Source organism: Mesoplodon densirostris, chromosome 13 (assembly GCF_025265405.1).
Source record: "Mesoplodon densirostris isolate mMesDen1 chromosome 13, mMesDen1 primary haplotype, whole genome shotgun sequence".
NCBI lineage: Eukaryota > Metazoa > Chordata > Mammalia > Artiodactyla > Ziphiidae > Mesoplodon > Mesoplodon densirostris.
Window position 1 is genome coordinate 79,745,584 of NC_082673.1, and position 144,179 is coordinate 79,889,762.

A 144,179-nucleotide genomic window follows, 5' to 3' on the forward strand; every position below is an offset into this window, starting at 1 on the left:
TAAATGACTTACAGGCAGAATCTAAAGCCATTAACCAGGAACCCTCCCACCCTGACCATCTCTAGTTAACTGGATTCCTGCTTAACTGAAGGTTAAATAAAACCTGCCTTGTTTAAGGGCTTGTTATTGAAAATCTTTTTAAACTGTGTTAGTTCACTCACCTGCCTAAGTTTCTGGAGCAGAATGAAAATAATCACATTTTTGCTTGATGCTCAGACATCTTGCAGTGCCTTGGGGCACTCTTCTGCCTAACCGTTAGGACTAAAGTTTCACTGTAGTTGTCCACTTCTGTGAGAAATGGGGCTCTAACTGTTCTAAGCTGAAGAAGAAATTTTAATTTAATTTTGTTGAGAGAAGTACAGCATCTTGCTTACCCCGTGCTTAGCAGAGTATCAGGGCATTTTCTCAAAAATTCTGATAAGTCAATGAATGTCTGATATGAATTTATTTCTTGCTGTTGGTTTTTCCCCCCCTAGTAATAATTGTATCTGCTCTTTATTGATTACTAGGGATGGTTCCAGGTGTTGTGCTAAGCACTTTGTGTGCTATATATCATTGTATCCCTGCCGCACAGTGGGTGGGTTTTACCTCACAGATCAGCCTCAGAGAGGGTGAATGACTTGGCTGAGATTCCAAAACTAGGAAGGGGGGCTTCCCTTGTGGTTGAGAGTCCGCCTGCCGATGCAGGGGACACGGGTTCGTGCCCTGGTCCGAGAAGATCCCACATGCCGCGGAGCGGCTAGAACCGTGAGCCATGGCCGCTGGGCCTGCACGTCCAGAGCCTGTGCTCCGCAACGGGAGAGGCCACAGCAGTGAGAGGCCCGCGTACCGCAAAACAAAACAAAACAACTAGGAAGGGACGAACTAGAATCCACATTACTTGCGGAGTTTTATGGATGGTAGTCTCCATCTGCATATGAGGCTAGATAGGCAGGAATGCCCCTAAAACCATAAGGAAATGGAACCTACGAGAAATGAGAATTGAGGGGGAACAGATATACACAGATACCCTCACCCACACCCACAGACACACAAGTACCCTGGTCCTAGACACCCCATCGGTTAGGGAGCCAGGACAGTGTAGTAGTTTAGAGAAGTGATTTTCAAATTATCTGCAAAAAAGGGCCAGGCTGTTTGTTTTGTTTGTTTTGTTTATAACTTCCAACTTTTTGTGAGCTGATACCTTTGTAAAATAACATAGATATAAATTATTAGAAGAATGAAGTAAGAATATAATAAAATGATATAGAAGCCCAATTTTTAAATTATTATTACATTTAGCAGACATAAAATAACTGCCAAATAGTTATAAAATTTCTAGCAGCTCACTCCCAATTTCCATTCTTCCTCTGTGGACCGGTAACAAGCAGTTAGGGGGACCAGCAAAGGTACTCACGTTTCACTTTTCAGGGCTGGATCAGGCCAATCCTTGCTTTTCCAAGGGTGGTTACTAACAGGCAGTACGAGCCTCACGCGAGAGCTGAGCTTGCTGGAAATGCGGGATCTCAGACTCCACCCCTGATTGGCTGAACGAGGATCTGCAGTTTAACAAGATCACCAGGTGATTCTGGTGAGTGTTAAGGCTTGGGAAGCACTGATTTAGAACAAAGGCTCTGAAGTCAAACCACCCACGCTAATCAAGCTCTATCTCTTACATCTGTGTGCCCTTGAGCTCATCACTTAACCCTGTACTTCAGTTCCCTAGTTTTAACAGTACACTTCTCTTCTGGGCTATCGTGATCCCTGCAACGTAATGCACCTGGAGGGTTAAGGGCAAGTGAGAGAGCGCTCAGTGGAGCTTAGCACTCTGTAAGGTAAGGACGCCATAACTATTGTTATTGCTAACGGGTTGTGTTTTTTTTGTGTGGTACGCGGGCCTCTCACTGTTGGGGCCTACTCACTGTTGTGTCCTCTCCCGTTGTGGAGTACAGGCTCCGGACGTGCAGGCTCAGCGGCCATGGCTCACGGGCCCAGCTGCTCCGCGGGCTGTGGGATCTTCCCGGACCGGGGCACGAACCCGTGTCCCCTGCATTGGCAGGCAGACTCTCAACCACTGCGCCACCAGGGAAGCCCATTGCTAATGATTTTTTAAAAACATTTTCTTAGGCCATACTGTTGTCCTTGAGACATGAGCACCCAGGCCAAGGATATTTACTTTAGTGTTTGATGTTTAATTAGCAGGCAGCTGTATGGAAAGTTTCCCCTCCCTCTTCCTGATCCTGGTCATTTGGCTTTGGGACCTACTGATGCTACTTAAGCCCTTTGGACAGGTTCCTCACCCCACTCACGATCATCTATTGGTACTAACCATCCTGAACGGGGTGAGTCTACAGGAGGACCTGGAAGCTGCTAAGTTCTGGTTTCCCAGTCTGTTACGGACTTTTCTTACCAGGGCTTGGTGGAGAGGAGGGGAGGGGAGCTACTGCAGTTCAGCTGGGAGAGAAGACACATGCCCCTGTTGGTGTGGTTTCTGTGACAGCAGTGACTCTGGTTGCTCTCTTTCTTTTCTTCTGTCTACAGAGAAAAGCCAGCGTGTCCTCTAGTGAGACTGACCATTCTGTGAGCACGGAGCCAGGAAAAGGCAGCAAACCAAAGTGAACAGTCAGCTAAGTAGAGTTTGCTGGAGATTTACGCAGAAACCTACCCACAGAAGCAGGGCTGATGGATTTATAACAGGGGCGGGATAATTTGTTCTTGTGTGCTAAGATAAGGGTAAACAAATTTCATGCTGTGATGTAAGCCCCTATCTGCAGAAGTCAGGAGAGATTCCCTGCCCTGTTGCTGAATCGTGTGCTTGACAAATTATCCTCAGAGGCTTATTTTAAGAGACTTTATTTGGAGGTCTCACTGGGGCCCATATGTGAAAGTTGGAAGGACATGCCTGGGGGCAGAGGAGGGGGACTCTTCTGTCCCTGCACATCTGGAAGCTCAGAAATGGAAGTGGCACGGGGCTATAGTATTTGGAAAATCCTGGAGAGGAGCTGGGATGGAAGCGAGTAACTGTGTGATCCCTGGGCCTGATTGAAGAAATATGCCAGGAAACATGTTCCCATTTCAGCCCATCTTGGCCTTGGTCCAGCAGTCATACCCACCCTAGACCTGCCTCTGCCCTTTATTTTGTCCACAGCAGGTAGATAAAGTGCTCTCAGTTTCCAGAGCTTCTCATCACACTTCCTGGGAAGGAAGCCCTTACTGAGCTCTAGGAACTGGCTGGCTGTCTCCACCACACCTCTAGAGGATAAAGGCAGAGTCTTGATAATCTTTGTATCCCTTATGTGTACGTTTTCTATATGTGCTAAAAAAATGTTTACAGAAATAAGAAAGAAAGCTGGAGCTCTGAGGGTGAACCTCTTTAAGAAATACAGGAATGTAACTTAAATTTTGCAAAATTATCATTATCCTGTAATATTTACTATTTGGTGTTCTGCCATTTAAAAAATAATTCTAGGGGCTTCCCTGGTAGCGCAGTGGTTGAGAGTCCGCCTGCCGATGCAGGGGACACGGGTTCGTGCCCCGATCCCGGAAGATCCCACATGCCGCGGAGCGGCTGGGCCCGCGAGCCATGGCCGCGGAGCCTGTGTGTCCGGAGTCTGTGCTCCGCAACGGGAGAGGCCACAGCAGTGAGAGGCCCGCGTACAGCAAAAATAATAATAATAATAATAATAATAATAATTCTAATTAATCTATATGTAATTATTATTATCCCACTTTACAGATATTGAAACTGAGGGTCCAGAGCCAAGAAAACACAGCTCTCATGTAATGAAGCCAGGATTCAAACCTACTACTGTTAGATGTCCAGCCCCACTTTGTTCAAGCTGATGCTAGAGTCATGATTCCAGGCCCTCCATGTTTCTTTGGGGACTTCCCTGAGCCTAGGCCTGGGCCCCATGTTTCCCATTTGTAAAACTGGGGGAGGGATGGACTGGGATCCCATAGGCTGCTTGTCAGTGGGTGTCAGAAATGCAGGAGAAGAAGGTGAGCAGCCTGGGACGCTGGGCTTTAAGGCTTGAGCAATGTCAAATGGGAGTCCCCCATAAATTGAGATGTTGCCACACAGACCTGGGCATGAGAAAAATTAACAGAGAGCCAGTCACTATCACAAGGGCTTCAAGGGGCAATTCAACCCAGGTATCAGAAGTCCAGTCTAAGACTGATGAGTGACCAGGCTGGTGGGAGAGAAAACAGGTTGATCCCCAAAGATGTGTGTGGCCACAGTTGTGTGGAGAGTAAGGCCAGACACACATGCACACACATGTGCACACCCACACATGGATACAGCCATCAAGAGAGCATCTGTGTGCAGCCAGAGATACAATAGACAGGATAAGATTCTTTTATGTTGCAGGTAATATCACCCCGACTCTCAGGCTTCCCCTACGTAGGACTTTGCAGATTATTAAAGTCTCTTATTAGTCTTATTAGTCATACTTTCCATATTCCTGGTGCAGACAGTGTGTATAATATATTACATTTTATGGAAAACAAAGGATGAGATAGGTAATATATATATTCATGGTTTTTTCCCATGATTTTCCCACATATAGACTATTTCTGTAAGTTTACCCAAAAAGCTTATAAGCATGGTTGCCTCTGAGTAGGGATCTAAGGGCCAGAGTTGGGAAAGAGAGTAACTTTGCATTACATTCCCTTTTATAATATTTGAACCTTTTAATCATGGATATGGATTCCTTATTGAAAACAGTAAACTGTTAAAAAAAAAAACACAAATAAAAACAATGTTCCCGTGTCTGTCTTACACTCCGATGTTTCTGAATTGGTTCCTGTGAGTGAATGATTGTTTCTGAATGTGATTAATTCTGAGAGTATTTATGATACAGTTGGAGGCTGTTTATGGTTCAATGGAGAGGAGCGGATTGATGGAAGACCCTTGGAGTTGAAGACAATGGAAACGCCCTAGAGGAGGGAAGTTCTGCCAGCCCCAGCCAGGAAAGGCCAGGTTAACCACCAGGGAGTGATGAGTGTCAGTAATTCCAGTAAATCAGTTAAGAGATAAGCTGGACTCTATCTCAACACCTAGCTGAAGTGGGAGGATCTAGGAGTATGGGGAGATTTGAACTGAATTTAGGGAACTTATATATATATATATTTTTTTTTTTTGGAAAATAAGATGACTGTACACACCAGACATTTCTTGCTGGACTGACCTGTGGCTGCATAACTGAGGCAGACTTTAAAAGAACTAGCTGAGTTTGCTTAGTACTGCATGGAGCCGGACAGTGAGTAGGCATTTTGCTGGTCTCATCTCATTTAATCTTTAAATAATCCTAACAAGTAATATCCTATTTTACCTGTGAAGAAATTAAGACCCCAGGCAGTTAGGAGTTATTCAACTGGCCCAAGATGTCACAACTGTTGATAATATGGCAGAGACACAATGGGGCTTCAAGTACTCTTTGATTCCAAACCTTTGGCTCTACCCAACACTGCCTGGAAGAAAAGGAGACAGGGCTTAATTACCTACAAGAAACTGGCAAATAGTTATGCTACGGTAGTGGCTCTCAGACACTGGCTACATCAGAATCTCCTGCAGAGCTTGTTAAAACACTTATTGCTAACCCCACCCCCATGGTTTGGATTCAGTAGGTTTGGGCTAGGGCCTGTGAATTTGTGTTTCTAACAAGTTCTCAGGGGATGCAGATACTCTGGTCTGGGGGCTCCACTTTGAGAACTACTGCCATAAAGTAAAGAGATTAGAATAGGGGCTCTTAAAACCTATTTGGTTATTTTAAGGTCAAACATGGGAATAGGGCAATTACGTGCTGTTTATATTTCTTGTAATTATTCCCTTTGTGTTTTTGTTTGGATTTTAATAAAATACTTTTTGGAAATATCCACCTATCTCATCTATTTTAAGGGGAAAAAGGGAAATGACTTTGTGTCTACAGGCAAATCAGAGAGTAAGGGGGAGCAGTGCACCTTAAGGTTTGGAGTTCAGACGTGGCCAGAGGACTCCCCAGAGGATAGGCCCAATCACTAGTCAGGACTCTTCTGGTCACAAGTGACAAAAATCTAACTTCACTCATTTAAAATTGTATTTGGTTGTGTGTAACAGAAGCTCACTTTACACAGGTGTCTTGGAACCAAGTTTCTGATTTTGTTGTACAATAACACTTCTAGAGTTAGGTGGTCACTGGCATTGCTTTAGAAGTTCAACAATATCAGGTCTGACATCTCTTTTTTATTTTCATTTTTTACTCATGACTCATTTGCTCAAATTTTTTTTTTTACTCGTTTACTCAAAATGGCTGCTGTGGCCCCAGTCATCACATCTGTGTTCTAGTAAGAAAGAAGGTGGAGGGCTTCTCTGGTGGCGCAATGGTTGAGAGTCTGCCTGCCGATACAGGGGACATGGGTTTGTGCCCCGGTCCGGGAAGATCCCACATGCGGCGGAGTGGCTGGGCCCATGAGCCATGGCCGCTGAGCCTGTCTGTGCGTCCGGAGCCTGTGCTCTGCAATGGGAGAGGCCACAACAGTGAGAGGCCTGCGTACCGCAAAAAAAGAAAGAAAGAAAGAAAGAAGGTGGTGGTCCATCTCATCAGTTGTTCATATCCTTCTTTAAGGCTTCAACTGTGTCACATAACCATATCTAGCTGCAAGAGAAATGGATAGAGTGAATGGTTAGTTGGGTACATTGCCTCCCTACACAAAATGAGGATTTCGTAGTCAAAGGAAAAGAAGTGATTGGATATTAGGAAAGCACTTAATAATCATGCACGGCAAACTGGGCAGAATGGGGAATAAATTGCCTTTATGAGAAAAGCAGGAATGGAGTGGCTTCAAGAAGGCTGTATGAGTTAGCTTTTGCTTCATGACAAACCACTCCAAAACCTAGTGACTTTTTAAATTTAAAGTTTAAGTTCAGAGAAATGTCTATTTGATGATGAATCTGTGGATTGACGACTTGGACTGGGCTCATTGGGGAGACTCTTCTCTGCTCCATGTGGTGTCACCTGGACACAGTGTTACTGCTGTGACCTTAGCTAGATGGCTGGGATGTTTGGGACACCTGGGATTTTCTTTCTACCTGGTTTCTTGCCCTACATTCACCTTTTTCACGTGGTGGTAGAACAGTTTCAGAGAGCAGCAAATTATTTTTTTTTGAGAAACAAACCCTTGAAAACTTGGTGAAATAAATCACCACCACTTCATTTGCTCATCTGTGAGCTATGAGTCATCGTTTTGGACTGGGCTCAGCTTGATGGTTCTTCTGATGATCTCTGGTGTCTCACATGTGGCATGACTGGGACCAAATGGTTTATGATGGTCTTCTTTATGGCTGGCAATTGTTTCTGGCTATTGGCTGTGCCATCTGTCTCCAGCAGGCTAGCCTGGGCTTCTTCACATGGTGACTGAGTTCTGAAAGCTGCAAGACAAAGGGTAGGTCCCAACGTATCAGTGCTTTTTAAGCCTGTGCTTGCATTGCATTTGCTGATGTCCTACTGGCCGAAGCAAGTCACTTGGTCAAGACCTGAATCAGTGCAGAATGGGACTGTGCAAGGCTGTGTATACAAGGAGGCAAGGCTTACTGGGGTCCATTACTGTATCACAATCTACCACATATACCCTAGACCAAGGACTTGAATGTCTGCAGGGTGCTCCTTATCATGTCTTTGCCTTTCTCTGCATGTCATCTTCATTCCTTTACACAAACTACTTCCCCTAAGTCTGGAATCCAGGAATCACTTCTTCAGCTTCCCACCTAAAGGGAAACAGGTCTTTTCCTCTTTAATTCTATTCTGAAAATAGCTAGGAAGAACTTTGATTGGTCTGCTGTGGGTCAGATGCTCACCCCAAGGCTAAGCAATTGGGATATGATCATTGGCAGCTCCCAATAGACCCTCATATTTGGAGAGAGGTTGCAGAAGGAGCAATTTTAGAGACACCATTCTAAAAGAGAATTGAGATCCCTTCTGGAATAATGGAGATATAGTGGCCAGAAAAGACAAATAGATGTGCAGTGTTGGGGACCATTGAACAGAAAACCTCACAGGCTCTCTTCTTAGAATTTTTTTCTTTTGATTTATTTGTTTTGTTAGGTGGTTGGGAGGGTCTGGATTTAATAAGAACTTAAGCTAGTTTAAAAATCAGTTTCTATTGTTTTCCAAAACACTACCTTATTAAACCAATCTACACATTTTCCTTATTTTCTTTGAAAAAATGCAGATTAACATCCACGGCTGGCACCCATGGGAAGGTTTCTAACTGAGTGTTCTTTGTGGCAAATATACAGTAGAGATTACATTACTCGTCACTCACCTCCCTCTGAGATTGTGTCAGGAAAACAGCACACAGAAAGCAAAAGAAGAAAGACTTGCGTCCTTAATTGGCACATCAGTCACATCAGTGAGGGTCTATTTTTTTCCTCCAATCCTGTTAGGAATTTAAGAGCATGCTAACAAAGTTCCACATCGGGATCTGTGAATATATGGGATTTGGGGCAAACAGAAATCACTGGGATCACCTCCGCCGTGCAGGGGTCTCTGATGGAGGCATTCCACCTGAGTGTCACTGAGGGTCCCCAGCATGAGCGGAGTGTAAGGGCCCACTCTCGCTTTTTAATTGGATCGAAGGAAAGTTAAGAGAGGCAACCACTGAAAGTGCAGGAGAGTGGAGGAATGCTGGCCTTTGGGGAACGCTACCCAGTTTCCACAAATAGTAGAGATTCCTGAAAGGCTTAGAGGGAGACTCTGCTGGGTAGCCATGGCGATGCTGTGCTTCTCGCCTCCCTGCTGCCAAAGAGCGAGTTTGTTCCCCTTTCCCAGGAGCCTTAGCTGGTGCAGCTGTGGCTTATTTCAGACACAGCTCCTGCTCGGAAGCACTTCATCACTTGGTGGCACCTGCTCCTCCCTGTCTCGGTGCCCTGTGGCGTGTCACAGGCACCCCTTCTGCCCAGCAAACATTTGCCAGTAATTGTGGTGCCACCACTTTTATTTAACCTGCTCTGGTTTGCTTCAAGGGGTTATTTAGATTCTTTGTTGGCAGTTAGGGTGTGTTTATCAACAGGATTGCTGAGGAGTCTCGGCTGTAACTTTGGAATATGAAAACAGTCTGGCTTCACATATAGCCAGTTCAAAATTAATGTTCCCTTCTCCCTGCATTCCTTGGCTATCTCATCTCCCCTACGCACTGGTCCTGAATGGGAATTTATGGGAGATGGTTGGACCCAAACAGGGATTTCTCATTGAATGCAGTGGACAAGCCAAAATGAGAAAAGTTTAAATCAGGCACGTTGTGCAGAGGTCCATGAGAAGACTCAAGAAGAATCCATGGGTTTCAAGGTTGGGCTACAGAGCCAGGAGCTAGTTCAAGCTACTCAGGGTACATTTATGGTGCCAGGAGTGGAGGTGGGAGCTGGGGGGTGGGGGAGGGAAACGAGAAGTTTTCAAATGACTCAGGGACCCAAGAGAAGGAAAATGAGACCTGAGATGTGTTTGTGGATGTAAAGTGGAGGGGGGAGCTACACCCCCTACTTGAGCCAATGCCCCTCTATTCTTATATTTTCCATATTGAGTGATCAGCTAAGATGCATAATTTTTTTAATTAGCAAACTCTACATTTTTAGAGCAGCTTTTGATACACAGAAACATTAAGAACAAAGTACAGAGTTCCCATAAACCCCCTTTCTTCCCCCTCCTCAGCTTCCTCTATGATTAACATCTTGCATTAGTGTGATACATTTGTTGCAATTGATGGACCAATATTGATACATTAACTAAAGTCCATAGTTTACCTTAGAGTTTACTCCTTGTTGTACACTCCGTGGTTTTGCCAAACTCATACTGTCATGTGTCTACCATCACAGTATCACATAGAATAGTTTTACCGCCCTAAAAATGCTCTGTGCTCCGTCTATTCATCCCTCCCCTGAAACTCTGGAAACCAATGAGCTTTTTACTGACTCCATATTTTTGTCTTTTCCAGGATGTCATATAGTTGCAACCATTTAGCCCATAGACACCAACCCAAGGAGCTGGACAAGTATCTCCAAGGAATGCAGGAAGGTAAGTATTAATGAAGCTGTATTTCTTGCTTGCTGTATCTCTGTTACCAACTTTTCTGCAAAACATGTTTTGAGCAGTCATGATGCTCCAAACATAGGAGGTATAAAATTAAATGAAATATGGTGTCTGCCTTTGTGGGTGAGGCTGATAAGTCAACATATAATTGGATAATACACTCTGATGACAGTCCTTGCAGGGTGCTCTGGGGGCATCCATGTGTCTCTTTATCCCACAATATATATTGAGTGCCTGCTGTGTTCCAGGTGTTGTGCTGGGCTGGAGACACAGAGATGAAAGAGGCACATGATCTGCCTACAAGGATCTTACTTTCTGGTGCAGGGGGTGACCTGTAAACACGATTCAGGGCAGCGAGGACCAAGATGGAGACAAGAGATAACAGAACTCCTTGGAAGAAGGCATGGTTGAGAGTCTTTGCTTAAACCTTTTTTTTTTTTTTAATGCTTTAGGCAGAGGTGGTTTAGGCAGAGGAAGTAGACTTCTTATTTTATCATAAAACCATTTATGGAAATGTGTATACGTAACTACTTTAGCTAAAAAATTCTCTCTGTTTAATCTGAAGCCTGAGATGATAAATTCCTCACTCTGCAGAGGAAGCCTCAGTATTGCAGCATTAAATATAGATCATTGAGCTTCCTGAGATGGAAGATGGAAGCCAGCATGCAGAGGGCAGTCCTGCTTAGATGAAAATGACATCCTCAGTTAGTTCCCGCTGTGAATTCTCCTGGGGTCTAGTGAATGAATTAGATGCTCAGGGGCAAAAGTAGCCTTGCTTTTCCTTTTGGATGAAGAATCAATCATTGCCTGTCCTGGTCTGATTGGCTGTTTTAAATAAGACTCTGCCCCAATGGGAGCCTCTCACGGTTTGGCCAGGACAATTAGAGAAAGGCCAAAGGCGCCCTGGAGTGTGATTCCCAGCCGAGAGTTGAATGTGAGTGAGATCTGACAACTCCACACGGCCTCTCTGCACCAGCAGATGTTTTCTGCCCAGGACAAGGAGACCCAACGAGTATGTTCATCTTTCACCCCCAGTTCACATGTGCTAGCCCCCTGCCTGATAAAGAAGTTGACAGGTATTCAAGCTGCCTGTACTATGTAGTTCTGCCTGCTGCAGGTTTCCATGAGGTGGTGCTTGAGGCTGCATCTCCCAGGTTTCCCAGCAGGCCTGCCTTGTCCAGAACTGTTTGTCACTGCTACAGTACAGCAGTTAAGAACATGGGCTCTGGATTTAGACAGTTTTGGTTTTGAAATCCAATTCTGCCACTGACTAGCTATGAGGTCTTGGACAAGTTGCTTTACCCCTCTAGACCTATCTGTAAAATGAGAATGATTATAGTATCTGTGTATCAGGATCCCAACAGGAAATAGGTACTGCACTCATATGAGGATCATTCAAACAGGACTTGTTCACAAAAGAAGAAATCATAGATGTGTGAAAGGTTTAGGGAACCACCGTAGATAATGAGGGAACCCAGGTTAACAGCACAGAGCTAAGCCACTCCTAAGCCACTAGGAAAGAGGGGAGAAAGAAGGAACGGGAACCAAAATGGGAAAGTGGTTCTTAAAAAAGGTCTCTGAGAAAAGTTATGACCTTAGTCCACCAGAAATGACTTTACAGAAGGCAGCAGGCAATCTGACTTGACTTTCCTTCCTTTCTCCAAAATTCTGCTCTCCTAAGGCTCCCTGCTGGCCAAACCCAGCTAGAAGCTGGAGGACATGAGAGGAGGCAATATAATCTGTACAGACCAGCCTGCCAGGACAGAGAGCAAAATGGAGGAGGGTGGGAATGGCTGTATAGGTCAAACATCCTGCACAAACTCGTTCACGGCGTGGCTCAGCTGATTAAACAATGAAATGGCATTAAGGGCTAACACAGTTCTTGGCATCAAGTGTTTAATGAAAGTTCACTAAGATTAGTATTTCTCTTTTCTAGGTCAAAAGTGAAATAGTTGTCAATGATTGAGGGCTGAGCACATGAAGTAGGACCTGTCTGGAGTAACAGAGGGTTATACACGTGGTCCCCACCCAAGCCCAGGTGATAAGTCTGTGCTTCCTTTGGTATAAAAGGAAAGTTAAGTTTTGTTTCTCCTCTCTGAGGAATGCTCAAATACTTCTTGCACCCTGTTCCACTTTCTGCACTCCTATCATCTTGTCTTTGCCATTTCTGGTAGCATGTGACCATGCTATAATGAAGAAAATGTGATTTAAGCTACTTGTCAACTAAAGTAGTGGTTCTTGAAAGAGTAAGGGTTCTTTGGGTTATTGGAGGGGTGGGAAATGGGGCCTCGACTTGCCAAGATGCTCCCTGTCAGGCAGTGCCCTCTCTGCAGGTAGCATCTGAGATTTAATACCAGCAAACACTTGCAAAGAATTTTGGATTCCAGACACCGTTTTACTACACGTCCTACATGCATCTTAATGAACCCTCACAGTCGCCCTTTGAGGCATTGTTACCCTTTACAGATGAAGAAACTGAGGCACCAAAAGTTTCAACTTTTTAAACTAAGTTCTCAAAGGTCCAAGTAGCAGAGCCGCCAGAAGTTGAATCCAGTCTGACTGCAGAGTCTGTTTTTCTCTACACTGGCTGGGTTGGCATTCCTGCCTCATAGTACGTGTTCAGGAAGTACTTATTGAAATAACTGGAGTAAATGCACAGAGCTATAGAACGTTTAGAAAGTTTTAACTCCATGGACTATACACCCTTGTTTGAAGGAAAGGCTGATGTAATTAATTTATGTCCATGAGGCACAGGAAAAAGCCAGATTTAACACTTTAAAGTCATTCTGTTCTTATATATAAAATTGTTTATGTAGGATCCATTTTGGCATGCAGACCGTTACCTAACATGGTATAAATACACACACTCACACACAAACTACACACACCGTACCTTTCCCAAGTGGGGACAAGCTGGGATAACTTAGAGAGTGAGATTCCGACTCATCGCTCTGGAAATTCCAAGAGCTCACATTTAGAATATTGCCTTTGGTGGGAAGCAGCTCATGGCTGCATAGAGGAGTGAGATACATGTTATCATGGCCGTTGGGCTTGACTGTAGTTTAACCTCAAGGTCACTGGGAGGCCAGAGCTGAACAAAGGAAAGAATGTGGGCCCCTGGGCCAGCTGAGCCTCCAGGCACACTGGCCTCCCTCTGCTGGCCTGCCCATCAGCGCTGTGGCAGTCTGTACCAGCCTTTAGCAATGCAGGCACGTTCTTCCCACAGGGAGGGAGCCCACCCCCTCCCGGGCAAGAAAGCAGGGCCCCTCCCTGCCTGGCCCTCGTTCCTTCTTGCCCTCACAGCCCATCTCCCCACTCATACAAAAGAGTTTTTCAGAAACTGGTTACCTAGACTTGAACTTTTCAACAAGGCTTTTTGTTTCGTTTTGTTTTTTCTTTAAGCTCCACAGCTAAAATACCAGATCCTGCTGTTGCTAAGATTAAGGATTTTCTTCCCGTTTTCTCCCTCAGCTCAGTTTCCGTTGACTGGGAAGGACCAAGAGATGGATTACTGTTCCCTTGCCAGAGGCAGAGAGGGTGCTTGAGCTCCTGGGGCTTACGCTGGGATTTGACGTTATTCGGGCTTGTGCTAATCATTCTTAGTTATCCCTCATGCTCTCCTAAAAGTGACACACAATTGTGTCAGTAACTAAGCCCTCCCGAACAAAACTACTCAGCCCTAAGTGTACACAGGAGAACCAGGAATTGGAGGAAAAGGTAATTTAACATGAATATTAATATATTGTACATGGTGTGTTCCATGATTTACTCAGCTTATTTTCATTTTATGCATTTTCTTCCCACTTGCAGTCTTTATTTATTACAAAGTTGAGGCTGTTAGCAAAATAACACTTAGGGGTGGGTTTTCTTTTTCCCTTAAAAATTTTTTTTTTCCTGCTTTCTACTTTATCTCTGGGAAAGTGTGCCAATATAGCAGCAAAACTGGTCACTGCTGCCAAACTTCAAGAGACTGATGACATTGTTCTGAGCTGAGCATCTTTGCCAGCCTTTTACCACTGAGGGCTGAGCACGGTGGCTGTGTGAGCCCTGTGGTCACTGAGCTGCAGCAGCGCACGTCGGTCACCATCTAGGGACAGGAATCACCCATTCCTCTGACTTTTGATGTGGAACTGCAGGTACCAAGATGGCTTGAGTCTTCACTGGGTGCCTGTAGTCTGGAGCTGGAAAGACTTGGGTTTATGGCCCAGCACTGCCACTCACTTGCTTTGTGACACTGGGCAAATCACTTTAACATTCTGAGCCTCCGTTTCCTCTTCTACAAAATGAGTGTAATAACAGAACCTTCTTGGTAAAGGTAGGCACGTGTTAAAATGTATAAAATGTGTGTACACACTCAGCTTGACACAGGACAAGTTCCAAACAAATGTTAGCTCTAATTACATACACATGATCCTAACAGTAGCCCAGGAGGTGATGAGGAAATGCAAACCCTAGGGGATTAACTCCCTTTCCTAACACAGGCATCTAAAGCATTTTGTTGTCCAGTCCATGTTTGTTTCCTTCCGAAGCTTGTGATCTATTCATGATGGAACACACCTCAACACCCCTTCCCTCTTTTTATCAGAGGTATTTGAAGTCTGGCAGATTTGGCCTTTTGGGGCCTTGACCTGGATACGAATGATAAGAACAAGTAAAAAAGATTCAGGTTTTCCTCCTGCCAGTGCCTGTGTTGAGTTTAAACACACTTCTTAGAAATGTCATCCTAATGTTTTGATTCAGGGCTGAGTTCCATCCTTGTGGGAGCTACAATTCCCAGCACTCCTAAACTTCGTGGCTGCCATCATGGTCTTGACAAATGGTTTACCAAGAGGTGCATCCCCCAGTTCCAAATGTCATTTTCCAAGAAAAACAGACACAGACTTGGGCATGCCAGGAGGAAGGCCACCAGGATGGTGAGGGTTGTGAGAATATCCTAAGAGCAACAGTTGCTAGATCTCGGATGAAGAGGCCTGATGCATGGGAAACAGATTACCTTTACATTTGAGGCTTCAGACGGAAGGTCTTGGGCAACAGGTAGGAGTTACTGGGAGACAGATTTGGGTTCAACTGGAGAGAAAAAGTTTCAAGCCTGAAAACAGTTCAGCAATAGAATTATCTGTGATGAAGAGCTGAGTTTCTCATCCCTTAGAAGGGATGTGCCCAGTGGACTTAGAAGCAATTTTTAACAGTGTTATTCTAAGGATCTATGCATAGACAAGAAGATAGCTAAGGTCCCTTCCAGCCCAAAGATTCCATCGTTGTGAAGTATCTGTCTGCAGATTTGCGAAAGGCTTTCCTACATCTATTTTCTTTCATTCATATGCAGTTGATCAGTTGACCAACAAATAGTTTTGTGCTTCCTACTGTATGACACTAGGTACCAAGTATGCATCAGAAAACACATCTTGCTCTCAAGTACCTTATAGTCTTGTGGGGTAAATGGACAAGAAAACAGACATTTGTAACAGAGTGTGGTAGGGGTTATAAGAGGAAGCACAGGGAGCTGGAGATGAGAGAAGGCTTCCTGTTGGAAAGGACCACCCGGATGGGACCTGCAGGAGCTGGCTAGGTGAGTAGTGGGAGGACAGAGCAGGAAAGGCATTAGCATGAGCAAAAGCCTAAAAAGCAAGGCAGGGTGAGGGGGTTGTGAACAGTTCCGTTTGGCCGGAACAGAGTCCAGAGAGATGAAAGTAGGGACAAAAAGAGATGAGACTCAAGAAAGAGGTGGTAGATGGTAAAAATGGCCACAGATTCTTTTCCTCCTATTAACAGGGGAAGTCTATTTTCCTGTCTCTGAGTTGACTGTGGGACTTGCTTTGGCCCATGAAAAATGAACAAATGTGATACAAGAAGAGGCTTGAAAAATGTTTGTACATGGAAGCTTTTTGCTACTCTTAGAACCTTACAATGACATTTTAATAAGTCCAGGGTAACCTCATGGATGATGAGAGATGCTTGCCGCAGTTTCTTGGTCACCCCAGTCTACAGCCAGCTATCTTCAGAAACAGAGTCACACAGCTGACCTGCGGTTGCCCATGGATGCATGAGTGAGCCCTGCTGAGACTGGCTCAAAGCACCACAGAATCATGAGCTAAATAAATGGCTTTTGTCTTCATCCATTAAGTTATTATTATTAAAATCTAACTGATGTGTCAGTCAGAGAGATTTATAAATCATGTTAAGGAATTTAGATTTGAATCAGAGAATGCCAAGGGTTCTTCAAAGAGTTTAAGCCATGAAAGTGGTAGTATCAGATTTGTGTTTCAGAAGAATCACTGTTGGACCCAGCCAATGAGATCATGTGTAGTTAAGCATCTTGCAAATTGTGAAGCAGTGTGCAAATACAGTTGATGAGTAAAAATAGTAAGGATGCACAGGACACAATTTCAAGGCAAACCCTTCAAATCAAACCCTCTGAAAACATCTAGCAATGGCGCATCTGGCTACAAATTATCTCCCAAGCAAGTAGCTTGCTGCTGGTAGCCAGCCCTGGGCCTAGAAGAAGAACTGGACAAAGCAAGGTGGCACGGGGGAAGGGCGGAATGTGCTAAGACCATAGGAAACTCACTTTTCTCAAAGATGACCTGGATCAGCAGCTCTTCAGGCTAATTTGGTCCCTGGATCAAAGACCTGGGTCAAGGGGCCTCAGGAAAACCTTTCAGGAGATTATCATAAGGAGATAATCAGAGAATTGCACAAAGATTGGTGAGTTTGTTCTTTGTAGCATTACTTATAATGTCAAAAATTTAACACTATATGTCTAACAAGAGGAAAATAATGATGTTATTATAAAACTATGTGGTTGAAAACTATGCAAATGTTAAAATTTTCAAAAATTATGGCACAGAAGAAGTTCACAATATAAAAAACATGTATAAAGAATGCAACAGACAGTTTTTCACTAATATTCATTCTGGCCTTTTACCTTAATAATAGAACTCCTGATTTTTAACCAGACACATGGCCACCCAGCTAGAAACCGTTTCTCAGCATCCCTGGCTTCTGAGTGTGACCATGTAGCTGATTCTGGACGATGGAATGTGACCAGGAGCGACTCATGCCATTTCCATATTGTCCCCTAAGTATTTGGGGACTAGAGTTCCTTTTGCCTATTCCCTTTCATAAAGGATCAGTTGCAGATGTGACGATGGGAGCTAGGAAATACACCTGAGACTCAGAGCCTGTCTAGGGAGTAACCTGTCTGCTGTGTTGATGAAACTCCTGCCCAGCATGAATGCCTGACCAAAGCTCAAGTGACTCATGAGCTGCTGTATGTTTGAGGGACACTCATCTGAAGGTCACCGATCAGGTGCACAGGAAAAGTCACAAACTCAGCCAGAGGCAGAGTCCTGCCAAGCCAAATCTTCACCCTTGCAGCCTGGCACCTTATCTCTTAGATTAACTGTAGTGTTGTGAGGACTGCAAGGGACGCGAGGAGCTAAGGGAAGAAGGACTGTCACGGGGGTGCAGGTGGGTGTATATAAAGTGTGAATCACTTTGGAGTATTCATTTTGGGTCATTTCTCCTTTGGCCTATTTCTACTGACTCTGGGTCCTACTCCCTTTCCGCTATGGGTTGAACTGTGCCCCTACCCCACCAAATTCTCCTGTAGAGATCCTAACCCCCAATACCTCAGAATGTGACCTTACATCTTTTTTTTTTTTTTTTGCAGATGTAATCCAGTTAAGATGAGGTCATTAGGGTGGGCTCCACTCCAATATGACCAGTGTCCTTCTTAGAAGGCACATAGACACATACAGAGAAAATGGTCATGTGACAATGAAGGCAGGGGTTGAAGTGCTACAGCTGGCAGCCAGGAATCACTCGAGATTGCCAGGAAACCAGCAGAAGCTAGCAAGAGTCAAGGAATGATCCCCCTACACAAGACTTCAGAGAGAGCACGGTCCTCCCGACATCCTGATTTCAGACTCTAGACTCCAGAGCTATGAGATCATATATTTCTGTTGTTTTAAGTTACCCAATTTATGGTATTTTGTCATGGCAGCCCTAGGAAATAAATATACTCTTTTTGGCCAGCCCGACTCTCAGAAATGGTCAAAGCTGGCAGAGCTGTCCAAACAGCAGGGCACCTATAGGATTCTAGTCCCTTACACAGAGTTCTGGGAGGGAGCAGCTGGGCAGGCTGGGGCCCTGATTTACAGGGTTTCCTTTAGATTAAAACCAGAATGCACCAGACATGAAAAATTGCAAGCCTTATTACTTAACGCTGACTCCTACCAGCGGTACGAGGGAAAGAAACAGATCAGGGGTATCTGGAAGATCTTCCTGGGAGGCTGAGCCTCAGACCATGAGTCATATTCTCCAAGTTTCCTTTTATGGTATAATTCTTTTTCTGGGACAAAACTCTGCCCACATTTTACTCAGACCTCCTGAGAAGGTAAAGGTAACTAGACACACGTGAGTATCATGCACTTTTCTCATTTAAATATCATTACAATAAGGGGGGGATCCTATTGCCAGGGCAACTAGTAACAGAAAACGAGCAGTGTAGCTTTGATAGAGACTGTTACTCCACTTTGACTGATTCCTACTGTGTCCCTGGCTACCCTCTCATTTGCTATTAAAAGGATATAACGGTTTTTGTTTTGTTTTTTTAAATTTTATTTATTTATATTATTTTTCTCACCTTGTTTTGCTTTTCTCTTTGCCAAAGTTCTCCTTCCTTACCCTCAAGTTCAACCTGGGCTGCAGAGTTGCTACTGAAGTTGCTAATTTAGCTCTTTGCTTTTCCCTTTGCCAAAGTTCTCATTCCTTACCCTCAAGTTCAACCTGGCCTGCAGTTACTACTGAAGTTGCTAATTTAGCTCATTCCATTCTTCCCACGGAACTTGATGATGTTTCCCCTTCTCCTGTTCAGGAGCCTCTCCCTCTGATCAACACTTCACTCACCAGTTTCCATGACAGCCAGCACCTGGGTCCAGCCAGTGTCCCCAGGGCCTGACATGAAATCATATGACCTACATAACCTATCCTGAGTATAAAGCCCAGCTGGGCTGTGGACCAGCTCCCATGACCATGTGATAAATTCTTCAATAATCCCAGGCAGCAGGTTCCTCATCTGTAAAATGAGATATTCTACTTTATGAGAATTAAATAGGTTAATGTATGTGAAGCCTGATGCCTATAGGCGTTGTATTAGTTATCTAATTCTGCGTAACTTAGTGGCTTAGAGAAGCAATAATTATGTATTATCCTCTACGGTTTCTGTGACTTCAGAATTCAGGAGCAGCTTGGCTGGGCTGTTTTGGCGTGGGGTTTCTCATGAGGCTGCAATAAGATGTTGGCTGGACCTCTGAAGGTTTGGCTGTGGCTGGAGAATTCACCTTGAAGGTGGCCATCTCACACGGGTCTGCTTACCCAGGTGCTGGCTGTTGATGGGAAGCCTCAGTCCCTCTCCAGGTGGGCCTCTCCTCAGGGCTGCTTGAAAAGCCTCATGGCATGTGGCTGTCTTCCCCTGGTTAGAACAGTAGGGGTGCGGGCCAGGGGGAGGGCACAGGGTGTATCTTTTTTATGACCTTACCTCTGAGGTCACATAACATCACCCACACCACATTTACTTGTTGAAAAACAGTCACTAAGTCCAGCCCATATTCAAGATGAAGGGATTTAGACTCCACTGTTTGAATGGAAGAGTGTCAGTGAACTTAATATATTTTAAATCTGTGACAGGCTTGTAATGAATGCCAAATTTTATCGTAATTTTAATTACATATATATATTTTTTTCTTTTAACTAAAAATATTTTTATTTATACAAACGATGATAATGTACTACTTGCGCATCCTTGCAAGTAGATCTCCACCCCTGCTCACTGGAATCTCAAGTTTATAGAAAGGCTTTAATGGAGTCCAGTCACCTACACCATCCAAAGGGTCTCAATAGCACCCCACTCTCTCAAAGCTGCGTCCTTGAAAACGGCTCCCACTGTGGGAAGGAGCTATGGGCGGGCATTCCAAGGCCGGGTGGGGAGGGCGAGAAGCCTCACTTCCGGGTCCAGCTCCCGGGTCAACCTGAGGTCACGACCTCTGGATGATCCCGCCTCAAGGTGCCGTGAGAAGCTGATGGTCTGCGGGATCGGCTCCATTTTCCCCGGCGTTTGCTCTGTCTTCCGGGCTCCGGCCTTTGGCCCTTACCGCGGCGACGTCGACTTAGACAGCAACCCCTGTCACAAAATGCACGTTTCTGTCAGATTCTCCTCTTGGGCCCTCAAGGACCTGCCAGACTGTGGGCTGGACTACGACCCCCAGACCGCGTCCTAAGAACCGTCTCGCCCGAATGATTAGCTGCTTCTTCCCAAGCGTCTGCTCACACCTTGAAACAGCCGCTGCAGAAGGCGCCTCCCTTCAGATCCCCGGGACAGGTAGGCCCTCCGTGTGCTTCCCGCGCTTCTGCTTGTGGCCAGGCCCTGTCGTCCTCACCCACCTGGCACATAAGATGTATATTATGTACAGTGTGTGTGCATATATATATGTGTGTATATGTATATATGCATATATGTTTACATAGCTGTGGAAAACAGTATTATTTCTAGAATTTACCATAACTCCTCACGTTTGTGTTCTCCCAAAATACATATGTTGAACTCCTAACTGAACATAATATATGTATTATGTGTCTATGTGCATATATATGTTTATATATCTGAGATAAAAAACATTATCTCTAGAATTTACCATAACTGCTGAAGTTTGTGTTTCCCCCAAATTCATGTTGAAATCCTACCCGTGGAGGTGATGGTATTAAGAGCTGGGCCTTTGGGAAGTGATTAGGTCATGATGGCAGGGCCCTCACGAATGGATTAGTGTCCTTACAAGGAGACTCCAGAGAGCTCCCTCGCCCCTTCCACCAGGTGAAAACACAGTGAGGTGTCCTCCATGCGTCAGGAAGCAGGCTCTCAGCAGACACTGAATCTACTGGAGCCTTGATCTCGGACTTCCCAGCCTCTAGAGCTGTGAGAAATACATTTCTGTTGTTTAGAAGCCAGCCAGTCTGTGGTATTCTGTGATAGCAGCCTGAACTGGCTAAAACAGGTGGGGGAGAGTAGTCAAACTATCATAAAATGTGGTGACTGAAAAGATCAGTCTCTTTCTTTTTGCATCATTCTCCTCAGGTGCTTTCAGGTAAATGAGCCACTAATTGAAAGCTCAAACTCCCTTCAGGCCTGATGTTTTCCCTCTTAGGAAGTCTCTCCTTTCTTCCTGGAGGACCCACACCTCACCTTGTTTGGTTATGCTCTTCTGGCACCACTCTCTTTGCCTACCTTCATCTTAGTCTTCACTTGGCCCTCATCTTGCTTCTCTGCCTTCTGAATTGAAGTTATCCTTCATTGTCAAGTAATGATGGAAAGTCAAAATATGTTTTTCCCTAAAACTAGTGTGATAAGTTGGTTTAGATTTTCTAGGCTAGTTGACAAAGGCTCATTTTCCCAACAATGTAACTGATAACTGGCCATACAAATTTTGGAAAAGTAATAACGTTACCAAATGAATAGCTAAATAAAACACAAGAGTATACTTTTCATTGATTAATTTCATTTTTTTAAATTACCATAGAGGAAAATTGACTGTCAGGTATATAGTTCTTTGAATTTTAACATGTATGATTTACGTAACCCCCTCTATAATCAGGATATAGGATAGTTGCAGTGCCCCCCCAAACTACCTTGTGATATTCCTTTAAAATAACAGCCCTGTCCCTAACCCTGATAACCACTGATCTGTTTTATTCTTTATCACTGTAATTTCGTCATTTCAAGACGGTTACATAAATGGAATCTTTGGGGACCGTTTTTTTCCACCCAGCATAATTCTGTTGAGATCTATCCATATTGTTGCCTGTATCAATAGTTTGTTTCTTTTTAATGTTATGTAGTATTTCATCGTGTGAATATACTAAAGTTTGTTTATCCAATTTCCGGTTGAAGAACATTTGGGTTTCCAGTGTTTGGTAATTGAGAATAAACATTCATATACAGATTTTTCTGTGAATACAATATTTTATTTCTCAAGGGGAAATGTCCAGGAGTAGAACTACTGAGTCATACAATATATATATACTTAATTTTATAAGAAACTGCCAAGCTGTTTTCCAGAGTGGCTGTACCATTTTCCATTCCTACCAGCAATATTCAAGAGTTTCAGTTGCTCCACATACTCACAAGTGCTTATTATTAATTAAAATTTTAAAAAAGTTTATTTTAGCCATTCTAATAGGTATGTAGTGTGGCATTTTATACTTTAAATTTGCATTTCTCTACTGTCCCATTATGTTGAACATCTCATATGCATATTTGCCACAACTGTATCTTCTTTAAGGAAGTATCTGTTCTTTTGTCTATTTTTTTAAAAAATTGGGTTTTTACAATTAACATTGAATTTAGAGAGTCCTTTATACCTATATCTACATATCTCTTGTCAGATATCTAATTTGAAAATACTTTCTTCTAGTTTGTAGCTTGTCTCTTCAATCATTTAATAATGTCTTTCGCAGAGCAAAGTTTTTAATTTTAATGAAGTTCACCTTATAATTTTTTTATGAGTCATGCTTTTGGTATCATTTTTAAGAACTCCAGTTCTTCCAACTTCTGTGGTTTCTGGTAAGAAATCTGTCATTTGAATTGTTCTTCTATAGGTGAGGCTTCGTTTCTCTGTGGCTACATTAAAGATATTTTTCTTTGTTAGTTTTCAAAAGTTTAATTATGACGTGCCTGTGTATGGATTTCTTTGAGTTTTTCCTATAAGAGTTTTGCTTAGCTTATTGAATCTGTAGGTTTAAATCTTTTGCTAAATCTGGGGATTTTTAGCTGTTATTTCCTCTTTTTTTTTTTTTTTTTTTTTTTTTTTTAGCACCATCTTGCTTCTCTTCTATTTTTGGGACTCAAGTGACCTTAATTTTAGGACTTTTTTTTTTTTTTTTTCTCACAGGTCCCTGTGACTCTGTTAATTTTTGTTCAGTCTCTTTTCTTTTTGTTGTTTAGATTGGATGAGTTTTATTGATCTATTTTTAGATTTACTGTTTTCCCTGTCATCTCAGAGTCCATCTAGTGAGTTTATATATATATATATATATATATATATGTATATATTTTTTGGTTATTGTACTTTATATTTCTAAAATTTCCATTCAATTCTTTTTTATTTCTTTGCTGAGATTTTCTATTTTTCCAGTTGTTTCAAGAATATTTGCTATTGCTTGTTGTGGCATTTTAAAAACAACTGTTTTAAAGTCTTTGCTAGAAAATTATAATATCAGTGTGTATTACTTTGCTTAGTTTGCCCTAACAAAATACCATAGGCTGGGTGGTTTAAACAACAGAAATTTATTTTCTCACAGTTCTGGAGACTGGAAGTCCAAGATTAAGGTGCTAGCAGGTTTGATGTCTCCTAAGGCCTCTCTCCTTGGCTTGCAGACAGACAGCTGCTTTCCTACTGTGTCTCATGTGGTCTTTCTCTGTACATAGGCATCCGTGGTGTCTCTCTGTATGTCTAAGTTTCCTCTTCTTATAAGGACAGCGATTAGATTGAATTAGAGCCAACCCTAATGGCCTTATTTTAACTTAATCTCCTTTTTAAAGGCTCTATCTCCAAATATAGTCACATCCTGAGGTACTGGTGGTTAGGGCTTCAACTATGAATTTTGCGGGAACACGATTGAGATCATAACCCTGTGTCATCTTGAGGTTGCTGTCTGTTGTCTTTTCCTATGTGGATTGAGGATTTCCTGGTTCTTCATATGCTGAGTAATCTTGAATTGTATCCTGCACATTTCATATGTTACATTGGGAGACTTCTGACCTCATTTAAATCCTATTGAAAACATAGATATTCTTGTTTTACTAGGCAATTGACCTGGTTAGGTTCAGGCTACAAGTTCCAATCTGCCTTCTGCGGGCTATAGTTCCAACGTCAGTTCAGATTTTAAAGACTTTGCGGTTCCAATTAGATCTGTCACATGTGTGCCACCCAGGGCTCAGCCTGTGATGTAGGCAGTTGCTTGTCTGGATGTTTGGTTCTTAAATTCTTTGAAATGCTGATTAAGATCACACCCAGGCATGGACAGTTAGGGGTGACATCTAGGAGTTCATGAGTAACTTTATGGGGTCACTTTCTTGGTCTCCTTCCTTTGCAATCTACAGATACTTGTTCCCTGGGTGTCCCCCTTTTGCTTCTTTAGCTAGAAAGCTGAGGCTTTCATTAATCCTGCCCTGCTGCACATATTTGTGACTATGTACAGACACATCCAGGGCCAACTGCTTGGAGGACAGAGAGAGAGTAAAAATCAAGGGGGAGTCACCCCACCTTCTTGGAATTACAGCTCCACTGATTAGAGGAGAAGGACCCCCCAACACTCTACCCACTCAGTGGTCTCCCAAAGGGGCTGCTGCTACCACGACCATCGCATTGCTTGGGGTCTGAAGTGTGAGAAGACAGAAAAGAAAAAAAAAGATGAGGAAAATTTACACACTCTCTTATTTCAGTGTTAGAGTTCTCTTTTCACTCCTTGAGGCAGACCTAAGGGCTTCTTCTGGAGCTCTCTGTTTGTGCTGATACTAATTTCTGGGTTTCAGGTTGCACTGTGCTCAGGCTGGGAGATACCAGAGGAAAAAAGAATGAAAAAATTGCCACTTGGTAATTTTTGGTTTGGTGGTACTTCAGATGGTGATCTGCTTTCCCAATCTTCCCATTACCGTTTACGTCTCAGGGTACTCAAGTAGCTGTTTCACACATTTTGTCCAGGTTTTACAGCTGCATTTAGTGGGAGAGGCAGAGTGGATTGTGCTTACTCCATCTTGCCAGGAACCAGAAACTCCTGAAACAGAATGATATCAAAATTGAATAGGAAAAAGATGGAAACATGTTTTTTGAATGCTAATGTTTAAGACAAACAGATACAATTAGGAGAAGATGAAGATGTGGGTAGAAGTTTAAGTGAAAAATATTAATTCTGAAGGAGCCATCTAAAAATCTATAAAAGCTTTTGAAATTGAGAATACTGGTACTTGTTTAATTTTAGATGAAAATGGATAGTTTCTATCTCTGGGGTATAACTAGTAACTATGCTTATAAGGAATGATTAATGTTTCAATTCACAGAAAAAAAAAGAAGAGTGGGGGAGAGGAACATTCATGGGGGAGTATAAGAGTGAAACAAGAGAGAAATGGAGTTTAAAAGTGTGTGTATGTATTAATATGTTTGAGTTTGATAATAAGGATAGTGAAGGACAGAAGGAGGAAAGCTGTTAGGCTTGCATCTCCTTAATGGGAAGAATAGAGGTCTGAGAAAAAACGTGAATCGTATTATTCTTTCATAACCACGTGGTGGCACTGTTGGCATGAGACAGCTTAGTGCTGTCATTTGCAAAATAGGGTGTGTACATTCTAGGGATGTGCAAGATTATCCCTTGAGGTGGCTGAAGAAAATATTAGAACTTCAGTCTCTATTTAGATTTTATTTTGAGACAATGGAAACGAACTAAGCTTTACTGGTATTTAATATGATTGATACTGGCTCCATCACTTAATCACTAAGGCAGATGATTCTGTGTCACATGGTCTGCAAGAGGAATGAGAGCTCTATAACTCAGAATTGGTGGTGGCTACCTCATCTGAACATGCAGTGACATATTACAGCTTATATATTCTTGGTGAAATGGATTTACGCAGTACATTACTGATTATGGTAAATTAACACTCTTAAAATGTACAAGTGACTTAAAATATTTCCTGCAAAGAAACTGCTGGTCAAAATGATCCTAATAATTCAAGCCAACAATAACAACAAAAAAATGGAAGGGCAACATGCCCCCTCCTGGTTTGGATTCTTTTTCAGATATGTCATGAGCTAAAAACAATGGCTATTGGTGATATGCTACCTAGCAGCATTTTTTTTTTTGACAAAATATACCCAGTTAACCAGTGTTTTTGAAGTGAAAGTGATGTTTTTGACCATAAATGAGAAAATAATGGCTTTTTGAAGAAAACTCATGCTTTGGAGAAATAATTTGGAAAACATATGTTTAAAAATATTTCCATCACTATGTGATTTTTGTTCCTGAGATTGCCTGATTTATTTTACCTATAAAACTCTCATATTTCAATATTAATAAGGCTGTGAAACTGAACTTTCTAATCTGTTTAAAAATCTTCCACATGAAGACTTTAGGTAGGTTTTAAGACCATTTGTGAACAATACAAATACTAAATACCTTCCATTAATTTGTAAAAAAAGTAACATTATAGAAGATGGAAATTTATTGCTCAGAAATCAACACTTATATATGAGTATACTTTTTCCACAAGGACCTGTGTTTCTTTGTGAAGTATATTTTTCAACTAGGCAGTTATTAAAATCAAAAACCAAAATAAATTTAGAACCAGTCCATCAAATCACTGTATCACAAAATGTTATATCTGGACTTTCAAAAACAATGGAACATGTTGAATCATATTTCTCTTGCTAAAATTAGTGATATTAGTAATATTTTTAGGTAAGGCAAAAAAGTTCATGTCATTAATAAGTAAACTAAAATAAAATTTAACTCATATTTCTCATTTTCTTTAAAGTTTATTTTTGTGCGTCTTCTTATAGATACAACCCTAATTATATTTAGTACTTTACACATTTTATTGTTTACCAGGTACTGTTATAAGTGCACTGCATATATTAATTATTTTAACTCTCATAACACCTAATATATATACTAGTGTTCCCATTTAAAGAATCAGGAAGCTGAAGCAAAGGTAGGTTAAGAAACTGGCATAGGAACAATTAGCTGATATGTGACAGAATCAAGATTTATTAGTACAGTAATGCATATATTTAATTTATACATAAATTACTACATTTTTAAACCAATAAACAGACGAATAGAAGTATAGGATTAAAATTTAGAGACAATTTGTCTAATGCTAATAGGCATGGTGGTGACATAAGAATGTGCTCACCTGTGTCCCCTGCATTGGCAGGTGGATTCTTAACTGCTGCACCACCAGGGAAGCCCCCAAGAAGTCAGTCTTGGGCTCTTCAACGTGGAGTGAAAATTTAAAGATTCTTTTGGCAAGCAGTCTGAACTCAAGGTCCTTTTAGATTTTTATCATTGTTTCCCCTGAATTCTTTTTGATATTTTTTTAAAAAATTGTGGTAAAATGCACATAACACGGGCTTGTTGGGCGTGTCTGCCATTTCTTAAAACAGTCCGAGAACTGTCACTCCGAGCCCACGGTCCCAGTGCTCCCACTCGTGTCACTGCAGCAGGAGACTCATTGTGGTTTTGATTTGCATTTCCCTAATGACTAGAGATGTTGTACATCTTTTCATGTGCTTATTGGCCATTCATATATCTTCTCTGGGGAAATGTCTATTCGGGTTCTTTACTCATTTTTGAATCAGGTTGTTTTTGTTACTGTTGTTGTTCTTGAATCTTAGGAGTTGTCTGTATATTTTGGGTTTTAACTCATTGTCAGATATATGGTTTGCAAATATTTCCTCCCATTCCATGGGTTGTCTTTTCACTCTGTTGATTGTGTCCTTGATACACAGACGTTTTAAATTTTGATGTAGTACAAAATAGATAATATTTTAACTGTGGTTGGCTGTACCTTTGGTGTCATATCTGATGGGGTTCAGAACATGCTACACTCAAATATGGCACCTTGGCATATTTAATCTTTTAAGTTGAAGGAGTTTGAGAAAACAACAGAAGTAGGAAGGTTACTTTGACACTCCCCTAACCTTTCACCCCTGAAGTAGGTCATAAAGTCCTTATGTGAGAAGTGGTCTCCCTATATGAAGCAAAGGAACATCCTTATGTCCAAAGACAACGGGATGCCACCAAAAATCCAAATAGGCCTTGCTAAGTTACCCCCTAGTTTACTATACTCACCTCATACTCCTTGCCCTATTATATTTCTCCATGACTAGACACTCTTCATCAAACCTAGCATAAATATACTCAGGTTTAACTGTTTCTTCAGATCTTGATTTCCTTATATTAAATAAATGTGTATGCTTTCTCCTGTTACACTGTCTTGGTCAGTTTAATTTTCAAAGCCAGCCAGGGATCCCAAGAAGGTGGGAGAAAAATTTTTTTCCCCTAAATTTGCTAGCAATTACTGCCAAATGCAACGTCATGGAGCTTTTCCTCTGTGTTTTCTTCTAAGACTTTTATAGTTTTTGGCCTCACATTTAGATCTTTGATCCATTTTGAGTTAATTTTTGTGTATGGTATAAGGTAAGGGTACAACTTTGTTCTTTTGCATGTGGATATCCAGTTTTCCTAAAATCGTTTTGAAAATGCTGTCTTTTTTCCCCATTGAATGGTCTTGGCTCCCTCATCAGGAATCAAGTGACTGTGATTGTGAGGGTTTATTTCTGGGCTCTCTAATTCTATTCCATTGGTCTAGCTGTCTGTATTTATACAAATACCACATTGTTTTGATTATAGTATCTTTGTGATAAGCTTGAAAGACGTTTAACTTGTTCTTTTTCAAGATTGTTTTGGCTATTCAAGCTCTCTGTTTTACCATTACAACACAGTTATGAAGAGGGCAAAATGTGCAAAACATATGTGAGGATTCATCATTTTTTCCCCAAGAATCTTAATTTTTTGTTATTCAAATCATTTTCTGTGAAGTCTTTGAAGTCACTATTGTATCATCATCCTTGTAAATTTATCTTCTTCATTTGTTCACTGGAGTAACTCTTCCAGATTCTCTCCTATGAGTGACTTTGCAAGTGTTTCAACTGCGCTTTGACATCATGAAATCCTGCACCTTTTACAAGATGCGCAATTCTATTCTGAAGTAGATTTGCTCTTGTATTTCATGATGCTAACAGAGGTTTACATATGATAACCAGTGAATGCTGCCTCGGTTGTCTCAATGGATTAGGAGATCTTTGTGTTAAGTAGGGAGGGATGTTTAAGTGGAGACTAATTTTTATAAATTATCAGTTTTGTAGTAAATATTTTTACAGAATTAAACTCTGTGAATTTGGTGATTTTGATGGTAAACACTCAGATAAAGATAAGTTGTCATGGTTGAGGCTATGGGAATGGATATGTTCTTCAGAGTAAAGTGCTTTGGGAGAGCTGGAAAGAAAATCAAAGTACTCATGAGGCCACTAACTTTTAGAGGGTTGAGGACAAAAATGTTTGAAGTTCCTGGGGAATGAGTTTTCAAGGACTTATGATAAGAATTTGACTAACTCAAAAAAGCAGGTCTTTAATCCATTTTGAGTTTACTTTTGCTTGTGGTGTTAGGGAGTGTTCTAATTTCATTCTTTTACATGTAGCTGTCCAGTTTCTCCAGCATCACTTATTAAGAGATTGTCTTTTCTCCACTGTATATCCTTGCCTCCTTTGTCATAGATTAATTGACCATAGGTGTGTGGGTTTATCTCTGGGCTTTCTATCCTGTTCCATTGAACTATATTTCTGTTTTTCTGCCAGTACCATATTGATTACTGTAGCTTTGTAGTATAGTCTGAAGTCAGGGAGTCTGATTCCTCCAGCTCCGTTTTTTCCCTCAAGACTGCTTTGGCTATTTGGGGTCTTTTGTGTTTCCATACAAATTTTAAGCCATAAAAAGGGATGAAATCCAGTCATTTGTAGAGATGTGGATGGACCTAGAGACTGTCATACAGAGTGAAGTAAGTCAGAAAGAGAAAAACAAATATCGTATATTAACACATATATGTGGAATCTAGAAAAATGGTACAGAAGAACCGGTTTGCAAGGCAGAAATAGAGACAGAGATGTAGAGAACAAATGTATGGACACCAAGGGGGGAAAGCAAGAGGGGGTGGTGGTGGTGGGATGAATTGGGAGATTGGGATTGACATATATACACCAATATGTATAAAATGGATAACTAATAAGAACCTCCTCTATAGAAATATAAAATAAAATAAAATGCAAAAAAAAGAAATAAAAATTAAAAAATAAATAAATAAACCAGGTATGAAATAAATAATGAAGAGAATTTCAGATTAGTTTCTCAGGAAGACTGATTGCTAAGGAAAGAGAAATACGGGATGTGGAGTTCTCCTGTAAGAAAGAAAGAGGAGAATACAGTTGATAGATGCAAAAGGACCTTGGGTTTCAATTTCTTTTAAAATAAAGCGGGAGGTAAGAGATGTGTCTCCCATTGAGCTCCCATTGTCACACAGTTTCTTATTTTTATGCACAGACTTTTGCAGAGGCACAATTAGAGACCATACAAAGCTTTACCTTTTTGAATGTATACTTGGTTCCATCTCCATTTTCTCTGTCCTGTAAACTACTCCTGTAGGGCATTTGTCACAGCTGGCATCCACTGACCTTGATGTTAGTTAATAACAGCTGAGAGTATTTCCCCTCAGAACGATTTGCAATTTAATGAGGGATTATAGAAATTTAATAGAATGATATACAAAAGAAAAGTTATAAATATATAATGGTGGCATTTCAAGCACATTTATAAAGTCATATTGTTTTATTCATTCTCCACTCATTTCTGTTAAGGATATTTATTGAGTTATGTGCTAGTCACAGTGTTAGACTGAGAACACAAAAATAATCAAGTCCTTAAGAAGTTTGCTATCTAAGTAGTTCTCAACCAGAAGGCAACAATACTATTCTCTCCATGTTTGAACATATCTGGGGGCAGTTTGGGTTGTTCCATTGACTTGGGGGACATTATTGGTATTTAGTGGGCAGGGACACTCTGGAAAGATTTGCACAAAGAAGAATTATCCAGCCCTAACCAGTGGTGTCTCCATTGATAAACAAATGCTAGAATAAGAATAATACTAGTAGTAGTGATTTATTATATACCTGCACTGTGTTAACCACTTTACCTGCATTGTCTAATTTAATCTCACCTTGACACTTTGGAGTAAATACTATCTCCGTTTTCCTGAATAGCTGAAAGGATAAAGAACTTTCTCAAGGCTCTACTGCTAAGTAAATGGCAGAACCAGATTTGAAACAGTGTCCTAGATTAGACCCTGGAAACTACAGTCTTAATAACTGGACCATAGAGCTTCTTAAGCTAAAGATAAAATGGAACCTGGAGATCATGCTTGAGCAACCCAGAGGGCACAGACTATGATTTATTCATCTCTCTTCCTTATACCTAGTACAAAGACTGCTATAATGCTTCTCCTTTATATGTCATTTTATTTAGTTTAATCCTGCTCATTTTTATAGATAAAGAAAACTGAAGTTCAGGAAGGTTAAGCCCTTCTAGTGTGTGGCAGAGCTGAGCTTAGAATCCAAGGAAAGTGGTCTAGCCACCATGGAACACAGTTATGACAGTTACTCAAAAAATGAAAAATAAAAACTACCATATGATCTGGCAACCGCACTTCTGGGAAATAAGCTAAAGCAAATGAAATCGGTATCTTGAAGAGCTATCTGTACCCCCATGTTCATTGCAGCATTGTTTGCAATAGCCAAAAAATAGAAGAATCTGTGTCAATTGACAGATGACTGGATAAAGAAAATATGGTGTGTGTGTGCACATATATATATATATATATATATATATATATATATATATATATATGATGGAATATTATTTAGCCATGAGAAAAGGAAATCCTGCCATTTGTGACAACATGGATGAAGCTTGAGGGCACTATGTTAAGTGACATAAGTCAGATAGAGAAAGACAAATATTGTATGATCTTGCTTAGAGGTGGAATCTAAAGAAGCCAAACTCATATTGTTGTTGCCTGGGGTGTGGGGGAGATGGGGAGATGTTGGTAAAAGGACACAAACTTAAAGAGTTACTAAGTTCTAGGGATCTAATGTATAGCATGGTGACTATAATTAACAATACTGTATTGTAGGCTTGAAAGTTGGTAAAGGAGTAGATCTTAAATATTTTGATCACACAAAGAAAGAAAATGGTAATTATATGAGGTGATAGATGTGTTTTCTAACCTTATTGTGGTAATTCTTTCATGATATATACATGTATCAAATTATCACATTGTATACCTTAAACTTACACAATGTTATATATCAATTATATTTCAATAAAGCTGAAAAAATATAGATAAGGGATTTGACAATTTGGCAGCAGCTTATCTCTCTTAGTTTATCCACTTTCCTAGTCCCTCAGTCCCTGGTGTCTGTTTACACCGGATGTTGGCAAACTTTTTTCTGTAAAGGGCCAGGTAGTGAATACTTGAGGCTTTGCAAGTTATATGGTCTCTGCCACAACTGTTCTCTCTGTTGTTTTAACAAGAAAGTAGCAAAAAATAAAAAAATTTTAAAAAAAGAAAGTAGCCATAGATAATTTGTAAACAAACAGACATGGTTGTGTTCCAATAAAACTTTATATACAAGAACAGGTGATGGGTCAGATTTGGCCCATGGACCATAGTTGCGGTCCCTTGGTCTATCTCCAGTGGTGCACTTTGTCCTTTTAGATCAATTTATACTTGAATCATCACTGATAACTTGGAATAAGCCTGGTAAACATTTAGAACAGTATTCCTCAAACTGGTTGTTCACGAATACTTAAGAACTATGTTAGGAATGTAGATTCCTAAGCCCTGCTCCTAAAGATTCCGATACAGAATGTCTGAGCAAGGGCCTCAGCATCTGTACTTCTGGCCCCTGGCTCCGATAACACACAACAAAGTTTGAAAAGCATAAGTTTATGGCTTCAGTAGATAACTTTGAAAAGACATAATAGGAAATAAATGTCTGTGTAATTTCAGTTTCACCCACAATCCTAGCTCCATGCCCAAACCTCTCGTTTACTGAACAAAATATCCATTTCATCTCAGAACCTCATATCATTGCATCCTTTCCTCATTTATTCAGAGGCAGACACATTTAAGTAAAAATAGTCACCATCAGAATACTAATTGGCCATAAGCTAACGTAAGGATGTCTATCAGCTGAATTCAATTACCAGTAACATTTTGTGTTCTAAATGGTGTAACTGTAATCCAGTTTAGGCTTTTTAACCCCTGGTGATTTTTGTCGCATTTTGCTTTGTGATGGGTGGAAACCAGGCTTGGTTGCTGGGCGCTGGCACAGCAAGAATAAGGGGTAATAGCACCACAGCCACTCTAAGCAATCTTCCATTGCAGTTAGTCCCTGAGTCTCCATAACCACCGGTAGCTCTACATGGTTCTGTTGTTAACTGAATTTTTCCCCAAGTAGAAGGAGGCCTTATTTTTCATCAACACTCTTCTATTTTGTGATGATTGTTATTGGCAAATTCAGCTAAATTTAAGGTGTTTCAGCATCCACATCCACAGGTAACCCTGCTGTGACTCAGGAGTAAGAGTGGCCAAGTGTACAGAAAGGACAGCATACAGAAAATATGGTCCTAAACTCACTACATTGGTGTGGATAAGATGGTTGGGCAGATCTTGCCACAGAAGTGAAAGTATCCTCTCCCAGTACATCATACCAAAAGGTACATGAGGTTGATACATTTTATTATTAGTGAGGTAAACTTTGATCGTGTGTTTAAGGTGGTGTCTGCGAGGTTTCTTCAGTGTAGATTTAAATTTTTCCTTTGTAATTAACAAGCATCTTGTTGGGAGATACTCTGGTGCTATGAAAATTAGTGAGTTGAGTTGGTTTTGGGGAAATATCCAAAATGGACACATTTAACTCTGTGCATATGAATGATGTATATCAGAGAAATTGGTGGCTGAAAGTGATTATACTAGGAACTAATCAGAAAGTCCCTCATTTGAGACAGAGAGAATGGTTCACCTAAAGCCAACTGTGAATTTGGTCTTAGAATTGGGATGACCATCAGCCCAGCCCACTTCCTCACCTCAGCTTACTTTATTCCTTCCTGGCCCCCCATAGGATATATACCATCCAACCAGGGTTTGTTGGTCTTTGATTGTGTTTGTGCTATAGACACAGAACCATTTAAGTCTCCCCCTTCTTCCACTCATTAAAAATAATTGTTGTTAGTCAGGCAACATCTCTCTTTCTCCCACTCTGCAGTGAGAGATCTGTTTTAACTAACTTGACCCATGGATTTTTTTCTATATGGCACTGAGAGACAGGAATGAGGAATTGAGAAGAAAGGGGAAGGATCCTTGTGTATTGGGCCAGTTCCTGGGCTCCCCTTTGCTAGAGAATCCAGGTGAGAAGAAAAGAAAAAAAGTGTCAGTGATACTGTCAATATGCAAAACAAAGAGCTAAGAGCTGAGTAGCAAGGGAAAAGAGCCTGATTAACTTAGTACCTTGTAATAGTACCTTAGTACCATTTTGGGATTTTACATATGTATGTATTTCACTTCTTATTTTGAAATAATTTTGGGCTTACAGAAACTTGAAAAATAGTGCACAATTTCCACATACCTTCAACTAGCGTCTACTAATGTTGACATCTTACATATTACAATGATTAAAATCAGGAAATTAACATTGATGCAGTTATTATTATAGACCATATTTGAATTTTCCCAGTTGTTCCACTGGATTGGACCAGTCCTTTTTCTGGTCCAGGATCCAATCTAGAATCCTTCATTGACTTAGTTATCATGTCTTTTTAGTCCCTCCAATCTGTGAAATCCTTGGTCTTTCTTCCTTTCTTCCTCCCTCCCTCCTCCCTCCTCCCTCCTTTCCTCCCTCTTCCTTCCTTCTTTTTCGGTGATCTTGACACTTTTGAAGGGTATGACCTAGTAGTTCTTTTGTAGAATGCCCTCAGTCTGATCTGGGTTTGTCTGATTAGATGACTTAAGTATTTTTGGCAGGATCGCCGCTGAAGTGATGTTACGACCTTTATCCTTCTTTGTGCATCATATCAGAAGGTGCATGAGTTCAGTTTGTGTCATTACTGGTAATATCGATTTTGATAACTTGGTTAAGGTGCTGTATGCCAGAATTCTCCACTGTAAATGTGTTTTCATCTTTATAATTAATAAATATCTTGTGGGGAGATACTTTGAGACTATGCAAATGTCCTCTTTCTCATTGCACTCTTGCCCATTAACTTTAGCATCCTTCAACGATACTTCCCAGCAACAATATTCACTGTGGTGTTTACTAATGGTCATTTTTTATTTTCATCATTCCTTATAAAATTATTACTTGAATTCTACTGTAAGAAAGAGCAGTCCCTTCATCCCCATTTATTTATTATTCAATTATATTTTGTATTAGTATGGATGCATGTATATTTATTTTAGTCTATGGGTTATAATCTATTACTATTTTATTTATTTTGTTGCTCCAGTTGTCCCAAATTTAGTCAGTGGGAGCTTATTCAAGTTGGTCCCTGTGTCTTTTCAACACATCCACATCATTTATTGAACATTTCCTTGTTTTTTGGTGCCATAAATATTCCAGACTCATTTTTTTTTCATGCACCTGCCCTCCAATCTCCTACTTTTTCAAGGATCTCTGTTTCCTTTTATCAAATAATGATACTTAGAAACCAGAATATGGGCACTAGATATGCTTATTGCTACTGAGATGTTATTGCTTCTAAGACTTCTCAAAAGATACCTATGAAATTTGTGTATATTTACTTACTAATGTAAAATATGCATATATATTTATTTCTGTATCTATCTATCTATCTATGCACACACATACATTAAAACGCTGAGTTCATACTAATATCTCTGATCCTAATCCAGTATCACTGGATTTATTGTCACCTTCTTCCTTTCCTTATTTATAACTCCTTTCTCTGACAGGGAGAAACCTGGCCTTCATTTTTCACCATATATTCACTTACTTACTCAATCCAAGTATACACATAAAGTAGTTTCAGAATTTCTAACGCATACTCCTGCATCAAAAACAAATTTACTAATGTTAAAGAAAAAAATATTCAAAGACATATGTTAAAGATGGTAAGGAAGACACTATTCAGGACCAGCATGGTAGGTAGAGGGACCACTGCAATGGGGTTTTACAATAGAGCCATGAGATTGGGCTCAACTCTGCATACAGCCTGGACCAATGGGAATTTATAGCCAAGGAGGAAGGTGAGGGGCAGTGGATGAAAAAATTACTAAGAGAAAACATTAGGGGTACGGAAGGGGGTCTGGCTAAAATGACCTAACAGGATTCTTGCTATAGCACACTCCATAGAAGACATTTTATACTTCTCTTTTTTCACTTAAAAATAGATCCTTAAAGTCATCACATAGTAGTTCAGGGAAATCGTCTCCTCTCTCTCTCTTGTTTTTAATGGCTACCTATTATCCAATGTATGGATGGACTATAGTTTATTCAATAACTCTCCAGTGTATGGACATTTATGTTGTTTCCAATATTTTGCATATGCAGTCAATTCTGCAATAAAGAAACATGTGCATATATATTTTCATACTGTTGGAGGTGTAGCTGCTGGATAAATTCCTAGAAGTGAGATTGCTGAGTCAAAAGGTTGGTGCATATGAAATTTTGTTAAGTATCTCCAAACTCCCTTCTAGATGCAGCACACCAATTTGCATTTCCACCAGCAATGTATGAGAGAAACTGTTTCCTTTGGGCCTTTATTTAATGGTCAGAGACTGGGCCACATAAGCTCTCGGGATATAGACATTTTAAATTCAATTTAATATTTGTTGAAATATTTTCTTGCTTTGTTCCCCTCTATTTGTAAGCCAACAGTTTATTAACTGTGACTTTGGGCAAGGTACTTCAACTTATTCAGACTTGGTTTTATTATTTAAAAATATGTAAAATAATAAAATTTACCTTTAAACATTTTTTGAAAAATAGTAAATGAGATTATGTACATAGGGAGCATAATACGGTGCCTGGAAATAAATGGGAATTTGGGATGAGTGAGGTGCTTAATAAATACTTAGTGAAATAAAGTATTTCATTTTGTCCTGGCATCTTTGCAGAGCACAAGTGCCTAAATAAAGTGACCCTACTTCACGCTGGTTCTCCTGTGTTTGTACTGGGGATATCAGGCCCTGTCCTTTAATTTCTGGGCCCCCAATTATAGCACAACACCATGTTCAAATATTTATGCAAGGATGTGATACATCCTGATTTAGCTCTTTGTCCAAAATGTTTACCAAACCCACTGTCTCTTCTCTATCCTTAAAGACACTGCTCTAATCCACAGCCTCATCTAAGACCTGGACTGAGTTTTCCAACAGCTCTCCCTGCGTCTGGGCTCTTTCCTCTGACTCCTTCTCTACACAGTTACCAGAGGATTCCACTGTAATCTGTTTTGTGTAATTTCCATGCTTAAAAGCCTTTCTTTGACTCCACATTACTTAAGGATTGAAAAACCCATAAGTACATTTCCCCTTTTCTAGATATTCCTTGGGCTTTCCCACCAGTAAGCTTTTGGATATGTTATTCCATTGGCCTGCAATTCCCTGCCTGATCTTTCAGCCTGGTGAAATCCTTGTGAAATTTTAGCTTTGAGAAGGCGTCCCGGACTCTGCTTCCCACCCCTGCCCCCGATGGCATTTTGAATAAATCTCCATCCTAGCTCTTAATGGCTGTATTAAACTGAGCTGTCTTTTCTGTGCTGGCCCCCTGCTTAGACCTGAAGTGCAAAATCTAGCTTTTGATTATCCTTGTTTCATCTAGCACATTATATTGCCATGATCTTTCTTGTTCCCTATCAGTCTCCTCAGCCAGACTTCCAGCCGCTTGAGAGCAGCAGTGCTGGGCTAATCACCTTGTCATCCTTAAGACCTCATACAGAGCCTGGTCCAGAACAAGGGGTCCGTGCATGTTGCTGAGTGTTTGCTGTGGGCCATGGGGTCAGCTGGAAGAGAGGCCCCAGTTCTCTAAAGCAGAAGCAGCCTGTCCTCCACACTGATGGGACCATGGGTCACTCCTACCCATTTTACTTCTTCCCTCCTGTGCAGGGCTATACTTGGATTCCCAGGCCAGACTAACTGTACTGAAAACTTCAGTGCTCTTTTATGCGCTGCCTTAACGAGAGCTCATCCATGCCTCTTTAACATGAAGTGTTGAAGTTATTTTAATCTTGTTAGTCTTAGTTTATTTCGGGTAGTCAGCCAGAACACTGATCCATGTGTCTTACACCAGTGGTTCTCAATTTTTTTTTTCCTCCAGTGGCTTGTCCTAGACTACATTTGAGAAGTTGTCAGACTAGAGCCTGGTGGAATGAAAAAGGGGTCAAAAGTCTGTAGAGATCACCAGCACAGCCCCATGTCTCCCTCTTAGCCAAGCAAATTCACTCATTAGAAGGAGTGAGATTATTGGGGCTGCATTAGAGAAAGTCTACCCCTCACTCTACACAGGAATATGGTTTTATATTAAAGACCAATTTAGACATCATCACAGTGCATATATTAAGATTGCAAAGATAAGTGCTTTGGAAGATATGTTGTCTGAGGGAGGCGATGTTTAATCTTCTTTTAGCAAAGAGAAGACGTGGCAACATGGTTTCTATCTTCTAATATTTGTCTTAGGAAATTGGTAGCAAACATGTCCTGTGTGCTTCTGGAAGATGAAATTAGGTCCTGTGAATGGGAGGAAGATTTTGGCTGAGACCAAGAGGGAGAATATATATGTGTCTACCATGTTAGGCCATAGTGGGTAGGATACATGATTTTGCATCACTACATCTCTGTCCATTGAAGGTTAGCATTCACATGGAAGGACAGCAAGACTCAGAGGGTAGCCTACCCCAGGTTGCTCTGCTCGTTGGGCAGGAGGGATTGGCTCCCACGCCTGAGGTCTTTCCCCTGCACTTCTCTGTCTCCTATGGAGCTGAGCTATTCACTAACACCCTGCGTCATTCTGTGTCCCAGTGACCCTCCCGTTACTGCCTGCACCAGGTACAAGTTTGCACCAAGTGACCTTTAAGACTCCTTCCAAACATCAGACCCTAATTCTAATTCAAACCAAGGAATAAATGAACAGGTCACAGTTGAAGAGCTTCACGATATCTTTATAGTCTCTTCCCTGCCCTGCACCAGTCAACTCATCTGTTCTTCCTAGAGCTGCTGAATAACCTTCTTGAAAGCACATTCTCAGTGTGTATCCCACCATTGCTCCAAAATCTTGAGCAGCTCCCATTTGCCTATGAGATAAATAAAATAATATGGAATAAATTTTAAAAAAGGTACATTTCCCTTTTCAAAGCCTGTTTTCCTTTTATTTTCAGCTCCCATTAGCTCCCTTTGCAGAGTCTGCCCTCCTGGAAAACCATTCTTCTTACGTACTGATGCTCTCTGCCTTCTGTAACCAGGCTCTTCTCTCCTGCTGAAATGTGCTCCTCCCTGAAAGCTCTCCTTGAAAGCTTTTCCTCCTCGAAGGGTCACGTCTAATGTCCCCACATGTGCCCAGCCAGAAGTGGAATCTGATGTTTGAAGCTATGGAATAAATATCTTGTCTCAGCCTTGCATGCACCCCATTCTGTGTGCTTTTGGATTGTGTGTGCTCTTGTCTTGTCCCCTGACTACATTGTAAGCTTCCTGAGGGAGGGGTGTGGATCAGTCATTCCTGTCTTCCCTTCCTCTATCCTTGTGAATGTCTAGTGCAGTAACCAATGCACACTAGGTAATCAGTGCTTACTGAGATCTGTGGAGCTGGTAGCAGACATAAGTCACCACGTTAAATCCCAGAGCAAACTATTCATCATGTTGTAGTGCCTGACGAATTTGGGGGTAACTGACTGGAGAGGAAGAAGAGGGGGAGGAATATATTTTAGCTATTAATGCTTGCCCTGGTATTTTTAGTCTTCTTTCGAAAGTAAAAGCTCTGTCGACAGTAAAAAGCAGACATCTACTCTCTTCACCCAGTGTGTGCTCACTCTTCTCAGGAGGAACTTAATTCATCTTAAAATCTTTTTTAACATCCCTACAATTGTTTTCCTTTAAACATTTTCCAGTTTGAAGAGAAAACTTAGTTTCAGAAAAGGCTAATTAACTTGCCCAAGAAAGTGGTAGAGCTGCCTAGACCCAAAGATTTTGCTTCCCCTCGGCTTCTACTTTGCCTCCTGGAGCCTGTGAACACTTGTGAAAACAGGTCATCTTGGAGGGTGGTCAGCAGTTTCAAGCTGAGGTCATCTTGCCTAGAGTTTGCAAAATACAAAAATTCATAATGCAACTACTATTCAGAGTTAGTGGATTTAACTTTTTCCCCATATTTGTTTCAGATGACTCTCTTTAAAGACATAACAGCGAGCGAGAGAGAGTTACTTCCTTGTCTTTAATTTATCACTATTTAACCAGCAATTAACCCATCTTTAGAAAAATGAGTAATAAAAAAAGCAGTGTCTCATCAGTCTGTGGAAAACTAAAGAAGAAAAAAGCAGTTAAAGATACATATATATACACAACATTTGCCTTATTTATATACACTAAGCTATGTAGATTTTTTTTTTTTTAAGTAAAAATAGACAGCAGGAAATCATGCTGTAATCTAAGATTCTCTTTTAGCATGAGCTTGTTTGGCCTAAGAAACCCCATGAGTGCTCTGAAGAGACCTGTCCCAATTTCTGGAATATTAATCAGTGAGGAAGGGAGCCTGGGCTGGGAGTCAGGTCCCAGGTCTGACTCTGCCACCATTCTGCTGAGCAAGATCGGGTCAGAAATATCATCTCTTCAGTTCTCAGTTTTCTTCATTTATCCAAGGGCTACACTGGATTAGAACAGAGTTTCTCAACCTCAGCAGGACTGTTACTTTGTTCGGGGAATTCTTTGTTACGGAAGCTGTATTGTGCGTCATAGGGTTTTTAATAGCATCGTTGGCCTCTACCCACTAGATGACAGTATCCCTGCTTCCCACCCTCCTCCCAAGTTGTGATGACCAAAAACGTCCCCAGAGACTGTCAAATGTCCCCTGGGAGGCAAAATTGCCCTGGTTGCACCCCTGGCTGGAAGCAGATTTTACATCCACTGTATATTTACTGAGAATACCTGATAGGAAAGGCTCCGAGCTATGCACCGGGGGCTCCACTGTGAAAAGAGTAAGTGCTCTCCTCTCTGCATGGAGCTTCAGTCTGGTGGGGAAGGGTAGTCTTCAGGCTGTTGGGAGACACTGGGACAGGTGTTGTAATTGGGTACTTGCAGGAATCAGGGGTCCTCTGGACCTGTTACTCTGAGAACATGTAAACCGTGGAAGGACCCAGTCACTTCTCAATACATCATGTATTTTGACCTGTTGCCCCCCACAGATAAGTGGGGAAAATGAACACTTCTGTTTGGGGATAGAGAGCTATTGCAACACAGGCTCACAAAAACATGGAGAAATGAAGAGTATAAAATGGGCCCCAGAGCAGAATAAAATAATTCTTAGCGCCTACTTCTCATCTATCTCTGGGGTAATGATCTGGGCATGTTTTTTCCTCTTGGCTGCCATACTCACTACAAGAATTCAGCTGAGGTGAGCCAGATCTTGTGCCTGGTGTCACCTTTCTTAGCACTCAATTTTTTTTTTTTTGCAGTTCAACTTTTTATTTTAATAAAATCAGAATATGCGTAGCACATGCAGCGTGCACACAATTTTTCACCCTTCTCTGGGGTGTTGATAGTGTAATGGGATTATCAGGACTTTCTGAACACAGTTTTCTTTGAGAGGAAAAAAAGGAAGAAGGCACTTCCTTCCTTAAAAGGAATGCATTGATGGAATATTAACTTGATAGGCACTGTAGCCTAGAGATTTAAGAGTCCAGGTTTAAGGGGTGTTATATTTGTGTTCATAGTTCTGGCTTAGATACTTTTAGCTGTGCAATTTCAAGAAAGTTTCTTGACCTCTCTGTACTTTTTTTTTCACTAATAAAACCTAAATACTGATAGTATTTACCTCACCAGTTTGTTGAGAGGATTAAAGGATTTTGAACAGAAGCTGGCATATGGAAATCACTTATTAAGTTTTTGAAATAAGTTCTGACAAGTCTGGGAATCACTGGGTCACTTAGATAAGGTCCTAGCTTGTCCAAGTCTTGAGCACATTTTTGCAAAGCACTGTGTTTAGTGGACCAGGTTATGCTCTTTTGAGCCCCTTCACACCTTTCTAACAGAAGCAAGGCCTAGAACCAGCTTGTGTTATCTATGAAACATGGGAAATTAAATTATCCAAGGTCAGGCATTTGAACCAGAAGATTTCTGGAAGATCCATCCCAGCTCTAAAACCTCTGATTTTGAATCATTCTGGATTCTTACCCTTTTTAGCTTCTTTAGCTCTGTAAAATATGAAAAATTGAGTTCATCCCCACTATATTGCTCAAATATTAGGTGAGGATTTAAGAAAGATGCTTTAGTTTGTTGGAAGAAGGAGTGCTTTGTGAGTAAGTCAGGATAAAAATATACCTTGATTGATTGGTTAAACACTCTTGGACTCACTTTTGTTTCTCCCTTAAGATTTTTCTCTCCTTTTATCCCTTCCCCTCTATTTCCCTTCCTCCCCTAATTCCTCAAGTCCCAGTCAATATCTTTCAGAATACAGGCTTTGGATGCTTCTTCTCTGCCAGAAGCAGGGCATTTAACCTGCACTGCACACTTGCCTGTAGTGTCTACAGTGCAGTAGCTATCAGAGGAGCAGAACAGAGGTCTTATAGAGTTGTCCATCACCCTTCTCCTCAACTACTACAGATAGCCCATGTCTGTTGATTGTTGACTTGAGGCTTAAACGAGGCAGGGTATTTACATCTTATGGTTGCTTAATCCTCTTAGAACCCAGGCGAGGGAACTCAGAATTCCTATGGTTGGTATGAGCAATAAATCTTCACAAACTGATTCTGAAAGAGAATTTTCCTAGGGGGCAGGAAACTAACATCCCATGCAGCAACAACTAGACGCATTTTCCTGTATTATTGAGTGAGAATTCACTGAGCACTGTGTGCCAGGCTCTGTGCTAGGTGCTGGGGATGTGAGTGAGCAAGACAAGTCAAAGTCTCTGTCATCATTACACTGATCTTTTGGTGGAGACTCATTGGGTAAGAAATTACACAAATGTTTATCAAATTACAACAGTGTTAGGTGCTGTCAAAGAAAAGTTGCACAAGTAATTATTTACTCATGTTGACGTGGGATGCTAAAGAAGATTACAGGGTGATTGGTTTGACCCTGTAGTTGTACTTACCCCAAGTCCTTACACACTCCCAGGTGACAAAGTTTCAATCTCATTTCTTGGTTCTGGAATTTTTGCAAAGGGGGGACGTTCAGATCACGGGTCTAGATGAAATGGGGTTTGGGGTTTCAACAAGGAAGGAACCTGAGAAGAGGGGGTAGAATCTTTTAACATTAGCTGATGGCTCTGAGTGATTGGCTTAGCTCTGGGGACTAGAGAAACTTAGAGCATGGAGGGTGATTGACATCTAGACTCATTGGATTCACACATGGATGCTGAGAAAATCTTTGAAGTTTGTGCAGGGGATCCCAGTAAAAAGTATACTCTTGATTGAAGAGCTGACATCTAGCTGGGATGGGTATCCTCTCATACCTGGCTTACAGCTTTCAGATGGACATCTAAGGGGGAGCTAAAGAAGTCAGGTACACCTTTCCAGGTAGTCACATCAAGCACCTCAAGATCTGTGGGGTGATGGATATTGCAGCCTTCTCACCTGGCTGATTGACTGACTATTAGGAATGGAAAGGTCTTAGAGTTAAATCAAGTTAGTGGTTCTCATACCTGGAACTGGAATCACCTAGAAGCTTATAAAAATAGAGAAACCCAGGGCATAGACTTACTGGGACAGAATTTGGACAATCTCAAGAGATAAGGATTGGGAATCTGTTTATTTTTATACAGTTAGAATAAACCCCATGTAACGGGAGTCCATGGGCAAGCATGAACCAGTCAAGCCTCTCTGGTGGATGCCATCATTCTGTTCATTATTTAAATATAGTTGTCATTTCTGGAATATTCCATAGAAAGTCACGATTTAAATACTTTACATAAATGTATGGTTCCTGGAACCAGATCAGAATACTTTTAATACTGTACCTCTTTGGGAAATTAAATGTCTGTTCCTAATCCTAGATGAATATTTAGTTAAGGTGCTCACTATTCCTGAGAGAAAAGTGTGTGTGAGTGAGTGTGTGAGTGTGTGAGTGTAAGCATGCTCACACAGTGTTTTCAGCAGTTGTTTCCAAAGAGTTGATGGGTTGAACCTTGGTAATCTCAGGTGTCATTCGGTGTGGCCCAGTGTGGGGGCCTTTCAGTCCCATTTGAACTCTGCACAGATGAGGTCAGAGCACCGTACAGGGCGAGGTGCTTTGTTCAGTGTTAAAGGCTATTGTTGTCGACCTAAAAAGACACTGTTTGCCACCATGACCTTTGTGGGCCTATTGTAAAAGGCATTCATTGATTCCATCAACAATCAACAAACAGTTAGCACAGGCTACATACCAGGTACTAAGTTCATTCTAGGGTTTCAGAGATGATTAAGGCCTGAACCTTAGTCATATGGGACCACCAAGGCTTTGAATTTAGTTGGGGAAATACATTCAGATTGAGGTGGTTGCTCCGCTGCAATGTGGTTAGGAGTTTGTACTTAATTCTCTAGCCCCATCGCTTACAAATGTTCATTAAATGTGAAGAACACCCTGAGAGTTAAGTGGACCTAGCACCAGGAGGTCCAGCACCTTTTCCAAGTTCTCTATTCCTCATGAGCACTTCGGGGAATGAATCCAGTCTCCATTATTTAATCCAGTCTCTATGGCTCCCACAGAGCAGGGCTGGGAGCTTCTAATTCAGCCACATGTACGCTGTTTCCATAGTTATATGATCAGAGTGACTAATTCATCAAAAGTAAGTTTCTAAAGCCTAATGGAATAATATCTCTGAATTGATATACTCTTCCTTTAAAATTGGTATGTTTTTTTTCCATTTCTTTTAAAAATACCAAAAATAATTTGGAAGGTCTTTAAAAGTCATTCAGTTTATTACCATGTATTACATTGCTGTGCATGAGTAATATGCTAAGTGATTTTAAGTGATTTTAATTTTACAACAATTCTGTGAGATTTTTATCTTCATTTTACAGATGGGGAAATAGGAGCATAGATAGCTGAACTAATTTGCCAGAAAGACAAATAGAAAATAATAGAATCAGGATTCAAATTTGTTTGTCTAATTCCAAAGCCCACAATTAAAAAAAAACCTCCTTGGGGCTTCCCTGATGGCGCAGTGGTTGAGAGTCCATCTGCCGATGCAGGGGACATGGGTTCGTGCCCCGGTCCGGGAAGATCCCACATGCCGCGGAGCGGCTGGGCCCGTGAGCCATGGCCACTGAGCCTGTGTGTCCGGAGCCTGTGCTCCGCAACGGGAGAGGCCACAACAGTGAGAGGCCTGCGTACCGCAAAACAAAAACTAAAACAAAAACAAAAAACCTCCTCTACACTGTCTCTTTTATGTATGTATATATGTGTGTGTGTGTGTGTGTGTGTGTGTATGTATGTGTGTATTGGAAGTTGTCATTCATTGTCTGAATTTCAGGACCACTTAGAGAATATCTGATCTTGAATCTAAAATATAAAGTCTCTCTATAAAGATTTTGATTTGTCTTCAGGTACATAATGAGTGTCTACTGAACATGTGTTTGACATCATGACAAACACTGGGAACCTAAAATTGTGAATTCAGATGCAGTTTAATAAAACAGACAATTACAAAAATCAAATCAAATATTTGCAATTCTGTGATTTCTGTAAAAGGTAAGTCCTAACTTCTGTTAGTCTTGGGAGAACCTGAAGAGCAGTATGAGCTATAAAATCCCATATCAGTACTTATGGAGAAAACCCTGGAGTGGGGGCACAGGTAAAAGTCTCATATAAAGGAAAATAAAAATGGTATAGCAACTACCTCCCTCTACTTCAACTTGAGCACAAGTTTCATGTTGAGTGAATAAGTCACATGAACTTGAAAATGAAATACGGGTTTTAAAAAGAGAGAAAAATGAGTTTGTGGGCAAAGGCCTCTGTTGTTTCCTGGGATCAATGCTATTGATTTTGTTCTATGACACGTAAGAGCTCTGGTTTTGAGATGTGGATGTTGACTAGCAGCAAAAGGCCGGGGATAACAGCTTGGTAATGAGAGAAAATGACATGAAGTTTCTCTGCTACAACAGGAAGATTTTGATTTATCTCTGTTCCTCCAGTCTCAGAGTTTAGAGCAATTGTACGTGTAGCACCTTAAACAGTGAGCCTCCCAGAAGTGACAAGGTTATACTTGGAGGGTCAGGAGCAGTTGTTGGCATTTGAGTTAAGAGAGGAAAAAAGAAGGTGGTGGTAAGGACCAGAAAAGTGTCCTCACCTTGCCTGATCATAAGTGCTACTTGGCCTCATATCAGTTAACTCTGTCTATAATTTTGTGACATAACAACCACCTGTCAATGGAATTTATTTAGCTTACATGTCTTCTGTCAGTTGGGTGGGGGTCAGCGGATCTAGACTGAGCCTGTCTCGTAGGGTGTCTGGTCTCATGTCTCAGCTGGGCTGACACGTGAGTCTGCTCTCACCTGGGGATCATCTATTCTGGGTTGGGCCCATCTGGTCCACAAATTGTCATCCTTCTCCTGGGTCAGTGATTTAGATAGGACAAATTTTCTTCATGACAATGTCACACGTGCAAGAATAACTTTAAGGACTTTCCAAACTTTGATTATATAGTACCCACTGATATTCCATGGCAAAGAGCACAGATACAAGGAAGGGTGTAGAACTGGAACCATCCATGTACTCTACCCTATGTCTTCTGTTAAATATGTTAAACATAACATTCTGAGTCAGACTCTCTGTGAAGGTGCCTGAGTTTCTGACTCTTATCATCAAGCAAATTTGGATCTAAAATAAAAACCTTTTTAGCCTTATTTTGATGTAATCATATATGTACAAATGAATACATGTGCATGTATCCAGTCATTTTGGAAGAGTCAGACTAACTAAAAGTTCTTTCTGTTGAAGCTCTGAATCTTTCCTCAGTATTTTTTTTTGTTAGCAGTTTTATTTAGATAGAATTTACATACCATACAATTCACCCATTTAAAGCTGTACAATTCAATGGCTTTTAGTATATTCCCAGAGTTGTACAACCGTCACCATAATCAATTCTGGAACATTTTCATTGACTCAGAAAGAAACCCATACTCTTTAACTGTGACTCTTCAAAACCTCTTTTCTCAGTTTTTGAGGCAAGGGTTCCGCTAATTTTCAAAAGACATTTTTCTTTCTGGGCTCCCCCAGAGTTTTGGAAATAACTGCATTATAACATTTATCACACCACAGGGCTATTAGTCCTTTCTTTTTCTATCTTTCCTGTGAATCTGTAACTTCCTTGAGGACTAAACACTGTGCCTTATTAAACTTTATAGCTATACTTTCAGCCTAATGCCTAGTATATCTTGGGGTTCAAATAATGAAGGAAGGAAGGAAAATAGGAAGGAAGGAAGAAAGAAGTAAGAAGGAAGGAAAGAGGGAAATCGTAATAGAAATTTTGGTTCCGTCTGTAGGATATGGTCTGGAGAACATATCCCTATGACCTATTTTGGCAAATATTCATGAAGTTAAAAAATAGGTTTTTTCAAAGAAAAAAATTGTGAGTTTTGAACAGTTTTTTTTGTACTAGCCCCATCCTGGAAATTCTGAGATATTTCCTCCAGAACCCCCACAGGATTCCTCACTACATCATCACTCTTTGTTCATATTAGTTAAGACTATATATGTGTATATATATATATCACAAAAAGATTAAAAATAAACAAGTTAGAAATTAATTTTTCTCTGACATAGCAGTCACTAAGTAGATGGTTCAGAACTGATGGGGAGGCCTCATTCCATAAGACTGTCTAAGAAACCTGTCTTGTGCTTCATCATTCCCCAGGGTACCGCCTTCAATTGTAGTGTCTAGGATGGCCCCCCAGTATTTCTGTGTGCCAGTCAATTGAGGAGACTAAGGGACTTTAAAAGCATAACTTGGAAGTTACAACATCACTTTCAGGTACACCCTTTTGGTGGAATCAATCATATGGTCATACCTAGCAGCACAGGTGGCTGTGCTGTGGAATATGCTTTTTATTCCAGTTGGCTTTGTATCCAGCTACAGATTGTGTTACTTTCCTTTTCTAAATGAAGAGGGAGAGACTGGATGTTAGGAAACAAGTAGTCGTGTGTTCCATGCGCTGCTTTTACAAATACTAATTGGCAACATAAAACTGAATTCCTGTTTATTTTCCTTATTTTAAGTTTTGTATCTTAACCAACTTGAGGCCTGAAAAATTATCATGACTTTTAAATGTATTGTTGCTCTACTTTTCATGTTTAGACATGTTTTATGGCATTTAAAAGAAATCGATGCCTTTACAGCATTGTTTTCTACTTTTGTAATTGAACATGTATTTCAGTTAAATTATGGAAAAAATGGGTTTTGGTGCGCTGGAAAACTTACAAACACAATATTGTTTCTGTGGGAAAATGGCTTCAAGTTCTTAAAAGAATCTGACAAAGAAATGTGCTTTTGGATGTGAACACATTTGAAAGTTGGGAACTGCTAAATGCACTCAGGTTTACGCATATGAAGTAACAGATGAGACTTACTGGAACGTTTTCTCAGCAACGCCTTACACGGCACTGCAGCAGCCTCAGTACTCAGCCAGGACTAACAGAGTCCAGATCCAGCTTCCTCCTTTCTCCACATGTTCATCAGACACACAACTGCTGGCCTCTCTTTTTCACTTCAAACATTTAGTTTGTTGTTGGGAAGTTGTTTAGTTGGGAAGTTGTAGCAAGAGTACAAATAGAAGATTAGATAAGGATATCTTAAGACCTTTGAGTTATAAGTTCAATCAAGACTTTAGAGACCATTCATTTAATTTTAATAAAGGTAATGATAGCCTTCTTACTCTAGAAGGAAAATGGCTACAAAGTGGCTTTTACCTTTTTGAAGTAACACAAAATGTTTATGTATCCTAACATTAAAATAGCTACTTATGGGATGGTTTGACTCCAAAGCTCTGAATAAGTTTGTCGAAGGAGTTTTTATGCTTTTTAAACTACCTTCTCTCCCCCACCTGCCACCGTGTGCCCTAAGCACATGCTTAGCCCAAGAATTGGATAATCCAGTACTGATTGTAGAATTTACCCCTAGTTCAGTCTAAAACAGAGCCGGAAAGTTTTCTTTCACACATTGAACAAATATTTATTACGTGCCTGTTAAGAAAGCACTTGAATAATGTACTGGGTACCGGGAAGCAGCGGTTGGGTAACAGTCACAGACCATGCTCTCGGTGAAGCCTGCTCTCTGTTGGGAAAGACAGACAGTAAATAGGTAGTTACAACAGGTATGAGGAGGATTATATGGGGGGAGGGGAACACAGTGTGATGTGGGAGCAGATTGCAGGAATAGATGCTTTAGTTTAAGGGTCACAGAACACTTCCCCAAGGAAGAATGAGTTGTAGTAAAACACACTTCATAGGCAGAGAGAAGATTACATCGTGTCTTATTCAGAGGTTACATCACTGGCAAGTGGCCTGTGAGAGGAAGAGAAGAGGTTTACCTTAGCACCTATGACTCACCTGTGGGAAAACATCTAGCATAGAATTTGGCAGACAGATGTCAGAAAAACTGAATCAATGAATGGTGGAATTTCATACAGTATTGCTGATCACAAGAAAAAGTTTTCTGCCCATCCCAAGGGAGTAATGACCTAACATATCACCTTCTTCCAGACAAGATTAATCCTTCTTAAGATTGCTTAGAAACAGCTAAGCTGGTCAGAGCTTCAGGAATTTAAGTTTAAAAAAGAAAGCACCGGTGAAGAAATAGGAATGCAGGAACTGTATGGTCCTAAAATCAGAGGGTCAGAGCCAGTAGGAGCTCTAGAGGCAGTCATGATCATATCTTCCATTCTAAATGTAGGAAATCAAGGCCCTAAGTACAATACTTTGTGTGTGTGTGTGTGTGTGTGTGTGTGTGTGTGTGTGTGTGTGTGTAATGAGTTTATAAACTTTAGAGTGGAGAGCTCTGAACATGTCTTCTATTAACCAAAGGGGGCTTTAGCAACTTAGAAATAAAACAAAAATGATGAATTAAAATTTTGGCCAGAGAGAAGTATATCTGAAGGTGAACTGGATGGTGATTCTGGATTAAACATGAGGATGAATAAAGGAAATAGATTCCTTTCTCTCTTGTAAGGCAGCCAAGGAATCAAAGCACTGGAGTAAACCATCTTGAAACAATATAGAAGCAGTTGAGATTTCATCTCTTCATTTGTACATAAGTTGATCCATTCCTTCAGAGATATTTTTTGAGCAGCTAATAGCATTGGGGATGCAGTGGTTATTTGTTATTGGATAAGACAGGATTCCTACCCTCATGGAACATTCAGTCTAGTGTGAGATGATAGGAGACTGAAGTAAAGTGTTAAATTCTAGGATGGAGGACTCTGTGACAAGGAGAGACCAAGGTACTACGGACAGTATGGTGGTGTGTGTATAAGGGATTTCCAATGAAGGCTTCCTGGAGGAGGTCACATATAATCACAGGTCTGAAAGATGAATCGGGCATAATCAGGTGAAAGCAGGCAGAGTATAATGAGAGCTCAAGGTCCAAGGAACAGCTTGTATAAAAGCACAGAAGTCAAAGCATAATAAGTTAGAGGCCAGTAGAACATACAGACAGTCATTTAGTTCTGGGTACAGTGCTAGGTTTAGGTTCTTAAGACAAATAAGACATGACTCCTGTTTCCTTGTAAAACTATTTATATTTGTATGTATATGCACACATGCATATAAACAGCAGCAGTTATTCTAAAATCATGAGTGTTAATTTTCAAATATTTGGCACTCGGCTTTCTAGGATCAGGAGTAAAATTCCTGGTTCACTTGTGCTTGGAAGGGGCCATATGATTATTTCCTGCCAGTGAGTTGTGAATGGAGGGCATGTGCGTCACTTCTGGTTCAAAGTATTTACTTGCCAGGGCCTTCTTTCCTTCAGCCATGGCAACTCAGCCATGTTCCATATAGTGCCTGTCCATCATCCTGGGTCTCAGAGGGAGGTCAGTATAGAACAGAGCCCCCAACGGGCATGTTAATGACATTTAGTACAAGTGAGAGATACTTTTTTCATTTTAAGGTAACTTTTTGGTCTTTACAGAGATGCGGGGTATTTGTTATAGCAGCATAACCTAGCCCACTGTGATATCTACAAAATAAGAATCAGCATTTTCAATTAAATTGAATTAGTAATCATTTAAAATTTCCCCAGTCTGTGTTAAATGTTATGGATATAAGGGCTATAAAGACAGGTGCTCTTCCTGCCAAGTATGGCACTGGGGAGAGAGACTCATGATCCAATCAATTGGTTGCTATGAGGTCAGTGAAAGGGAGAAACACAGGTCTCTGGGAGCATATACAGGGACATGGACTTCAGCCCAGAGGAGTATAGAAAGTAAAAGAGGCCAAAACTGATTCTGGAAAGATGCCTAGGAGAGAGCCAGTTGAAAAGATGGGAAAGGATATTCCAGGCAATGAAAAGAACAAGAGGAACTATATAGGGAGATTAAGCCCTGACTTAATCAGGCAGCAGGCATTTTCCTTGTGAGGACCAGGAAGTCTAGCGTTTTCTAAGCCAAGAAATTTTAGAGCACAGAGCACAAAGTACAAATTTTAGAGTCCCCTGTAGCTATAGATGGCATGTTTGTGTCCCTGCCAAATGCATATGTTGAAACCTAATCCACAATATGATGGTTTTTGGAGCTGGAGGTAGAGCCCTCATGAGTGGGGATAGTGCCTTTGTTAGAGGGACCCCAGAGAGATCCCTCACCCCTTCTACCATGTGAGGTTATGGTGAGAAGGTGGCTAACTATGAACCAAGAAGCAGGCGCTCACCAGACACCAAATCTGCCAGCCCCTTGATCTTGGACTTCCCAGCCTCTAGAACTGTGAGAAATAAATTTCTGTTGTTTCTAACTCACCCGGTCTATGGAATTCTGTTATGGCAGCCTGAATGGACTAAGATAACTGTCCTGGTGGATTTCCTGTAAGAGCCAAATCAGGGCTCAAACGAACAAACAAACAAAACAAAAAGGATAGAAATACAACAGAAACAACCAGTGACTGACCAAGCATAGCTGGCAGAAGGAACAATCTATTCTTTCTTGGGAATCCTGCCTGGTGAGGGCCAAGTGGAACTACAAGCTTCTGTATGAGCTTCACATTCAGACCTTAAACATCTAAAGGTCTCTTTTAGTCTCTGGAAAGGAAGCAGGGGACAGTGCCACACCCACATGACACCATCGTGCTCACTTCTAAAGAACAGAAACCTTTTAAAGCTAAGGTGTGTGGCTGGATGTGCTTCCGGAAGTGCTTCTTTAACAAGAAGACAAACCTGATAGAACAAGAGTTTTAACTTAGTACATGGCTGCTCCAGTTAGAGGGTCTGTTTGTGGTTATTTGAGTGTGGGGCAGGGTGTGTATTTAGAACTCGTCCCAGTTTTCTTGAAACCTGCTTTTCTTCACCTCATTACCAACTGGTAGCCATGCATCCAAATGCTAATTTTTCTTAATTAAATATATGACAGTTTTAAAAAATGACTTCTCTTTCCATTCTAATTAGATGTTAGTGATTCTGCTCTCTCCACTAATTACTGCATGTCTTCCTTCTGATGACTATATATATATATATATATATATGTATATGTATATACATATATGTATATGTATATATATATAAGTATATATAAAATTATATACGTATTTATATGCACACATTCATATATGTGTGAACATATGTATGTGAATATATATGTATACACATACATATAAAATTGAAATTTTAATAACCTTCCTCTTGGGAGAATGCATCATTGATAAAAATATCCCTGCCTTGGGTTGGTAGTTTTCTGGGATTTCAATTTCAATAGCTTCTTCCATATTAGGCTGATTTCATCTCAGAGGAAATAATCATATCCAGGTTTGGCTCTGTTCAGTGGGGCATGACTACACCAGAATGGGTCTCTTCCTGAACAGAAAAAGAAAATTGGAAAAAAAAAAGAATAAAAGCCCAGCACACCAAACTCCAAATTATCTAAATCCATTTTCAATGAAGAGCTTGGTGGCTTGGTAAAGACGATGACTTTTGAAGGAAAAAAATCCATTGAAAAATCCCATTTCCCATGCTGTAGGGTTAGGAGAATAAGTTGCACCCGGTGGGGGTGGGGGATGCTCCTTTCGACATGTAATAAAGCAGGTGGCCTCATTTGAATTTTCCCATTAGGTCTCCTGGAGTGATCTCAGAAATACATCGGCGTTGCAAACTGTAACTCAGCCTTGGCTCCCTTACTCCAGGAGAGCCAAACAGCAGAATTAGAGTTTTTCAAACAGCAGAATTAGAGTCTGAATTACTTGAAATGTCCAGCAGGAAGTTATTTGTTATCGTGTTGGGTTTCCTATTTGCCATAGAATATTAAATAGGTTTCTAATTTTCCACAGAATATTAATAATTGGACTTGAAAGTGGGCAAATGCCTTCTCTGCCAACCAGGCTTTTTCTTTTTGCCTCTCATCCTGTTTTCCCACCACAAGGATCAATGGTGATGTTTCCATCCCTCATCAAGATGGGGCTATCTAGATGGAGCATCTGATACTGACAGGCTCACCCTTAAAGTCAGAGATAATCAGCCCAAATATAGACATTCCCAGCAGAGGTGTGATGAATAAGTGCTAATGCAGGAGACACGGGTTTGATCCCTGGTCTGGGAAGATCCCACATGCCATGGAGCAACTAATCCCATGTGCCACAACTACTGAGCCTGTGCTCTAGAGCCTGTGTGCCACAACTACTGAAGCCCACGCACCTAGAGCCCGTGCTCTGCAACAGGAGAAGCCACCGCAATGAGGAGCCCGCACACCGCCAACAAAGAGTAGCTCCTGCTCGCTGCAACTAGAGAAAGCCTGCGTGCAGCAACAAAGGCCCAATGCAGCCATTAAAAAAAAAGAAAAAAAAAGTCAGTTGCATTCCTTTTTTCATTCAGCAGATGAATATTGAAGGAACCTAAATGGTACAAGCAACATGGCCCCTGTCCTCATGTGGTACACAATCAGAAGAGAGAGACATTGGAGAAAGAATTAGCAAAACATTAATTAATTGAAACTTTGAAAAGTGTTATGAAAGAGAAGTATAAGAAGCAATGAGAAAACATATCAGAGGGACTCAAAAATATAGTTGTCCCACACAGGCTAATAATTTGGTATGCTTTCAAACAGATTAAAAAAAAAACTTATTCACCTTTTATTTATTGGAGGCAGGAAGAAACTGATTTGAAAAAAAAATCACTTCATTTTACTAAAGAAATAGCAAACAAGATCTTTTCAGGATATGTATGAGAGAGAATATACACTGATGCGGCAGACAGGCATGGATTTATGAATGTGCTTTGTGGGGCGATTGCAGATCTGTCACTAGCAGCCTATGCAGAGTGACAAATCCACTGGGTCAAAGGAGTACAGGCCTTCTAGCTACCTGTCTTCCATCTTTGTTGAGGCTGGTGACCCAGTCCTAACATCTAGGCTCTGGGTTCTTACTATGCTGTAGCTGGGAAGGTTATAGAATGCTTCCAAGCATCTTGCACAACCTAATGGCTTTTCCCTTTAGTTCTTGCTACATCCATTGGGCCCCAATATGACATTGCTAGGGACTTCCAGCAACTCTCTTACTATAACTGGGTTAGATATTTGGGGGGTGGCTGGAGATCATCCTAATTAGTGGGGGTAGGAAAAAAGAGGCAATAATTAAAGAACTGCATTCTGTTACTGGCAGTGCCAGCCCATCCAGAACCCATGGGCCAGTGAAGAGTTATAGCTCAACTAACCAGCTGATGTAATGGGCATTTGTGGAAGAGTCTTGGGGAGCCTGAACTTATGCAAGGTCGAAACACTTCTTTCTTTTGCTCTGGTCACCCATGTTCTCCAACAGCACCGTCATTCTGTGCCCTTTATGTCTTCTAATGCCCCAACGCACCCTGAGCCTTTATCCAGACAGTCTGAGGCTCCAGCAGCAAGCTGACTACAAGGATGCGTATGGCTGAGGGCCACAGGGTACAGGTGGCTGTGGTACTCATATGTGGGTGCATTCTTCAGTGCTGCATGTTATTTTTATTCTTTGAATCATATTTCATGCGTATGACCTACTTACTCACCTGATCAGGGAGATCCTTATAGGTAGAGTCAGTGTTTCATTCACGTGTCCCGTGACCCATAGTAAGTGTCCAATTAGTGGTTGAAGAATAAATAAAGAGAACTTCCTCTGGCTGGCTCTTGCTGGGCTCCACCAGGCACTGGAAGCTGGTGGGAAGCCTGTGTATCCAAAAATAAAACTGATAGCGGTAGAGCCTGTAATTTGGCTTGCCTGGGAGGGGTGGGTGGTAAAAACAGAGGGCATAGCCATGGAACCCATGGCCTGAATGTAGCCAGACTTCCAAGAAACTTATTTTAAATTAATTAAAACTGTATACCAAAATAGCTCCACCCATTAATTCACTTCCACTGACTGAAGCAGAATTGATATTTGTGCATGTTTCTGGCAAAATGTTTTCTGTGTTTCCGTAGTTCTTATTCTTACTTAAGTTTTCTTTCGCAATTTCCCAAGACAGAAATCATCTTGCAAAACATGTTAAAGGATCCAACATATAGATATTAAAATAAATAATTTGCTCCCATTTCACCCTGTGGATTATTGGGATTCCAGATCTCAGCTGACTGCCGATAACATGCATCTCTTAAAAAAATACGCATCACAGGTGGGCTTAGCCCAGCAAGAAATATTTGCTTCAATTTATACTCAAGGTATGATTCACTTTTCTGGAATCAAGACTGGTGTACATGGTTTGTTAGTTTACTGTGGAAACCTGAGTTAACTTCTTCCGAAGCTCTGTATTTCAGTGATGTCCTAGAGCAAAGGTCAGCGAACTATGACCCACAGGTCAAATCCAGCTGGCCCCCTGTTTTTGTAAATAAGGTTGTTTTGGAACCCACAGCTAAACCTATTCACTTATGTACTATCTGTGCTGGCTTTCACACTACAGCAGCAGGGTTGAGTAGATGTGACAGAAACTTGATGGCCCACAGAGCTGAAAATATTTACTATCTGGTCCTTCACCGGCAAATGTGCCACTTGCTATTCCAGTGCCCTATATAAATTAGTTCCTGGTGGCTGCCCAGTCTGATGAACTCACCTAATCTGACCGGGCAGGAACAAAGAAGCTCAAAAGATAAGTGGAGATAAAAGATAAGCTGGGTAAATGGCAGAGGGAGCAGCCCTGAGGCTGGAAAGCCCTCAGTCAGGGAGGAATCTGATGTGTTTGAGGAAACAAAAGGAGGCTGCCTGGATTAGAGCTAGGAGAGAGAAAGAGCTGTTCATGTTCAGGCTGAAAAAGCCCGCCAAAGCCGTATCACACAAAGCGTAGTAAACCATGATGAACTTTCTAGATATTTTGACCATTTTAGATTTTCAAAGTCCAGGGAATGCATTAAACATTAAAACAAAACTACAGAGGTGTGGTGCCTTTGTCACTTCCATATCTTGTTATGTCCATGAACTTGAACTTGAAGCACTGTCACCTTTCCCCATGGCAAGGTGGCCACTGACCTTTTGGGATTCAGCCCAGTCAGCCTGGTACATCTCCTCTTGTTATTCCTGATGTGCAGCTACCCTCCAGCCCATGGTGGGAAAGCACAGTGGGGGAATCAGGCATTCTCTGAGGGCGGGTGAGCACAGATCTGGCCAGTGGCTTCTGGCTTCACAGCTCTCCATGCCAGAGCTTCCGTGAACCTCGGAGATGGTACCAAACTGGACTGGAGTGGGCGTGAGAGAGGAGAAGGCAGACCCACAAAGGCTGGGTCCTGCTGCGCCAGCTCTCTTGTGCTGATGCTGTGGGGTCCACTGAGCACAAGAGAAGCCTTTCTTCTTGTCTCCATTTTCTGGGACTTCAGCCTGAATAGAGGCTCTAGGATAGGAAATAGTTGATGGTGAAGTTTTAAAATAGGGGCTTTGAAATTAGTTAGAAGGAGATTTGAATTTTTACTTTCAAGCTCACAAGCTTAGGCAAGTGACTGACTCTGTCTGAGCCTGAGTTTCCCTGTCTATAAAATGGGGATATCAATATTAAGCTGGTAGAATTGTGATAATTATATGAGATGAGATATGCAAAAGGAGTGCAGAGCCTGGCTGCAAAACCAGTGATTACTGATTAGGGATGATTTCACTGGCCTTTGGCTCGATTGTCTGCATAGCTCTTTCTCCTCCTGTTCCAAAAGGACACATATTACAAAGAATATTCAGGTGGACCGGACTGGAAGTGGAGCCACCATCACAGGCTTGCACTGCGTGGCCTGGGGTTACATCAGAGACATCATCCATGCCTGTGCTTCCCGGCGCACCTCCCCACGCCTTCAAATGAGGCCTCCTCCGTCTGTCACAAAGACCAAGAAAAGGTTCCGGTCCCTTGAGGTTGGAGAAGAAAGCAACTGTGAAGAAGCAAGCTATTAATATTAATGTTCCAGGAAAAGGAGAAGAGAGAAAGGACGTGGGGTGCCCAGAAAGAATGACTCCATATGGCTTTGATGTGTTCCTTTCCACAGGACGGGAGCAGCACGGAGAATACAGAGTAACGAGGAGGAGGGAAAGGAGGAGGTGGAGGTGGCCTGGCAGCATCTGAGAAATTACGTGAACTGTGGGGAGTAGGTTCTGTCTAGACAAAAAGTCAGCCAGCCACGCTGCCATCTGCAGCCGTCAGAGAACAAGCCAGCAAGGGAAGGGGGAGCCCGCAGGCGCCCTGTTTATTCCAGTTAGTGGGTGGGTAGGATATTTTCTGTAAAGGACTGCCGTTGTGCTAAACCTGGGGGGCACCTGCTATTATTGAGACCCTTCCCAAAGATCTCCTTTTTTGTGGATCTCTTCAGGCAAAGTTTTTTTTTTTTTTTTTGCCTTTTCATTGAAGTTCTATTGTACCTCTTCATTTCTCACTGGATATATTGTCTGATTCTTAAGAGCTCAGTCGGCAGTTTGACCTCAATTTAGATCCTGCCTGTATCTCTCTCTGGCCTTGCCATGGTGGGCAAATTACTCCACCTCTGAGAGCCTCTGTTTTCCCTTCTATAAGTAATGTAAGTAATAGGAGGTAGTTTGTGTACAGGCTCTAACAACAGTGGCTGGTCTTATGACTGCTAGAGCCTGTTCTCTCTCTCTCTTTTTTTGTTTTAAGATTCTTTTGATGTGAACCATTTTTGAAGTCTTTATTGAATTTGGTACAGTATTGCTTCTGTTGTATGTTTCGGTTTTTTGGCCACAAGGCACGAGGCATGTGGGATATTAGCTCCCTGACCAGGGATCGAACCCGTACCCCCGGGCACTGGAAGGCAGAGTCTTAACCACTGGACTGCCAGGGTCATCCCGCCTGTTCTTTCTCTTCCTCAAACCAGAGACAGCAGAGGGCAAGGTGGTGAAGGAGTGACAGCAAATGGAAACATCTTGGGATAGTCCATTACTAGCAGCACAGATATTTCAGACTCTGTTGAAGGGAACAAGCTTCCTTGGAATACTTGAGGGAAAGCCTCTGTATGTTGAGTGAACTTTGATGCTTTTGCACAAGTGGAAACTGAGACTCTATTCCCCACAAGTAATAACGATCTCGACACACGAAGAAACATTTCAGGCTGGATCACCGGGAGGTGTGACATTAAATTAAAAGAAGTTAAAAATTGATAATTATGTGACATGTTAGAGGTGTTAGCTAATATGATTACTGTGATAATTGTATTGCAAAATGTAAATGTATCAGATCAACATGTTGTATATCTTAAACTTACGCAATGTATGTCAATTATATCTCAATTTAAAAAATAACTTAGAAAAGGCAAAAAGAAGAGGAATTAGATGAGAGCTTAGACTATGTCTGGCTAACTATTTTCATTTTCTTCATGATGACGAATGGTGGGTGAGTAGCAGAAACCCACCAAATAATATCTGTAGTATGTTGTACAATATAAAATTTTAGTCAGTTGTTCAGTAAACCCTGTCTATTTGCCATACTATACAGTGGCATTAGTCTTGTTCAGTTATTTCTTTTGATCATCTTTGTAGAGTCTCACATTAAAGAACCCTTTAGGTATTAAATTCAACCTGGATGGACCCTGCCTGAATATTGTTGACAACATTCTGTTGCCCAGAGAAAGGAAAATCTTATTAGGTAAATCCACTTAAGAATGCTGCATTAGAGAAAATATATCCTTAAGCAATCTTGGAATGGAGAAAGTCCTCCTAAACAAGTCATAAAACCTAAAAGTTCTAAGAGAAAAGACTGACAGATTTAGTTACATAAAAATATAACATTTCTGCCCAGGAGAAGAAGCATAAAGAATGACACATGGGGGCTTCCCTTGTGGCACGGTGGTTAAGAATCCGCCTGCCAAAGCAGGGGACACAGGTTTGAACCCTGGTCCGGGAAGATCCCACATGCCATGAGCAACTAAGCCTGTGCACTATAACTACTGAGCCTGTGCTCTAGAGCCCACGAGCCACAACTACTGAGAGCGCATGCCCCAACTACTGAAGCCTGCGTGCCTAGAGCCCGTGCACTGCAATGAAGAGTAGCCCCCGCTCGCTGCAACTAGAGAAAGCCTGCACGCAGCAACAAGACCCAGCACAGCCAAAAATAAATAAATAAATTAAATAAATAAATTTATTTAAAAAAAAGAATGACACATGAAGAACTGATTTCCTCAATAGATAAAGAGCTATTACAAATCAGTAAGAGACCATTTGGCCAAAAGGAACATGAATAGGCAAAAACATGAATAGGGTCATTGCTCCTAAGTAGGTCTTTCTTGTATTAAGTCACAGAGTCTCTGTACACTCTAGAACAACACATGGAGCATGCAGTGGGAAGACAGGGATATGTCAGGCTTATATAGGAGGAATAAGAGTGGAAAAGTATGGTAAGGCTTTATGTTTGTGTGGGTAGGATGTGGAGAGCAAAGGGAAGAGAGAGAGAGAGAGAGAGGGAGGGAGGGAGGGAGGGAGGGAGGGAGAGGAGGGCACAGAAGTAGAAATGTATAAGGCATGACTTGGGGACCAGAAAGACTGGAATGGAATGTTCTTTAAGAGAAACATTAGAGGGCATGGCAAGACATGTAGTTTGGGGACTTAACTGGAAGTCTTTGATGCCAGCCTAGGTATTTAGAATTGATCTCCTAGGTAGTGGAGAAGAGCCACTGAAGGATTGAAGGTTCTTTTTTTTTTTTTGGCGGTACGCAGGCCTCTCACTGTTGTGGCCTCTCCCATTGTGGAGCACAGGCTCCGGACGCGCAGGCTCAGTGGCCATGGCTCAAAGGCCCAGCCACTCTGCAGAATGTGGGATCTTCCCGGACCAGGGCACGAACCCGTGTCCCCTGCATCGGCAGGTGGACTCTCAACCACTGCAGCACCAGGGAAGCCCCCATTGAAGGTTCTTAAACAGGGCTGAGACAGGTCTCAAGCATAGGAGGTAAAACTGAATTAGCAAATTAGTTAGGCAAAAGGATAGTATTATCTACAACTAAAGCATTATTATGTTCAACTCAAGAACAATCCCCTGGCACAGAGCCTTGTGTTCTCAACATATGTCTGCTGAATTTTTATTATTTTGAACATAAAACTACTGTAGCCTAGGTGTTATTTGGCCTCCCCAGCTTTTTCATATAAAATGATGTGACATTTTACATCTGAAGTAAGTGACTAAATCTTTCTCTTGCGCAAACCCAGTCCAAGGGGTGAGATGAGGTTAGACATCATGGCAGCCCTCCATGCTCCTTGCTCCTCCTGCCCTCAGATGGGCAGCCAGGTCCTGGGTTAAGCACCACTTTTGATTCCTCTGGTTCTTTCTCTGATACTACCTATCATCATATGCCACCCCTCCAGTCTTTCCAGAGTTCTACAGCAAGTATGGTGCAAGGCTGTGATGTAGAATGAATGAAACAGGACAAAATGCCATGAAGTCAGTATCCTGCAGTTGCACCACTTAAAACAGGTGTCTGCCTTTAGAAAATATAGTCACAAGGTCCCCTCTACTGTGGGCAGAGGCTTGTCATAGGAACTGATGAGTAAGAGAAAAGGATGGTTGAAGTACAACCTAGTCTATCTGCCTCAAATCATCGACATTTTATTCGTGATGCCCTAATTAACTTTGGATGCTTTTTTTGGTCCTTTATCCTTTTTTATATCATAAAAAAGTGAACTGTGTTGGTTGCCCCATGTCATTTGTAGAGAACTGTGGAAGCTAATTAAAAACAAAACCAAAAGCCACAGATGTAATTATTACATAATGAGGTAAGAATAACATTGTCTGATGCTATTACATATACCAAGAGTGAATTTTAATTAGAGCCCCAGCTGGTTACTGAGAAATCAGGTATAAAGAAATTTTACCATGACTGCCTATTTGCAAAATAATTAGGCATCACAATTATTGCTTGGGTATAAACCAGATTCTTTGGAAATACTTCTTAAAAGGAAGACTATTCTTTGGTCTTGGCCTGTGCAAAACAAATAAATAAACACACATGCCTTATCAAGACCAGTTTCCTCAATCTGATACTGCAGGCATGTAAGATTTAGGACCATCTGAAACATGTAATCATCTAGTATCAAAGATTAGATTCATTCTTTCTAGTTTCTATAAAGTATAAATATGAGATGTATCTGTAATGGCAATGAAATAAATATTTTAAAGCATCTACTCCTGTTCTTACACATAATTTATAATACTGTTTTATGACTCTCTGTGTGTATGTGTGTGTGGGTATAAAACACAATTCATTCCAGTGCAATATATCAAAATAACCATAATATACTTGTACATAAGTATACAATAGTGAAATAGTGCTGAGCAACTCGTAAAGCTTTTCTGTAAGTAATCCCTAAAGACCCTTTCTAGAACTTAAGCCATGCGTTGTCTCCATCTTGTGGACAGGTGACTGGGAGAGGGCAAAATAGTCAATAAGATAGGAGGCAGGTAGGCAGGTTAATCTCTTTTAACATGTTGACGGAGGCTGGCTGGAATGCCATGCCCTGGTCCAGTGGAAGGTGTGCCATTGGTGGATGTTTGTGATCATGGTGTTGTGGCAGGTGTTGGTTATATGCATATAATCAGTTTCTTGTTTTGTGCCTAATGAAAACGTTCACTAGATCGGAATCCAGACTTCTGTGTTCTAACCTCAACCACCTGTTCCACCAGCAACTAAATTGCTGTGTGACCTTGGGCAAGCCCTTTAACTTCCCTGAACCAGAGCTTCTCTATCTTTCGAATGGGAACAGTGATACCAACTCAGTCCTCCTAATGTAGTGTGAGACCACGATAGGACAATCAGTTTAAAATTAGTGTGTAAAGGCTTGATAAGAAATCGATACTGTTAATATGTGTTCTGGCTTCTCTTCTCTATTCAGTGTAACATTTAGACAAGACAACCCAACCCAGCGGACCCAAGAGAATGGACAGACAGTACAACTCTAATCAGTTTGCAACTCGTTTATAACTTGCATTTAAAAACAAATCAACAAGTAAAACCAACCTCCAAACAAGTATAAATTTTTGTTCAGAAAAATATCTATTCATCTCTACTACATGCCCAGCTCTGTTGTAGATGTTTGAAGTGCTTCAATGAAAGTTCCTATTCTTGTGCAGTTTACATGCTAGTGTGGAGAGACACTGCACAAAAACATAAAATTATAAACACATGGATAAAATAAAAAATAAATTACTGCATAGATAGACAAAATTAGTAATAGTAATATAAAATTAGTAATAAGGAATGAAGTGGCATTTGAAGTGTCAGGTGGTGCTAAATGCCATGAAGGACAAATACAGCAGGATCGGGGAGAAAGTGAGTGCTGGTGGAGAGGGTGCTATTTCAGATAAAGTTACAGAGGGCCTCAGGGTCCACGTTTGATTACAGAAATGAATGTAGTCAGGGAGTGGGCCAGTCTGTAGTCAGTTTTCCCTGGGGGGAAACTGTTCCAGGTGGAAGGACAGCAAATGCCAAGATGGTGTTCTGTAGGTTCAAGGACTAGGAACGAAGCTAGTATCGCTTTTCCATTTCTGCTTGCATTTCCATGGGAGTTCATTTTTGAGGTGTAGCCCTAGCAAATAACCATGTATTTCAGGGGCCGGGAAAAGTCAGGTGCTGGTGCTTACTGGCATGGCCCAATGCACGGGGTCTGACATCTCTCATTACCACTCCCCATTGATTTTCCGCCTTTGCTATTATAAATGTATATTTAGACCACGGTGATGTTACTATTGGCCTATAAGTAAATAGAGTTTTTTTTCTTCTTGCAGGAAATAAATATTTTACTGTTACACAGCCTGATTTATTGCAGTAGTAGAAACAAACCAAGAACATTACTTCTTAAAAGGTACAATCTGTCGAGCAGCTGACTCCTGCAGGGCAGCTTCTTCTTCAGGGGTGTGGAAAGCGTGTCATATTCATCCCCCTGCCGCTTTGTCTTCCTCCTCCCGCTCCTCCTGGGCAGTGCTTCTCGCTCAGCCTCTCGATTTATAAGACCAGCCAGTCTTTTTGCTTTACCACAGCGGACTACCAGTGTTCTATATGGTTCACACATATTTGCTCAATTCTCTTGGTCCTTATGGCAGTGTAATATTAAACATATCACATAAGCCTGAGACAATTAAATGAAGTAAAGTACGTAAAGTGTTTAGCACAATGCCTGTCATAGGGTAGATTCCCCAAAATGGTAGCTGTTATTATCACAACATTACTTTATTTACTCCTCCTAAATACCCTATGGAAGGGGCATTATGATCCTCAATTTATGGGCTCAGACAGGTTAAATAATTTCTCCAAGGTCACTGCTAGTTTCAGTCCAAGTTAGGGTTTAAATTTTTGAATTTTATTTTATTTATTTTTTTTATGCAGCAGGTTCTTATTAGTCATCACTTTTATACACATCAGTGTATACATGTCAATCCCAATCCCCCAATTCATCACACCACCATTCCCACCCCACTGCCGCTTTCCCCCCTGGTGTCCCTACATTTGTTCTCTATATCTCTGTCTCTATTTCTGCCATGCAAACCGGTTCATCTGTACCATTTTTCTAGGTTCCACATATATGTGTTAATATATGATACTTTTTTTTCTCTTTCTGACTTACTTCACTCTGTATGACAGTCTCTAGATCCGTCCACGTCTCAACAAATGACTCAATTTCGTTCATTTTTATGGCTGAGTAATATTCCATTGTATATATGTACCAGAACTTCTTTATCCATTTGTCTGTCGATGGGCATTTAGGTTGCTTCCATGACCTGGCTATTGTGTATAGTGCTGCAATGAACATTGGGGTGCATGTGTCTTTTCGGATTATAATTTTCTCTGTGTATATGACCAGTAGTGGGATTGCTGGATCATATGGTAATTCTATTTTTAGTTTTTTAAGGAACCTCCATACTGTTCTCCATAGTGGCTGTATCAATTTACATTCCCAACAACAGTGCAAGAGGGTTCCTTTTTCTCCACACCCTCTCCAGAATTTGTTGTTTGTAGATTTTCTGATGATGCCCATTCTCACTGGTGTGAGGTGATACCCCACTGTAGTTCTGATTTGCATTTCTCTAATAATTAGTGATGTTGAGCAGCTTTTCATGTGCTTCTTGGCCATCTGTATGTCTTCTTTGGAGAAATGTCTATTTAGGTCTTCTGCCCATTTTTGGATAGGGTTGTTTGTTTCTTTAATATTGAGCTGCATGAGCTGTTTATATATTTTGGAGATTAATCCTTTGTCTGTTGATTCATTTGCAAATATTTTCTCCCACTCTGAGGGTTGTCTTTTCATCTAATTTTTAGTTTCCTTTGCTTTGCAAAAGCTTGTAAGTTTCATTAGGTCCCATTTGTTTATTTTTGTTTTTATTTCCATTACTCTAGGAGGTGGATCAAAAAAGATCTTGCTGTGATTTATCTCAAAGAGTGTTCTTCCTATGTTTTCCTCTAAGAGTTTTATAGTGTCTAGTCTTACATTTAGGTCTCAAATCCATTTTGAGTTTATTTTTGTGTATGGTGTTAGGGAGAGTTCTAATTTCATTCTTTTACACATAGCTGTCCAGTTTTCCCAGCACCACTTATTAAAGAGACTGTCTTTTCTCCATTGTATATCCTCGCCTCCTTTGTCATAGATTAGTTGACCATAGGTGCATGGGTTTATCTCTGGGCTTTCTACCTTGTTCCATTGATCTATATTTCTGTTTTTGTGCCAGTACCATATTGTCTTGATTACTGTAGGTTTGTAGTATAGTCTGAAGTCAGGGAGTCTGATTCCTCCAGCTGTTTTTTTTCCCTCAAGACTGCTTTGGCTATTCGGGGTCTTTTGTGTCTCCATACACATTTTAAGATTTTTTGTTCTAGTTCCATAAAAAATGCCATTGGTAATTTGATAGGGATTGCATTGAATCTGTAGATTGCTTTGGGTAGTATAGTCATTTTCACAATATTGATTCTTCCAATCCAAGAGCATGGTATATCTCTCCATCTGTTGGTATCATCTTTAATTTCTTTCATCAGTGTCTTATAGTTTTCTGCATACAGGTCTTTTGTCTCCCTAGGTAAGTTTATTCCTAGGTATTTTATTCTTTTTGTTGCAATGGCAAATGGGAGTGTTTCCTTAATTTCTCTTTCAGATTTTTCATCATTAGTGTATAGGAATGCAAGGAATTTGTGTGCATTAATTTTGTATCCTGCAACTTTACCCAAATTTATTGATTAGGTCTAGTAGTTTTCTGGTGGCATCGTTAGGATTCTCTATGTATAGTATCATGTCATCTGCAAACAGTGACAGTTTTACTTCTTTTCCAATTTGTATTCTTTTATTTCTTTTTCTTCTCTGATTGCCATGGCTAGGACTTCCAAAACCATGTTGAAGAATAGTGGTGAGAGTGGACATCCTTGTCTTGTTCCTGATCTTAGAGGAAATGCTTTCAGTTTTTCATGATTGAGGATGATGCTTGCTGTGGGTTTGTCCTATCTGGCCTTGATTATGTTGAGGTAGGTTTTCTCTTTGCCCACTTTCTGGAGAGTTTTTATCATAAATCGGTGTTGAATTCTGTCAAAAGCTTTTTCTGCATCTATTGAGGTGATCATGTGGTTTTTATTCTTCAATTTGTTAATATGGTGTATCATAGTGATTGATTTGTGTATATTGAAGAATCCTTGCATCTCTGGGATAAATCCCACTTGATCACGGTGTATGATCCTTTTAATGTGTTGTTGGATTCTGTTTGCTAGTATTTTGTTGAGAATTTTTGCATCTATATTCATCAGTGATATTGGTCTTTAATTTTCTTTTTTTGTAGTATCTTTCTCTGGTTTTGGTATCAGGGTGATGGTGGCCTCATAGAATGAGTTGGGGAGTGTTCCTTCCTTTGCAATTTTTTGGAAGAGTTTGAGAAGGATAGGTATTAGCTCTTCTCTAAATGTTTGATAGAATTCACCTGTGAAGCCATCTGGTCTGGGACTGTTGTTTGTTGGAAGATTTTTAATCACAGTTTCAATTTTATTACTTGTGGTTGGTCTGTTCATACTTTTTATTTCTTTCTCGTTCAGTCTTGGAAGGTAATACCTTTCTAAGAATTTGTCCATTTCTTCCAGGTTGTCCATTTTATTGGCATAGAGTTGCTTGTAGTAGTCTCTTAGGATGCTTTGTATTTCTGCGGTGTCTGTTGTAACTTCCCCTTTTTTATTTCTAATTTTATTGATTTGAGTCCTCTCCCTCTTTTTCTTGATGAGTCTGGCTAATGGTTTATCAATTTTGTTTATCTCTCAAAGAACCAGCTTTTAGTTTTATTATCTTTGCTATTGTTTTCTGTGTTTCTATTTCATTTATTTCTGCTCTGATCTTTATGATTTCTTTCCTCCTGCTAACTTTGGGTTTTGTTTGTTCTTCTTTCTCTAGTTCCTTTAGGTGTAAGGTTTAGGTATAATTGTTTATTTGAGATTTTTCTTGTTTCTTCAGGTAGGCTTGTATAGCTATAAACTTCCCTCTTAGACTGCTTTTGCCGCATCCCATATGTTTTGGATCGTCGTGTTTTCCTTGTCATTTGTCTCTAGGTGTTGTTTGATTTCCTATTTGATTTCTTCAGTGATCTCTTGGTTATTTAGTAATGTGTTGTTTGGCCTCCATATGTTTGTGTTTTTTACGTTTTTTTTCTGTGTAATTGATTTCTAATCTCATAGCATTATGGTCAGAAAAGATGCTTGATATGATTTCGGTTTTCTTAAATTTACTGAGGCTTGATTTGTGACCCAAGGTTACAAATCCTGGAGAATTTTCCATGCACACTTGAGAAGAAAGTGTAATCTGCTGTTTTTGGATGGAATGTCCTATAAATATCACTTAACTCTATCTGGTCTATTGTGTCATTTAAAGCTTGTGTTTCCTTGTTAATTTTCTGTTTGGATGATCTGTCCATTGGTGTAAGTGAGGTGGGTGTTAACGTCCCCCACTATTATCATTTTACTCTCGATTTCCTCTTTTAGAGCTGTTAGCAGTTGCCTTATGTATTGAGGTGCTCCCATGTTGGGTGCATATATATTTATATATTTAGAATTGTTATATCTTCTTCTTGGATTGATCCCTTGATCATTATGTAGTGTCCTTCCTTGTCTCTTGTAACATTCTTTATTTTAAAGTCTATTTTCTTTGATATGAGTATTGCTACTCCAGCTTTCTTTTAATTTCCATTTGCATGGAATATCTTTTTCCATCCTGTCACTTTCAGTCTGTATGTGTCCCTAGGTCTGAGGTGGGTCTCTTATAGACAGCATATATATGGGTGTTGTTTTTGTATCCATTCAGTAAGCCTGTATCTTTTGGTTGGAGCATTTAATCCGTTCACGTTTAAGGTAATTATCGATATGTGTGTTCCTGTTACCATTTTCTTAATTGTTTTGGGTTTGTTTTTGTAGGTCCTTTTCTTCTCTTGTGTTTCCCACTTAGAGAAGTTCCTTTAGCATTTGTTGTAGAGCTGGTTTGGTGGTGCTGAATTCTCTTAGCTTTTGCTTGTCTGTAAAGCTTTTGATTTCTCCATTGAATCTGAATGAGATCCTTGCCGGGTAGAGTCATGTTGGTTGTAGGTTCTTCCCTTTCATCGCTTTAAGTATATCATGCCACTGCCTTCTGGCTTGTAGAGTTTTTGCTGAGAAATCCGCTGTTAACCTTATGGGAGTTCCTTTGTATGTCATTTGTCCTTTTTCCCTTGCTGCTTTCAATAATGTTTCTTTGTCTTTACTTTTTGCCAATTTGATTACTATGTGTCTCCGTGTGTTTCTCCTTGGGTTTATCCTGTATGGGACTCTCTGCGCTTCCTGGACTTGGGTGGCTATTTCCTTTCCCATGTTTGGGAAGTTTTCAACTATAATTTCTTCAAATATTTTCTCAGTTCCTTTCTCTCTCTCTTCTCCTTCAGGGACCTGTATAATGAGAATGTTGTTGTGTTTAATGTTGTCCCAGAGGTCTCTTAGTCTGTCTTCATTTCTTTTCATTCTTTTTTCTTTATTCTGTTCCGCAGCAGTGAATTCCACCATTCTGTCTTCCAGATCACTTACCCGTTCTTCTGTCTCAGTTATTCTGCTATTCATTCCTTCTAGTGTATTTTTCATTTCAGTTATTTTATTGTTCGTCTGTTTTTGTTCTTTAGTTGTTCTAGATCTTTTTTTTTTTTTTTTTTTTTTTTTTTTTTGCGGTACGCGGGCCTCTCACTGTTGTGGCCTCTCCCGTTGTGGAGCACAGGCTCTGGACGCGCAGGCCCAGCGGCCATGGCCCACGGGCCCAGCCGCTCCGCGGCATGTGGGATCCTCCCCTACTGGGGCACGAACCCGCGTCCCCTGCATCGGCAGGCGGACTCTCAACCACTGCGCCACCAGGGAAGCCCTGTTCTAGATCTTTGTTAAACATTTCTTGCATCTTCTCGATCTTTGCCTCCATTATTTTTCCGAGGTCCTGGATCATCTTCACTATCATTCTTCTGAATTCTTTTTCTGGAAGGTTCCCTATCTCCATTTCATATAAGTGGTTTTTTTGGGTTTTATCTTGTTCCTTCATCTGGTACATAGCCCTCTGCCTTTTCATCTTGTCTGTCTTCCTGTGAATGTGGTTTTTGTTCCATAGGCTGTAGGACTGTAGTTCTTCTTGCTTCTGCTGTCTGCCCTCTCGTGGATGAGGCTATCTAAGAGGCCTGTGCAAGTTTCCTGATGGGAGGGATTGGTGGTGGGTAGAGCTGGCTGTTGTTCTGGTGGGCAGAGCTCAGTAAAACTTTAATCCACTTGTCTGTTGATGGGTGGTGTGGGTCCCCTCCCTGTTGGTTGTTTGGCCTGGGGTGACCCAACACTGGAGCCTACCCTGGCTCTTTGGTGCACCTAATGGCAGACTCTGGGAGGGCTCACACCAAGGAATACTTCCCAGAACTTCCGCTGCCCGTTTCCTTGTCCTCACGGTGAGCCAGAGCCACCCCCCGCCTCTGTGGGAGACCCTCCAACAGTAGCAGGTATGTCTGGTTCAGTATCTATGGGGTCACCGCTCCCTCCCCTGGGTCCTGATGTGCACACTACTTTGAGTGTGCCCTCCAAGAGTGGAGTTTCCAAGAGTTTTCCCCAGTCTTGTCAAAATCCTGCAATCAAATCCTGCTAGACTTCAAAGTCTGATTCTCTAGGAATTCCTCCTCCCGTTGCCGGGCCCCCAGGTTTGGAGGGGGATCAGAACCTTCATGGGGATCAGAACCTTCAATCCAGTGGGTGGACTTCTGTGGTGTAATGTTCTCCAGTTTGTGAGTCACCCACCTGGCAGTTACGGTATTTGATTTTATTGTGACTGCGCCCCTCCTTCCGTCTCATTGTGGGTTCTCCTTTGTCTTTGGATGCGGGGTATCTTTTTTGGTGAGTTCCAATGTCTTCCTGTTGATGGTTGTTCAGCAGTTAGTTGTAATTCCGGTGTTCTCGCAAGAGGGAGTGAGAGCACGTCCTTCTACTCCGCCATCTTGAACCAATCTCCTCCACTTCTTTCTTGATGAAATAATTATATGCACTGAAAACTATTCTATCTCAACTGTGATGAACCTAACAAAGAAGAAGTGATGGCCTTGTTTTCTCCAGTCTCTGCAGTTCTAGAATGTTTAGTGAAATGTTCCAGAAGCTGAATGAGGCAAGGAATGGAATCTTCCCTAGATCTTCTGGAAGGAGTCCAGCTCTGCTGAATCTTTGATTTCAGACTTCTTGCCTCCAGAACGTTTTGCCAGTTAGATGTTCTGCATGGGTCTCATGTACTAAAAATCAAGGTGTTTGCAGAGCTGCATCCCTTTTTGGAAGGGCTAGAGAGACTCTGTCTCCTGGCTTATCTAGCTTGCTGGCAGGTTTCAGTTCCTTGGGGTTCCTGGCTGTCAGCCAAGTGCTGTTCCCAACTTCTAGAGCCACATGCCTTGGCTCATGGCCCCCTTCCTCCGTCTTCAGTGCTAGTGGTAATGGCAACGTGGGTCTCTCTCCCACTTCCCATCTCTCCTGTCTCTTCTTCTGGTGTCCCAAGTTAGGATTTAAATCTCAATCTACCTGATGCTGAAGCCTATGTTCTTGTTCTTTACAAGCTACTTCTCTACACTTCAGTTTCCTTATATCTATAAAATGGGCATAATATATATATGTAAGTACATGTATATATGTGTATTTATATGCATGCATGCATATATGTACACATATCTCACAAAGGTATTTTCAAGATTAACTTATGTGAATATATATTTTTGTAAAATATATAAAATTCATATTTAACACATGTATTTATTTTGTAAAAGTATATGTGTGTGTGTTTGTGTGTGTGTACTTGAGATGGCATTATTCAAGTAAAATCAAGACATTGTTATTATTAATTGAAGTAATTATTCATTTGAATCTGTCCTCAGGCTGTTGGAGCTCCTGACCAGGAATTGATATGTGGTGATGGAGGGTCTAACCAGTAACTGCTGGGTATTGGGTATAAGTAACCTGGCCTCCTCCTCCCTTGCCTGGAATATTTCTGAGGCAGGAGTTGTACACAACTTCCCATAGTCCCGGAGGAATGAGTCTGTGGCTGTGCTCTGTGGTTACTGAATGTGTAACACCCTCCTCTTTGTCTGCCTTCCTCCTCCCATGTCACCCTGCCATTGCCCCACCAGGATCTCTGTGCCTCTTGAATAAATAACATGCTATTGCTTCTCTTCTTAGGACTTGCTTCTGTAAGGACCCAATTTAAAAAATGGGCCTGAGGGCACAGAATCTTAGAGGCAATATCTTTAGAACTCTCCCTGGCATTCATAAAGCAAGTCTTATTACTTTTTATTTCAGGTTCCAGCCAATCTCTCCAGGTAGGAAACCAGACAGAAATGCAAAATCAAAGACCTAACTGTAGTAATAAAGAAGACCCCTCACACTTTTTATACCTCTCTTAGAACTGGCAGTGAACCTGAGGGGGCACCTGGTTGACTATCTTGTGCTTTAGAGAAGAGGGTCAACAAACCTTTTCTGTAAAGGGCCCCCTAGTAAAAATGTTAGGCTCCACAGGCCAGACAGTCTCTGCTGCAACTACTCAACTCTGCCACTGTAGTGTGAAAGCAGCCATAAACAATATGTAAAATAATGGCTGTAGTTTTGTGCCAATAAAATTTTATTGACAAAAACAGGCAGAGGGCCAGATTTGGCCTGTGGACTGTGGTTTGCCTGTCCCTGCTTTAGATCCTACCACTTTCATCTCTTTAGTATTCTTCTTGCATTTATTTATTTTCACATACTTTTTCCTCAGCCTTCCTCTCTCCCTTCTGCCCATCCTTCTCATTCGTGTTTTCTGCTTGTACGAAAAGGTTCAGCCCAGCGTTTCTTCCTCTGGAAATTCTTCCTTGACCCTCCAGGCTGGGTTAGGGGCTTCTCACCCATGCTCCTCTAGTACCTAGTGCTTACCTTTGTCTTAGTACTTACACCTGACTGATTATTTTTACATTTACATATTATTTAGTGAGAACTTTTCAGTTGTGACAAAAACCTCTCAAAGTAGCTTCATTGCAAAAAGTAAGAAATTAGTAGACATTAATTGGCTTCATAATTCAATTTCAAATATAACCCTGAAGCAATTTTATTTTTCTAAAATCTGTTAGCAGTTGTGTTCTATGGAAGTCCCTTTCCTTACGGGCATAGTGACATATATCTATATTTGCCTGGGATTATTCTGGTTTATACCTTTGTCCTCAAACAATTATAAATAGTGCCTCTCATTAGTGCCCTGGAATTTGCAATAAATTATATAGTCACCTACTTAATGACATCCTAGTCAGATTTTATAACTTTTTGGTCACTTTCAAGGGCTCATATTAAGTCCTCTTTGTTCTACAACTCTTTTCTCTTATTTTCCCCACCCCCACAAGCATAGGTGAGTTTGGCCCCCATTGGCATAAACAGGAAGGGAGCTGAGGTTCACATATTACTCTTCCATATGATCATTTCTCTGCCCTGTCCTTACTTTGCTGGTCTTGGGAATGGGAAAGAAAGTGACAAAAAGATATTTCCTTAAATGGCTGTTCATGGATGGTTTTTAACGGCCCTTTTCTCTTGATTATTGCTATTATACTGACCTTACGTCCTCTCTATGTCACAGGAGTCCAAACATTAGCTCTCTTGTAGGGGTACCTCTGTATTATACTTTGGGGAAGATCCCAGGGGCTCAATCTTGCACATTCATCTTCTTTGAGAGAGGCCTGGTTGAGGCTCATCCTCCTCCCACATCAGCCACCTTCTTGGGTGGTCAACCTCACAGCCCTTCCTGTTGGATCTATTTAGCCTAGTGTACAACCCTCTTGGGGATACTAGTAAAATAGTATCTTCCCCAGACAACTTCTGTTGTATGAGCTCTACCCATGGAACTGTCATCTCTTCCTGCCAAATAGAGGTAGCATTGGGTCCCCTTGGCCTTTCTTTCTTGCCTTCACAGGTCTTCTTTCTTCACATCCCAACAGCGGTGGCCTCTTTGCCAGTTTAGTGGTTCAGAAAATTTCATAAAACAGATGTTCAACAGCTCCTGAGTACTGGTGGTGGGAACATCATATTTTGTGCAACTACATCTTATAGGAAAAAAAGTTAGGGGCTGAGATAAAGTGAAGGTTCTCCTCCATGCGAGGGGCAGTGGGTAGAAATAAGAAATGGTTGATTTTCAACAAATTCTCTCTTCTTTTATTTATTTATTTATTTATTTTTTTTTTTTTTTGCGGTATGCGGGCCTCTCACTGTTGTGGCCTCCCCCGTTGCGGAGCACAGGCTCCGGACGCGCAGGCTCCGGATGCGCAGGCTCAGCGGCCATGGCTCACGGGCCCAGCCGCTCCGCGGCATATGGGATCCTCCCAGACCGGGGCACGAACCCGTATCCCCTGCATCGGCAGGCGGACTCTCAACCACTTGCGCCACCAGGGAGGCCCTCTCTCTTCTTTTAAAAGGCAGACTCCTTCCCTGTCCCTAGCCCCTATCTGACATCTTAAGGAAAGTAGAAGAGTACTATAAAGGGGGATTTTATACCCAAGCCCTTCCAGGTGGTTGTGGGAGAACTTAACATCATTTTGTTATAGTACTTCAGCTGTTGATTTGATCACAATTCATGGAAAATGGAAACATCTCTCACTTAATACTTCAAAATACCATGTTACAAACCCAAAGCATAGACAGGCCACCACAGAGCTGGCCTTCAGCAAGGGTGACAGGGGACTTGTTTGCTGGCCTCACTATCTTCCCATCCCTTACTTCCTCATCTTGTGTGTTGATCTCATTCTATTTGTTTGTTTGTTTGTGGTGAAAACACTTAAGATTTACCCTCTTAGCAAGTTTCAAGTATACAATACAGTATTGTTAACTATAGTCACATCGTTATACCTTAGATTGCCAGACCTTATTCTTCTTGCAGAACTGAAACTTTGTACCCTTTGGTACTGGACTCATTCTGTTCTAGAGTTTGTTAGCTTCCTCCATGTGGTGGGGGAGAAAGTACATGAATAGTGGACATTCCAGGCTTATATTATTGCAGTTGCCAACCTAGAAAAGAGAGCAATCTTCTCTTCTGTTTCATATATATATATTTATGTATATTTATTCATAAACTTTCCTGGGAAAATATTATATGCATATATTATTATATATACATATAATATTAATAGGTAATACTATATTTTCCCTGGGAGATATACATATATGTATGTATGTATGTATATATATATATATATATATGTATATATGTTTGTGTACATATATATATATATATATATATATATATATATATATATATATATAAAACTGGTCTTGCTTGTGTCATATATCCATACTTTGGGCCAAACAATGTGACCAAGGAGATGAGATACTTAACTGGCTAGTCCCAGGCCATGAATTTATTTCTGTGATAGGAGTGGGGAGGAGACTACTGTGATTGGAAGCCCTCCACATCCACCAAGAACCCTATGGATTTTTAAAACAATTAATTAATTTATTTATATATTTTATTTTTGGCTGCATTGGGTCTTTGTTGCTGTGTGTGGGCTTTCTCTAGTTGTGGTGAGCAGGGGCTACTCTTCGTTGCAGTGTGCGGGCTTCTCATTGCAGTGGCTTCTCTTGTTGCGGAGCATGGGCTCTAGGCGCATGGGCTTCAGTAATTTTGGTGCACAGGCTTAGTTGCTCCACAGCATGTGGGATCTTCCCGGACCAGGGCTCGAACCTGTGTCCCCTGCATTGGCAGGCGGATTCTTAACCACTGCGCCAGCAGGGAAGTCTCTCCTATGAATTTTTTAATGGGGAAGTAGCAGTGCCTCCAAGTGAAAGAGTAGCAGGGACAGCTACCTGAAGAATAGAAGAGAGAATGTTGAGTCATTCCAGTTTAATCCAACCTAGATCAGTTACTTGCTGATCCATGAACTAGTTACAGATCCATGAGTAAACCCAGCAGAGATCAGTGAAGATCAGAACAACTGCCCACCTGAGCACAACTTAATTTTCTTTCAACCCATGGAATCATAGGCTAAGTAGCCTGTTGTTTTGGAAAGGCTTGTTACTCAGCAATAGCTAACTAATACATGTACTGAGTTATTACTTGACAGATGTGCTGCCAAATCTTGACCAACGTATAGCTTTTATTTTTGTCATCACTGAACACACACAAACATACACACGTACACACGTATACACCACATATTGTTGCAGCAAGATCTGTCCCAAAGTGTTAAGCTCTGTAGGTTGTGGAATAAGGCATAGAGTGGGTACAACCTGAAACTTGAGGCAAGAGGCATAATATAATGAAAAGTTGGCACTGAAGAAAGAGTGCAGACTTCTAGAACCTGCACAGAACTCTTGCTCATGAGTAGAAAAGAGAACATGGGCAGAGCAGTAAAAAGTTCTATTAAAATAATGACATGAGACTGAAGTGTGATCAAGTGACTAGTGCACACATTGTGGAATTTTCCATAGGCTCATAGAAATCCCAGAGATTGTTGAGTTCTGGCCAATACCTTGATTGCAGCCTTGTGAGAACCTGAGCAGAGGGCCCAGATAAGCTGTGCCCTGACTCCTGACCCACAGAAACCATAAAATTTTTAAAATGTGTATTGTTTTAAGCAGCTAATTTTGTGGTAATTTGTTACACAGATATGGAAAACTAATACAGGGGAAGAAAGGTTATTACAGGGGTCCACCATTACTATTCTTGGATTAAACCGTGAAGTCTCTCTGTCTAGCATGATGGTTAAATGCTTGAACTCTGGGAGTGAATGCAGGATCTGCCACTTATTAGCTGCATGACTTTGGGTGATATACCTCTGTGTTTTTAAATCTGTAAAATGGTGATAATATTATCATGGGGATTTGGAGCATTCATGATAATAGTCCATGCTCAGTACAGTGGTTGTGTTGTAATAAGCACCCAGTAAGCCTTAGCTTTCATATTCAGCTGAAATCATTATTGTATTTGTAGCCCTTAGCATAGTACATATCTTTATATGCACTCAGTATATATTTATAGAAAGCAAGGGGTGAATGGATGAGTGAGTGATGTAAAGGATGGCTGGAGAGACGGATAGATGGTGACTTGCTACCTGCGAGAATTGATTTACATTTCTTTTAAAAAGTCACTCCTTAAATTTAAGCCCATCAGAGTTCTGGAATAAATAGACAAAGGATGGCAGAGCTTGCACAACACATGTCTTGCTCTTCAGCAGCCAAGACAACAGAAGACTCAGCTGCTCAGATGCAGCACCTGGCAAGTCCCACAGGGACCACATCTGCAAAGTGCCAGGCTAGGAGGCACTTAGGATGCATCCTCCCTTACTCTCCTCTTCTTTGTTTGCACTTGCTTTGCTCTCTTGCTGCACTGCTACCTCCCTGGTTAACTGTAAACTCATACTTCTCTTCTCTCCCCTAACCTGCTCCCCCAACCCTGCCTCCCCCAAGACATCCTTCCTCTAAGCTGCATGGAAAGGATAAACTTGCTGAGCAATAGCAGGTACAGATTAACTACATGAAGTATAATTATTTCACCTGCATGGCCTAGGAGGAGGGGAAAACACAAGGAATGTTCGCAGGGCTGAGTTAAAACTCTGAGAACGTGATCTAGAATATGAACCAGTGAAGTGATGCCTGTTTAATAAATACTTAGAGTCTGGGTGCTTCAGAACTTACAGAGCGGTTCTGGGTCTTTGTGAAGTTTTGTTTTAATGAGACATAATTTTGCTTCCTCATGAGAGGCCTGGGATGCAGCTGTGGAGTGGTGAGAAGGTGCAGAGCTGGAGTCGGAAGCCCTGGGTTAGAATCCCACCTCCAGTTCTTACTCTTTATGTGGGGCTGGGGAAATTGCAGACTGTCTCCTCATAACGTAATGTTACGATGACACAGGACAAACAGAGTTACATGTGTGAATGAAAGTAAAAGTGCTCTGAAGACTTTCAAAAAGTTGACTTTTGCTGAGTCCTTTTCTCTTTCTAGGACTCAGTTTCCTCAGTTGTAAACTTTGGGGATTGGTTCAAACCAGTGGTTTTCAAACTGTGCTCCAAGCAGGGGACCATTCCAGGCCACAGTGGGGAGGAGCCAGGATGCTGCTGACAGGCCAGACATGACTCCTCCCAAAATTTATAATGAAGGAAGCTGAGTCCCATTTGGATCTATCTTACATAATAGGATTCTCAATAAAATTTATTTTACAGATAATGATCTAAAAAAAAAAGAAAGAAAATCGCTACACTGGGTGGTGGCTGAGTTCCCGTGGCAGGCACCTTAGCACACTCTTCCACAGTCCCCAGGATGTGCGTGATTGCATCAGGGAGACAGGAATTTGTATAGAAGACAAAGACAACCACACTACAGTGTCAAGGTCGTGCAAGTGGGGGTCAGGAGACATAGGCTCTGCCTTGTTATTGGCTACCCACATTGCCACTGTTGGCTGCTCAACCTTGGTCTCAGTTCCCCAGTGTCTAGGATGCGACTGTAATACCCACTTTTCACAGGTGCTCAGGAGGTCTTGGAGAGAATCTCATGAAAATGCTTTGCACCTGGTCAGCACTGGAAACAGGTGGAATTTTCTGGGACACGGAACCTCTTGTTAGCTCTGTTATTAAATACCAACTCCTGCTGGTTGGTGTGCTATAAGCTGGTATTAAAAGCACTTAGAGAGATGTTTGGATGCAGAATACTTCAAATATATATATCCCTGCTGTTGCTATGCTGACTTACGAAACACATCGAACAGTACTCCAACTGTGGTGCCTATTGAAAAAGAAGAGCAGGTAAGCTCCCCCAGGCATCAGAAAGAAGGGCCTAATAGCTCGTGTTTTTGCTGCTATCCAGCTGGTTTATGCATTTGGCATTTAGCCTCAGCTCTTTACATGGTATTTATCACTGCGATTAAGTAAGGGGCAGAGACATTTGGAATGGCTTTGGCCGAGAAGCCACCTGAGCCTTGTTGTTTTTATGTTGCAATTACGGAGCACAAGCACTGTGTGTTCCTACTGATCTTGGGCAGGCCAAGATTTGCCATTTAGATGACAGGAGGAAAACAAGTCTGCAGTGCTAACAAGAATATCCCCAAGGTTAGAGCTGAAGTCCTCACAGTGCCTTTTCCCCACCCCAGTGTCCACTGAACTCTTTATGATAGTGTCCACTAATTAATAATCACTCATGGAAAGCCTTCTATGTGTTGGGCCCTCACCATATCTTAATTGTCTCAACATTCCTATGTAATGAGAAATAGCATTATTTCCATTTTGTTTAAATGAGCTGAAGAAATCCCAGATAGTCTAAGATTGTTTATAGTTTAAGGGGTTTAGTAAAGATTTAAGATGTGTGGACAAAGGGCTGGATTTTGTGGTATAACTAGGAGTTGACGCACTGAGGGGGATGGAGAACCTTCAAATAAAGTCAGTGACCACAGTCTGTAAACTTAAAGGGCCGGGAAAATATGAAAAGGCATCTCAGGGAGAGAGAAAAATGTTCTATAAAAACCCGTGAGCAGGGCTTCCCTGGTGGCGCGGTGATTGAGAGTCCGCCTGCCGATGCAGGGGACACAGGTTCGTGCCCCGGTCCGGGAGGATCCCACATGCCGTGGAGCGGCTGGGCCCGTGAGCCATGGCCACTGAGCCTGCACGTCCGGAGCCTGTGCTCCGCCACAGGAGAGGCCACAACAGTGAGAGGCCCGCGTACCGCAAAGAAACAAAACAAAACAAAAAATAACCGTGAGACACAGGAGTCCTGGTGTCTTGTCCTAGCTCTAGTAATAGTTAGCAAGTTTCTCAACTTCTTTTTTAACCCCACCACCTTCATCTCTCCAATGGAGAGAACACACCTGTTCTCCCTTCCTCTGGGAGTGATGTACTATGCTCACTGTTTACATGATACAGAGTGAAAGTGTTATAAAAAGCAGAAAGCATTCATCAGATGCAGCTAGTATCTCATCAGCTCTGGCTCTATATTGGCACCATGAACCCAGTTCCATGATCTTATTATTCATGTATCTCTACAACAAAGAACTCTTCGTTGTACAGAGTCCTACAGTCTTTAATGCTGAGACAGTTGGGTGGAAACTATTTGCAGGACTGTTCTGTCAGTTCAGTTCACAAGTTTTCTGTCAGTAGCCTACCAGCTGTCCTAGGATTGCATTAAGTGTGTGTATGGGTGGAGAGGTGTGTGAGGATACAGGAAAAACAGGGTAACATTTAAAAGGAAAAGTCAGCTGCTTCCACGAGACCATCAGCTCATGGTGTTCCTCCTTCCTCACTGTTCTTTCTTTTACTTTTATTTTTTTATTTTTATTTTTTTACGATATGCGGGCTTCTCACTGTTGTGGCCTCTCCTGTTGCAGAGCACAGGCTCTGGACGCGCTGGCTCAGCGGCCGTGGTTCACGGGCCCAGCCACTCCGCGACATGTGGGATCTTCCCGGACCGGGGCACGAACCCATGTCCCCTGCATCGGCAGGCGGACCCTCAACCACTGCGCCACCAGGGAAGCCCCTCACTGTTCTTTCTTAGTCTCTTATGCCTCTCTTTTCCTGCCCACACTGAGATGTTGCAGCTCTGGGAGCCTCATTCTTGGACCTTTTCTGTTCTTATTCTAAACTCACAGCCATTACCTTGAAAGAGTGGACCTCCATGGAGTACAAGAGGAGAGAACTTTATTTCCCTCCACTTTCATATCTGCTCTCTGGGGCTTGTTCTTCCTAACCTTTGAATGAAATCCATTGCCATCCCACGATTTTTCTGATCACTCTGAGGTTTGGGCTATAGCATCCATTAAAACCAAGTATCGAAATTAACTGAACTTAGAACCAGACACTTCAACTGTTGTATCACAAAGGATTAAAGCAAGATTTGTTAAAAGACACATATTTGACCACTGTGAGATGATATCTGATTGTAGTTTTGATTTTTATTTCTCTAATGATTAATGATATTGAGCATTCTTTCGTGTGTTTGTTGGCAATCTGTATATCTTCTTTGGAGAAATGTCTGTTTAGGTCTTCTGCCCATTTTTGGATTGGGTTGTTTGTTTTTTTGCTACTGAGCTGCATGAGTTGCTTGTATGTTTTGGAGATTAATCCTTTGTCAGTTGCTTCATTTGCAAATACTTTCTCCCATTCTGAGGGTTGTCTTTTTGTCTTGTTTATGGTTTCCTTTGCTGTGCAAAAGCTTTTAAGTTTCATTAGGTCCCATTTGTTTATTTTTGTTTTTATTTCCATTTCTCTAGGAGGTGGGTCAAAAAAGATCTTGCTGTGATTTATGTCATAGAGTGTTCTGCCTATGTTTTCCTCTAAGAGTTTGATGGTGTCTGGCCTTACATTTAGGTCTTTAATCCATTTTGAGTTTATTTTTGTGTATGGTGTTAGGGAGTGTTCTAATTTCATTCTTTTATATGTAGCTGTCCAGTTTTCCCAGCACCACTTATTGAAGAGGCTGTCAGTTCTCCACTGTATATTCTTGCCTCCTTTATCAAAGATAAGGTGACCATATGTACATGCGTTTATCTCCAGGCTGTCTATCCTGTTCCATTGATCTATATTTCTGTTTTTGTGCCAGTACCATACTGTCTTGATTACTGTAGCTTTGTAGTATAGTCTGAAGGCAGGGAGCCTGATTCCTCCAGCTCCGTTTTTCTTTCTCAGGATTGCTTTGGCTATTTGGGGTCTTTTGTGTTTCCATACAAATTGTGAAAATTTTTGTTCTAGTTCTGTGAAAAATGCCAGTGGTAGTTTGATAGGGATTGCATTGAATATGTAAATCTACAAACAATAAATGCTGGAGAGGGTGTGGAGAAAAGGGAGCCCTCTTGCATTGTTGGTGGGAATGTAAATTGATACAGTCACTATGGAGAACACTATGGAGGTTCCTTAAAAAACTGAAAATAGAACTACCATACGACCCAGGAATCCCACTACTGGGCGTATACCCTGAGAAAACCATAATTCAAAAAGAGTCATGTACCGGGCTTCCCTGGTGGCGCAGTGGTTGAGAATCTGCCTGCCAATGCAGGGGACACGAGTTCGAGCCCTGGTCTGGGGAGATCCCACATGCCGCGGAGCAACTAGTCCCATGAGCCACAACTACTGAGCCTGTGCTCCGCAACAAGAGAGGCCGCGATAGTGAGAGGCCCACGCACCGCGATGAAGAGGGGCCCCTGCTTGCCGCAAGTAGAGAAAGCCCTTGCACAGAAATGAAGACCCAACACAGCCAAAAATAAATAATTAAAAAAAAAAGAGTCATGTACCAAAATGTTCATTGCAGCTCTGTTTACAATAGGCAGGACATGGAAGCAACCTAAGTGTCCATCAACAGATGAATGGATAAAGAAGATGTGACACATATATACAATGGAATATTACTCAGCCATAAAAAGGAACAAAACTGAGTTATTTGTGGTGAGGTGGATGGACCTAGAGACTGTCATACAGAGTAAAGCAAGTCAGAAAGAGAAAAACAAATACCGTATGCTAACACATATACATGGAATCTAAAAAAAGAAAAAAAAAAGGTCATGAAGAACCTAGGGGCAAGAAAGGAATAAAGATGCAGACCTACTAGAGAATGGACTTGAGGATATGGGGAGGGGCAAGGGTAAGCTGGGACAAAGTGAGAGAGTGGCATGGACATATATACACTACCAAATGTAAAATAGATAGCTAGTGGGAAGCAGCCGCATAGCACAGGGAGATCAGCTCGGTGGTTTGTGACCACCTAGAGGGGTGGGATAAGGAGGATGGGAGGGAGGGAGATGCAAGAGGGAAGAGATATGGGGATATATGTATATGTATAACTGATTCACTTTGTTATAAAGCAGAAACTAACACACCATTGTAAAGCAATTATACTCTAATAAAGATGTTAAAAAAAGATTCAGCTTTACAGCAAAAAAAAGGCACATACTTGTTTTCATTTGTTAAAGGATAATTTTCAAAAAATACAAAATCATGCTGTCATACATATATAAAATGAACATGTATCAAAGATTTTTTCTGGTTTATTAATGAATGAGAGAACCCATAAGATGATTAATACAATTCAAAGGGAAATCTGAAGAGCAGACATATTTACAGGCAATCGAGAATGTTAAAATGAATTTGCTAATATTTACAAATCTGGTTAATATCCTGTAAGGCAGCAAACTATTTTTCTGTAGGGCAGAAATCAGGTGCACCCCTACAAGACAAAATTCATTTACATTTCTATGGATAAAAAATAATTTGCGGGCTTCCCTGGTGGCGCAGTGGTTGGGAGTCCGCCTGCCGATGCAGGGGACACGGGTTCATGTCCCGGTCCGGGAAGATCCCACATGCCGCGGAGCGGCTGGGCCCGTGAGCCATGGCCGCTGAGCCTGCGCGTCTGGAGCCTGTGCTCCGCAACGGGAGAGGCCACAACGGTGAGAGGCCCGCGTACCGCAAAAAAAAAAAAAAAAAAAAAAAAAAATAATTTGCATTATCATCATTTCCTTACAATTTACAGAGTTGTAGAATAGCCTCATCCAAGACAGCGAGGTGCAAAGCTCTACAGAATCAGATAACCCTGAAGGGTTTGCTAGACAATGCTCAGCATTCCACCGAAAGGATACCTAGTAATCTTTTGCTAGACATTTCAAAATCTTTTATAATTTTCCTGATTGCAGTGCTTTCACAGAAATATTAGTCATATTATTTTTAGTGATATATATAACTGAAGATTTTGGTTATATTAGTAAGTAAATTTAAAATGATTTTAAAGCAGTTTTCATTTCATTTCTATTTCAAATCTTTACATTTTATATTTTTGTCTGTGCTTTTTAATGTATGCAAAGTGATGAAACTTGTAAATACTTTATACAAAAATAAACATAAATATATATATATATTAAAAATTTGTGATGTAAAAAAATCATTTACCAGTGAAGTACCAGTGAAGATGTACTGTCACAACATTTGGTGATCACTGTTCCAGAGACTAAGATAAAAGTTCTCAATATCTACAGAGACAGAGTCTCTTGGTGAGAGCCCCAAAGCTCTGTTTTCCCCTGTCAACTACACAGGCTATATCCCATGCTACTAGCTGACCTATTAATCTAAAATGGTTAGCATGCTCAAGAAACAGTCACCAGCATTGAAAGCTGGCTTCCTGAAAATATTGCAGTAAGGGAGATTATGTTGATAGAGTCTCAGCAGATTTATTGGAGGAGAGAAGGCAAAGGCCGATATGTTTGGGGATATTGGGGTCTGGTTTAATGCAAGTCATTTGATTCAAGGGTTTTATTGGGGTGGGAAAAGAGTTGGCAGAATAGTTCAGGATCCGTGGCCAGAGCTAGGTGGTGGTTTCCAAGTAAATCTTGAGGAGACAGTTGTTTGATATTATTTATTGTACCAAGAAGGGGTTTTTCACTCAAATAAGGATAAATTGCGTGCTATAGTGTCAGATTAATGGGTTTTCAGGAAGTCCCTTATATTAGTTTCCTGAGGCTGTAGAACAAACTACCACAAACATAAAACAACAGAAATTTATTCTCTCACAGTTCTGGAGGCCAGAAGTCTGAAACCTAGGAGCTGACAGGGTCACACTCCTTACAGAGGCCATAAGGGAGAATCCTTCCAGCCTCTTTCAGTGTCTGGTGGCCGTTGGCATTCCTTAGCTTGTAGTTGTACCTCCCTCTGCTCCATCGTCACATCAGCTTCTTCTTGAATGAGTGTGTCTCTTTGCCTCTCTCTTATAAGGATGTGTGTGATTGCAATTAGGGTCCAGACCCAGATGATCCAGGATAAATGCCTTCTCTCAAAATCCTTAATTTAATCATATCTTTTGCCATCTAACATAATGTCCATTCTTTTGCTGTATAAGGTAGTATTCCCAGGTTCCAGAGATACGACATGGATATCTTTTGGGGGCATGTAGTAGGTTGAATAGTATCTCCTCCAAACTTCATGGCCACTTGGAACCTCAGCATGTGACTTTATTTGGAAATAGGGTCTTGGCAGACGTAATTAGTTAAGCTGAGGTCATACAGGGCTAGGGTGAGCCCTAATCCAATGACTGGTATCCTTATAAGGAGAGAAACAGAGACAGAAACATACAGGGAGGGGAAAACAGAACACATTGAGATGATGGAGGCAGAGGTTGGAGTGATGTGTCTACAAGCCAAGAAATGCCAAGGATTGCCCAGAGACACCAGAAATTAAGAGAAAGGCATTGAACAGATTTTCTGGAGCTTTGAGGAGAGCATGGCCCTGCCAACACCTTAATTTTGGACTTACAGCCTCTGAAACCATGGGAGAATCTACTTCTGTGTTTTAAAGCCACTCAGTTTATGATAATAGGTTACAGCAGCCCTAGGAAACTAATACAGTAGGCTATTTCTCAGCTTACCACATTTCAGAAGAACACTTTCATCTTCCTGGGCAAGAGTTAGTGGAAAGTCAAGTCATGTTAATAAAGACTCTGGATTTTTAATCCAGCATCTGTCTGACTGGTTCCAGTTCTCACCTCACTTGAGGCCTCGCTCAGAAGCCTCTACATCTCGAAGGTTTTTCTTTTTATTTATTTATTTATTTGCGCTGGGTTTTAGTTGTGGCAGGCGGGCTCCTTAGTTGTGGCACGCAAACTCGTAGTTGTGGCATGCATGTGGGATCTAGTTCCCTGACCAGGGATCGAACCCTGGGCCCCCTGCATTGGGAGTGCACGGTCTTAACCACTGTGCCATCAGGGAAGTCCCTCTTGAAGTCTATTCTTGATCCTGCTCACCAAATCCAGCTTTCTCAGATGACTGAGCCAGGATGACTCAAGTCATAATTTGTTTGGTCTGTAACCTCTTGGCCTACCAGAGGGCACCTGCAGCTCTGGTGGGAAGTTCCTGGCCTGCTGATAGCTTGCCCCCTCCAGGCTCCTTTGACTCCTCTTGTCTGCTGGCTTCTATGGCATTTGAGAGCTTGGTCCAGCATAAGCAAGAGCATGGAAATGCCTTGTGGGAACAACTCTCAACGAGTGGAGAATAAGAGTTGGTGGGTTGATTCCCCGATCTCTTTGCCCCTTAGTGGGTTACTTCTGAAATGTATTCAATACAATTTTTCAGTTTTTTGACTTTATTTCCTGTTTTACTTTCCCCACTTCCTCATTTATGTCTCCTGTTATCATCTCCCAAGTAAGCTAGCACCCCAAGTCCTCATCTCAGAGTCTGTATTTGAGGGAGCCCTGATAGGAACATGTAGCATTGAACTCTGCTGGGTCCAGCCCTCACTCTCTCCCTGGCTCTCTTCCTTCTCTCTGGAGTCATGAGCTTCTGTGTCCCCAGCAGTTGCTCTTGCTCTGCCCACTGGCATGTCTCCTCAGATGCCCAGCCCCCTCCACATCATTTTATAGCTACTTTTGTAGAATTGGAGGCAACAGATAAGAGAGAGGTGGCTTTTGAGGAATCATGACTGTATCACAAAGCTCATGCACCATTTCCCCCTTTCCTTCTGTTGGATCCAGTCAGGCAGGAAATTAAAGAGACTCTCTGATTGGATGACATTTCCAGCCTCCTGGACGTGCTACAGTTTGTATAATCATGTTCCTAGTGAAGGCTCTTGAAAAGTCCTATTTTTCAGCTTGCTTCCATCCTTTTTTCCACATTCACCTTAAAGCCAAATAATATAGAGCAGAGACCTGGGTTGAAGAAGGTGGCAACATGCTGGTTATTCTGCTTCCCCATTCAAATCCACCCTCCACCCTTGTCCCTTGCTCTTTGTCCCCGGAGCCTGAGCACATGACTGAATTACCAGAATCAATGTTGGTTTTCCTTCTTTCTTCCCCCTTTCTGGCTCTCATGAAAGGAGCCATGGTTAAAAGAGGATTCCCAAACATTGAAAATAAGCATGTATCTTGTCTCCTGGCTTAGACAAGGGCATTGTTTTTGTATGGGGATGCATGTGTTTGGCTTGGTTTCAGCAGCAATTATTTTGACGTCTTCTCTTGTCCTACCTAAAGTCAATATTTTCACACTATACGTAACCTTGGCCCATTTTCCTTCCATTTGGGAACCTGCCCTTATTCAGCCTGGTGCAAATGCTCGGGAAAGCATGCCATCCCATCCAGTGGGAAAGGAGCCATGTAGAACTGGGTGTCTGTTGCTCCATTCATTGTGGAGGTTCCAGTGTGTATCTGTCTGTAACACCAGCCTGCTGGACATAAGTTACACCCTAAACCCTGTATCTCCGTAAATTACCCCTGGCAGTTTCATTATAGCCTGGGGTACCCCAGCTAACACTGGCAGCTAACTTAACACCAATCAGTCTTTCTAATGCATTTCATTAGGAGCTGAGGCCATGATTCATTCCGTGCCTGCTCGGCCACCATGTTGATTTGTGTCTCCTTATTGTGTGGACGAATATGCATCCCCAAAGACCTGAGATTTCCTCAGGAAGACAGTGCTGCTGAGTGCTCCCTATTTATTGCTTAGCATAAGGATATATAGTACCTTTTATTACATGGCCATTAGAGAGTAAAATCTGGGGAGGGATTTCCATTGGAGTGTAGTGAGCATAATTATAAATTCAGAGATGATGTGAAATAGGCCCTTGCTAGAATATTCACTGAGTTATCACATAGGGTTTTCTTCTGGTGGCACCAATTAATTCATACCCCGTGTGAGACTGTGATTCTCCCCCTCCTCCTTATTCCTGCTTTCCAGGCTTTGTTTATCCCTTATCTGTGTCCCTGTATCTAGCCGAGAATTGGGCAAATTGAATGAAAAAGAGACTATTCTAGCTCTATGGTAAAACCTCAGCAAAACTAGTGTGTCTCTGTCATTTTTGTGTAGTATCTGAGGTGAATATCCAGGTCTTGGGGGAGAGAGGAAGTGGAGGGAATGAAAAAAATGCTTCTCTGACAGACAAACCAGGAGCAACTTTATCCGGCTCAGCACAAATACCTGCACCGTGGTCACCTCAGCCTGCCCCCTACACCACTCCCTTATTAAAACTGGGGGTGAGAAAAATTGGTGCTTAAGTTAAAGCTTCAACCAAGCAGTTTTTGATTACATAGCTAGAATTTGCTCAGCAGATCCTCATGGTTCATACTAACCTTGGCAAGGTCTCAATGGCCATATTTCAACTTATTTTCAATAAGTTGACTTATTCTTGAATAATTTCTGCAACAAATTAGGCATAGAAAGCTTTTCCTCTAACCTCAGTCATGCATATTTTTTTGCCTCTCTGCATTACCCCTAAGCCTCTTTGAAATTTTTATCATAAAGGCCATAAGAGAGACCATTCAGCTTGTTTGCCTACATTTGTGTGTTCACTGTGGGCATCAATAGGTGGACTGAAATGGGCTTACTAAGGCTCATAACTGAGTGGTAGATGGAACCTAATCTTCCCAGCTGTGTCCCTTCCACCCACCTGCTCCCTTAGCTTGTGTCAGCAATAAACTCGCCCTTACCTACACCTCCATCCCGTCCAGATCCCTAGTGCCCTTACACAGCCAGCTTTGTTCATTACTCTCCTCTCTAATCCCTTGCCTCTCTGTCCATCACACACACAAACCTTGATTTGCGTCAGTCTTTGCACTCTCTACGACAAAAAACAAAACAAAATACAAACAGACAACAGCAACAAACCCAGTCCCTTTTCTTTCTTTTTTTTTTTTAACATCTTTATTGGAGTATAATTGCTTTACAATGGTGTGTTAGTTTCTGCTTTATAACAAAGTGAATCAGTTATACATATACATATGTTCCCATATCTCTTCCCTCTTGTGTCTCCCTCCCTCCCACCCTCCCTATCCCACCCCTCTAGGTGGTCACAAACCACCGAGCTGATCTCCCTGTGCTATGTGGCTGCTTCCCACTAGCTATCTATTTTTCGTTTGGTAGTGTCTATATGTCCATGCCACTCTCTCGCTTTGTCCCAGTTTACCCTTCCCCCTCCCCATATCCTCAAGTCCATTCTCTAGTAGGTCTGTGTCTTTATTCCCGTCTTACCCCTAGGTTCTTCATGACCTTTTTTTTTTTTTCTTAGATTCCATATATATGTGTTAGCATATGGTATTTGTTTTTCTCTTTCTGACTTACTTCACTCTGTATGACAGTCTCTAGGTCCATCCACCTCACTACAAATATCTCAATTTTGTTTCTTTTTATGGCTGAGTAATATTCCATTGTATATATGTGCCACATCTTCTTTATCCATTCATCCGATGATGGACACTTAGGTTGCTTCCATGTCCTGACTATTGTAAATAGAGCTGCAATGAACATTTTGGTACATGACTCTTTTTCAGTTATGGTTTTCTCAGGGTATATGCCCAGTAGTGGGATTGCTGGATGTTATGGTAGTTCTATTTTTAGTTTTTATGAGGTATCATCTCACACCAGTCAGAATGGCCATCATCAAAAAATCTAGAAACAATAAATGCTGGAGAGGGTGTGGAGAAAAGGGAACACTCTTGCACTGTTGGTGGGAATGTAAATTGATACAGCCACTATGGAGAACAGTATGGAGGTTCCTTAAAAAACTAATAATAGAACTACCCTTTGCTTTCTGAACCAGTGAGTGTGTGTGTATATGTGTGTTTGTGTATGTGTGGGTACCTTAGGGTGATAATGAAAAAATAAAATCATAATCTGTAGTAAGGGAGTATAGCTTGAAAGACCATATTCAGTGTTGTGATTTTACGTTTAGGAGACAGAAACCCCCCCCACAAAAGTCTTGTTTTATTATCTATATTACACAATGTAAACAAGATTTGACAAGACATGGAGAAGACTCCAAGAAAATGTCGTCTTTTGTTTTATGAAACAAATTACTCAATGTAAATCCGACCTGGAAAAGCTGGACAAGAAGGAAAATTAGTGCCTGCCATTACACAAGGGAAGGCGTTATACTGCCTTGATTAAGGGATCAAACTATGAGGGAGGGTTATGAGGATTGTGTTTGTTCGTTTCACTCCTTGGGTCTCTTCGGTTAATGAGTTACCCCTCCACCATATCCTGTTTGTAGTGAAATCCTGGTAACGTCTACTAACAGAGCAGTTTGATGCTAAGGGTTGAAATACCAGAAATGGCAGCAACTTGAGCACTGAGCCAGTTTTCCAATTTGTTTCTTCAGGGAATAAGTTTTCTATCCCATGCTCAGAGCTGACCAAAATGTAAACATGTGTCTTCCTTTCCTTAGTTTAAGATGTTTTGTCCCTGCTTGAAATGAAAGTATCACTAGGAGCTGTAGTTCTTTTAGCCAAGTCTTAGTCACTATCACCTAAGAACAAAAGTATGTGAGCAAAGCAAGGAGAGGGTATTAGTACAGTGAGCAATTGAGAGAGGGAAGGGAGGTATCCAGGTTGATTTTTTTGCACCGACACTTCTCTGCTCCTTGTATCCATACTCTTTGCCATGTAACATAGTAGTTCTTCCCTTAAAAGGATGAGGTCAGGGGAAAAGCTTCATGACGCTGGATTGGGCTGTGATTTCTTAGATATGACACTAAAAGTGCAAGCAACAAAAGAAAAAAAAAGGTAAATTAACTTCACCAAGATTTAAGAATTTTGTGTGTAAAAAGATACTGTCAACAGAGTGAAAAGGCATCCCATGGAATGGGAGAAAATATTTTCAAATCAGATATCTGATAAGGGATTAATATCAGAATATTTAAACAACTCCTGCAACCCAAAACAACAAAAAAGCAAACATCTCTATTAAAAAGTGAGCAAAGGACTTGAACATTTTTCCAAAAATGGTGCACAAATGGCCAGTAAGCACCTGAAAAGATGCTCAGAATCACTAATCATTAGGGAAATGTACATCTAATCCACAATGAGATACCCGTTAGGATCATTATTGTTAAAAAAAAATAGAAAATAACAAATGTTGGTGAGGATATGGAGAAATTGGAACTCTTATTTAGTGCTGGTAGAAATGTAAACTGGTGTGGCCCCTCTGGAAAATGGCATGGCAATTCCTCAAAAAGTTAAATAGAATTACCCTATGTTCCAGCAATTTTTCTTTTGGATATATCCCCCCAAACTGAAAACAGGGACTCAGATATTTGTGCACCTATATTTCGTAGCAGCATTATTCGTGATTGCCAAAAGGTAGAACCAACCAAAGTGTTTATCAGTGGATGAATGGATAAACAAAATGTGGTAGAAACATCCAATGGGATATTATTCAGCCTTATAAAGGAAAGAAATTCTGACACATGCCACAATGTGGATGAACCTTGAAGATATTATGGTGAGATAAACCAGTCACAGTACTATGTACTTATAAAGGTAAATTTTATGTTATGTATATTTTATCACAAAAAAGGGGTGGGACTAGCCATAGAAGAGGAGGACGTGATAGTGTGTCAGGGCTGACTCTAGACTTTGTGAGGCCTCCTGTGCTTCTACTTGCTCTTTTGAGCTTCTGCCCTGGCCTGGGGAGGGGCTTCTCCACAGCCATTCAGATGCCCATTCAGACTGAGCCCTAGAATGAGTTAAACACACATGGAGCAGATCTGAGTCCAAGCCTCAGCAAAGAGCCAGGTTCTCTGCATCCACAGCTTGAGGTGGAACCACCCAGATGAGACCTGCCTACATCAGCCAGCTCTCTCCATAACCCATAATTGGTTTAATGAGGTTAGTAATTATTATTGAAACCTCTGATTTTGGAGTAGTTGTTACACAGCCATGTTGGGAAGCAAGAGTTAAGGTGGGGAAGAAAAAGTCTAGTAGGGTGCTCCTTGAAAGACCAATATTTTTGGCCTCATAATTCTTCCAGTGGCCAGCTATTTCTCGTCTAGTCGAGATATGTTTAATTAGGGTTATTGCTGAGGATCTCTTAAATTTCCCTTACTGCTTCTTCCATCGTAGACTAAAAACAGACCCTCAAATCTGTCAGTTCTGTTTGACTCCTATGTACCAGCCACTAGCTCTGTCAAAACACTATTTAAGTAGTTTCACATGCTCTTGGGATAAATTCCAACTTTAGTGACACAGCTTTTAAGTTTTACTTGCCCAGTGACTTCCTCTCCAGCTTCACCTCTTACTGCAGTCCCTCTCATTTTTATTCCTCCTGTAATCTCAATCTCAGTCTGTCTGTCTCTGTCTCTCTGTTTCTCTCTCCTTCCCTGCTTTTCTCTCTCACTCTCTCTTTCTTGTGGCTTTCAAATATGGTACCTTCTACCTGGAACATCCCTCCACTCGGATATTTTACCAAACTGGTCCCTAATAATCCTTCCAGTAGGTCTGAATTTAAGTGTTACTTCCTTAAAAGGATCTTCCATGAACCCTCAGACCAGCAAGATGGCTCACACTGTGTGCACTCCCATTGTACTCCTGCAGCATCGCCCCTTTACTTTATAAACAATATGCTTGTGCTCAATGTGTCTGTCTTGTTCTCTCCATCCTCTCATTTTAGCTGGTATCAAAACATAGTGGGAGTACAATACACTTTTGTTTAAAATATAATCTAATGAGTTAATGAATCAAAGTTGTGGCTCCGAGATCACTGTGTTCTCTTGTCAAGATTCACTAATGGGTTCTGTTAGTCAAAATTTCACCTCAGCTTATAGAAAGTTAAATTGAACGAAGACTTAAAGATCATATAGTTCAATTCCAAATGAGCAAACTGAGATTCCTTCAAAGATAATTTCCTGAGGGATATTTCTGTTGGTGGGCTCTAAACTGGATGGTTCTAAGAGAATTATAAAATAAGTGTTTGCCTCTGACCTCTGGGTTTACTAAATAGAGCATTTATTATTGAACCTGCCTTTTAACTGAGTCCATGGAAGTCCAGGGCCCATAGAAAAGGAAATTTATGGGCTTAATTTTCATATGCAGTTCTTGAGAGGGTAATGATGACTTCTGATTTAGACATTCCCCAGAGATGCAGCTGAGCTGGTGCTAAAACCCCTCAGCTGTTTGCTAGGGTATCAGTCCTTCTCATCAGGACATTAATTCCTAGGAACGCCTTAGTCCCTCAGTTGGTGATTTCCATCACTCATTCCATGACTAGCAATTAATATTGATTAAGGGCCCATAGGACACCTGATTCTCCCCTATACTGGGCATATATCTACTGGGAGCAAGAGAATTTGACTTGAAGCACAGAGTTTTACTTTAAATTCTAGGTCATCTTATTAAACATTTTTTTTTTCAGTTTAAGCCAACTGTTTTACACTATGACCTGATACACACACATACACTCACATACACACATTTCCACTCAAAGGGTACTAACTGATACATCATTGTATTACATTATTATTCATTAAATAATATATTATTTAATTACATTATTATATATAAATCATAAATATTAAATTACACTCATTAAATATACTGTAGGAATATTTAGGAAAGGAAAGGAAAATACTTTATAAAATCTAAAGAATAATATGAATATTTCATGGAAATTCTCCTAAGAGCATAAACTTTTTAATCAGTTTCAGAAATATGAGGAAAAGTGGGCCTTCAGGACAAACAAACTGATCTGACTGTGTCATGCCCTGCTTGAGAACTCTTCAGGGGTAACCTTGGCATTGTAGGGGAGGCCCAAATCATCTTTCCAGACTTACCTCTCCCCCACCCCCACCCCCACCTTGTACCTTTGAGTTCTCACTCATCCTCTCCCCTCAGTCCAGGCAGCTTCTCTATCTAGTAAACTCTTGCGCATTTCTCAAGGCCTAACCCCAAGTCACACTGTTCGTAGTCCTGTCCTCCCCTGAATCCCTGGTAGAAGGAATCCTTCCCTCTGTACACATTCATAGCACAACATATGCAGTACTGGGGCAGCCCCTCTCACATCATGACAGATGTGTCTCATTCATCTTGCCATTCCCCAGTCCCTCCCAAAGAATGGCTACTCACAATGATAGTTTCCTCCTAGCTTGCACCATTATAACCACCAACAATGCACGTCTCCTTTCAGAGATGGTCCCTTAAGCCTCTCATTGGTTTCAGAACAATGGACCAGAGTGAGGCTGGCCAGGGTTTGATCTAGGTTGGCCATTCTCATATTGCAATGGCTCCAGGATTTTGGGACTTTAGGGAATGAACAGTTCCAAGAGACAGGAGAGGACACTGTATCCCATGTGGATATAAACTGCCTTGCAATGCACATTGACCACTGTCCCCCAAAGAGATTTGGAAAGATCTGCTGTCATCAGCCTTTGTGGTCCTCCCCATGGCCTTCCTAGTGTGGTTGGCTGTGTTTCCACAGGTACCAAACCTTCCCCACCTGGAACACAATCACTCCTGCAATGACAGTACTCTGATCCCTTCTTTAGAAATGAGGAGGAGAGGAAAATTTCATTTGTGAAGCATGTGCTGTGTGTGTTTATCAGCTCATTAATCATAACATTCGACAGATGAGGTAACCAAGGTGCAGAGTTAAAGGGGCTTGATTAAGATCACATACCCAGGGAATGGTGGGAACTCCAATCTCTATAACTCAGTCTCATCTTTTTTCTACCCGCTTACCTTTGGAGACATGTCTTGTAAAATTCCACTCCAGTCACTTGATTAAATCTCCCTGGAAACTTACCCTGCACTTTTGTGATCCAAAGCAAAATGACAAATGACTAAAGGGGAATAGAAATCATCCTTTAATCATCTTCAAGGCCATAAGAAGCACATAAATACCTTTCTGGGGGGAGTAACAGTGCTTTCAGAGGGCAGTTTATATTCTGGCTGAATAATATCAACAACAATAACAATAAAACAGAAAGCAGGGACCATGTGGAAAAGGCTGGTGAGGGCTTTGACACAGTCAAAAGTTCACGTTCAATGAGGGACATTAATATTTCATATTCAATTCCTTTATTAGCCTAGACACCCGAAGGTCATTTGGAGAGATTTTTCAGTTTACCAGCTTGGCAATCTTTATTTGGAGAAGAGACATTGGGGATTTCCAAGGTGAGATAGAAGATATCCTCCAGGTAGCCTGATATGATGACTATTTAGGGACGGTACATAATATTTAGCAAGCTCATTACCACCTGCCATTTCAGAACTGCATATCAACCCAGATTCATTTGATGTTCAGTTCCTTCTTGTGAACTGAAAGAGAAAAGGTATTGATATTTTTCTGAAGGCCCACCTAACATTGTGACATTAGTGTGTGTGTGTGTGTGTGTGCGTGTGTGTGTGTGTGAATTCCTATTCAATTGAGAGCTGCTTAGGTGGGGGCTGTGTCTTATTTTTAATTATGCTGAGAGTGGAGATTAATCAGTTAAACAGGATTTCTTGGGGCTCTTCTGGAATGCAGAATATTGAAGAAGACAGTGGAGGCAGTCAGGAAGCTCAGCACAGGGCTTTAAAATATTTTATAAGGAAATATGAAGTGTTCTTTAATAGCCACGCCTCTATAAGTATTGAATTGGTGAGCTATACACGTATGTGTTCATATGACTTTGCTCATGGTTGGATTGTCAGACGCATAATCAGAGTTGGTGAGATACAGCCATTCATGGAGTATTTGTTGAGAGACAGGAAAACCTGGGAAGATGACTGGAAGATGAACATTAAAGATGAGTTGTGGAGCAAAGGAGAGGCCGCTCATATGTCTGCTTGTCTGTTTATCTGGAGACAGAAGGTTAAAAATTGGTTGGCTTTTGGACCCTCTGTGTTGGGAAGTTTGAAAGACTAAATGGACTGGCTCTAGCCCCTGAGGTAGTAGAGGCTGGCATTCATTCTAGCAATGACTTGATCTTCGAGTAGACCAGGAAATCACAGTGCCCTGCTTGTCGCATGTTTCCTTCCACCCAGACAAGTACTCTGGGCTGCAAGTTCAGTAGTAGAGGGTTCATTTATTCACCCAGTCATTCATTTACTCACTTGCTCCTTCTGTTTTTCAACACATATTTTATTAGTAAACTATTATGGACAACTTACTCTGTGCCAGGTATAGCATTAGGTCCTGAGACACAGAAATGAAAATTACACTATCTTGGCCCTAAGGGAACACAAAGGCTCTGCAGATAACATGTGAATTTCAGTCTATCTGGGGAAAATCTCCATAACCAACTATTCTTCTGGTGTCTTCAGTAATAAAGGCAAACAAAATATGCTTCAAATGCATAATTTCTATGATCTCAGGACTTCATTGATGCTGTTCCCTGCCTGGAATGTCTTCATCATCCTGCTTATATGCTAGAATCCTCATCTGGCCCTGTTCCCTCCACAAAGACTTCTGCACTTGGATAAGACTATTTCCATCTCCATTCACTGAAACTAGTTCTCATCAGTCTTGGGTGTGAACTGCCTTGCATGTGACTTAATTGCTTTACAAGAGTGTACTCTGGACAGCAGAAATCACATCTAACATGCCTTACAGCACAAAGAGCTTGTGACATATTGTGATGGTTTTAAACTATGTCAGTGAATTCTTTGACCCTCCTCTCTTCAAGCTGGTGCCTAATTCCCTTACCCTTGCATGTGGGCTGCACTTTGCCACTTGCTTCTATTAAAAAGAATAAAGCAGGAGTGATGGTGTGCAATATCAGAGACTAGGTGATAAAAGACATTGTGGCTTATTGCTCGTTGTCTTTTGGGTCTCTCCCTCAGGGAGGAGCCGCAGCTATATCATGAGGACACTCGAGCAGGCAATGGGGAGGCCCACACAGTTAGACACTAAGGGCTCCTACCCACCATCAGACTAATTTTCCAGTCATGTGAGTGGGCCACATTGGAAGCAGTTCTTTCAGTCCCACTCGAGCTTTCAGATGATGATGCCTGAGCTGATATTTTGACTGCAATCCCATGAACAGTTCTAAGCCAGACCACTCAGTTAAGTCATTCCTGGATTCTTGACCCTCAGAAACTGTTGAGATAATAAGCGTTTTGTTATTTTAAACTACTAAATACTGGGGTAATTTGCTGCATAACAATGGATTACCAATATCCAGTACACATGTGTACATAACAATAGATTACCAATATCCGATACACATGTATACTTGCTCATTAGGCCACCAATGACATCCATGTTGCTGAATCCTATGGATACTTTTTAGTCTTCATTTTATTTGTATCTCAGCAGCACTCAACACAGAAGTTGAACATATCTTCCTTCTCTTTGAAAAAATATTATGAAATATTTCCAGGATGGCCAGACAGGCAGCGGGCAATGTAGCCAGACCAGCTCCATCACGCAGAAGCCCCAGACCAACAAGTCTGCCTACAACAGCTACAGCTGGGAGGCCAACTGAGGCCCTGACTCTCTTCTCCCGGTCCCATCTTCTGAGAGGGCTTCTCAGCCTGGCAACTATGGAAACAGCATCAAAGAGAGAAAGGAATGTGTGTGGGGGGTTCCACTGCCCCCACCCCCAGCAGCCCATCCCATGCCTCAGCTTCATCTCTGTCCCATTCCCATACCATCCCCACTCTGTTGTATGTATTATAGGATTTATATTTCCTCCTTTTTTTCCCCTTCCTTTCCTCTCCTCCTCCCTCCTTGCATTCAAGATTATGAAACTTTGCTGTGGGCCCTGCCCTCCCTTCTCCTCCTCCTGTTCACCCTGGTGGTGTGTAGGTGAGGTAGGGAGGGGGGACCCCCAAATATATATCAGCCCAACAGCCCTAAGTCTTCTCCTTTATTATTAGGAAACAAAACAACAACAAAATGGCATCATGAATATGAACAGCATTGTCAGATGAATTAGTTGAAGTGTTTTGGGTATTTTTTTGTACTGTGTCCTCAAATTTAATGGATTAATGTGTCTTGTATATATAAAAAGAAAACCTCTAAAAATATATATGTATATATTTCCAGTATAAAATTCAAAGGTTTCATTAAACCCATTCTCCTTCTTACCTCCCCAGAAGTAATCATGATGTCTTTCTTCAGCTTGCTTTCTTGTGAGTTCAACATTATTATGTTTATTTAGATTTATCTGTGTTGACATATGTAGAACTAGAACATTCATCCTAACTGACATCTAGTATTCATTCTATGACTGTGCCATAATTATTTATCAGTACTCCTTTTAGGGTATTTAGGTGATTTTCAGTTTTTCACTCTTATTAATACCACTATGTTGTCATTCTTTAGATGAATACTTAATTCCATATATAAGATTTCCCTAGGGTACATATTCACCTTTAACTTTCTAGTTATTATCAAAATAGTTCCCAGAATGGTTGTACTAATTTATGCTTCTATCTGATGTACATGGGAAGTCCTATTTTTCCACATCCTCGCAAGCCTTTTATATTACAAGGCTTGCTTTTTTTTCCCCCTCTTTCTTTCCTTCCTTCCTTTGAATCTGATATAAGTTATAGTTTTCGTGTAATCATTCATTTTGTGTTTCTTGGCCACTTACATTTCTTTATCTGCGACTTATTTATATATATTAGCCCATTTTTGCCTTTGCTCATTTGCATCTTGTGGATTGATAAGAATTATTTACATATTCTATATACTAATATTTTCTTAAATAAATGTTTAGCTTGTCTGAGACATTTTTTTAAACTGTTGTATTCTATAAATGAAAATTAAAGATTTTATAATGTAGGCAATTGTAAAATCTTTTGTAGTTTAGGCATTTTGTGTCCAGTTCAAGAAATTATATAATCCATGGCATGAAAAAAAAATGATGGTATGCAATATCAGAGGTTAGGTCATAATTATTATACATTTTTGTGTATATACATTTACAATTGTTATACTTTTTTGTATACATAAATTTTACTTCTTCATATTTAGGTGTTGACATATAACATTGACATAATTGACATATAACATTGTATAAGTTTAGGTGTACAACGTATTAATTTGATACTTCACATTTAGGCTTTTATTTCACATTTAATTGTTTGGAGTAAGGTGTGATGTAGAGATCTAATTTCATTTTTTAAATAAATAGGTCATTTCCCTAGAACTATGTATCAATATTGTATAGTCCTTTCTTTCCCCACTTATTTATCATATTCAAATATCAAAATACTCATGGGTTGGTTTCTGAACTCTCTGTTTTGTTCTATTGGCCATTTTTTTTCTATCACTAGGCAACTGTCATATTGTTCTAATTGTTATAGATTTATCATAAATTTTGATATCTTATAAGTCATATTTGTCTTATCTAATCTTGACATTTTCCTTTTACAAATAAGTGTTAGAAACAGCTTACCATGTTTTGTGAATAGCGCTTTGTGATTTTGTTTGGAATTGCATTTAATTTATAGAACACTTTGGGGAGGATTGACATTGCTGTAATATTGGGTTCCTCTAATAAATACGGTTATCACCCATTTATTTAGATTGTTTAAAACATACTTTAAAAGTTTTATAAATTTTTCCTTAAAGATCTTGAAGAACTTATGCTAGAAATGCTATTTCAGCTACATTTTAAGCTTTCAATTTCTGATGTAACCATTTTATGACATCACAATTGATATTTTTATGTCAGACTTTGAGTTTGAGGTGCTTTCTTATTAATTCCAAAGGTTTGAAATATTCTGAGATTTCCTACTTAAATTATTTTATTGTCTGCTAAAGTTGGCAGTTTTATTTCTTCCTTTATGATCTTTATACTTTTTATTTTTTCCTGTTTTGTTGCACTGGCTAGGATCACCATTACAATGTTGAATGAAAATGACATAATTTGAATTTGCCTTATTTCTGACACATTTCTAATGTTTATCATGTAGTATGGTACTTTCTGTAGGCTTATGGTAGATATCTTTGATCAGTACCTTATTTTCCTTCATAAAATTTGACTATATACTTATTTTTTACATTATTGGTTTAGTATTTGTAAGTATTAAATTTGTAGCTATTAAATAAATAATTTTGAAAAAACAAATGAGGGCTCCCTAACCTGGTCTTTCTACACTTCCATTGAAGTTCAGGTGAAGTTATTTCCTCAATCTTATCCCCTGTCTTTAACTATGGCACTGAATTTCATAGTTGGAAGGGACCTTAGGTAGTGTCTTATGTAAATCAGAGAAGTTAAGTGACAAGGATACTCAGACTGAGATGTTCAAGAAGGCTTATGTCCCTTCTTGAGATGGTCCCTCCCTACCTATACAGCCTCGTTTTCTGGATATTCTGTCTTGTACTTCTATGAGCTGCTTCAATATGCCACGGTCTCTGTTTTGTCTTGGTTTTCATACTTGCTTTGTCCTCTCCCTGGAACAATCTCCCCCTCCCACCCACTCACCTGCTTTTATTCACTATCTTTTGATTCCTCAGGTCTTAGCTCAAGGTTCACTTTTTCTAGGGAATGTCCCATGACATGCTTACACTAGGAGTATCCATGAAACCTGTACCTCTCCTATCATAGCACTTATTCTGTTTTAAGCTGTTACTTTAAATATCATCTACCAACACACTGGACTTGAAAATTCTGTGTGGAAAGTTGCCACACAAATCTGACTCAAACTTATTTTCCGAGAACCTAGCCCAGCATTCAGTGCTCAATAAATAGGCTGGCAGTGAATATACTTTCAATCAGTGGATGCATATCTTTTCCCTTATAAGCACAAAATGTCCCTGTTTCCATTAGACTGGTAACTGTTCAAAACTCTGGCTGGAGATAGAGGTGGGCCTTGCTTGGTAAATGTGTTTCTGAAGGAGTAAATTGAATTACTTTTAAATGTTCTAAAAGATATTGCTATTTAAAGGATCCATTTAGTAGGTCTTTTCATGAAGCAAATAATGTGATTATAAAAGTAAGCATTGCTTATCCTTCTGCAACGTCAGGCTTTTAGAGCGTGCAGGACCTTGGTGTGGGGGTGAGTGCACCTGCTTGTGGTTGAGGGGGTGTGGGAGTAGCGGTTCTTGCTGGACTTGGGAGAAGATTAAACACAGGTTGATCATTAGCCTAAGTAGTATATTTTTATAAAACCAGACACAATTTTGACCTCCTTTTAAAGAGACCTAGTATTTCAATCTTTTCACTTACTGATGAGGAAACCGAGACCACTTACTCTTTTCCTTGGAAGAAATCTAGTATTGATGGGTAGTCCCTAGAATGACCACATCACAGAATGTCAGGACTGAGATCAACCTGTTCAACCCCCTCATGATAAAGATGGGGAAACTGAGGCCCAGGTGGTAAGTAACCTTGCCAAGTCCAAACGATTATTTATTTTTTTATTATTTTTTAAAATATATTTTATTTATTTATTTATTTGTCTGCACCGGGTCTTAGTTGTGGCACACGAGATCTTTTAGTTGCGGCATGCAGTATCTAGTTCCCTGACCAGGGATCGAACCTGGGCCCCCTGCATTGGGAGTGCAGAGTCTTAACCGCTGGACCACCAGTGAAGTCCCTCCAAACGATTATTTATTGATGAGCTGGACTGCAACGTAGACCTTAGGTCTCTTAGCCCAGTGCTTTCTCTATGAGGTGATTTTCTGTTCAGAAGTTAACGGCTCCAGGATTCAGATCGCTTAGAGTAAGTGCAGCATCCTGGTTGAGAATATACAATTTGGAATCAGAAAGGCCTGAATTTCAGTCCAAATTCCCCTGCCTAACATCTCAGTGACTTTAGGTAGTTTACACTCTTGTAAGAGCCTCAATTTACTTATCTGCAAAATAGGGACAGTTATAGTGCTACCCTATAGAGTAGTTATGTCTCTTATGAGGCAATGCACGTGAGAAGCTTGCATGGGGCCCAGCATATAGTGGGAGCTCAGTAGCAATGATGATTGTAACAATGGCGATGATGATGATTTTAATGATGATGGATCTCTTTCCCTTGTTACTTCTTAGATAAAAGGGCATAAGTCCATTTTCTCTAATCTAAGAATTGGCCAAAATAACTCAAATAATCTAAACATGGCTAAAATAACTCAAAAATGGACCCCAAATTAAAACAATTGGCTAGGAAGAGGTGGTTCTAACTCTTGAATAGAAAGATATTGACTGCATTTAAACTTAAACGTTAATGTGCTGCTAACAGCCTCCAATCTAACAGAACTGCTGTCTAGCTCCTGCATCAGAAAAACTACTGAAGAGAGACTTCCACGTTTTTCTTCTTTTTCCCAGTTCTGTTTTCACCTCTGCCTTAAAAATAAGCAAATCTCCAGCCCCCAAATTAATAAATAAATAAAAAACAAAGTAAAGCCTTACTTTAAATCCAGCTCCCAGCAAAGGTGAGAGGAACATTCTGTAGGTTCCAGAGTTAAGGATGCTCATTTTCTGACTTTCTTCTCCTCTTCTGTCTTCCAGCTTTGAATGCTAGGAAACAGAGGGACAGAGAGGAGGGTGAGTTTTGCAGCTTCCAGGCAAGTTGATTCCTATGGGCGTTCTGGTTCCCAAGAGAACATATTCTTAAGATCACTTTAGTTTTCTTACATAAAATCCCTATTTCTGCTTCTTGGCTGTTTTTCATAAACCATCAGCTCACAACACAGAAGGGGAGGGTACTACCTTGTATCATGAGATGACCACCGTCATTTGGAAGAGTATCACAAAGTATTAGAATGATCAGTGATAGCACTTAGGCTATGATAATGAATATCTACTTCAAATCTGGAAAATGTTATGAAGCATTAAATGGCTCATGTGCTATATGCCATTCAGTGTGACCTCAGATGAGAAAGACATCATCCAGGTTAAATACCCTGTAGTCACATTGTCATTGCTAACCTGGCTGAATTCAGTGGTACTTACTCCTCCAGCTTTGGCATCACCCCTGCTTGGATTTTGGCATCTTCTTTTATTCTGTCATGTTGTCCTTGACTGTCCGTAGCAACACTGCTGCTTGGATGGAGAACGGGTCCCATTGCTGTCTTTTAGATGCTGGTGCTGATGTCTCTTGGTTGTGGTTTGATTCCTTAGTCCTACAACATGGCAAGTGAAGCAGTGCTCTGTGCCCAAGCTGCCCCATACTTTTCTTCGTTTACCAAACGTGTTGTCTTTAACTGATCTACCATGTTATTCGCCCTTCTACTTTAAAGGGCACCAGGACAGGCCTCTTTCAGGGGGTCCACTAAACAAAGGATGCATTTCAATCTAAGGGAAACAGACCATAGGGTGACCAACAAAAAATCGGATTTTTGTTTTTGAAAATTTTGCAGAATGAAACAGGCTGTTTGCTTGTTTTCCCTAGAGAGTTTTGAGAAGGGAAAGGTTGTATGGATCCAGAGGTCTAGGGTTGGGGGTAGGTGGTCATTTTAAACCATGTGCAACTGATGAATAAGTGGAATGATATTCTGAGCAAAACTAGAAAAGAGCAGGCAAATGTAGAAAGGCAGAGATGACATAAGAGAGAAGTGAATGGAGAGCTGCCACTTGTGCATTAGAGATAGAGAAAATGGCCATACTCCCATGTGTGTGTAGCCCCCTGCAAGTCCAGGAGTCAGACTCTACACTTTCAAACTCTCTTTTTCCTCTCCTCCCCTCCCCTCCATTGCCTTCCCCTCTCCCTCACTTCTGTCCTGTCTTTTTCTTTCCCTTCCTTCCTTTTCCTTTTGGATACGTTAAGTAGGTTTATTTTCCTTACAATTACAGTAGTCTTTCCAAGCACACATGCCATATGATTCCATGTGCCATCTCTTTGCATATGAAGTTCCCTTTGGTGTTTCTGTCTGTCTGCCTTTATTACCTGGAAAACCCGTATTCACCCTTGAAGAATCTGTTCACATGTCAGTATTGCAAAGCTTTCCTCAGCATCTTCATGCAGGGTGACTCATTCCTTCCTCTTGTTTCTATTGCAGCATTACTCTGCCTTGCAATTTTCTGTAAGTCCCAGGCTCAGGACCCTTCACTTGCTCTTCATGTCCTACTACAAATTGGAAAATAGTCCCCAATCCTTTTCTTGCATATTCTCTAGAGAGGGAATCTGATTGATGGACTAGAGATTAGTTCCCATTGGTCAGACTTCACGCTTAATGTGTCCTCTCCTCTCCTCAGTAAGCTCTTCTCGTCTCATCCCTGTCAATATAACCACGCCTAGCACTGGAATTAGCATAGCTCAGGTGCTCACCATATGCAGTGAATGAATGCTAGGCCCTGTGGGGGAATAAGAAAAATGTACCTCAAAGTTACCAATTTCTTTAAGTTTAAAATTTCTTTGGGGGCAAAGTCTTTGCATATATTAAATAGAAATCAGTACAAGCAGTAAAGAGAAGCATATGATAGATGATTTTCATACAAAGAAAACATTGCCATCCTTATGATGATAAAACTTAAATATTGGCAAGAGAATCAAGTTTTACAGTTGTTTGTATTTAACACATCAGTGAAACCATTTACAGTAGAAGTATCTACCTCCTGGATCATTTTTCTTGGATCCCACCACAACTATGTGGTTATCGTGGTGGCTTCTGGTGACAGTACCTCAGTTGGTTGATGGGGTTGGGAAATATATCGTAAGCTAGGTCAATCAAAATTTTCCTCTGAGAGTATTCTGACTTTCCCAAGGGAGGAAAAACAGTCATTCTTTTTGGGCACAGTTATAAGAGGTGAGGTCTGAGAGTCTCCAGCCACCATATTTCATCCATTTTTTACCTCTGCCAAAGGTAAAGCTAGCTTGAGAGATTAAAGATGATTCTGTTGCAGGAGAGAGAAGCAGAAATGCGAAATGGAGGGTGGCTTGGCTTCCAATTATTCCTGAGACCCGCTGCAGCTCAGCCCTTCATGCACTTAAATGAAGTTTCCAATCAGTTGCCCTTTGTGTTAAAGGTAAACCTACCTAAAGTTGTGTTTCTGTCACTTGCCACCAAGTATTCTGGTAATGTAGATGCTAACTACACCACTGCTCGGTGAGGACTGACTATGCCTGATCTCCTTTCCCAGAATCGCAATCCATTTCTCACCAACTCAAGAACACATTTTAGACCACAAGATAACCACTAATATTGGTAATATTTACCTTACTTTTTGAAAATCTCACAGTCGATCATGATAAGCCATTATGCTGTGGCAGTAATGGTTTAGACCCTGCCACTAACTACATGTGATGACCTGGGCCAAGTCACTTCTCTTACCTGGGCCTCTGTTTTGTCTGTAAGATGAAGTGTGAGGGTTAGATGCCATCTGTCTCCAAGTACAAGTTTTCATGGTATTAAATGAGACTATTTAAGGACTAACAAAGGTTCAAAATCTAAACCACGGATTACCAATGGTCAGGCACCATACTCTCCAGGGCTGGAGGTATGGAGGAGGCACAACAAAGAATCTGAAATATTTGCTTTTTCAAGCATGCCTTCCTCTTATCCCTCACCCATTTTGATATACCTGGTACTGGATATTGGGAGAGAAGTTTGAAACAAACACAGCAATTTCAGGCTAAAAGCATGCTCCTGGAGCAGGGACTGAGGTAGAGGAAAAGGCTCTGGAAGTAATGAAACAGGCTTTCTCAGCTCAAATCAATGTTGCTGTGGTCTCTCGGTGTATCACGTTACTTTGGATCTCTCCATCCCAGTTTATCCTTCATACAGTTACCAGGGTGATATTGCTGCTGAAACACAAATCCTATTGCAACATCATTTCTGCTTAAAATTCTTCTGAGATTGCTTCTGCCTTCAGGAAAAGCCCAGACTTCTTAACAGGGCATTCAAAGCTACGAGGCCCCATCACGGTTCTCACTGCTTGCCATGCCTGTCCCTCTCCCCAAATGCCTCGTGATTGCAGGATATACTGAACAGCTTCCTGCTTATGAACAGGCTAGGCTGTTCCTCACCTCTGTGCCCTTGAACATGAGCAGTTTCCTCTGCTTGAGACACTCCTCCTCCTTCCTACCCTCCTCTCGCCTTCTTGCCTGGCAAACTCCCCTCCATCTTTCTTTGCTTCTAATATAGCGTCTTCCCCATGGGACAATCCCTCACCCTCTCCACTCTCAAGAGGTTGGTCTCTGCTTCTGTTTTCACACCTCCCCTGGTTTATTGTTTTTATTTATTTGCATCTCTGCGAGCCTGTCAACAACTTGAGAGCCTAGTTCGTAGTAGGTAGTCAAAAATGCTCATTGATAAATAAATGCTTCTGAGCTACAGGATGAGCCGAATTGTCTTCTTATTCATCTAAAAAGAAGGAGGCTAAAAATTAACAAACATGTTGGTTCCCTAGGGAAATCTCGTAAAGAAGCATCAGTAAATGTCAAGAATTTGGCTTGGGGTCACGGACAAGGACCAGAATCTATGTTTTAGTTTTTTGTTTTCTGGTTTTTCAGACTCCTGGGGCCAATGACTTATTGAAGCTGAGCTATTTGACTAAATTAGTAATGACAGCACATCACCTGGTGAAAATCAAAAGGCTTCAAGTAACCTCCGTGTTGGTAGTGTTAGAAGCGCTCTTTCTTACAAGTAGGATTTATGAAAATCTTAACCAACTGTGGGAGAGGCACACTCATTGTGTGAGTGATATTCAGGCAACATTTTCAGAAGATCATGGCATTTCTGTCAGTCACTCTGACACAGTTTAACGGCCTCCACCCTCTTCTTGCTACCTTCCTATCTGATACGTAGATAAAATACAGGATGGAAAAGAATAATACGATGTTTCCATTGCTCTGAAAAGAGGAACATGTCTTTTACCTAAAAATGTCAAGTCATTTGATTGCACCTTCCTCCTGGCACACAGGGCCGGCTGGTCTCTCTCAGTTGTGCTCTCACAGTACTGTGTACCTTTCCTTCATAGCTGTATATCCAGTTTGTAACGTACACTCATCAGTGCAAGCATTTGCTCATTGCTTTTTTCTTCTGGTGGACGGTATGCTCCATGTGGGCAGGGGCCCCTTTCCCAGTACCCAGCACTGCCACTCAGTCAAGTCTTGCTGAATAAAGCAATGGGTAAAAGACTCCCTTCCGATAGCATGTGTGTGTATGTATATGTTGAAGTATGGGTATGTATATGTTGAAGTATGTGTATGCACATGGAGTGGGAGGTGGGGATGCGGGAGGTGGTAAGTGAAGTCAGAGGCTGTATCTGTTCCATTCTGGCCCTTTGATGCAGTCAACAAGCTTCTTCACCCCAACCCTGCCAGTTTACAAAAGCAAGCTGCAAATGCTCACTAATATTCTTGGCAAATATTCCTCAAACTGCCCTTTCTGCATGAAGAATACCTCACACTTTACTTTCTGTAGTTTATGTTACGAAAACAATGGATTTTGTCAGTGGTTTTCCAGTAAGAATGTATAGAATCTTTTGGAATGTGCTTTTTAAAAGCTATACAACTACTGATCTCTTCCCTGTTCCCCTGAAGACATAAAACAAGTTCATGACAAGGGATGCCCTCTACTTTACTCGTTGAGAATCACTATTCCAGTTAATTGCTCCTCTAGGGCAGGGGCAGTGCTGCCTTTGCTTACCATTTCATCCTCGGTATGGTATTTAGAACAGTGCCTGACACATGGCAGATGCATAGTAAATATCTTCTGGATGAATCACTGAATCTCCCTCTTAGCGTCTATATTTGTACCTGCTTTGAGTGGATTGGTTTGAATTCCTGGCTCTGTACCTTAACAACCCTCCCTGTCTCCCTAGGACTTGACTCTCATCTTGGTTTGTTTCTTGTCAGTTTACACCTCAGCGCTCTTTCCTGTGGTTTAATCCATCTGTCTGTACAATCTTGGCATCTTCCATCATTTTGGGAGAGCGCTCCCTGCCTCAGCTCCCTGATTTCCTGGAACAGTTATCTGCTCCTGCCTTTTGTCTCTTGTCTAAATCTGATCATCCCCCTTTTCCCCTCGAGGCAAGAGATCTGGAAAATATTCATGCTGCTGGAGCTATACAGTACACACAAGTGATATTTGCCTACTTAACAACTGCCCTTAGTGGCATTTGCAGTCAGGTCATAGATGTTGAAAGGACACTGGATACGAAGGCCCAGGACTTGAATCCTAGTCTAAAATCTTCTCCTTGGGCAGTGTATTAGTCAGAGTTCTCCAGAGAAACAGAACCAATAGGATGTGTATATATACAGAAAGAGATTTATTTTAAGGAATTGGCTCATGCAATTATGGAGGCTGGGAAGTTCAAAATCTGCAAAGTAACCTGGAAACTAGGGATGAACTGATACCGGTCAAGTCCAAAGGCTGTCTGCTGCAGAATGCCCTCTTGCTTGGGCAAGGTCAGCCTGTTGCTTGATCAGACTTTCAACTGATTGGATAAGGCCCACCCACATTATGGAGGTCAGTCTGCTTTCTCAGAGTTCACAGATTTAAATGTTAATCTCATCTAAAAGCACCTCACAGAAACATCCAGAATAATGTTTGGCTATATATCTGGGCACCATAGCTCAGCCAAGTTGACACATAACATTAAGCATCACAGGAAGTCTCCAAGTAACCCTGGGTCTCAATTCTTTCATTGAAAAATAAGAAAGTGGGACTCTGTGTCTTCCAACTAAAATAATGAATTCTGTGTTTAGGAAGTAGACTGACTGGACAGAGTTCAGGATTCAGGGACAGAGGATGTTCAAACACTTCTACCTCTTTTGATGTCTGATATCTGACACTACCTGGTGCCTCGCTGGGAATCACTAATGGTTTGAGGATGGGGCCAGAAGGCATGGCTTTGAAAGGAGCCCATTTGCTGAATGTCAGTGGGTGTCATCTTCCTGTATCAAATGAGAAAAAAATCCTAATTTTAATTTTAGACACATTGAAATGATTACATCGCCATTATTATTCCTTGCCTTTTATTTTGCTCATTAATTTTCACGTGACTTAATTGGTCTTTTGGGCTTTGAAATCAATTTGGCATTCTGTACCCTGGCCTCTTTAAGAAATGGTTTTCCTGGAGCAGTTGACTACAGATTGCCCCCTTGGGGCCTGCCACCTTTTGGTCAACCCTGCCGCATTCAACAGAGAGGACAGTTTTTTTTTTCCTCCAATTTCTCATTTTCATAGGAAGTCTAGCATGTGACAAATTGCCAAAGCAGTGTGGCTTCTATTAAAATATGGACCTTATGACTCTCCAAGAAAAGAAAAATGACCCATGATAAATAAGGGAGTGTTTGTCCAGCATTCAGAAGAGGCTAGAAGAGAAAGTTAAAGTGTAAACACCAATGATCTGTTGAATAGTTGCACAGCCCTTTGTAGTCAACTGATGCCACAGGGCAAGCTTGCAGATTCAGATACCTAGAGGGCTAGGCAGGGAGCATAAACTACTGGCTGGGTGGGGTCTTTGGCAAACTAAAAGCAACCACTAAGCTAAGTAAAAACACAGTTGTTGCTAGGTGGGAGTGGGAGCCCAATGCTGTTGGATTTTTCAATCAAAGCCTGAAATCTGGGGTTCTATATAAAGTATAATTTTTAAGGGCTGGCAGTTCATTGAAATCGAACGTGGGAATCCTGTGAGAATCAACACATCATGTCTGTAAGCAAGGTCCCAGCCTGCCAGTGGCCGGTTTGTGGCCTCCCTTTGTCTTAACACTTTACAAAATTGAGATAATATGCTAGTCTGTGGTAAACAAACATTCCAAAGATGTTTGTTCCTTTTCAGCATATAAATAGGATGCTAAACCTGGGACTCTGCTGTCCACCTCTGTGTTGGCAGGGAGGGAAGACAAGATTTATCCTGAAGTTGATGAAGCTGAAGCTTCAGGATTCTTCCATTGCCAGGCCTCTTCCAAGGCCCTGGGAGAGCCTTGGCAATGAGATTATATGATTACATGTTCTTGCAGAATTTGCAAATGTAAGATATTCTAGCTGCAATGCTTTAGGACCATGGTCTATATCCACTCTGAGTTTTCTCCTTTTCACATTTACTCCGATGTCCAGTGGTGGTATAGCAACTGGGGGCATATTTTGGAAATCCAGCCAGCAAGATTCAACTCTCAAGTCTTCTCAGTCTTGGCACTCTTGACATTTTGGGCTGGATAATTCTTTGCTGGGGGGATTGTCCTGAACACTGAAGGATGTTTGCAGCATTCCTGTTCTTTATCCACTGGGTGTCAGTAGCAACCCCAAACTGCTCCCCACGCCCCCCCACGGTTGTGACAAAGTCCCCTGGGGAGGGAGAGTTGAACCCCATTCACTGAGAACCACTGAACTAGTGGGAAGTTGATTTGTGGATACATCTAGCTTGCATTGGAATATAATCTTGCGGCCCAGGGTCATACTTGTGTCAAGGTTTACAATATTGCTGACAGTGTCAGTATGGGCCTGTCTTCCACAAATACACAGACTGCCCTGAGTGCCAAGTCACCCGGCCTCATGACACAAAGGTGCAGGACCAGAATGGCAGATTCCAGCATGGAAGCACATGGGATGGGGTAGAAAGAAAAGTTGGAAATGATGGAGTTAGAGGCCAGTCTATAGAGATTTCTTCCAAATCTTACAGCTCATGTATGAAAATAACTTGATGGAGACTTCCCAATTATGACAGCAAATCCCCAAAATATATGTGGTTTATTATGTATTTGAAAGAAAATTATCTAACATATCAATAATAAAAATAAGTTCTAGAGGAAAGACTGAATCATCTTTCTTTTTCACACTATTGAAAATAGTACAAAGTTATCTTTTAGAGAGGGGATCAAAGAGTCTACAGCTAAAAATATAGAAAAAAAGTGTTACAGAGCAGGGTCAGGTAGTTAATAACAATATTATTTTTCTGAGTTTTATGTTTGTAGTATTTGTTAGCTTTTTAAATTTTTTATTTTGTTGTGATTTATCGTCAAATTCAAAATAAATATTCATTTTGTACTTAGTTTTGTATTCATAGTTTTATATTTTTGTTGGTAAAGAAGACACATCTCCACTTAAATTACATAAACGTCAGGCCCCTTGAAACCTGGGTGTGCACCTGGATTTTAGATATCAAAGTGAGTTGGGAGATAGAAATCCCTGGAGTATATATGGAAGTAATTTCCTGAGAGAGCTCTTGGTGCGCCATGAGTCGTTCCCCATCCCCTGCCAACCCCACTCCCCAACCAGTCACCAAGGTGAGGGAAAAGGATGTTCTGCTTTTTTACATCAAATGAAAAGGGGACCACTCAGAAAATTTGATGTTTAGCTCCTGCGGCTGGTGTGACAACAGGACCAGTATCTGACGCTAGGCTGGAACCTAAAAGGGAGAGTCAGGTAGCTAGCTGTTCAGGCAGCTACAGCCAAGGAGAGGCGACTGCATTCAGCCATCTATACTCACAGAGTTTATTAGGGGTAAAAATGCCCCAGAGTTTCCCATGAGCCAGAGAGAGACTACATGCAGCTCTCTCAAATCCTGCCCAGGAGGTCCATGCAGAGGCCCAGTGGAGCTCCACAGAGAGAGTCCATGTGGAGTGATCTGCTGAACACCCAGGGACTGAGAAGCTACCTCTGGCCAAGGAAAATGTGTCAACACATCACAGAAAGTCCAGCTAAATGTTCCCAGGGGAGAAATCTGAAGACCCTAAAGGGATACCAGCAAGGCACAGTGACAACCTTTGAACACCAGCCACACATCTGAACACAGCCCAGATGTGTGAGGCAAACTTAAAATGGTGCCAGTTAAGTAAGAAATGTGTTACCTCTCTGCCCTCTCCCCAGTTCCTCCATACTTGAAGGAATGCCCACTAAGGGCAGTTGTTAAGTAGGCAAATATCACTTGCGTGTACGTATAGCGCCAGCAGCATGAATATTTTCCATATTTCTCGCCTCGAGGGGAAAAGGGGGATGGTCATATTTAGACAAGAGCCAAAAGGCAGGAGCAGATAACTGTTCCAGGAAATCAGGGAGCTGAGGCAGGGAGCGCTCTCCCAAAATGATGGAAGACGCCAAGATTGTACAGACAGATGGATTAAACCACAGGAAAGAGCGCTGAGGTGTAAACTGACAAGAAACAAACCAAGGTGAGAGTCAAGTCCTAGGGAGACAGGGAGGGTTGTTAAGGTACAGAGCCAGGAATTCCTCTGTACTCAAGGTCAGCTAGACAGTTGGGAAGGAGTTAAGGAAGAAAGAAAGTGGAGGACACACTACTTTCCATACTGAAGGCAACTAGCAACATAGCAAGCCTGACTGCTTATCCTTAGAAAGGCCTGCTTATAAGACTGGTCCTGTGCTGGTGTCTGGGAACTTGGATTTCAGGAGGGTTCCCATGTTTCCAACTCACTGAAGTAGCTCTCTGGGTCTTTTGCTTTACAATATGCTTTATGCTGAACTCCTGCTTTCCTTCTGGGAGTCCTGAATTTTGCTACACATTAGGCAAGGGTACCCATGAAGTAAGCCCCCAGTAGAAATCCTGAATGTGGTGGCACTAAATAAACTTCCTTGATTGGAAACCTTTCACACGTGTCATCACAGCTCATTGTTGGGGGAATTAATTTCATGCTGTGTGACTCCACTAGGAGAGGACTATGGAAGCTTGCATCTAGTTTCCCCCAGATTTTGCTCCATGTGCCTTTTTCCTTTGCTGATTTTGCTTTGTATCCTTTTGGCATTGATACGACTATATGCAAATCCTATGATTGCTCCTAGGAAATCACAGCACCAGAGGGGCTCTCGGGGATGTCTTGACACAAGGTCCTGGGTATGAAAATAGAGGGGAATTTTACTTTTGAATGAAGCTCAAAACTCTGATTATTAGACAGACTAGACACTGAGTGATTGAACTGACACTGTATTTTTAGCTTAAAGTGAACAGAAATGTCATGAGATCAATCAGGTTTTCATGCAGAAATAGAACAGCCAACCCTATGTAATAAGACTAATGAAGTAGTAGAAAGCAAAAATAAAATTACATTCTGATTACATCCTATGAGGTAGGTTTGTTCCATATGTCAATGCCACGTGTATTGTTCCACTGAATTCTCCTAGTAACCAATGGAGACAGGAAGGGCTTTACAAACAAAGAACCCAGTATAGACAAGAGTTGAAAAGACATTCCAAAGCTCACGTGGCAATGAGTGTATGAACCAGATATTGCAATTTGGCACTCTGCTTCTAAGATTTGAACTTTTTCCACTTTGCCACATTGACTTTGGTGCTTAATGTAGAGAGATGGGATCAACCAAAAGTCTATAGTTCTCACCTCTAAAAATACAAATGACTTTTCTGGTCTGTGGACTCCCTCTGTTCATATCCATTAAACAGGTCCTTTGAGATATATTTATATCCTATCTGGGGGCTTAGTTTGAACTGGCTCATCTGCCCTATTTGAACTAATGACCTTGGAGTAAACCAGCCCCTAAGAGAATAGAGCCTGCACCCTTGATCTTGTAGACTCAGAAAAGCTCTGGGTGGTGGCCTGTGTGTGTGTTTGTGTTTATACACAGAGCGGGGTATAATTCCCGCCTGAATGACATACTGAATGTGTCACACCTGCTGTAATGCTCATCGATAGACACAAAATCTAGTCTTTCCTTAAATGCTATCAGTTTTGGCCTCAGCTGGATGAATTAAACAAGAGCAAAAGCCAAACCAAACTTGCTCAAACTTCTGCCTGTCCAACGACTGAGCACTCATTTCACCAGATACTGTGCTAGATATGAGAGATGCAGAAATGAGCATAACAGAGCTGCTAGCCTGAGGAAGTTCAGGGTGTAGTGGGGAAGGTAGACAAGAGAATCAAATAAAATTTCAGTGGGATGTACTATAGTAGAGTCAGGTGGACAGGCAGACTATTTAGATAGACTGCTTGCTTTGGGTTACATCCTATCTCATCTATTTTCTAGCTTTGTGATGTTGGGCAAGTTGCTTAACCTTTCTGTGCCTCAGGTTTATCACTCTATGTGAGGCTGTTCAAGTGTATGTCAGCCAGTGAAATGGGAGGCTTTGGGTCATAATTGTGATGGGATCAATTCTTTGCTTTTAGGAAGTTCCCCCTCTATTGGGGAGATGCACAAGCAAATAGGCAGCCATTATAACCAAGAAAAAGTGCTTCCATGGAGGAAATTCAGGGCAGTATGGGAGCATATCACTACTCAAATGTAAAGGCTGCTCTTTGTCCACTAATTGTTCTATCCAGTTATAGGCCTCATATAGAAAGAGAGACGAGGCACCCTAAATCACATTCAGAGGAGAGTCCGCAGGATGGTGAACGGGTGCAGAACCAGGTGACATGAAGAGCAAGGGAATGCATTAAGGAGATTTGTTGAAACTGAGGAAGATAAGATTCTGGACATGAGGGCAGATTTTCATTATCCGAAGGTCTGTCATTTGAAGTTTTCTTGGTTTGGGTCCTACTCCCACTCCTCACATACAGCAGTTCCTGGGAGACTGATCTTACCACAGCCCTCCCAACATGCTTTGTGCCCATCCCACCCTGTTGCCTCTCTGGCCTTCCTAGTGTCCTCTCCTCACTTACCCTGCCCTGGCCACATGGGCATCCTGTTTTTCCTTAAATACTTCAGGAACATTTCCTCCTTAGGATCTTGGTGTTTGCTGAAACTGCCCTGTCCCCAGTTACCTGCTGACTGACTTACCTCTTCTGGAACTTACTCAACATCATAGGTCTCTCTATTGCCCTCTTCTGTTTTTTCTCCATAGAACACATCTCTTCCAACCCAGACCAGATATTTCGCATAACTCTCTTTATTGTCTGTCTTCCCCAACTAGAATGTAGTTCCATGAGGGCAAAGACATTTGTGTAATTTATTTAATGCTGGGTCCCAGAGCCAATGACAGTACCTGACAGTGGGAGGCCCTCAGTTCATATTTGTTAGATGAAAGCACATGGGAATGATGCTGTAACAGCCAGTGCTTTTGAAAGGTTGAACTGGAAGCCTTGGGATAAAGTGAGAGCACTATCATTGGAGGGGTTCAGGCTTAGGCTGGACAAACCTTGGCAGTGATATTGTAGATGGTATTGAGAATTGGGTGGTAATTAAATGCTTTGTTCTTTTGAAACACTAACTGTGTCTAGTTTCTAATTAGATGAAGGATAACTAGCATCATATTTTATATATATATATATATATATTTTTTTTTTGGCTGTGTTGGGTCTTCATTTCTGTGCAACAGCTTTCTCCAGTTGCGGTGAGCGGGGGCCACTCTTCATCGCGGTGCACGGGCCTCTCACTGTCGTGGCCTCTCCCGTTGCGGAGCACAGGCTCCAGATGCGCAGGCTCAGTAGTTGTGGCTCACGGGATTAGTTGCTCCACGGCATGTGGGATCTTCCCAGACCAGGGCTCGAACCCGTGTCCCCTGCATTGGCAGGCAGATTCTTAACCACTGCACCACCAGGGAAGACCTAGCATCATATTTTAAAAGAACGGTGCTCTTCATCCCCGGATCTCAGATTGTGCTGCTAACAGAAAGGCACCTAATTGCTTTTTCGGTTGAATTTAAAAATAATTAGCAATGATTAAATATTTATAATCTGTTTTAATGCATGTTCATTATTAAATTACAGTTAATGACTAAATAATTTTACTAATCAAATACTTTTTTAATAATTAAAAAATTAAACTGTGCTGGCTTATTTCAGATAAATCATACCATCTTAAAGCCAATCTTTAGGGTCCTGTGATCCTAACACAGACATTATTCACCCCTGGTGGCATTTTACCTTAATTGCATGACCCAGTCTTAAATAGGCATCTTGAAAACCAGAGATATAAATTACACTGGCAAAATAATAACAAATATGTCAGTCTGTATTGTGCATTCTGAATAGCCATGCTTTTACATATTTTATTTTCTTAATGGACAGGCCATACTCATTTTTAAAAGTATATTACATTGTCAGGAAGATAGATCATTTAATCATATTTTTTTTCTTAGTTTCAGATTACTTAAATTTTCTTCTTTTCCTATACTTGCTATGGCCCCAAATCCCTGGCCCCTTATTTCATACCCTTATAGCATGGGTATGAAATAAGGGAGTTCCTCCCAATTAAAACTCTTCAGCATTCCCCTACTACCAAATGACAGTAAAGTCTACTGTTAGTTTCCTAGGGCTTGACTCACATACTATATTTACTGTAGCTCCCTCACGCCCGTCTCTCACTTGTGAATCTGCATAAGACCTCTTGTGTGCAAAGACAAGAATCTATAGAATTTTAATTTCTTGGATTTTGGAATTTTCAAGAGTTTTACATTATGTGTGATTTATCGTTGTTGATGGTGTGTGTATGTGTGTGTGCAAGTGTTTTAATCCCATTCTAATTAGTTTAATGTTTGAAACACCTTAATAGACAATATAAGCTCTAAATTAGTTAGCCTTTGAAAGCTAATCAGAAGCCCACAGACTAGCAATTCTTTTAGAAGGATTCAACTTTCTTTTATCAATGATCAACACCAGAAAGTTTGTTAATTGGTACAGTGGATGTTAGACATGATTTTTAAATTGGTGAAATGACTGGGTCCAAGATACATAGATTGTCCAGATGGCTTACAAGGCCTTTTGCCCTTGCATGCTATAAAATCTATTGATAAAATTTCTTCACTTCAGGACAAAGCCTTGGCCTTGGGATTCCATCAGGGTCTGTGTGTAGCTCCTGATGCAGGATTCCATCACCTCCTCTCTACTGGAGGGTCAGCTGAATCCTGCCACTAGACTATTGTGAACCTGCCTCAGGAAAGCCTTTCGTCAAATGCATGTGTCAGAGTATAGAAAAGATGAGAGAGCAGAAATATTATCAAGCTAGCACAATTTGTTAAATGACTGTTTGGTTACTGCTTTACTAGTAAACATTTGAATACCTGACCAAATCTGCTCAGAGACTAGCTTTTGTGAGAACATGCCAGTTGGTAGAAAAACTGTCAAGGAGGATACCCATCACTCCAAACTCCAACCATGGAAGCCACTCATATCTAATTGTTAATTGTCAACAACCATATTGGTTAATGCCACTGATGGTATGCCCTTCATGGTCACTGAGAATTTCAAGAAGTTAAAAATCCCCAAATAGTAAGTATATGTTAACAATTACAAACATTTCCTAAGAAATAAGTAAAACAACAAATTATATGATGTATACTATTTCGAGTGAGCTATGAATTTTCTAAAATAAACTACAGTAATAGCTTATATCCGAGTAGAAACTATCATACAAATGAATTATGTCCCCCAAAATGGAGGAGAGATTTTTCTGTTGATAGACCTACTCTTACAGAAAGCCCAAGAAGTTAGGATTGTGCAGATGTGCAGAAAAGTTGCAAGGTGGGAAAGGAGATAGACGTTCTTGAAATAACTGAATACATTATAGAGAGAGGAAAAAATAAAATTAGCTAAGGGGAATGTGTATAGTTTGAAAATTTTAAAAAATGACCTAGGATGGTATTAACTCAGCTATGACTAGAGGTGAAAAGTAGAGAGGAACAAGGGAGCAGTGTGGCTTGGGTGATTTATCTTAAAGGGGAAAGAAGAAAGGAGGTTGTGGAAGGAGGAAATCTTTCTAGGGAATAGATTTAGTCTTATCATTTAGATTTAAGGAATAGAATAGACTCGCCACTACGGCATGATTAGCTGAAAACAGCTGTTTGCTTTATAGCAGTGACATTTGAGTCCTTGAGCCATGGCATGGCAGTGCATGCAGTGGTCATATCTCCTTGAATCTCCCTTTCCATTGCTTGGGTTTGTAACTCAGAGACTTTTAGTATATCTATAGCATAACGTATTCTCTGCTTTCAAAACATCAAATTTAAATCTGGGGTCTTAACTTTTAGGCTTACTACTCATTTAAAATAGGCTCTTCTTGTGACATAATTGACAATTAAATACAGTCAAATTTCATTCATGTTCCTTAGATAGCCACTAAGCAATGCAAAACAAAACAACAAAACTCTGTCATCACACAACTAATTTATGAACTGACGTTAGTCCTTGTTTCCAAAAATAATATCTTAAGACGGAAAGAAGAAGGAAGTGACAGTGATTAGAGTAATTAACTACCTATTATGTAGCAGACACTGTCCAAGGGACAGTGTAGATGCTGATTCCTTCATTTAAAATTCTCTAAAGATGATATTATTTTTTCTCCAGTTTGAAAACAATGAAAACAAAAATCGGATACATCACATGAAACATGGAAAGCAACACATATGGGTGAATAGAAGTTCTTGAGTCCAAAACTCAGGGTCTGTGCCATGATGCCATGCTGTTCTTCACTGCATTAAGTTCTTAACTTTATCACCAGACAGGCCTCACATCTAAAGGAAGACAAGATCTATCAAACTTAACCTCAGGGCCTCCCTGGTGGCGCAAGTGGTTGAGAGTCCGCCTGCCGATGCAGGGGATACGGGTTCGTGCCCCGGTCTGGGAGGATCCCATATGCCGCGGAGCGGCTGGGCCCGTGAGCCATGGCCGCTGAGCCTGCGCGTCCGGAGCCTGCGCGTCCGGAGCCTGCGCGTCCGGAGCCTGTGCTCCGCAACGGGGGAGGCCACAACAGTGAGAGGCCCGCATACCGCAACTTAACCTCAGACGACACAAAAATCAGTCACTTTTTAGCTTTGGCAAGTTGAACAGTGAGCAGGGTGGCAGTTGTTGATTGCTGTCTTTGTCATTGTTACCAAATACCACGGCCAGACTGAAGCTCCATTTTAAGTGACCCAAGTGTCCAGTTGAAACAGAGGATGACCCTGTCATAAGTGAGGCTGGGAGTAGGTTCTGTGCCTGCCGACCAACAGTTCCAGTGGTTGTTGATGTCAGAGGGTCTATAAAACCCACGGAATATAATGCCAACCCCAGTGCTCACATGCTAATGTAACTAATTAACACACCAACAGTTCTGGGCTTTTTCTTTTCCTGAAATAAAGTGCTAAAATTCAAAACAAATGGCCAAATGCATTTTGTATTTGAGTCTGTCTAGTTTTTACTTGAGCATAAATGAAATCTTTCCACACATGCTGATGGAAACCAGTTTTGATTTTTCTGTTTATCTCTGGGTTTGCTTCCTGGAAAAGAAAAAAGAGACAGGTTCATTCTCTGTCATCAAGGGTAGTGATTACAGGAAATCAAATCCAGAAGTTAATAATAGCGATTCATTGCTACAAGTATGTATTGAATGGTGCTCATTCTTTCAACAAAGATGTATTAAGCACCTATTTTATGCAAATCCCTCTGAGGATACAAATATGAATACAACATAGACTGTGTCTTCAAGAATTCCAGACTTTAGAAAAGGAGATGAAGAAATTCACTCAAATAGCTCTAATAGTGGGTAGAAATGAAATCTGCATCATAAAAGAAGTACAAATAAAATGCTAGTGTCTGTGGTGTACTTGGAGTTTAAAAAGCAGTGCATGGGCTTTGGGGTCTAAAAATATCTGGGTTAGACTCCTGCCTTGGCCATTTATTATGACATTGGCTACATAATCATGCTGAATCTCAATTTCCTATTTGTAAAATGGTCCAACAACACTTATCACCTAAGGGTTAAAGGACATAATGTATGTAAATTGCTTACATGGAACTAGGCGGAGATTGATATTATAAGAGATAAAGAGATTATTTCAAGCTAAGACCATTAGGAAAAGTTTTATGAAAGAAGTGACACTTTATCTGAGTCTTAGAAGCTGGGTGGAAGGAATGACATCATCAAAAAAGCTGAGGTGACAGGGCACTTGGCACATTCAGGGAACAAAATGTTTCTCAGTTTTGCAGGAGTAATATAGTACCTTGGTGGTGAATTGGGAACAGTGAAAGCTAATGCTGAAGAAGTGGCTGGATCCTGAATGGGAATTAATTTAGGTGTTGGACTAAAAGGCTTTAGACCAGGGAGTCAGGAAATTACAACCCACAGGTCAAATCCAGTCTTTCACCTGTTTTAGTATGGCTCATGACCTAAGAATGGTTTTTACCTTTTTCAGTGGTTGGGGAAAAATTCAAAGAAGACTATTATGAGCGTTATATCAACTTCAGTTTTCAGCATTCATAAATAAAGTTTTATTTGAACATAGTTAAGCCCATTTGTTCACATATTGTCTGTGGCTGCTTCTGCACTGCAATGGCAGAGGGCACGTTTGAATAGTTGTAGCAGAGATCATCTGGCCCCAAAAGTCAAGAATATTTATTATCTGACTATGGAGAACATTTGCCAGCCTCTGGTGGAGCAATGGGAATACAATGAAGGTTTTTGAGTAGGAAGATAATGAACAAAGAGATGTTTACAAAATTAATTTTGCAGTGGAATTTGAGTTGGGAAAGGCGAGTCCATGACACTTCAGATGAAGGTGATAAGAGCTGGCCAAGAATGGGGCAGGGGGAATAAAAAGGAAGGGAAATACTAAGGAAACAAGGCAGCTATAAGCCTGATCACTCCCTATTTCTGAGTGTCTCATTTTGGCATTTCAGTTCAATTAAAAAAACCTATACTAAGATCTTTCACTCACCAAAAACTGACTGAGCATCTACTAGAAGGACGAAAGTGGGATGGAATTCTGTTTACCTAGGAGTGGAGAGGACCCGAATGGGTTTACTGGTCCAGCTTGGGTGACCAGGTATATTATGGTAATGACCCTAAGCAGGGGGAGAGATTTGGAGATGGTCCAAAAGTTGAATTACCTGGCTTATTTCCCTCTGCATAGCAAACTGTAATTAGTCCTCTAAACAGACTTGCTGTCCTGGGCTGCCACTATCTATCTTTTCTTCTCACAGGACAAAAAACCCTTTGTGAAAAATGGGTATTTATTTCAATGGAACTGGTATAACCCAAGATGAAGAGGGAATATTTTGGGATCTAGGTCTTGGCTAAAAAGAGGCCAGCACATAGCCAGCTCATCTCTGTCCCAGTGTTAAATATTTCAGAGACACCAGACACTGGACAGCATTATTTACAGACCATTATCAGTAGCAGCCAGAAGAAATTAGAGAAGGCTTGTCAGGCTGAAGTGTTTTGTTTACAACTAGTCATTAAAAAAATTATAATCTCTTAAAGGCTTTCTATACCTTTTGCAGTTTTTAAATACAACAGTGTTGCTTTACCATGAACAAATATCAGTAATAATAAGATGGACTAAATGGCACATGAATACTTACTATTGTGCAGATACTGTTATTATATATTTATAACACGGTTGACTCATTCAAAGCAAATGGCTTCTATTGGCATGGCATTCATATGCTTTGGCTATTCCATGACTTTCTGGATTTCAAATGTTGTTTTCAGTTGTCTTGATAAGTTCACTATTCTTTCGACCAAGTGACCTGACTTTTCTGTTGGGTAGATATGGTTATAATGCATCTCTGGGGGTGTAGTTGTCAGAACTGATTTGTTGGGTTGTAATAAGAAGAATTGCCTGATAATGTGGTTTTCTAAGTTGCAGAAATTGGTCCAAGGTTCTACAAGTTTTTTAACTAATGCAGTGCTGGCTCCACCACTTGCCAAGCATCGGGCTTTGAGCAAATGGAGTGGACCTACTGGCTGCCTATTTAGTCTGTTCTCTCTTCTTCCCTCTTATAAGCACCCTATTTTTGTTCACATATACACCTCTCATATTCATGATTCAGAAGAAAGTGGCCCCATCCCCAGCTCTAGAAATGGTCCTTGTTAGTTTTAGAATCCCAACACATGACATCCTTCAGCAACAGTTATTGATTCAGGAGTTATCATATGACCTAAGTTGTCCCTGGCAGCTTGAGGCAAAGAACAGATAGACTACATGAGGGAGGAGAAAGGTTCTCTCTCATGCTGGACAGAAACAAGGAAACATGTAGCTCAGCTTCTCACTGTGACGCATCTTGTGTGAACATCAGGTGGTACAGATACAGGGTGGAGCTGACACTGAAGACAGAGAAAACAGGTCCTTGTGTGACACCTGGAAGACTGCCGGCCACTGCACTCTCAGTTGTAGGTCGTGATGAATTTCCTTGTTGATCAGGTTTGAATAGGGGTCTCTGGTACTTGCAGCCAAAGCATTTTGGTGGATGGTTAAATGTCCTGAAAACTAAGCTCGCTTTTCTCTAAGCATCCACCTCATAGGCCTTCCATAAGGACTGGTTGAGGATAAGTGCTCAATTAATTTAGCAAGTACGCTTTTATGTCCCCTTAGTAGATACTATTGTTCTGGGCCCAAATAATAGATACTTCATCATATTTGTTGATTCACAGTTTATGTGAAACCTGCTCCGTTTGCCAACTGCTCACTTGGCTTTGTTTTGCTTTTCTTTTTGTTTCTACATTTGCTTCAATAAATGATGGTGTTAAGATTGGCTTTTAGAAATGAACGTTCCTCTTACTTCCCAAGCCTCTCTCTTTTGCCCTTTTTCTAATCTTTAAAATGAGATAGAAACCTAGAAGACAGAGGTCGATTTGTCCAGGGTCTAGTGGAAGAGCTAGTCGTATGGGAAGATAGTTTTTACATTTTGTTTCTTATCAGTGAGACTAATTTTTTTTTTTTTTTTTTTTTTTGCGGTATGCGGGCCTCTCACTGTTGTGGCCTCCCCCGTTGCGGAGCACAGGCTCCGGACGCGCAGGCTCCGGACGCGCAGGCTCACGGGCCCAGCCGCTCCGCGGCATATGGGATCCTCCCAGACCGGGGCACGAACCCGTATCCCCTGCATCGGCAGGCGGACTCTCAACCACTTGCGCCACCAGGGAGGCCCAGTGAGACTATTTTTATTTAACATCACTATTGGCAGCGGAGTTAAAGCTAGAATCCAGCTCATACCTCCTCCCCCTGTTTTTGGTCTACTTTTGTTTTATAGTTTGTTTCCCCACCTTATGGATTCTTAAAATAATTCAATGCTGTAAGGGATAGCTCTAACAATAAGCTATTGTTAGTTTTATTAATTTGAAGAATGTACAGTTTGTTGACTTGCATATGTTACTCTGCCATTATAATTCTCTCCTTGTACATATTGTCTTTTTTTGTATTAGCATTTGTTTACTAACCCTGGGGCTAGTAAACACACACCTGGGGCTGACTGTGGGTGTGTAATTGAGATGGGGTTATTAGATTTTGCTCGTGTAGGCCACAGGAACCCAGGTGGCACAGTCTTGGGTAATGTGTTTAATTGCCTTATTAAATGATATATATCTTTTAGACCTTTCATTAAGTAAGTTCCTTTTTTCCATGCTTACAACAATTGCTCTAGGCCAGTAGATTTCAAATGCCATTACTCTAGGGAACTTTAGAGGTGCTTTGGGGAGTCGTAGGCTAAAATGAAGAGGAAATCAAAGTTGTGGGATGCAGGCTTATCTCTGATAGTGGTTAGGAGGGGATTGCAAGCAAAACAAGATCTCTTTACCATTCTAGGTATAAAATCATTTTAAAAAGGCATCTGGGAGTCTGGTTAAAGGTGAGAAGGAGAGGTGTAGGAGGATAACAACGGTTCAGAGAAACCTGGCTGCAGAGTTCTGACTATAGGGGATAGTACCTAACCTGTACTCGGTATTAATTGTGTGGCAGACATTGCAGTAAGCCTTTTTAAAACATTATTCCATTTGGTCCTTGTAACTATCCTACAGGTAGGCATTATCATTTCTATTTAAGTTTCAAGGAGGTAAGCCAATGTGTTCAAGGCTATATAGCTTATAAATAAAGGAACAAAGGATAGGTCTGCCTGGCTTCAAAGCTTGCATTGTTTCTTTTACAAGATCCTACTATGTCCTAAATATGAGGAGTGGAGTTTGTTGGCTTCTACTATCTGGAGTGAGAAATTATTGGGAGAAGGGCCTGGGAAATCACAGAATGGCATATAGATATAAGGCACAATAGGGGTCAACTTAAGTTGAGAAATAACTTACTTATTTAGAGATCAATTGCACGCTCTTTCTCTTTTACTGTGAGCCACAGAGGCTGGTTGATGTCCACTGGCCAAGTCCCTCTGCCTGCTTGGTTGTTAAGCATCACTTCCATGTTGAAGGCTCTCATGGGCATTAACTTGCAATTTAAAAATGGTCCCATTTCTTGTCCCTGGAATTGGCCCCATCCTCATGCCTCTTTTCCAGATCAGTGGGCTCTGATTCTTAATCTTTCTCTTTCAGACCCCTGACCAACCAGCCATGTCATTTTCCTGCCCACGTGTCCACATATTTCCTTATCTCAGGCCATGTCTCTTCCAACACAAAGTGGATAATCAGGTACATGTACCAAAGCTCTGCTCACATAGAAAATTAAGCTCCCCACTGCTCTGGGGGCGGGAGCACTGTTAGTGTGTCTTCAGTTCAGAAGTAGACCATTTTCAGCTTCACAACACATACCAAGCCAACCCATCACGGAATGAAGCCTAGCTCTTTTCTTTCTCAGCCGGCTAGTCATGTAGTGTGACCAGATGAAGAGGCACCAGTGCAGTAGTGGTGGGTGACATGAAGAAATGGACCACCTCCTTAGAGAGACTACTTAAGCCTCATGAACATTTAATCTTTGCATGTCTTTCTCAAACTGTGAGCTCTCTGAGGGCAGAGTGTGACTCTGAAAACCCAACCCCTTGAAGAGATCCTGGCACAAAATAGGTCTTCCATAAATGCTTATTGAAATGAAGTTAATGATTTGTAGGTGACAGAGACAGGATAAAGGGCCAGGTGTACACACTTAGTTCAGGGTGTCTTCCACTATGTCTTCCAGAACAATGAAAATGAATAATGAAAGGGCTGGGGGGCAAAAAGAGCGATGGGTGTAGTAGGAGCAGGGGCATCTCTGTGTGAGGCCTTGGTGATCATCCTAATTGATCCAATGACCTAGTTTTAACTCTGAGGTTCCTATTTCTCTCAATAATAGCTCAAATAAACCCACAAAAACAACCACAACTTCTGCTTTTTTTAGGTCTCTTTGGAACCCAATCTCTGAGAGGCTTCAAGGCCCAAAAGAGCCCAAGCCATATCTTCCTCCTTTCCACTTTCTTTTTATTTCTTCTCCCTTTTAAAATTTCTTCCCTTGTGGAGTATTGCTGAGAACACAAAGACTGAACAAGTTGCTACATAATTTAATTAAATGCTCTTAATTTCTATAATAGAGATTGAATGTTTGATAGTATATAGTGAGAGGTAGTAGGATTAGGGGCGTCCTCCCCAAGGAGACCTGAAGGTTAAGAAGACTTTATTAGGAGAAGTGCAGCCATACCTACCCTGCGGTAGGAAAGGAGTGTGACATTTTTGATAAAGTGCACAAAATAGCTGAAGTCTAGAGACAGAGGACGAGATGCACCCAGTGAGGATGGAGAGATAGGTTGAGGTCAGACCATGGAGAGCTGTTGGAAGCTGTATGAATTTTTATCTTTATTCTTAAGAGTGTTGAAAAGACATGAAAGTGTTTTAAGGAAGAAGTTACATTTTTTAAATATCAGATTTAAGGGTTTTTTTAATCATTATAACTAGTGTGGAGAATAGACTGGAGGGAGACTAGAGAAACTGGGAGGGGTCAAGTTAGGAGGCTATTGGCAAAGGAGCAAGGTGGCTCCGATTAAGTTGGTGCCATGGGGAGAAGTGGAACGATTCGAGAGAAATAGATTCAACCTGATAATTAATTGGAGGTCAGCCACAGGGAGAAGGAGATATCAGTTTAAGTTCCAGTTTTCTGGCTTGAGTAACTAGTTGGATGATGGTGCCAGTTACTGAGCTCAGAATATAAGAAAACGGAACAGATAGAAGGAACAAAACGTGAGATTGTGTATCTTGCTCTATGAGAGAGATTTTTCTTAATGAGAATTTTTATGTATTCATTTTTATTTCCTCATTGGCTCTTATTGTAAAATAATAATTCTGGAGCCTAAGAATGAAGAAAAATTTGATATTGTTTCATGGAAAACTATACCATTTTGTTGTAACAAGTAGAAAGCATTATCTATGAAATCACAGAAGTTTCTGACAAAATTGTTTGCCTACCTAGGGGTTCCATCCTTGTCCTTCTGCTCTACATGTCTTCCTGAGCAAATGTATCTGCCCCCATGTTTTCCACTATCACTTATATTTCAATAACTCCCAAATACTTATCTACAGTTTGTACCTCTCTTTTCAGATCCTGAATCATATATTAATGGCCTACTAGACATCCTTACCTGGATGTTACTCCAAGTATCTTAATCTCAAATATGTCTATTCATGAACAAATTATCCCTCCTCGTCTACTTTTCTACATTTCCTAGTCTGTGAAAATCTGTGCCATCTGCCCAGTCACCCACATCGATCTTGGAGAACTCTACTCTCCCCCTCCATTTTGCCACCTACATCCAATCAGTTACTAAATCCTGTGGATTTAGCCTCCTAAACATCTTTCTTCTCAGCCTCTTCCTTTGTATTCTCACTGTGATCATTTTGACTGATTTCTTGTCATTTGTTACCTTAATGACTGCAAGAGTTCTCACTGGTGATTTCCTGGGTTTCTCTCTCCCATCCATTCTTTGTACCACCACAATGATCTTTCTAAGATGCACACTGGATGAATGTTACTCCCTAGCTCCCCATGGCCTACTGGATAAAACTCAGAGCCCTTATTGAGGTACACACACCCTCCTGTGGTTCATTTTGTTTCATTCTTGTCCAGGTTTCTATCTAAGCGTGAGCCCTAGGGACTGTGGAAGCTGTCCTGATTAAGCTCTACTCATCATGTCTTTGCAACTTCACACATTTCTTCTGCTTCAGATGCCACTTCCCTTTTCACCTCTGGATTAGTTTCCTAGAGCTGCTGCAATAAGTTACCACAAACTGGGTGGCTTCAAACAACAGAAATTTATTCTCTCAAGGTTGTAGTCAGTAGAAGTCCAAAGTTAAATGCTGGCAGGGTGATATTTCTTCTGAAAGCTCTAGGGGAGAGTGCTTTCTTCTTCTTCCAGCTTTTGGTGGCTACAGGAGTTCCTTGGCTTATGGCTGCCTAACGCCAATCTCTTTCTCCATCTTTACATGGCCTTATTCTTTGTGTCTGTGTCTTTTCTTCTGTCTCTTATATAATGTCATTGGATTTAGGGCTCACCCAGTTAATCCAGGATAATTTTGTCTCAAGACCTTTAACTCAGTTATACATGCAAAGTGTATTTTTCCAAAATAGGTCATATTCACAGGTTCCAAGCTTTAAAGTATAGACATATCTTCTTGGGGGTCATCATTAAACACAGTACAATTTCCCTAGAGAATTCCTAACTATCTTTCAACACCCACTCAAGAGTCTTCCTGCAGTGAAACCTCTGGACCTCATCAGACCACAAATCCACATGAAACTCTCCCACCTTTGGTGCCAATGCTGTTTTTGTAGAGTTGTATGTTACAGAACGTGCCACAGTTGACTGCAGTTTTTGTTTATGTCAGTCTCCCTTATAGGCTTTGAGTTCCATGAAAGCAGAAACTCATCTTCTTTTTCTCTGTGGTCCCAGAAACGACCATAGCATATGCTCAATTAGTAATGAATTAGATGGTAAGAGAGGGGAGGGATGGTGGGGCATTGGGGCCTAGAAGCTATGTACTCAGGCAAGAGGAAACAGTGAGTTAAATCTCTTGTGTAGATACCTCAGTGAGGTTGAGTGAGATTTATAATGTCTTCTCATACTCAGTACCTGAATTTGCTTTCAATGGCTGAGACCTTCCCACTCAGTCTACTTCTCAGAAGAGGCCCATATACTCTCAGATCCCTCGCTCAGTTGCCAAAATCCCACTCCACATACCTGTTTAGGGTCCACATGCAAATAACTGTGAAATACAAAGATCTTGGTAGTCAGACAACCAGAGGTTTGAAATGAAGTCTCCCTGGAATCCTCAATGATGAACTAAAAAGCATTAGTTCACCTTTACTCACTGTATGGCCTGGAGGAAGTCATTCATTATCATCTCAGTTTCCCTATTTAAAAAATGGAGGGGAGAAACCCGTAACATTTCCTTTTTAACTTAACTCTTAGTATCCTAAGAGCTTTATTAAACAGTTTTGACTACCTATTGTGGCATCCCCTATCATGCAGCCAGGAAGTGGCAAAGTCAGGCCTTGAGTCCAAGCCTATGTAATGCTAGACACTAAACTCTATGGATTATTTTCACTGATGCTCTAGCAAACATAACAGCGAAGACATCTAGTGGACAAGATAGCTGAAATGCATCCCAAGCAGAGCAAGTAGAGAGAAGAACACCAGCAGGGTCACAGATTTGTATAATACAGAATATGTTGAAGGAACAATGAGTAAAGAAAGATAGGAAATCAGCCGGAAATGTTCTATCCAACTCCTGAGCTTGGCATTTCACGTTTGTGTCTGATAAATTTGCCTGGATTCTATTTTAGAGTATCCTGGGAACACTGGGACTTCTTGCTTTGAAGGGCATTGCAATGATTTCTGCTTATATGATTTGTTACTCACTGTTCAAGTATGGTCTAGGCATGTGAGTCTGTGGAATTATAACATCACATCTGATTACAGTACAGTAAGTTCCCAGACAGGCACATGGTGTACAATAGCCCTCAATTTGTTTTTATTCAGTGAATATTGCTTTTGCTATATATAGGCTTAATTGAAGGGGCAGGTGGTGGTATGGTAGGGCAGTGGAGGGAGGGGAGTCTATAAAGATATATACTTTGATTTCAAGTTTGCTTTGCTTTTTGAGTTTAGGTGTCTAGTCAGTCTAAATTTCAGGGTGTAATTGATGGCACCATGAATAATAGGGGATAATTTCTTAACACTAGCACAAAGGCATTAGCAAGCAGGTAGGAGGAAAGTAAGAAATCAAAGGTTACTTACAACAACCTCAAACTATGTCTAGTTTGGAAACTTCAAGTTGCTTTGTAAAACCCCTGATGATATACTTTCAATTTTAGGCTAGAAAACCCTCCTAAAAAGTGAAACCAAGAAAAATCAACAGAGCCATAGATTTCACAAGGGATAGGAAAGAATGTTTATTGACTTCCCCAAAAACCATACTAATATTTTGGAATGCATTCTGAGATTGTCACTGTATGTGAAGGCATTTGAAAATATTATATGCAAATGCATCTAAAGAAAGGTGTGTCTCTGCTTCTGAGAAGTGTTTACAGTGATTTTTTACACATTCCAAAACTTTAAAATTGAGGTAGTACTAATAAGAATCACTCTTTATAGAGTTTTTATTATAGGCCAGACCCTGTACTAGATTCTTCATAAACATTAAGTCTATTTATTTAATTCCTTAAAATAACTCACTGTTGTTGATATGATTCCTCTCAATCAGTCTTATCTCTAGAATATGTCAAGCCTACCCTCAGTTTTACCGTCCCACTTCACTCTTCCTTGCACTCATTTTGCCCTTACTATCTCCGACTGCACATCTCATACCTCCCCTTTCACATTTCATCTCAGCATCCGGCCCCAGTTCCACCTCCTCTTGTTATTTATAGCTATAACCCTAGTACCATACCTGCTACCCTAGGTGTGCAATTTATTTGTCAGATGGATGTCCATTTGAACACCCTTGACCTTCAGCATTCCTCTGTGGAAGGAATGCTTAGCTCCCTTACTCATTGCTTTAGGAAAGAGCAATTCTTGCTTTCTCCTTTATGGACTAAATGTTCTACAAGCTCTGGGCAATTCTGCTGTAGCTTCTAGATAGCCCTTGAAAGTAGTTGGTAGAGGCATCATTGGCTTTTCTTTGAAACATTATCTGGAAATAAATTATAGGATGGGTAGGAGGCCGAGAGCATAGCTCTGCCAGAATCCAGAGGAGAGGTAATGGAGGAGCTAAGCCAGGGGGAAGGCACAGGGCCAGTAACTTCCACTGCGGATGTGGCTGCCATGGCATTAAGAGTGTGAGGTGGTGCAGATGGAGGAAAGGCCAAAGAGACAGGGCAGAGTTCAGTCTCCGGTTCCTTAAATGCCAACTTAGTCAATTCACTCATCCCTAAGCCTCCTGATGCTCATCTGTACATGGTGAGAGTCCTTTTTCCTAGGATTGTTGATAAACCTTTAAATTAGAGGATATTTATAAAGCATTTAGCACAGTGCCTGAGCATATAGTAAGTACTTAATCAATATCAGCCCAGAAAATAATTTCTACATAACAGGTTCTGAAACATGAAAGTAAATAAGTTCCCTTGGCGCTTATCTTTCTAACATAAATGTTTATTGAGTACTTACTATGTGCTAGGCACAGCACTAGGCATCAAAGCCTCAGCAGGGAATAAATAAACCCAAATCCCTAGTCTTATAGGAGGGGCCAACATTCTAGTGCAGGAGCTACAGCCAAAAATAATAATAACAATAATTAGTTATATATTTTGTCATGTAATGATAAGTGCTAACAATCAAAATTAAGTAGCCTAAAGGTGCAGACTGAAGGAGAGAATCTATTTTATTTATTCAGTTTTTGATATTTAAAAGTTTTAAGGAGTATGGAAAATGACATGAATTTTTAAAATATGAAATTATATATGGCATAGGACCACAGGATCATAATGTTGTAAAATCAAGGGATGAAAATGATGCATAGCAGTAAGACCATTATCCCTGAAGGAGCTGGTCAAGCCCTTAAAATATTTGTAATTTTCAAAATTTCTATCATGATCATGTATGCACTTTATTTTAAAATTTTTATTAAAATGTCTCCGTTTTAGTTTTTAATTTCCAACATAAAATATCTCAGTAGTGTGAAAGGTAAGCAGTGGGGAGTGAGTCTCTTCATGTTGGACACTAGTCCTCTTCTCATAGACAATGGCAATTCTGGTGTGTCCTTCCAGACATGTTCTTCAAGTGTATTACTAGTATTTTTATTTACAGACTATCTCAAACTTGCAGCAAAAGTTCAAGTGCTGAACACAGGTTTTTTTCCCCTAAACCATTTGAGAGTTGCCAATCTGTTGCCCCATCACCCCTGAAATTTTATTGTGCATTTCCTATACATAGGGTATTTCCCTACACCACCAAGTCACAACCATCAACCTCAGAGGTAACATTGATACATTACTGCCATCTAATCCTTAGACTCCATTCAGATTTCTACAGTTGTCCCAATAATGTCTTTCTAGCCAAAGGATCCTGTCCAGAATCTCAGGTTGCATTTAGCTGTTCCATTTGTTTGGCTTCCTTCGGTCTGGAACAGCTCTTCAGCATCTCCTTAACTTTTATCATGTTGACACTATTGAATATCTCAGGCCAGTGATTTTGCAGAGTGTCCTTCATTTTTGATTTGTCTGATGTTTCCTCATGATTAGATTCAGTGTTTGCATCTTTGGCAGGAATATAGTAGAAGTGATGTTGTGTTTTTCTCATTGCATCTCATCAGGAGGCACACGATATTGATTTGTCTGGTGATGTTACTGGTGATGTTAACTTTAGTCATTGAATTAAGGTGGTATTTGCCAAGCTTCTCACTGTAAATTTTTCTTTTCTTCTTTATTGTTAATAATTACGTTTGAGGAGGTTGTTTAAACTAAGTATTCCATTGTTCATCAGACTTTTATTCATTTATATATGTATTTATTTATTTAGGTTCCAAATTTATTTACTGATATATTTGTGGACTTGTGGTTTCCTGTTTATTTAGTGGGCCAAATCTGTACTATCATTATTTATTTTGATCTACAGTTGCATCCAGTTGGGCCAATGGGAGCTCCTTCGAGCTGACTTCCTTTTGACATGTCCCCATCATTCTCTGAGCACCTCCGTACTTTCTGGTGCAAGGTATTTCAGGCTCATTTTGTACTTTACGCTCCCTCCCTAACAACCGTTTCTCCAAGGATCCCTAGTTCGTTTTAGGATAAAACGATATTGACAAACAGGCTCTGGGTATGCTCACTGCTATCAAGGCATTGCTGCTTCCAGACACACTCAGCAGACAGATATCTTCGAATGCTCATCCCTGCAGTCAGTGATAGACTCAACTTCTGTTGAAATTGGCAGCAGGGAAGGGTTTCCTCCAGGGACACTCATGGTACTCTTGTCAGGAGAAGGAGAATGTATGTTGGACAGCATCAACAGCAAATGTTCGTTAAAGCTGGAGCACTGAAATTGGAAACTGGATCTGCCTGATGCAAAGAGCAATGACCTTTCCATCATTCTGGGCTGCCCATAGTAACTGGATCCCCTAACACTAGCTATCGACTCTAGAGTCATACACTCATATAGGTACACTACTCCTGATTATTTTTCCTTTTATAGAGTAGCAAACGCACCAAATCACCTAGACTGGGTTATGCAGCTGCACTCAGAAAATCCAGGTCAGCATCCTTGTAGGACGACACAAGAGACATCACTTGTAAACCTAGGTAGAAGAATGAATCATGCCTATTTCTTTCTCAACAGTTAACGATTAACCAGGCAGCATCCTGGTCTGGTACTTCCTGTCTTTCAGGGTTCTCAGGGACTTAAAGGAATGCGTAGCATCAGAAGAAGTGAACATATTATGCAGATTTTTTATACTACACTGTAATTTTAATTTATTTATTCACTCATGTATTCAACTAGTATATATAGAGCACTTATTATGAGCCAGAAATAGTTCACATTTACACAAGTGAATTAACATTAAAACAACATTATATAAAATCATACTATATAAAAATTAATTTTAATGTATACTTATAATTAATTATATAGTATTTAATACTTTATAATACTTGTATAATATTTACAAATATATTTACTTAACTTCTTATAAGCAATTGTTGACTTTTAAGCTATATTTATAGCTAACATGTACACACATTATCACTAAACGTATTTTATTACTATCCCCATCTTACAGACAAGGACATTGAGATTCATAGACTATAAGTGAATTTCTTGGTCAAGCTATTATTGGTGACTCAATTCAATCTTTTTTATTTTACTGAAGTTTATCAGTCATCCCCTCATCTAAGGTCTGTAAGGTGTAACATTGAACTAAATCTTAGGACTGTCTAATTCTAAATTGTGTGCCCTTCAATCTAGAAGTGGCCGTCAGGTCTCTGGTTCAACCTGTTGTATAATTCTCATTCTCTCTCCCCCATTTCTTCTTCTTCTTTTTTTTTTCCATTTCTTCTTTCTTTCCTCTTTCCTCTTATTCTGGTGGCTTAGTTGATATTCAAAGTCCCCAGAAATTCCAGAGTTTATTTCTGTTAATAAAGCAGTGTAGAGTTTGAAATGATTTGAAAGACAACTGGCATCTTGCACAGAGATTGTAAGAAGATAAAAACATGTAGGAAGTGTCTATAGTAAAAGGGAAAAACGTGGTTTTGATTTTAAGTTCACTGTGTTTAAGGAGGACAGTAGTTGCCTGTCAAAACATCCATTTCCTGTCATTAGCTGTTCTTTTTCAATGACGTAATTCAGTGGCTAACCTACTACTGGGCACAAGTTAAGTTCTCAGAAAAAAATCAGTTGCTTGAATGACCATACTATAGTTCAGGGGTTGGCAAATTTTTTCTGTAAAGGGTGAAATACAAAATATTTTGGTCTTTGTAGGCCATGCAGTTTCTCTTTCAACCCCTCAGCTCTGCCACTGGAGCTCAGAAGCAGTCATAGACAACGTGAGGAAGTGTGTCATTCTTGCAGAGGAAGTCAAAGAAGGCCAGTGCGGCAGGGACAGGGTTGGAGAGGGTGGTTTTGATGGGTAATGCATCTGTAGAAGTATATGCAAGGGACAGACTGCAGGAGATTTTAAAGGTTTTGGTAAGACATTTTGACACTTTCTCCAGAGCAATGGGAAGCTACCCAAGGTTTTTAAGCACATATGTGACATTAATTGGGTTTGTCTTTTAAAACAGTAATCCGGTTTGCAGCGTGGAGAGCAGATCAGAGCAGAGCAAGGGTAGACTCTGGGGAGTCTTTGGAAGGCCTGATAGCAGCGTGGACTACACAGTGGTAGTGAAGATGGAGAAAAGTAGGTAAATTCAAGAAAAACTAGGAAATTAAATTGATTGGACTTGGTGATGGATTCATTATGGGGGATGAAGGAGGACTCAAGGATTGCAGGGACAGGTTTCTGACTTGCACAACTAGATAGGGGGTGGTGCCATTCACTGGGAGAGATTTAAGGTGGGGTAATTCTTGAGTTCAGATTGGAATATGCTGATCTGGGAAAGTGAAATGGCTTGCTTTTGCCACATTTGAGACACTAAGTGAATATGTTCATGAGTCAGGTATAAGTCTAGGATTCAGAGGTATGTTCTAGGCTAAAGATAGAAACTTGGCAGTCATTGGCAAGTCATTGGTTATGTAACCAAATACTGAAAGGTGGAATTTCTTAGGGAAATAATATAGAGAAGAGAATACACACATTTGTGCTTCTCCAAATGGGGTACAAGTACCCCAGAGGAATATGCTCTGTGTCCAAGAATGCTCAAGAAGGGTAGGCAGATTTCGAGTTATAGGAACCACTCAAATTCCTGCAGCAACAGTTTCATTTGAATCTTTGGAATGGGGAATTCTATGGGGCAGAACACAAAATTCACAGACATCAGACAACAAAAAAAAGATAATTAAGCTATATGGTTGAAGCTGTTGCCTTAGGCTAAAACCTCAGTTCCCCAACCCAGGGTGTGAGAAATAACCAACCAAGCAGTTGGATCACAATTATAGCTGCTTATTAAACAGTAATTCCTTTTCTTGCCTTTCCATGTGTATAGTTACTGATTTAAACAGGGAGAGAAGAGCGTCCTGCTTTTGTGGCACCTGGTTGGTGACTCCAAAAATAGAGTTAATACATCTTAGTAGGTGAGAGGGGGGGAACTTGGCTGAAACCCTATGGCCTAGGAAATGGAATTTTAATCCAAATGCTTCACAAGTAACAGGACTGTAATGCGTTGGGTAAGTGAAAGTTTATCTGAGACCACATTACTTCTTTGGAGGCACCAAGTAACAAATAATAAGGAACTTGCACTTAGTATTAATGATCATAATTAACATGTATACAGCTCTTCATCTGTGCCAAGTCCGGTTCTTAGTTCTCTACTTATATTAATGCATCTGTTCTTCTAACAACCCTATGAAATATATTCTGTTATTTTCCACATTTCCCAGATGAGAAAGCTGAGACACAGCGAGGTTAAGGTTAAGTGTCCAAGGTCACACTAACATGTGTCAGATCCAGGCTTTGAACCCAGAAAGTCTGCTTCTACACTGTGTTCTCTTAACCACAGCAAGCAATAGACTCCTTGGTCATCCCACGGGGCTAACCACCTCTGGATGACTCAGGGACAGACTACCTTACCAGAATGAAAAAAGGGCGAGACAGTCATCAACCAGCTAAGTGTTATTGCTTGTCCCACTGCTTAACAATCTTCATTTACAAGGAATGTAATTATGCCCCTCTCTCTAGTCCTCTTGTATTCTCTGTAATTACAGTTCCTCTGTGCCATACCTTGTACCTACTACACCATGAAAAGCCTCAAAGAAAATGAAAAGCAAACAAAAACATGGCTTTGGATATCAAAGTCAGTTCAGCACTTGTCATACTAAACAACATGAGGATTCCAGTGATGGCGGGTAATTTTCAGGGCTGAGGGAGGGAAAAAAAAAAGAATTAGGAGCCTACAGACACCACCTCTCTGTGTCATTAGAATAAGACCTTTTATCAGAGGAAGACCAAAGCCTAATCAAATGCATTTTCAAGATTCTGACAAGTAGCTCCTGTATCAGATGATGGCTGAATAAGTGAATTGTTTCTGCTGCCGCCTGATACTTCATCTTTGGGGTAATGTGGCACATCAACAGAATGTTGATGGGTAACAGGAATTCACGTGCTACTGCCCATTCTCCCACTTCAGGCTCCTTTCCCACCCAAATACACACATCATCCCTCTCGTATATGATTTTGATTCAAGTCATATAACACTATAATTCCTAAAAGCAACTGCTCTGAAGAGCAGAGCCACAGAGCTACCCCATACGTGATGAAGTAGCAGAGGTGTACATCAGAGAGGTACTCATCTGGAGTTAGGTAACAGCAGCTTCAAGATTTTTTTTTAAGCCAATACTTTCATAAATGTAATTCAAAAGACAATAGGGAAAATATGCCCAATCTAAAAATAATGTTATTGAGGCGTGTTCTTCAATCAGAATAAAGTCAGTGAAGATAAGATTCAAATTCAAACTGTGATAACAGTCAGTCTATAGCAATGAGTAAGTCTGTTGACTCTAGAGTTAGATTTGTCTGGGTTTGAATCTAGACCTCGGACACATTACCCTTTCTATGCCTCAGTTTCCTCACTTGAAAATAGGGATGCAGAGGAATGCAAAACAAGGTATGCACAGGAACCTGTAAGAGTCCAACACTGCAGTAGGGTAAGCAAATATACCTACACCTGTGTACCTGTGTACGCATGCGTGTGTGTGTGTGTGTGTGTGTATTCATGTGAGTGTTGGGGCTGGAAAGATAGGGGAAGGCAAGATTGTAGAGTACAGGTGGGGATGGCATCTTGAAGATGTTGTATTCAGAACTGAGGACTTGGAAGTTATCCATTAGGCTATAGTACACTGCAGTGCCGTGAACAAATTTTAGTTGTGCCAAGATAATCACGCCCTCAGTCTTCAGGATGACTGAGTGGGACCTAGAATAGTCACAAATCGTTGTAGATAACCTCCAGCCACAAGCACCTTTGTCCTGTGACCACAGTGAACCATATCGATACTAGTGTTTTATTCAGTGCTTTGATGTAAAGAGTGGGAAGCACTGCTATAGGCAGTAAGGCCCCATGGAGGACATTGCAAAAGAGTGTCACGTTCAGGGAGGCTTATGTGACATGATGTATATAAAGTGTTTACTCAGCAGTGTCTGGCTTATTGTCTGTGCTCAGTTACGGTGTTTATCTAGCTACATATGTGCTAATTCAGAGAACATACATTAAATAATATTAAATAATACTTGCCATGGATTCAGAGAGTTAAATGAAATTGCATTTTGTTAATCACAGTAAATTAACAAACACAGTAGATTATATAAACATTTTTTTTTTTTTTTTTTTTTTTTTTTTTTTTTTTTTTGCTGTACGCGGGCCTCTCACTGCTGTGGCCTCTCCCGTTGCGGAGCACAGGCTCCGGACACACAGGCTCCGCGGCCATGGCTCGCGGGCCCAGCCGCTCCGCGGCATGTGGGATCCTCCGGGATCGGGGCACGAACCCGTGTCCCCTGCATCGGCAGGCGGACTCTCAACCACTGCGCCACCAGGGAGGCCCCTATATAAACATTTTTATAGCGTTTTATATATGAGACATGTTAATGATTTGATTCTTTATGCAATGCTTAATGTGCATACAGATTTGAGGGACTCTCAATAAATCTCCAACCACTTTGGAGTTCTAGACCTTAAGTTTAGGATTCATTGCTAAAAAACTGGGGAACCAACCAAGATGTCCTCAACAAATTCTTCCAGCATTATACCATTTCTTGACCCTCTAATAAAGATGGTAGAAAATGGCAAATTTAAAGACAAATCAGAAATAGTCATTTTCCCTAAGAAGTTTAAATTCTAGTAGGGGAGATTAGATATATACATAAATAATTGTAATGAATGACAGAAAGTGGTAAGTTGTAAAAGACAGCTACAGAGAGAAATGCTATAAGAGTATACAGAAAGAAATACTGTAAGAGAAGAGAGAAATCAGCTCTAATTGGAAGGATCAAGAAAGGCTCCATGGAACATATGTCAGTAAGGACTTTGTTAGTCATTAGCAACAGAACCCAAATGAAAAAAGGGCTTAAGCAAAAGAGGGAAGATATTGGTTTCCATAACTGATATCCAGGGAGAAATAGAGCTTCAGGAAAATCTTGATCCAGTGCCACACAACTGGGACCAGTCTCTCTCCTCCTTTTTCAGCTTCGCTTCCTCTATGATGCCTGTGTTCTCAAACAAGTTCTCCCCTCATTCCTGTACCCTCCCAGGTTCAAGTCCAGAAGACTGGAGAGCATTGTTTCCTGGTGGGTCTCACAAAAGTCCCAGGATTCCTGCGATTTGATTGAATACTCTCCTTGCCTTACATCTAGTCACATGCTTTGCTTCTGAGCACATGAGCTGAGGAAGGGGCATTTTTTCAAACAGGAAACTAGCGTCCTGTTTCCAGAGAAAAAAATATTATTTGCAGGATGGCCACCAAAGGATTTGCTCTTTGACCTGGACCTTGGAGAATAGGTGAGATTAGAAATACTGAGATTAGAGTGGGAGGAAGTAAATAAGTACATTATTGCCACATTCATCCTTTTACAAAGTTTCTTCACTTTACGTTCCGCTGATATTCTCCTTGAATACTGTTATAGTCATAACCTTTCTCCAGGGACACACTGAAAATGCCTTTCATTCTTCCACTTGCCTTTTCCCCATTTATGTCATAAGGGGTAAGAGCAAACTCTGACTTGAGCCACACAAAATTCCAAGAAATTGATTGCAGTTTAGAAATGGGTTCTTTAGGCTTAACTGCCTCTGTATGGTCTGCCAGTTAATGGGACAAGATCATCCCTGGAAGTTCCATATTTCAGGAAGAGAAAGGTGGATTGTGTATCATGTACATCTCTAGGCCTAACCTATTGTTTAATAATGGTAAAAATGATAATGATAACGACAGCAAGGAAGAGTTTTAGGGTGCTTCGGACATACCAGGTACTGTGCTAAGTGTTTTACATGGATTATTTCATGAAGTATTTATAACACTACAAGGTAAGGGCCATTGTCATCTCCATATTATGGATGATGAAACGGAGACACAGAGAGGCTAAGTACATTGCCTAAGGAAACACGGTTAAAGGTTGGATCTTGGATCCTAAAATGAACTCTGATCTCTTTACCTCCTCTCCACCAAGATTCTTGGTTCTTCCATAACCTTAATCTCAGCATCTCTGCAAATTCGGGAGCTCTAGCCAGAAACCCAGAAGTCATCCTTAATACCTTCTCCTTTATCCTGTGGAAAAATTACTCTGTGTTCACCAAACCCCATTTACTCTTCCTCCTGGGCCTATAACTGGACTACATTCTCCCAAACTTCTAGCAGTTAAGGACTATGGGACTGAATGTTGGCCAAGAGGATTTGATATGCACTTCCCCTGTGACTCTCCACTCCTTCTCTGTCCCCGTCTGAATGGAGAGGGGTCCAAGGAGGCAGAATGGGGCAAGGATGGGACTATGCTGGAAGATGACAGGGTTCCCTGGATGATAGCCTGAGGCAAAGCCACTTTGCCAAGGTGCAAGAAATAGACTTCTGTTATTATGAGAAGGTACTGAGATTTTGAGGTTCACATGTAGAGCAATTAGCCTGCCATGATTAATATACTCCCATCAAACCCATTCCCAACGTATCCATTAAATGTATCCATTCTCCTAATTTCCGTGCTTCCTTCCTAGTCCAAATCACCATCAACTCTTGTCAAGATTGTGACAACAGCCACTTAACAAGTTTCTCATCACTACTCTTGCTCCGACCACATTTTTCACATACTTTGAGTTAGTCCAGTTTTAAAATAAACATATTATAGAGTGGTGAAAGTATTCTGTATGATTCTACATAGAATCATTGTCATGTATGAAACATGACAGTAGGCCTTGTTAAAGCCCATAGAGCTGTTCCACACAAAGAGTGAATCCAAATGTAAACTTTGGACCTTAGTGATGATAATGTATCAATAGTAGTTTATAAATTATAAAAAATATACCACAGTAGGGCAAGATATTACTATTAGGGGAAACTGGAGGGGAGGAGGGAACAAGGGATATATGTGAATGTGCTGTACCTTCTGGGGGATTTTTTTTGTAAGCCTAAAACTGCTATTAACAACTAATCTATTCACTTAAAAAAATCTGATTATATTCCTTCTCTGCATAACATCCTTCAATAGCCTCCCACTGTTCTGAGAATAAAGCATGTTCTATACGAGGTCCTGGTGGTCCAGCCCCTCACCATGCCTCCAGGCTCATTTCCCACTACTTCATCACCCTTACTGTGTCTCTGACATAGGAGCCTTACATCAGTTCCTCGAAAGTAGCCAATATCTTCAGCTTGTGCTGTGCACCTGTCATGTCCTCTGACTGGATATTTTATCTCCCTTAAGTCACCTAACTACCTCTCATCCCCTCAAACTTTGGCTTTCAGATCCAATGACACTTTTTCCAGAGAGGTGTTTTCTCACATTGAATAAATCAAATCACCCCACAGCCTCATTCTTTTCTCTCACATCTCTCTACCCCATTCCATTATAATATCTATTGTGACCTACAGAATGAGAGATAGTGCCTGTTGTATTCCCTTCCAATATGCAGCACTTATTGTGGGGGTTGGAACAGGCAGGTACACAGGAAACATAACAGTAAAAGCAAAACTTACATAGTGTTCACAATGTGCCAGACAGAGTTTTAATCATATTACCTGTGTTAACTCCTTAAATCCTCTAGCAACCTTATGAAATAGATGCATTATCATGCCCACTTTACAGATGAGTAAACTAAAGCCAGAGAGCTTAAGGAACTTGCCAAAGACTTTACAGCTTGTCCATGGTGGAATGGAGATTTGGTTTTAGTTACTCTGGCTACAGTGTCTACACTTTGAACCACTATACCATGCTGCCATTGTCAAATGAATTAATAAATGAACGAACCAGTGAACTTTGGTGTGTCTGACTCAAGGCTGTCCTCCTAACCCTTTATTATACTGCTTTCCCTGTTCCCTGATGTTCACCAAAATATTCTTGACCATTTCTCCTTATGTTTTTTTCTCTTGTTCATCAGTTTTCTTCTGAGTCCAAAACTGAAGTGTCTTTATTATCATCACTTCAAATCATCCACTTATCTTCCTTTTTATTTAATTTTTTCAAAGGGCAGGTGCTTTTGGGGTTATTTGGGTAAGTGCTAATAAAGATACTGCTTTTCTCTCAGCAAAGAGTCCTGGCTGGGTGGTGTTCTGATTTTAAAAGTGATCAATTGACTTTAGAAAGTACCAAAAGAAAATTCAGTGTGTCGCATATTCAGCTACCCTCTTCTGTGGGTTATTAGTGAAAGATCCAGATGGATTAATGAGAAAAAAAACCCTCTAGATAACACCAGTGTGTTACCACATTTTGAGTCAGTGGAGTGCATTTCTCATTTATTAGGTTTGGGACTTTCTGCTCGTAGTCTGTACTGACAATGTGGGCAAAAGGAGAGAACAGAAATAATCAAGAAGATATAAAATAGTTGGTATAGTACTACTACAAAAGCTCCTCTGTAAATTTAGTTGTAGAAACACAGGCAATAGCATTCAAAGAGGGATCAACTGACTCAGAATAATATGATCCATGGGCTTAACTAAGAACTTTGCCACAGGGAAGTCATACATATAAGTAGTTACTATATAGCCATGTTTTGAATTGTTCTGCTCTGGGGGCCCAATTGGTTTTTAAAAGAAACTGCAAGAGGGAAGAGATATGGGAACATATGTATATGTATAACTGATTCACTTTGTTATAAAGCAGAAACTAACACACCATTGTAAAGCAATTATACTCCAATAAGGATGTTAAAAAAAAAAAAAGAAACTGCAGTTGCTTTCCATTAGCTTACAGCATAGAGGCAATAGCTTCTTTAAAAGATATATCTGAATATGATGCCAAGATGATACATGCTTTTAAAGGAATGTTGGTAGAATGTTCAATACAGCTACGACTCTTTCTGGCACAATTCCATAGAAATTCTTAATTTTCTTTGAATTGAGAAATTCTCAATTTTCTTTTAAGTATTCAGTATGCAAAAAACCCACAGTCTATAGCAGTTGACAAGTGCAGTTGCCAGATGGAAGCAATGTTTTTACTTATGGTTTTAGTATGTTAATTTAGGCTTTTAGTTGTGGATGACTTTCCTGGTTAGTTCATTAAACTTATATTGTTAGGATGTAGACTTATTGTCTGTATTTCCCTTTGGGCATCTACACAGATTATCACAATGGAGATGGTGAAGGGAAGGTCAAACGTGAGCAAATTGGGGTTAATATTTTTTAAAAGAAAATGGACGGGGAGGTAGGAGCTCTGAGCTGTAATTTTGGTACTGATCGAGGAGCGGTTCGATTTTAGTTAAGTGACAATTTTTCTAGTCCTCATTTTTATGATTTACAAATAATAAAAACTAACTCTGTTGTTGTAGGGTTTGATAAAATAATATATATATATAGATTTACTAGCTGTAACCTTGAGGAAATTACCTTTTTTATTTGTTTATTTTTTGAAAAATCTTTATTGAATCCTCACTATGTGCCAGGACTGTGCTTGGTATCAGGGATATGATAGTGAACAAAGAAATACACAATAAGGCCTATTATTGTGCTTACAGTCTATTTAAGGTGGAAAAACACAAACAATTAATCCTGCTAATAAAGGTATAACTACATTCTGAGCTTAGAGCTTGGCCGTAAAGGAGTATGGTCCTCTAAAGCATGACCAAAGGTACTGACTGGTACTGGGAAGGCAGGGAAAGCTTGCCTAAAAAGCTATCCTTGAGCTGTGATCTAAAAGAGATAGCAAAGTGAAAGAGAGACTAGAAGCCCAGGTTGAGGAAACAACATATGCAAATATCCTGGGGTCTGGAGAATGGTGGCTTTGGTAAACTGGAAGAAGGCCAGGGTGCCTGGAGCAAAGTGTGAGTTTGAGGAAGTGTCTGGAGGAAAAAAGAGAGGAAAGCAAAGCAGAGTCTTGCGGGCAGATCTTCAGAGTTTTTGTTGTCTTCCCAGTGACAATAGGAACCTCGATTTCTTCACTTAACAGTTGTGAGGATTAAATGGGACAGAGCAGGCAAAACGCCCATTCAGGGATGTACCATAAGTATTCATTAAGTGGGATCTACTTATAATTATTTCAGGAGTCCCTGTCTAAAAGATTTAGACAATGGGGGAACTATTATAAGTGGAAATACTGCCTTAATAAAAAAATGTTCAGAATAAAGTTCTAGAATCATGAAGGAATCTAACCAATATGAGCATTTGCTGTCTATCACAAGCCAGTACTTATAAAGCAGATTCGGCCCATCCAAGAACCATGTCCTTGACAAACAATGATATATGGATGCTTAAGCACCTTAATCGCCTTGGGTCTTCCATGCTTTCCTCCTGGTTTTGGACAATGTTCTGTCCTGTTCTACCTATCTCTTGACCCTCGGGATTGTCTCCTGGTTTCTGCAACACTCTTGCTCTTTGGGTTTGCAAACCCATCTTGATTTTTACAGATTGACGTTTGCCGTTTTCTGTGCCTAAAATTGCAGTTTTCTCTGCAAGTGACTCCTATGCCTGATCACCTTGTCTAGGGTCCTTTGCCTTAATTCTAGCCTACCATATCCAAAACTCTAAAGAGAGTTCAGATAGTCATTATGCTGAGCATATATGGGGCACTCAGTATATAGATATTGATTGGCATATTGGCTGCAGATTGGAATCATGGTAAACAGGAATCAGTGGAAGCCTAATAATAGATTAATGCAACAAGGTCATTGGAGTGACCCTTAGGAAACTGTTTGCTTGGTGTATCATTGATTAGAGAGGGGAATTATTACAGCCTCAGGATAGCTGTGAAGGGCTAATTCACACAATGCTGTCACATTTCTCTGACTCTTCTGTTCATGGACCATATTCAATCAAAATTCTTCCTGCACTACGTGCTGATGCCAACAAGATCTCTGAGTCTGTCACAGAGCTCTCCTGTATAAACAGTGAATTTAACTACCTGGTGTCCATCACTACTTAAATGACCTACAGACAGATGAAATTTAACATGTCCAAGGTACAACTTCTTATCATGTCCTAACCATTTCTCTTATATTAACTAACTCGTATCAGAAACCTGGCTATAGTCTTTGATACCTTCCAACATTCACCCACCACATTCAATCTATCACCAATGCCTGCCCATCCTATCAACTAAATAGTCTCTTTAAAATTTGCCTACTTCTCAAGAGGACCTTCAAGATGGTGGAGCAGTAAGACTTGGAGATCACCTCCCTCCCCACAAATACATCAAAAATACATCTACAAGTAGAACAACTCCTACAGAACACCTACTGAACATTAGCAGAAGACCTCAGATTTCACAAAAGGGAAGAAACTCCCCACGCATCTGGGTAGGGCAAAAGAAAAAAGAAAAAATGGAGACAAAAGAATAGGGATGGGACCTGCACCTCTGGGAGGGAGCTGTGAAGGAGGAAAAGTTTCCACACACTAGGAAACGCCTTCACTGGTGGAGATGGGGGAGAAGCTTCAGAGCCACGGAGGAGAGCTCAGCAACAGGGGTGCAGAGGGTAAAACAGAGAGATTCCCGCACAGAAGATCGGTGCCGACCAGCACTCACCAGCCCGAGAGGCTTGTCTGCTGACCTGCCTGGGTGGGTGGGGGCTGGGAGCTGAGGCTCGGGCTTCGGAGGTCAGACCCCAGGGAAAGGACGGGTTGGCTGCATGAACACAGTCTGAAGGGGGCTAGTGCACCACAGCCAGCTGGGAGGGAGTCCAGGAAAAAGTCTGGAACTGCCTAAGAGGCAAGAGACCATTGTTTTGGGGTGTGCCAGGAGAGGGGATTCAGAGCACCACCTAAACGAGATTCAAAGATGGGCGTGAGCTGCAGCTATCAGTGCAGACATCAGAGACAGGCATGGGACGCTAAGGCTGCTGCTGCCGCCACCAAGAAGCCTGTGAGCAAGCACAGGTCACTCTCCACACTTCCTCTCCCAGGAGCCTGTGAAGCCCGCCACTGCCAGGGTCCTGTGATTCAGGGACAACTTCCCTGGGAGAACAGAGGGCGGGCCTCAGGCTGTTGCAACATCACGCTGGCCTCTGCCGCCCGCAGGCTTGCCCCGCATTCCGTACCCCTCCCTCCCCCTGGCCTGAGTGAGCCAGAGCCCCTGAATCAGCTGCTCTTTTAACCCCGTCCTGTCTGAGCGAAGAACAGATGCCCTCAAGTGACCTACGTGCAGAGGTGGGGCCAAATCCAAAGCTGAACCCCAAGAGCTGTGTGAACAAAGAAGAGAAAGGGAAATCTCTCCCAGCAGCCCCAGGAGCAATGAATTAAATCTCCACAATCAACTTGATGTACCCTGCATCTGTGGAATACCTGCATAGACATCAAATCATCCCAAAATTGAGGCGGTGGACTTTGGGAGGGTCCCAGATGCTGAACATTTTTTTCTTTAGTTGACAGTATCAGCATTTTTAACTGTTGGATGATGCTAGAAGTACTCTTTTCTTTCCTTCCTTCCTTCCTTTTTTCCTTCTTTTCTTTCTTCCTTCCTTTCTTTTTTTTTCCCCTCTTTTTTCTTCTGAGCTGTGTGGCTGACAGGGTCTTGGTGCTCCTGCTTGGTGTCAGGCCTGAGCCTCTTAGGTTGGAGAACTGAGTTCAGGACATTAGTCTACCAGAGACCTCCTGGCCCCACGTAATATCAAAGGGCAAAAGCGCTCCCAGAGATCTCCATCTCAACGCTAAGACCCAGCTCCACTCGACGACCAGCAAGCTACAGGGCTGGACACCCCATACCAAACAACTAGCAAGACAGGACCACAACACCACCCATTAGCAGAGATGCTGCCTAAAATCATAATAAGTTCACAGACACCCCAAAACACACCACCGGATGCAGTCCTGCCCATCAGAAAGACAAGATCCAGCCTCATCCACTAGAACACAAGCACCAGT